The sequence below is a fragment of the Ursus arctos genome, unplaced genomic scaffold (genome assembly GCF_023065955.2).
Source record: "Ursus arctos isolate Adak ecotype North America unplaced genomic scaffold, UrsArc2.0 scaffold_34, whole genome shotgun sequence".
NCBI lineage: Eukaryota > Metazoa > Chordata > Mammalia > Carnivora > Ursidae > Ursus > Ursus arctos.
The window spans coordinates 11683484-11821101 of NW_026623030.1; the positions used below are offsets into that span (position 1 = coordinate 11683484).

General features: G+C 52.7%; 7 protein-coding genes across 10 annotated transcripts; 3 read left to right on the forward strand and 4 right to left on the reverse strand.

Moving 5' to 3' along the window:
* Positions 1–6160: 6160 nt before the first annotated feature.
* Positions 6161–26195, reverse strand: SF3A1 (splicing factor 3a subunit 1). Its single transcript, XM_026484809.4, has 16 exons — positions 25999–26195; positions 23133–23254; positions 18161–18368; positions 16794–17051; positions 14091–14165; positions 13215–13365; positions 12692–12885; positions 11699–11816; positions 11235–11420; positions 10485–10606; positions 10149–10394; positions 9388–9595; positions 8740–8894; positions 7661–7762; positions 7469–7540; positions 6161–6690 (listed from the first exon to the last, which is right to left on the reverse strand). The coding sequence occupies exons 1-16, from the start codon at positions 26059–26061 to the stop codon at positions 6589–6591; spliced, it is 2382 nt and encodes a 793-aa protein (XP_026340594.1). The 5' UTR covers positions 26062–26195; the 3' UTR covers positions 6161–6588.
* CCDC157 (coiled-coil domain containing 157) lies at positions 26165–45541 on the forward strand. Its single transcript, XM_044378991.3, has 12 exons — positions 26165–26480; positions 29278–29419; positions 32093–32351; positions 34290–34461; positions 35181–35826; positions 36558–36635; positions 37001–37191; positions 38455–38631; positions 38778–38946; positions 39999–40183; positions 40605–40693; positions 40781–45541. Exons 3-12 carry the CDS (start codon positions 32104–32106, stop codon positions 41028–41030), a joined length of 2205 nt encoding a protein of 734 aa, XP_044234926.1. The 5' UTR covers positions 26165–26480; positions 29278–29419; positions 32093–32103; the 3' UTR covers positions 41031–45541.
* RNF215 (ring finger protein 215) lies at positions 42785–49967 on the reverse strand. The gene is made up of 9 exons (XM_026484812.4): positions 49589–49967; positions 49176–49319; positions 48617–48688; positions 48447–48532; positions 47856–48012; positions 44265–44384; positions 44045–44188; positions 43710–43812; positions 42785–43622 (listed from the first exon to the last, which is right to left on the reverse strand). Exons 1-9 carry the CDS (start codon positions 49871–49873, stop codon positions 43600–43602), a joined length of 1134 nt encoding a protein of 377 aa, XP_026340597.3. The 5' UTR covers positions 49874–49967; the 3' UTR covers positions 42785–43599.
* Positions 49968–62033: 12066 nt separating this feature from the next.
* Positions 62034–80607, forward strand: SEC14L2 (SEC14 like lipid binding 2). The gene is made up of 12 exons (XM_026484815.4): positions 62034–62192; positions 64379–64454; positions 68664–68707; positions 69092–69151; positions 69431–69619; positions 70663–70758; positions 70885–70945; positions 71336–71419; positions 74079–74185; positions 74288–74427; positions 74577–74746; positions 79013–80607. Exons 1-12 carry the CDS (start codon positions 62139–62141, stop codon positions 79141–79143), a joined length of 1212 nt encoding a protein of 403 aa, XP_026340600.2. The 5' UTR covers positions 62034–62138; the 3' UTR covers positions 79144–80607.
* Positions 80608–82183: 1576 nt separating this feature from the next.
* Positions 82184–88479, forward strand: MTFP1 (mitochondrial fission process 1). Of its 2 annotated transcripts, none has more exons than XM_026484819.4 (4): positions 82184–82527; positions 83486–83613; positions 83995–84227; positions 84894–85198. In XM_026484819.4, exons 1-4 carry the CDS (start codon positions 82461–82463, stop codon positions 84925–84927), a joined length of 462 nt encoding a protein of 153 aa, XP_026340604.1. In that variant the 5' UTR covers positions 82184–82460; the 3' UTR covers positions 84928–85198. The 2 variants fall into 2 exon arrangements, with proteins under 2 accessions (XP_026340604.1, XP_026340603.1); XM_026484818.4 differs by lacking the exon at positions 84894–85198 and adding an exon at positions 85205–88479 and having other exon boundaries at positions 82196–82527.
* A 12304-nt stretch (positions 88480–100783) lies between these two features.
* SEC14L3 (SEC14 like lipid binding 3) lies at positions 100784–110929 on the reverse strand. Its single transcript, XM_026484820.4, has 12 exons — positions 110749–110929; positions 109704–109779; positions 109396–109439; positions 109206–109265; positions 107961–108149; positions 106924–107019; positions 106215–106275; positions 104950–105033; positions 103297–103403; positions 102748–102887; positions 102484–102653; positions 100784–101636 (listed from the first exon to the last, which is right to left on the reverse strand). Exons 1-12 carry the CDS (start codon positions 110800–110802, stop codon positions 101515–101517), a joined length of 1203 nt encoding a protein of 400 aa, XP_026340605.1. The 5' UTR covers positions 110803–110929; the 3' UTR covers positions 100784–101514.
* A 9525-nt stretch (positions 110930–120454) lies between these two features.
* LOC113245038 (SEC14-like protein 4) lies at positions 120455–134173 on the reverse strand. 3 transcript variants are annotated; one of them, XM_026484821.4, is made up of 12 exons: positions 133974–134173; positions 131097–131172; positions 127034–127077; positions 126667–126726; positions 126360–126548; positions 124862–124957; positions 124536–124596; positions 123508–123591; positions 123065–123171; positions 122848–122987; positions 122582–122751; positions 120455–121466 (listed from the first exon to the last, which is right to left on the reverse strand). In XM_026484821.4, exons 1-12 carry the CDS (start codon positions 134025–134027, stop codon positions 121327–121329), a joined length of 1221 nt encoding a protein of 406 aa, XP_026340606.2. In that variant the 5' UTR covers positions 134028–134173; the 3' UTR covers positions 120455–121326. The 3 variants fall into 3 exon arrangements, with proteins under 3 accessions (XP_026340606.2, XP_044234953.2, XP_044234954.2); XM_044379018.3 differs by having other exon boundaries at positions 126360–126428; positions 133974–134154; XM_044379019.3 differs by lacking the exon at positions 133974–134173 and adding an exon at positions 126856–126906 and having other exon boundaries at positions 131097–131142.
* Positions 134174–137618: the final 3445 nt, after the last annotated feature.

Genomic DNA, 137618 nt, shown 5'->3' on the forward strand with positions numbered 1-137618 from the left:
TGGGTAAATACCTAGGAGTGGGAATTGCTAGGTTATATGGTAACTAACCTTCTGAGGAACTGGCAAGCTGTTTTCCAAATTGGTCACATCTCTTATCATCTTTGTGCAATGAGGTAGATACAATTTTGTCCCATTTTTACAGTTAAACTGAAGTGTAGGGAAGTGAAATCAGCTGCCTAAGGTCCTAGCCATAGCTGTCACAGAGGCAGGATTTGAATTTAGCTCTTACCAATAACAGCTTGTATCATGAGACAGGGACCAATTGTATCTAAATGGACTTAGCTCCCAAAAGGCTACTTCTCACCCCAGGGAATGTCAACTCTTGGAGCCATAATGTTAGCTCCTCACTTGAGCCCAGTAGTTTATAGTTTATAAGCCGCAACCACGTTTTCATCTGATACTCCCCGTAGACCTGAAGGAGACAGACCCAGAAACAGGAAAAGACTGGAAGAGCCAGGCCCGAGCTGCAGAGCCTGGGACAGGCTGCTAAGGGGCCCAAGGCATGGCCCCAAGATTTGGGGGGGGGGGGGGTCTAAGATTTGAGTGATTTCACCAGCCGTTTCCTTAATGCCACATGGCCCAGACATTCTTGAAGATTTCACTCTGCAGTCTTCACATTCCATAGGCTTCTGGTTTTCCATAAACAGGGCAACAGCAGACATGGGAGTGGGCACAAGCTATTTTGGTCTTAAACTCTCGGTCTAGAAGGACATTCCTCCTCTTCAATGGCTCTAGACAGTGGTGGGTTTTTAGTTCCAGCTCGTAGGAGGGGCAGAGTGGGCCTTGAATGGAGATGTGGGCCTATCCCAGGGAAGGGAAAGAGGAGTCAGACACAAGGGGAGCAGATGTGAGGCCTCAAGGCTGGCAAAGTATTCACAACCCTTTGACTTCATAATTCTGGTCCTAGGGTTAGATCCCAAACACGTTCAGTTCTGTAAGAGCACATGTACAGTGATGTTTATCTCAGAGGTATTCGGGGTGGGGGTGAGGCACAGGTAAGAAGCACCTGGGTGTCCATCTATGGGAGAGTAAATGTTTCTCAAGTTAAGGCCTTGAGGCCCCAACTTTTAATTTTCTTACACAAGACCAACCAGGATCCAAATCTCTGCTGTCACTGTATACCTTAAACAAATCACTTCTCTCTCAGCCCATTTCCTCATCTGCAAAATGGAAATACTGGAAAATATACCTCCTTAGGGAAGTTGTTCTGAGACTGTAGTGTGACAATATGTGCTAAGCATCTGACACATGGAAGTACTTAGTAGATGGAAGCCAGGAGTGATGGTGCTTGTAGTTTGCAAAGCACTTTGCAAATCCATTATTGTCTTGAATATTTCCCACAACAGTGGCTGCAGCAGGGGAGTTTACCTAATTTAACCCATGGAACATGGCCTGGGAGACTTCACTTCGTAGCTGTGCCCCTCAATAACTGGGTGTTTCTGTGCAAAATTGCTTAACTTCTCAGAACCTTAGCTTCCTCTTCTGAAAAATCAGAATGTAAATAATTACTTGGTAAGGAGGTGCCTGATTGGCTCAGTCAGTAGACCATGTAACTCTTGATCTTGGGGTTGAGTTTAAGCCCCATGCTGGGCGTAGAGCTTACTCAAAAAAAAAAAAAAAGAAAAAGAAAAGAAAAAATTACTTGAAGTACAGTGAGCTGTCTCTGAAGCTTCTAGCACATAGTAAGCACTCAATGTTATATTTTTTTTACTTCAAATTTCAGAGCTCTTTATCTGGTAGTGAACAAGAGATGAAGACCTGGATCAATAGTTTACATTGCAGTAGAGAAGAACACGTGTGTGAAAAGGACAATAAAGCAGGGTGAGGTATAGAAAATGCTGGGGGCAAGGGTGCCGGTGGGGGGTGGGGAGTAGGTAGAAATAGGGAAGCTTCTCTGCGGCGATCTGGGAGAAAGAGAAGCAGACTCAGAGAATAGGGTGGTTAGACTGCAGTCAGCAAGCAGGAGTGAATGAGTGAACAAATGAATGGTCCAAAGGAACGCCCCGCAGAGTTACGTGGCTCCCTGGAATAGTGAGAGGCCTTTGGCAATGCTGTGAAACATCCAGGTAGACTGGCTGCTGTAGGAGTTGAGGAGATGCTTAGCCAGGACTACAGCAATGTATGGACAACCTGGAGACTCATCCTACTGGGGTAATTCCTGAAAGTTTAGCTCCAGGTGCTCACACAGGCCCCAGGGAAGTCCCCTCTCCTGGACCCTGAAATATACAACTGCGTGTGCTCAGAAAATCTGTCAGCACTGGCTGTGAGTATGCCCAGATGTCAGAGCCTTTATTTGTAATAAGAGGAGAGCGGAGGTTCAGAAGGTAGACAGCTGGTGCCCAGCAGCCAACGAAGAGTAGGCAAACTATATTTTCTTTATCCCTACATCAAGGATAACAGTAAGACTCTTTTGGTCTAAGTGGCAGGGAACAGAACTCAAATGGGCTGAACCCAAAACTGCATTTAGTGGCTCCTATAGCTTAAAAAAATTCATAGGCAAATGAGCTTCAGGAGATGTCTGATCCAAAGGTTGACCAGGAATAGCAGCCTTATTTTCCTCTTTTCTCTTCTCTTTGTCCTCCTGTGGTTGCTTCATCTCAAGCTACAGCCCCTCACAGCAGCAGCTCCAGGCTCACTCCTTCCTCCACACAACCATACAAGACTCTTCTGGTAGCTTCTGCTCAATAGTGAGGAGGCGGCATTCCTTCATGTGTCATCTCTTTATACTAGGACACGTGCCTATCCCTCATCTAATCGCCACAGCTCAGGGATAGGGAACACTGACTGGCTTAACTGAACTCAGTTTAAGGCAACAGTACCTTCTCTGTAATGATACCATAAGGAATAGTTTATCTTGTCTTGCTTCAGATTGTATGACTCAGGGCTATCTAGAATAATCCGATTACTTTTTTTGTTTTTTTAAAGATTTTATTTATTTATCTGAGACAGAGAGAGCACGAGGGGTGGGGAGGGGCAGACGGAGAGGGAGAAGCAGACTTCCTGCTGAGCAGATAGCCTAATGTGGGGCTCGATCCCAGGACCCTGGGATCATAACTTGAGCTGAAGGCAGACGCTTAACTGAGCCACCCGAGGTGCCCCTATTCACTTATTTTTTATCAAAATATAGCAATGTAGAATAGATAAGAGCAAATTCCCAAATTAAAGTTAATGATCTCAACTTAAAAATGGTACATTTAAAAAAAAGTAAACTTCTAAAAATCTTATATACTAGTATGTGTACCCTGAAATGTATTAAGCCATACTGTATTTTGCCTTTTTGATTTTTGAATTACAGGGATAAATATTACATGTAAGAATTGCTACAAGTACACCATGTATTTCCACTTAAGTATATATCCTAACATAACCTAGTATAGCCTTTGTATATATTCTCTAATACAAATTTTAACTTTAAAAAGTGAAATGGGTCACGGTACCAGGGTGGCACAGTAGGTTAAGAGTCTCTCGATTTCAGCTCATGTGATGATCTTGAGTTGTGAGATTGAGCTGTGAGTCGGGCTCAAGACGGAGTCTGCTTAAGATTCTCTCTCCTGGGGGCACCTGGGTGGTTCAGTTGGTTAGGAGTCTGCCTTTGGCTCAGGTCATGATCCCAGAGTCCTGGGATGGAGCTCCATGTCGGGCTCCCTGCTCAGCAGGAAGTCTGCTTCTCCCTCTCCCCTGGCTTGTGCTCTCTCTCGCTAATAAATAAATAAAACCTTGAAGAAAAAAAAAAGATTTTCTGCCCCTTCCCCCGACTCTCTAAATTAAGTAAATAAAATCTTTAAAAAATAAATAAAAAGTGAATGGGCCTAATCATAGACAGTCTCCTCTGGGCTACATGACAAGTACTCAAGTCAAGCAGCTGGTGGAATTGAAAGTGAAATTCCTTAATGTCTACAACTCCCAAAGTCCTCTGTGTAAGTCTAAAAAGACAGCCTCTCTGAGAGCAAACCATGCCCATTTTCCCAAAAGTCCCACAACATAGTTCTCCCCATTTCACAGTCTGGTCTGGTGAAACAGAGAACAGTGTGGTCACCAGGAATGGAAGAGCTGCTTTGGGCTTCCAGAGCCCTCATTGGCTACATGATCCTGGGTATCCACCTAATCTAAAAACTGGGCCAGACCATCCTCAGAGGATCGCAGTGATATTCAGAAAAGCTGTGTAAGCAAGGCACTGCGTTCATGTCACAGGCCCTAAACCAGAAGTGCAGAGGGCTGGGCCCGAATGCTGGGCCCACGGCCACTGAGTCACAAGGCCACACTGGTCAATGGGCCTTCTTCGACGGGAATGAGCCAGGACAGATGTTCATTCAAGAGCTTCGGAAAACTGGGTTCGGGCCTCAGAGAGTGGCTCAAAGGATCCATTCACTCACATTCCACCCAGCAGCATTCCTGGCCTCCAGTCACAGCCTCCGTCATCGAGGGCCCGCAGGATCTGCCATCTGTGCCGGAGAGTGCCCAACACCACACCCTGTTCCCCATTCCCAGAAGCAATCCCAGAAGAGAGGAGAGCTTGGAGCACAGGACACCCCCAGGCCTCCTGACCCCCCTTCCCAGGTGGTGTTCAGTGCAATTTTTGGTGTTGACTATGGAGAAGCAACCAGCAGTGCCTTCATTTTAGACACCCAAAACATGGACCCCACTTCAGCCCTGGGGGAACTTCCAGCAACCAGGTGGGAGGCAGATGTCAAACAGGGTGAGGAATAACATCCCTCGACCAAGTTCAAAATGTGAGGGATCAGTAGTTTGTAATGGAGCCATACAAGTGGTACTGCAGAAAGGCCACCTGAGCCCTAGGTCTGGAGTCAGAAGCTTTGAGCTTGAGTGTACAGGACTGGGGGGATTGGGGGTGGGAAGCTGGTGGTACAAAGCAGAGTAGGGTAGTGCCTAGAATACTGGTTCTATGACCTTGGAAATGGCCTTACCCTCTGAGCCCTGGAGATAACCTCGTGGGGCAGCTAGGAGGACCCAATGGAGGGACTGCAAAGAAAAGGCACTAGGTACTCTCAGGGGATAAACACACGTGAGATCTTCAGAACAAAATGAAATTTAGGTTTCAAACCAGGAAATAGTTTTCAACAGGCTCTCACCTTCCTCCCTCTAAACACCCACAGCAGCGCCTAGCTCCCTGTGATAGCACAATTCCAAAAATAACAGCCTGCGTCTGGCTCTTACTAGGGAGGAAGGCCTGTGACAAGCGCTTTGCACACATTCTCTTTTCAGCTTCTTACTGTGTGACTGTGGGCATGTGACCCACCGTCTCTGTGCTCAGTTGACTCAAGTATAAAACAGGAATACTCAATATTACATAAGTTAAAGTTGATGGAGAACTTTAAACAATACGGAGTAAATTGGTTAAATTTTATAAAATTCTTAGATTAATTCATGGCTGTGGCACAATTAAGTACTTTTTAAATAAATAAAATTTTAAAAAATTTCATGTCCCTGTGCTCACTCAAGGTAAGCCACCTGACTAAGGTCACAGAACCAATCAGGTCATGGATGATTCCAGGCCTGCAGGAAACTGCCACCCTTGAGTCTCATCTCCACGGGTCTCTCTGCTGCCCACTGGCCCAAGAACTGCATCACACTTCTCCTTGTTCTTCTTTAGTCCTGACATGCTGAAAGCATTTTGTAGCAGTCTATTAAATACATAAGTTATGCCTTTGGAAGATCCAAATATTTTAAGAGCTATGAAAATAAATCTAAGACAAATTCATGAAAGATTTGGTGGTGATAAGAATTTAGTTAAAAGCTTAACATTCCAGGGTGCCTGGGTGGCTCAGTAGGTTAAGTGTCTGCCTTTGGCTCAGGTCATGATCTCAGGGTCCTGGGATCCAGACCTGCACTGGACTGCCTGCTCAGCAGGGAGTCTGCTTCTCCCTCTCCATCTGCCCCACCCCTGCCCCCTGCCCCCAACTCGTGCTCTCTCTCAAATAAATAAAATCTTAAAATAAAAAAAAGCATAAAGCCTATTAACACTGTTTAAATGTCACCTCTGGCACACTAAAGTTCCTTCAATAAAAAAGTATTTGACTTAAAACAAAAAAGTCCAACATTCCTCAGAGTAGAAGAGGAGCCACAAGGTATTGTGCCATGCTCCCACTGCCTTGGGTCTGGACAGGGCACACGTGGCCAAGGGACAAGGCTTATGACACTGTTTTCACAAGAAGGATATAAGAGGTTTATTAGACAACCCACAGCAACATACAAAATGATTAATAATGAGAACAACCATATTCTATCAGCCAGGTGCCACTTGGTACTATGACACTACCCCGTAGGACATTTCTGGGTTCACATCTCCTAATGCACTACCTAAAGAAATGAATCCCCTCAAATCAAGACTCAAATACAAACGGATTCCAGAGACCACTGGGGAGGAGACTGGCTTAGAAAGCTCTCCCTTATCAATGTGGAGAGGGGGTGGGGGGAAGAAAACTTGGCAGGACAATTTGAATTTCCAAATTTAGTTAAGAGGGAAACAAACGTACAAGGCAGGGTCTCCTGGGACTGGAGCAGAGGGTGGAACAGTGGGAGAGAGGCAAAAACGGCAGTGGCTGAGACCTGACAGCAGGTTTCTCTTCTCTACTTCTTCCGCCCGCCTCTCTCCTTGAGGGCCAGGTGGATGATGGCGCCATTGGCCATGTTGTAGTAAGCCAGCGAGTTGGAATCCTTGATGAAAATGCCCTGGAAAACAGTGGTATGCTTTAGCATGGGGCAACCTGGCCCTGAGCAATGTACAGTCTCACAACTCCCAACATCATTCACTCTGAACTCAGTGAATACAGAGGCCTGAAAGAAGATGGGACAATGGCGGGGAGTGGGGGTGGCACAGGGTGGGACTGAAGGTCTCTGGCTCCCCCGAGAATGCTCTGCTTTCCTTCCTTCCTAGTAGCCCGTGCTCTTCCTCTTTGTCAACTCCCCAAGAAGTTGGCCCAGACCAACCCCATGGAATTCTGACTCTCAAATCACAAGACCTTTCAGAGATCAATCCAAGACTCTCATTTTACAGAACAGGAAACTGAGGCTCAGAGTAGGGATTTGTCAAAGTCCTGAAAGGGAGAATAAAGCAGCCCCATGTGGCCAGGTGGGCACCAGGTTGAGCCGGACTATCACTTCTGTGTCCCCGCACAAAGCCAGGCTACCCCAGACCACATTGGCTGGAAGGCTCCATCACTGGGCCAGAAACCCACCACAGCATTCCAGGTCTTGTCCCCAGACGTCCACCCCAGTCATTGAGGGAAAAGGTTTCTGGGGCTCCACACAAGACTACACGGAGACCCAGTCACCCTGAGCCTCGCCCTGTCAGGCTAACCTGCCCTGGCACTCCCAGTCAGCATCGTCGCTTCTGGGACAGATTCACGTGGCCATCCCCACGTCTCTTCACTCCTTTGATTCCACAGGTGATCTAGCTTCTGGGATGGCGTTGAGACCCAAGGGGCAGGACCACTGACGTCTGACTTACCTCATACTGCAGCTTCTGTTTCCCTGCAGGCATACCCGTGGCTTCATGAATCTTCACCTTGATGACGGAGACCTGTGGGACCGAGAGGTTGCTCAGCCTCTTGCTAAGGTCAGCTGAAGAAAACTACCCCCAGTCCCCCCGAACTCCTTGGATCCCCTGCACCTGATGCCAGTTACCAGCAGCAACTCATACCTGGTCTGTGAGCGGGAGCGTGAAGACCAGCACTTGGCCGTTCAGTTTCCATTCAGTCTTATCCTGCATGTTGGGCACTTGGACTTTGATGGACACTGGACCCTACAAAACAGGACATGGCCATTATATCTGGGGAAACCTAGCCCATCAGGAACTATGCTCTCCTATTCCTGAGCGAATCTAAACAATGTCACCTGTCCATCTGGGCTCTTGGACCCCGGCCCAACTCACTACTAACACCACTAGTGACAGGGCACGACTCACTCCCCACCTTCAAGATTTGGTTTCTCTTCTTTAAAATGATCTCTACCCTGCCTCCTGGTGAGTCTGGAACTGAAAAAGTAGTAAGAAAATGCCCTGTAAACCCCAGAAGCAGCAGAGAGAGAGACAATATAAACGGCAAAGTCAGAAAACGTGGGCTCTCGACTCCTCTAATCAGGTCTCTCTAGGCCGCAACGTCGTTTATAAAGCAAGTAATCACAACAGCTGCATGGCACTGTCGTAAGCACTAAAGAAACATGTGCCCGTGCAGCATGTAGCTCTACTCTGGTACTTAGCTGGTATTCAGAAAACGGGAACTGCCATCAGAAAGGAAAAAAAAAAAAAAAAAAAGATTGGGTCAAATACACTGGGGGAGTGGGGCTAGGACTGTTTCTGCCTCCTCACTAGAACCTGACAGCTTCCCTAGGTACTGGCAGTGCCAGGATTCCCGTTATTTCTAGCACCCCAACAGAATCCCCCAACAGGCAGAACTCCAAAGGGCTGGAGCCAAAGAAGACCACAAAGAAATTAAGAACTACACCCAGGATTTCCTCGTGTCCAGGGCCCCCTTCACACCCAAGTCCTGCCTGCTGGTCTCCACAATAATTCACACAGAGGGACCACCTATTCGGCTTGCTCCTCTGACTGCACAACCGCTGTGCGCTCTGAAGCCCTTACAGGCCTCCAATAGCTGACTGAGGCCCCTGGGTCAAAACAGTGGGAGCAGAATAGGGTGGGCCAGGGAATGTGTAACTGCAGCAGGACCGGATCCCCCAACTAGGCATTACCACCACGGGTGGCACTGTGGTATCACATACCTTGTTTCTGCGTAGGAACTCCTCTTCAGGCACAAGGCTGTCCTCTGTCTTCAGTTTCTTGGAGGTGGGCTCATCCTCCATGGGAGGCGGAGGGTGGACAGGGGGCATCGGGGCTGGAGCCGGGACAGGTGCCACAGGCGGCGCAGGCACAAACGCTGCAAGGACAGGAATAAGCAGCTGTTTGAGTGAGAGGAAGGGCCTTGGGACTCAGGGCTGGTGAGGGCAGACTGCAAAGGTTTCCCACTTCTCTGTCAGAGGTGTGAAGGGTCCTTGCTGAGTCTGGCAGCCAGCAGGTTCCCTGGCAGGGAGACCTGGGAGACTGCCCACACTGGGCAGCAGGGGCAGGACTGATGGACAGAGCAGGTGCCAGCTGACAGGCAGGCATCACTGGGCCTCCGTACCTGTCTGGAGACTGACCACTCTGGGTGCACAGACCCCAGCTCTGCCACGTCGGCCTATCTCCCCCAGGACCTGTGGCTCCCCAGCTTCTAGGGCAGGGATCACTCACATGGGGAAGCCAGGGCTCCCCTCTGGGCTAGACCCCCAGCCGTTAACAGCTGGGCACTACCATCAGCCACTGCTCTGCTCACAGAGCTTAGTCTACAGTCCTGACCCAATGGCCTGGAAAGTGACATGAGAAATACTGACCTGTTGGCACAATCATGGGGGGTGGGCGGGGTGCCATGATAGGAGGGGCCGAGGGAGGCATGGGCACCACATTGATCCTGGGCGCGTGGATGATGGGCGGCATCGGGGCAATCACTGAGCCCGGGGGTAGTCGGACCACTGATGCCATCGGGGGGCGGGGCATGACAGGTACTGCAGACACAACTGTGGTACGAACAGGAGGTGGCATCTGTTGGGGAGAAGGGACCCATAGGTCACAGGAAGTCAAAGCTGGACCTCAAGGGCATATGAGGCTGGTGATTAGCCACCCGCAGCCTTTGAGGATGGAGACTGAACAGCTCCAACAGAGTCCCCTGGGGCCGACAGACTGCAGGCTCACAACCAGCTTCTGACAGGAACTACGCCGAGAGAGGCCCAGAGTGACACTCTTTCCACTTGGGACTCAACCAGATGCTTGTGGCAGACACTGTGAGAGCCACTAAAAAGGCTGACCTCAACTTAGCTTCCTGGAGAAGGGCCAGCAGGCCTCGAAGACCTGTTAAGCCCTGCAGCCCTTCTCTGCCCTAAGCCTGCTTCTCATGTTTGCCTCTTGCCTCCCTCCCTGCTCCAATCCTCCCACACAGATGGAAGATCAGAGTAGAGGTTCCCACTTACAATTAAAGAGTTCTTTGTCTCTTAACTTGACCCGAACAGCACCTGGGGCCCTCTATAAGGAAGTTGTCCTTCTCAGCCAATAGTGTCCAACCTCTACAAGATCAGTCCCAAAGTGGCTACTGGCTTACCGCAGGTGGCCGGGGCACGGAGGTAATGGGTGGGGCAGAGCTAGGAATGTTGGTGGCTGAAGACGGAGGAGGTGGCTGCTGGGGAAGCTCGTTGGGTTTGCTGGGGCCAATCTTCTCTTTGGTGTCATCCTCTGGCACCAGGCCCTTGGCCTTGTGGATGGCCTCGATCTGCTCCTGGAGGGTAATATTGGCCTGGGCAGCCTGCTGGGTCCGAGCCATGCTGCCTGAGTGGCCGTCCCAGGTCACCTGCAAGGGAAAGCAAAGCCACAGCTAGAAGGCAGCCCAAGGACAGGAGTGTGAGGGTGGGGAAGGCACTAGGATCCATCAGAACTGCACCTTTTCCTCTGGCTTCTGGATTTCCTCCTCACCGATCTTCTTACCGATGGCTGTTTCTTCTACGCCGAAAATGTCAGTACGCCGCTCAGCCAACTGTTTCAAGCTGCTCTCAATATCCAGACCTGGATATAGTCACAGAATGGAAGCAGGGGACAGAAAAGAACTAAAGCCAGGTGCCCTTCTAACAGAGCAGCAACTCTCCTGGTGCACAGTAGAGGCTGGTCCCACGGGGCAGGTCGAGTATGGGTCCCAAAATGGCATGCCCATCCTGAGCCCGCACTAAGCCTGTATGCTAGAGCCTGTCCAACCACTGACTTACGGAAAGCAATTGAAGGACACGGTCACACAGATGACAAGTGGCAGTCAGGACTAAAAGCTTTCTCTCCTGCCTCTAGGACAGTTTTCTTCCTATCGTGTCTCATTTCAAAGCGCTCAGGGTGCTCCAGGCACTAGAGTCCTCATTCTAAGACAGCCTGAAGGAGGTCAACTTTCCCAAGCTCTGGTATGTCTGGGATGCCATCATGTCAGGTACCTGCCTTTGGAGGAGCCTTATGAAGAGTCCTTCTGGAAAATGGGGAGTTCTTTTGTAGCATCACAGGCTGTACCTATCCTCAAGTTTTTGTTGACCTCAGTTGTTGCTCTGTTTGCTTAAAGCAAGTTGACCACAGTCGAGAGATTCCCATGGGTCAGAGCGAGTCAGGGCCACATCAGAGAAGGGGTATGGACTGGGTGGGAGAACCCCCACCTCACCTGGTGCATACACTTCATCATCGCTCTGCTTCTCACGGATGGAGCGGTCTCGTTGCTCTAGCCAGCGGGGATCGAGAAGCCCGATGCGCATGTGCTCCTGCATTTTGCTGGCAGGGATCTTCTCCCCCGTGATAGGAGACACAAGATATTCATCTGGAGCAGGGGCTGGAGGCAGGGGCTTGGAAGCTAGAAGGAAACAGAGAGGCCTGAATGAGAACACTGGGAAGCAGCTGGGGTTAAGAGCCTGCTGTTTCATCTGTGCATCACTCATCCAAGACACACCCATTTAGTGCCATGCTGCAGCTGGCCCTGTGCAAGGCCCCTGGGTGCCAGACAGGACGCAGCTCTGTTCCCTACCGCCAGGCCTGCAAAGGTGGAGCTATCCATGCATTTGCGACAAACCACCTCACCCCCTCCTAGAAACAGCACTGAGGAACATCTGAGGGCAGGAAAGCAGGCCCTACCTTTGGGGTCATAGTCCTTCCGAACAATGACCTGGTCTGGAGTTGGGGGCAGAGGCGGCGGCATGGGTGTCTCTGGGGGCGGGGGCACTTTCTGCCCTTCTTCTTCATCATCAGAACCCTGAAAAGCAAAGCAATGGCAGGACTCAGAGAAGGGCCGAAAGGCCACCTCCCTGCAGCTGAGCCCTGATGGCTCTCAGGGTGGCAAGGAGCCTAGGTCCCTGCCAGCCACAGTGTCCATGTGCTAAAGCCTCCGGGGGCAGCCCAGGCCAGCCGGCACCTGGCCAAGCTCCTTCCTCACAACATGAATGAGAGCGCTGGAGGCCGTGGTGCTAACACTCCGCCCAGGCATTTCCAGCAGCTGGCACCAGGCAGTCCCAGGAGGCCAAGGGCACTTAAACATGCTGGGGAGGGGTGCGGGGGGGCAGGTCGGCACTCAATGGTAGCTGCTCACAGAGCAATGCTGGGAGGGAGAGAAAAAGTCAGTTCCCACAGACACAGGGGCCATTCTTCTCACACACAAATTCTTTCCAAGGGGAGGAGAGCAGCTTGGCTCTGGAGACTCTATGCCTGCTTGGAGGGGGTAGAGGTGGCCGAAAGGAAGCAGAGGCTACACTAAGAAAAGCTATGGGAACTGCTGATCACTTGGGCCTAAGCTCAAATGCATCAAAGCATGTGGCGAAAAGTTTTCCCTTACTGAGAACTGGCCTGGGGGTGGGGGGTGGGCGGCAGGGCCTCTGGGCGAAGGGGAGAAGGTCACAGAACAGAGCCAGACAGCTTTCAGATCCTTGCCTGTGAATGAATCTTTGTTGCCCGAGCTGGAAAGAGGCTCTATGCTGCCTGGGTTTGGGCAGCTGCTCAGCCAGAATGCCTTATTTGGGACCCACGGCTCCTTTCAAGGTTCACAAGGGACTTGGATCTGACTTGTGGAGAGCACCCCCATCTCCTTAAGCTCCAGAGGGAAAGGCCAGCTCGCAGACCCTCCCAGAAGCATACCTCATCCATGTCTTGCACTTGAGTGTCCTGGTCCAACTGGGAAGGAGGCTCCTCCGCCTTCTCCTGTTTCTCGTCCTCCTCATCAGACTCAACCTCCATCTCAACCTCTTCACTCTCCCCAAACTTCTCGTAGCGCTCCTGAATGAGGATTCGGGCCCCCAGTTCCTCTGGGGTGGTGGGGGGAGGGAAATTCCCTGGCAGAGGGTGATCCAGAGTCAAAAGGAGACCTCCACAGACACTCACTATCAAAGGCCCACTGCTCTACCCTCCCCACACTGTAAGCTCTCCAAGGGCCTGATTTCTGTTCCAGCTCCAGATGCCCACCCAAGGTCTGGCACGGTGTTTGCTCGATTGCATTTAAGTGGGGCAGTGTGGCAAATCTGAAGTCTTCTGGCAGCAGAGATGAAACAGATAGAAAAAACCCTCTGGGAGGACTGTGCTGCTCCCTGGGAAGAGATGTATACCTGAGATACTCCAGGATGGTTCCAAGCTCCTGGGTCCCCACCTGGAGTCACAGACCTACCTTGCTCATTGGGTTGGAAGTCCACTGTTTCCACTACTACAAAATCATGCCAGTCGATCTGCGCATAGGCCACTCGCTCCTTTTCCTTTTCCTCCTCTTCCTTCTTCCTCTCTCGCTCCTGGAACTTGGCCCACTCCACCCGGTAACACACCTGAAGAGACAGGAAACGGCATGATGCTAAGCCGAATCAGGGTCTGCTCCTGACGGAGCTGTCACCTCCAGCACCTTCACCAAAGCCAGCATCTCCTTTGGAACAGGAGGCGGCTCTGCCCACAAGGGGAACTTCCTGGAGGAAACTATGGGATTTGCATTTGGTTTCAGTCAGGCCTGGAGCCTGGACAGAATAAAAAAAATTCTAAATGCCACAGAAACCTTGTGTCTGGGCCTCAAGGGCACCTATTTGTTATAACCTCAGAGTTTTCTGCTTGAGTTGGCAAGGGGCTCGATGCTCACAGAGCAGCAAACTCTGTCCCAGGAAGTCTGTGTGACAACAAAGTACCCACAAAAGCAGCAGCAATCTGAGAGCCTGAGAAACAAAACCTTCATGCAGCCACCCAAAACAGGCAGTGCCAACGCGCCTTCTCTCCTCCACTCAGAAAACTTGGGGCCTCAAAAGGAATCTGTCGCCAGAAAACCTGTTCAGGAGTTGGCTTCCAGTGAGGACAGAAAAGAGGAAGATCCAGCAAAGCTGAGAGAAAAATAGAAAGTTAGGGAGCACAGAGTCCAGGGTTCCTCAGCCTCTGGGGCCACAAGGCCTTTCTTCCCACCACTCCTATGCCTAGAACACAAGGTCCTGCCTCGGAGCCGATTTCCAAATATGAAACAACCCACACAAAGTCACTCGCACCACCAATAACTAGTTACAATTTAGTTTACCTGGTCCAAAACTTCTCGGGGGTTCTCAGCCTCTTTCTTGAGCTTTGTAAATAAGCCTTTAGGCGGAATCAAGATCTGAAATGCGGAAGAGTTAAAGCAACGGTCAGTGCAGCACAACTCAGGACAAAGAGGGGGCCTCCCAGGGCCTGTGGAAAGGCACCGGAAAAGCGAGAGCATGGGGTTCCAGGGCCCAATCCCAGCTCCACTTTGCTGTGCGACTTTGGGCAAGTCACTTACCCTCTGTAACTTGGCTGCCTTCTATAAATAGTGACACCACCACTTAAAGCTGGCACAGTCAACGTAGAAGGCTGCTGCAAGGACTGGTAGGAAAATACGCAAAAGCACGGCCCACCACCTGGCGTACAGTCCGCACGCGCCAGCTGCCCTCAGGCCATGGGGCTGCTCCTACCCCTTTGCGCATGCCACCAGGCCCTGCTGCATGTGCTCCCCTGACACCCTACTCCAGACTGCCGCCACACATCTCATCTCATCTCCTAGATTCTGTCCCCCGCTTTCTATTTCTCCATAGTATTTATTACCATCGGACATCCACTGACATTGCACTTGTTTGTCACCCCCCTCACCAGACCAGAAACTCCAAAAGACAGAAATTTCTCTGTCTTCTGTTCCCTATTATAAGTCCAGCATTTGCAATAAAATCCGACAATGAATATATAATGAGACAACGAATGATGGCTTTGTTCAAAACAGCGTAAATTCTCAACAGTATTTATTATCCTTGGCAAAGCGGCTCACCCCTACCCTATCACCCCTATACCTCTACTTCAGGAATAAATCTGCTCCTAGAGTCTCCCATGACTAGGGACAGACACCAGTGCCCTCAGGTTAGAGTACTAGATGTCAGTACCCAAGTCCTAGGAACAGGAAAGTAACAGAATAAAAAGGGACCTGGGAACCTTTAACCCTGGAAGTAGTCCACTAGGGAAAATCAAGGAAGGGCTTACTTAAAATTGATACTGTGTAATTAATTACACTAACCCTTTCGCTTTTCATGATTGTTAGCTCAGCTAACTCTACCATTTTTCGATCTGATCACTTTCTAAACTCACACATTTTTATAATTCTTTCTAGTTACATAGAGTAAACTAAGTTAGAGTAAATCATTACAGTCCTTTCAAGTCAGATCTTTAATGTACTGTTTCTAAATATCAGGAACAGACGTACGAACCATGCCACTAAAAAAGGGAAGACAACCTCCACTACATGTTGGGCAAGCAAAACAAGCCACTGGCAAATATGTATCAGTGTGCTTTGCAATAAATTAACAATCTGTTTGTTTTTAAATACTAATACTGACTTATCCAGATTCTTGGTTACAACAATGTAGCACGATAATTAAGATCTTCTTGTTCCAGACCCTCAGGCCCCGATCTTAGGGGCTGGAGTAAAAATGCCAGAGTTCGAGTCCCAGCTCAGCAAGCCCTAGCTGTGTGACCCTGCCCAAGTTAACTTCTCTGTGCCTACTTCCTCTTCTGTAAAATAAGTATGGCAGTGGCCACTTACAGATTACGAGAGACTACATGAGAAAACGCTACATATGTAAGTATTTCAACAGTACTGGCTATACTTACCCAAGTTAAATTGTCTCCCAATGCTTATTTAAATTATATTTTTAATTCAAGGTACTTTTTAGTGTGAAAAACAACATAGATGTTAGAGTCAATGCAGCTACTTACTAGCTGAGAGACCATGAGCAAGTAACTTCAACTCTCTGAGACTGTTTCTGCTTTTGAAAAAGGGGAAGGGGGGTGGAGGGAATACCTCCTGGGTTCTTGTGAAGATTAAATTGGGAAAAGGAGGCAATTATTAAGGGCTTGCTTCTTCTCAGGTCCCGTCCTAGGCAACTGAAGATTTCAATGTACTTAGAAGCAGCTAGCACTTGGCCTTGTCATGTAACAGGCACTAACCCAATGGCAGCTATCAATCACACCTTTCACTTCTCTTTAAAACCAGCAGTCCATGCTACATTTAAAAGGCAGAACTGAATAGAAATCAAGACTTTAGGGGCGCCTGGGTGGCTCAGTCGGTTAAGCGGCTGCCTTTAACTCAGCTTATGATCCTGGGGTCCTGGGATTGAACCCCACATTGGGCTCCATGCTCAGCGGGGAGCCTGCTTCTCCCCTGCCAGCTGCTCCCCCTGCTTGTGCCTGCCCCCTCTCTCTATCTGTGGAAAGAAAAAAAAAGAAAACAAAAGAAGAAAGAAAGGGAGAGAGAAAGAGAGAATAGAAAAAAAAGAAAGAAGAAAAGAAAGGGAAGAAAGAAAAGAAAGAAAGGAAAGGAAAGAAAAGAGAAGAAAAGAAAGGAAAGAGAAAGAAAAGAAAGAAATCTAGACTTTACACTGAACTGGAATTTTTTTTTTTTTAAAGATTTTATTTATTTATTTGACAGAGAGAGAGACAGCCAGCGAGAGAGGGAACACAAGCAGGGGGAGTGGGAGAGGAAGAAGCAGGCTCACAGCGGAGGAGCCTGATGTGGGGCTCGATCCCACAACGCCGGGATCACGCCCTGAGCCGAAGGCAGACGCCCAACCGCTGTGCCACCCAGGCGCCCCCTGAACTGGAATTTTTAACATCTGCCCGAGGGCCCACAGAGGAGTCATGTCCTTGTAGACGCGAGTAGATACAGTGCTTCCGTAAGGTGCCCTCCTTCCCTAGGCCCAGCGCCCCCGCCCTGCCCAGGCACCTTGGTGTACTGCTCCACCAGCTTCGTGAAGTAGTTGAAGAGGCTGTGCTGCGGACGGAGGAAGTCAAACTGGTAGTTGCGCTGCTCTTTCTGCATCAGCTGGGTCAGAAACTGGCGACCATTCCTGGCCACAAACTGAGCCGTCAGTTTCACCACGTCCAGGTCAAAGGCTGAGATGGAGGGGGGGTCTGCGATGAACTCAAACTCAGGAGGGGGCTCTTTGGGCACGATGGTCTCTTGTATCACCTGGGCTTGGACCTAAGATGCGCAGAGAATGTGAGGCTCGAGAAGGGGTGGGAAGACACCCCCAGCAGGATGGCACAGAGCTCTACAATTCTGCTAATCACATGCACATCACTGGCCCAGTGTGAAAGAATCCTAACTTATAAGAGCGCCGATTTCTTGGCCAACTGTGGCCTCAACTCCCCGAATGGCTTCAAGCAAGAGCCGTGCCCCTCTGTATTTCTGCTGTTACCCTGAAACTGAGGGCTAAAATTGGGTGGCAGAAGATCTGACAGGAACATGCCTTATTAAATCCCACCCAAGGAGGATGAAGGACACAGTGAGCCCTACATGTATGCAGAGGACCCACTGACAGAGGACTTCCATGTTTGTTACCTTTCCTGGCCTCCACACGAACAGGCACTGTGAATCCCTTTTATAGATGAGGAAACGGAGGTAGCCTGAGGCCCTACAAGTAGTAAATTGCAATGCAAGGTCACAGAATCTACTCCAACTTTTATTTCCCACTGTAAAACAGGAGGTAGCCTTTGCCATCATGGTTGAGGAACAGAGCAAAGAGAAGGGACCAGGTTAAGTCTATACAGGCAGCAAAACATGCCAGCCCTTCTTGTCCTCGCTGACAACCCTAATTGTCCCTAGCGATGGACCCAGAGAGGATTAGCATATTAAGGCAGGCCACAAGGAGGGGCCCTGGGAAGGTGAGATGGATGGGAGGGATAGCTCAAGAAGGCCCCTCCAGCTACATCACAGCACTGTCCTCACTCCATGGTCAAGGCAAAGAGTAAAGGCCAAGAGCCTGAACTCTGGACTACTGCCTCTGTGGCCGGGCTAAATCGTACTTCCCCAAGCCTCAGGCTCCTCATCTGTAAAATGGTCACTTTGCTGTCCTCCTCAAGCAGCTGCTGTGAGGTGCTAGTGAGACTCCTAAAGCACTGAGCACAGAGCCCAACAAGCAGTGCTCAGGACACGAGCAGGACTTTGCTACCTGAGCCTCAGTGTCGTCCTCCGTGGATAGAAACCTCATCCCTGGCTGGTAATGAGGTTTAGATAGCTCATTATCCTCCCCTCCCTGGCCTGGCTTCGCTCTCAGCCCTGGGGATATGAAGGAAGGGGACGGCTCTAACCTTCTGCGGCAGCTGCTGCTGGGTGGCCTGCTGCTGCTGCTGCATGACCTTGGGGATGGCGGCTGAGGGCTCCTGGGCCTTTCCCTCCTTGAACTCGCTGACCTTGTGGCGGTAGTAGGCATGGTAAGGGTCGTTAGGGTTCAAGAAGTTAAACTTGGGATTGTTGATCTCATTCTGTCGTATCCTAGCTTCAAATTCAGGTCCATTTCTACAAGGAGGAAAAGAGAGAAGAATTAACACCATAACCCTTACAATCGTCTAGATGCACAACACTGCCCATTCCAGCCCCCTTCTTGCCACCGCTCATCACTCAAACTAGCCCATCCCTGAGCGCAGCAGCAGTCCTCCGTGAGGCTCCTCGTGTCAGTGGCCAGTCATTTGCCTCCTCCCAGACTGGGCCAGGCCTCCTCTGCCACAGGGTCTCCCAGACCTCTGCTGCTCCTGTAGCTCTTCGGCTGGTCTTGCCATTCCCGAAACCATCTTAACTTACTGCTTTTTCCTTTTACTACATTTATTTAAAAATGTACTTACAAAGGAAGAGACATATTACTACTTCAAACAAAAATCGGCATGGCTTTACACTAGCAAAAGAAAACGTAAAATTAAACACAATGAAAATAAAGTAATACCGTTAAAGTCTAGCTCTAAGTTTGCTAAGACTGAGGCCAGTTCTCTTAGTTAAAAAGGGAGATGACAGTGCTGGGTGGTGTCAAAGACATACTAGCACCAAACTGACACTCTGTCCTTTGGGTAACCACAAGGACTGAAAAAACACCGAAATGTAAACAATTTTATGTAATGCTTTGTCCAAGTACTACCTAAAATCACCTCATTTAGAACTGGGTGCCCACGCAGCGAACGGCTCTCCAAGGACCCGGACCTGTGCGGGTGTGTAAGGAACATCCAGATGACAAGGGGAGCGGTAAGAACAGAAGGGAGGTCTCCCATCCCTCCTAGTATGCAGTTTCCCACATACACCCTAGGTCCCCAGTTTGTATGCCTTTAACAACCTCAGAATAAAAAAAAAGTCCCTCTCATGATATTTGGGGAACCCTGATTTTTAAGGAGTCCCAGTGGTAACATTTCAAGGTGGCACACATAGATAACACCTGTGTCACTCAGAAAGCACACTAAACTTAAAGACACAAGATATGGACACATACACGTTTTGAGTTCGCTACTGACTCACCGAGTTACCAAACCTCCCACTCTCTCTCTTTTTTTTTTTTTACTTACTAGATTATCAGTTTACTATAAAAGGATATTTTAAAGGATAAAAATAAACAGCCAGATGAAGAGTCACGTAGGGATGGGTCTGGTAGGGTCCTGAGCACAGGAGATTCTGTCCCTGTGGAGTCCAGGGTGCATCAACCTCCCGGCACCCTCTCAGATGTGTTCCTGTTCACCGACCTGGAAGCTCTCTGAATCCCTTTGGTTAGGGTTTTTTATGAAGACTTCATCACAAAGCCATGGCTGATTAAATCACTCGCCACTGGGGACTGAATTCAATCTCCAGCCCCTCTCCCTCCCCAGAAGCTGGGGATCCAAACTTCTCTTTGACTCAAATTCCCACAGGTAAGATGTGGCTAATACCACCTTCTCTCTCTACCCCAAAGTACAGAGATCACATCAGTTAAGGAGATGCCAGAGTCTTTTTGAGCAGCCTGCAATGCAAGGGCTGTCACTCCTATGAAGGCTAGAAAGGGCTGTTCCATAAACACGAAAGATGATCTGGGTATTAGGTGTTTGCGGTGGGGACGCCTGGGTGGCTCAGTCAGTTAAGTGTCTGACTCTTGATTTCGGCTCAGGGCATGATCTCAGGGTTGTGAGATCGAGCCCTATGTCAGGCTCCCCACTCAGTGCAGAGTCTGCTTAACATTCTCTCTATCCCTCCTTTCTGCCCCTCCCCCTGTTCACGCTCTCTCTCTAAAATAAAATCTTAAAAAAAAAAAAAAAAAAAAAAGATGTTTGTGGGGCTTCCTTCACTCCTCCAGCCAGAGCCCAGCACTCAAAAGATGCCCTAAACACATCAAGGGATGGTTCCGGGGGCGGCTGGCAACCGGTTGCTTCATTCTCTTGAGACTTTCACACCCTGGCCTTGCTAGCTTGAGGGCGAGAGACAGGGTACATGCAATGCTGTGCCCCAGATCAGCCACCCTAACAAACTGTGCCGTGGTGGTGGCCGCCAACACCCAGGCTGGCTCCTCTACGAGTTCTGGTCACACTGCAGCATGGGTAACACCAGGAGGGCTCAATTAGTCAGTGCATGAGTCCAACTGGAACCTCATGCTCGGGGAAGAAGCACCTTCCACCTTCTGAAATAACGCAAACCACGTATGAGGAAGGTGAGTACACACTTAGATACTGCTGAAGTAGGCCAGCGTGTCCAGCAAACACCCAGGGCAAACAAAGGGCTGCTAGAAAAGGGGGGCTCTGCTTGCCTCCTCTATTGCTGCCTCCTAAGCCACAACCTCACCGCATCTGGGAATAATCTGAAAGAAAATGAGAAGGCAGGAATGTTCATTCCAAGCTATTCTGTTCCTTTAAATTAACTTAATGTTAATTTTAGAATTATGTTCTCTAACACAAGGAATAGATTTCAGCAGAAAAAGACATGATTCTGAGTCAACCCAGCTGGTGGGACTTTTTAAGGGTAATTTCCACTTCAGTTTCTTGACAGGAAAATGCAACGATGGGAAGACCAAACCTAGAGAGAAAAAAACTTCTTTCGGAAAAACACACTCAGTGATTTTAACTGTATGCTCCATCAATCAATATGCAAGACCCAACAGAAGTAAAAAGATGGTCCTGTATGCTTCCTTTATCCCAGAGTGAGATGACGCTCGTCTGTTCCTCCATTGCAATGTAAAAGAAAGCATACTTAAAAATGCCTACAAGGCAATCACCTTAACCAAAAATATATCTAGAAATATGGATGCATACATTTTTATTTTTAAGAAAACTTGGATACTCATTTCTGTGGCAACAGAGCCTGGCACAAAATTATTGGAAAGCTACTTGGCAAAATGTTTAAGAAAATCTTTAAAAACGCTCTTTCAGCCAGTAATCTGCCACACAGGATTTTCTTCTAGGAAAACAATCTAAGAAAGAAAATGCTCAGATTTCCCCCACAGCTTTGTGTGCCAAATTGAAATGTTGGAAACAACACTGAAGGCAAATATAGAGGAGACAGCCAAGTCAAGGGAGGCCTGTCACCTCAACACGGTGCATCAAGGACGGCGCACGATCAGAGGACCATGGAGCAACATGGGAAAATGCTTATAACACAGCACAAAAGGGAAAAGCAGGATGTGAAAGTATCTACTAGTATTACAAGGATCTAAAAAAGGATGTCAAGGAGCAGAAAGAAACAGAAAAGTGAAAACAGCTGGTAGAAACTATTCTGGTAGTGAGATTGTGGTGATTCTTCCTCTAACACCCTTTTCCTATTTATTCTGTTTTTAAATTATCAGGGCGAAAAGGGAAGCATGAGCGTTGCTATGAGACATTAAACATTTATCATAAACACAACGCTTACTGCCCTAAACCTGACATTGTTCAACCAAGCACAGAGAAGATTTAATGCAATACCCAGGTTAATCAAAGCCTTTGAAATGTGACCACATGAATCTCCATGGAGCCGGACAAGCAAAAGGCCTCAAGCAGAGCAACATCTTTCTATGTTTCACTTTATCAGGAGGTTGGAAAGGAAGGAACCCTCTATTAAAATGATGTACTGTGATGGGGATACTGCCCTGGGGTCAAGGCATGGCTCTCTGGAGAACACAGAGAGGGCAGCCGTCTGTTCAAGGCCAGCAAATGCTTATATGCAACAAGCTGTCCAGTTCGTTGACAGAAACCAGAAATCCAGATTTATTGTGCAATCTCCTCATTTTTAAACGGTGGCAATTTATTCAAGTTTTTTGTGTTATTTATTTAGTTAGTTAGTTATTATTTATTTTTTAAGATTTTATTTATTTGACAGAGATACAGACAGCCAGCCAGAGAAGGAACACAAGCAGGGGGAGCGGGAGAGGAAGAAGCAGGCTCACAGCGGAGGAGCCTGATGTGGGGCTCGATCCCATAATGCCAGGATCATGCCCTGAGCCGAAGGCAGACGCTTAACCAGTGAGCCACCCAGGCGCCCCTATTCAGTTTTTTTAAAAATATACTGCGATGGGGCAACTGGGTGGCTCAGTTGGTTGAGTGCCTGACTCTTGGTTTCAGCTCAGGTCATGATCTCATGGGTCATGGGATCGAGCCCCGTGTCAGTGGGGCTGCTCGCTCAGTGTGGAGTCTGCTTGAAAATCCTCTCCCTCCCTCTCTAATAAATATATCTTTAAGAATATATATATCGTGAGGACAAACAAAAGCTCTATAGGCTGCATGTGGCCTGCTGGCTGCCAAAAGAATACTTTAAATCCTTTAAACTAGGGGATGTGCTGACCTCTAGAGTCAAGTGGCCATCAAGAGGATTCCATCTGAGGAAGTGGGAGTGTGTAAAGTATGATGAGGAAGGTGAGAGGAACTCGCACTTGACTTCCGTGTCATCCACGAAGACAGCTGACACCTGTATGATATACCTGAACTGCACTCAGTCCCATTCCCGCTCTCCTGCCTCACAACAACTCTGAGGTGGGATTTTATTCCATCTTGCAGATGGGTCAGGTGAGGCTCTGAGGAGTGCAGTTCTTGCATAATAAGAATGACCAACTCTGTTTTTATACCTTCCTCCAATCGGCAGCTCAGACACAGACACACATACTATCCGTGACAAAACACCTTCCCAGGCACTTCCTCAGGCCTCTTTTGGAAGCACAGGTTCCTGGTGACTCTGGGGCTGGGTGTGACTCACATTTTGCCACTGCCATGCCAGAGACATCAATCCTGCCCATGGCCTGCCTCACTGCCATGCTGTGGTGTCAGATGAGCTAATGGGCCTAGGCTGACAACGCAGAAGCAGCTATGTTACCTGGCCACAAAGCTGGCAGTCTTGTCAACGATATTCCTGACCTCTGGAGGAGGATAAATAATTCCCACCACTGGCTTGGAGGGGGTAGAATCCTCCTTTGAAGAAGCTTCTTCTTCTGTGGGCTGTGAAAACAAGAAAAGGAAAATAATGTCTTGAAGTTCCTGGTCTGGGGGACTGGATCCGACTGTCAAACTCCTCTAAAATTTATCGAGAATATAGACTCTCTCCCATGGACTCTCCTCGAGTTAGGACCCTCTGCTCTAGAAAAGTGGTTCTCTTAATTGCACTGTGCTTGCACGGGACTCTCCTGGGGAACCAGTGAAAAGAGGAGCCTCCTTGGCACCCCCCAGCTAGCCGGTCTCAGTGACGCTGGGAATCTGCATTTTTACCAAGTGCCCAGATGATTCAGATGGGGAGGGGGATCTGAGCACACTCTAAGAAACCATCCTCCAGAATCCAGAAGGCCATGTCTGTACCCAGGGATGTGCCTGGCACGGGATATTTAATGACTGTTTGCTGAACAAAGACGGGAAAACTCTTTGCTGGCAGCTCCTTATGCCCTTTCCCTCTGCACCTATTCTAGTCATAACCGTCACTCAATGCTCAAATGTTCTGTGAGACCCCACTGGAATACATATCATCAACTGTCCCATAAGCTCCGATATTCTTTCTTCACCAGCTTCTTCCCCTTAGTAAAAGGTCAGTCTCTCATCTTAAAAAAATTGCAGTTCCTGCCCTCATATTCTTTCCTGCTGCTATGCTCTCCCCCTCTTCCTCTGGTAGCTAAATATCCTGAGTTTTCTCAGTCTTGCCATTCCCACTTCCTCACCTCCTGTTCGGTCCATCCATTTCAAGTGCTCTTGCCAAAGTCAAGCATGACTGCTTACAGCCAACTACAGCAGTCATCTGGTCATGTGACCAATGACCATTCCTTCACAAAACTCCACTCAACTCCCATGCCCCATTCTCCTGTCTTTCCTTCCTGCTCACCATTCCATCCAAGTTACCTTCCTGGCTCCTGTTTCACCTCCTGCCCTATGTTAGGGTTCCCAAAAACTCTGTTCTCCACAGTATCCGCACTGTCCTCATGCACTCACGATTATGTCCTTTACTTCCCCTACCACCTCTAGGCTGAACAATCCCACCCAAATTGATGTCTCAGATCATTCTTATGCCTCACAGAACTCTAGATCAGTTGACTCCAGGGCACTTTCCTCTCTAACCACTTTCCTCATGAATAGCCAACCATGCACTCAGTCCCCAGGCCAGAAACATGGCCCTCCTCTCCTTTTCTCGGCCTCCACATTCAATGATAACATTTATCAAGCACGTAGTAGATTCCATATACTTTTCTAAGAACCTTAAATATATTAACACTATACCCCTCATGAGAGCCCTATAATGTGAATACTCATTACCCCCACTTTACAGATGACAAAACGGAGGAACGGAAAGCTTAACTGGCCCAAATGGCAGAACCAGGATTCCAACACATCACCTCAGCTGGGAAGTCTGCACCACCAGCCATTTTGTGACTTCAGCTTGCCCATCCAGCCTGTCCCCACCCTCCCCCCAACATCTAGGGCAGGCCGTCAGCATCTTTTGAGTAACTGTGCTTCCAGCAATTCTCATCACTACCTGCTACCTGAATTTCTGAAACACAAATGTCATGATCCAGATTCAAACTCTTCCCTTTCTCTCCACTGTGTACTAGGAAAAGTTCAAATGCCCCAAAATGCATCTTTTGCCCCCACTCTCCCAAACCTATGCTTCAATAACACCTTTTAACTTACTTTTGACCATAGACACCATCTGATTCCTACCCTGGTGTCCCTGCAATTATCTGGTATTACGTAGTTTACTTTTCCCCAAGTAACTGGGAAAATGCCAGGGATACAGATGTATATAAAATATTTGTGGTAAGGGTATGGACCTCTTCTGTCACGTACTGTGCTATATTTTGAACCCAAAGCAGTGGTCACCATACAATATGTGCTCAATAAACATTTGTTTAATGAATAAAGGATGCTGTTAACCTTTTCCAATCCCCTGTCTGGCAAACCACTAATTCATCCTTCTAAAAGCAATTTACCTATCACTCATGTGGGTTTCACCTACTTTAATTTCCCCTTCACTCCATCAAAGAAATGTTGATTAGTTTCTTTTGTACCTGATACTCATAGGGCCTATCACACCATACTGCAATTATTTACACACCTCTTTTCCCCTCAGCTGATTTAAGTGCTGGCTGGCATCATTTATGGTAATCGAAGCAAATAAATATTTGATAAGCATATTAACTTACACCTGTCTCCCCACTTAGAACTGTGAGCTCCCTGAACTAGTTGTGCTTCATTCATTCTGGGTAAGTCGGAGCCTGGCACGGTGTTTGGCTTAGAGTAAGCACCGAGCAGATGCTGAGAATTACCAAAAATGTACCGTACAGTCTGGGAAACTAGGGATCACTGGGCAAAAACCGGCGGGCTGGAGACGACGACGGTGGGCCCAATAACCACAGAACCTACGAATGGGGCTGGATCAGTGCTTCTCAAACTTTAATCAATCACCTTGAGATCTTGTTAAAATGTTATTAGTATTTAAGTCTGGCATTTCTAATCAACTCCCAGGTGATGCTGATGCCGCTGGTCCGCGGACCACACTTTGAGAACCACTGTTCCAGGAGCGCTTCTTTTGCTACTAGAAGGCAGCGCAGAGCGGGAAGCGCGCTGCCTCCTGGGACTTGCAGTCCCTCCAAGCCCTCGTAAGCTGCCGCTTCTTCCTCTGCACGAGTGAAGAGCGCCCGCGCCGGAGGGGAGGGCCCAGGCCGAGGATCGGGCTGCCGGTCGAGGTGCGGGGGTCGCGGTACCTGTTTGGGCTCGGTGGCCGCGAGCGGCGGCGGGGGCACCGCCTGCACGGGTCCGGCCGGCATGACTGCGACGCTCAGGGCTGCCAGTCCGCCTCGCTGAAGGTGAGCGGTGCTGCGTCAAAGCAGCTCCCCGCACGGACGATACGACAAGCTCGCAAGATGGCGGCGGCCGAGAGAGTCGTCGCCGAGGAGGGGAGGCTGACGCACTTCCGGGACCGCCCCTTCTTCGTGATGCAACTTCCCACCCCCTCCCTGGAGCCGTCTGCGCGAGACGCCGTTGCCATGGCAGCGGTCGAGGCTCCCGGCTAGGATTTATGGGGGATCCCCAGAGCCGAAGGCGCGGGGGGGTTAGTTCCATGAGCCGACCAGACCACAAGGGCTAAGGCTGCGACGCAGGAGACTGGGGAGACGTTCTACATCACCCGGCGGACTTTCTCTGCACACACCCCACGGACCTGGCCCCCCTCTCCTTTACTCCAAAGGTGGGTTCCTCTCTCCCTCCCATTGGCCTGTGATCTTGGAGAGTCCCTTCCCTTCCAGCCTGCCTCCTCAAAGTCCCGTCTCCCTCCTCCCTTAACCTCTTCTGTCGCTTCATGCCTGCCTCCTCCAGACCCCCTTCCCAAGTCCCAAGGCCTAATTCCCACTGGTCCCTTTTCCTATGGGACTGCCTTTTCTAGGTTCCACCCTCTGCCTTCTATAGCCCCGCCCTCAAGCCCGGCGGACCGTCTCGAATGAAGACTAATTTAAGTTCCATTCCTCACTCCCAAAGGTGCGTTCCTGCTGACCACTTCCCTAGCTTCCCCGAGCTCACCTCGAATCCCGCCCTTCCCGTTTCGTGTCCTGAGATCCTGTCCTCCTTGTCCCCTCTCCTCTCCCCTCCATCCCAGCTCTGGACTGCGGGCCGGCTTTTAGCCCTTGACTGGATAGTTTAATAGTTTATTCGCCTGTGAGTGGAGGCGGGATAGGAAGGGACGCTCTCCCAAGTGTCTTACCCCATCTCTCTTTTCCATCACACACACTCCATAACTGGTTTATGTCATTGTTGTTATTATTAATGTAGAATGATAATGATAGTTAGGATTTATTGAACATTTACCATGACCAGATCGTGTGCATGCATTACATCACTAATTTCTTATACCAATTTATTTACAGATGAGGACAGTGAAGTTCGGAGTTGGTGGTGTGGGAATCCAAACCCAGGCCATTCTAACTCCTCTACTAGTGCAGCTACTTCTATCTTTGTCTTCACTTGGTCCCTTCATTGTCCCCAGGGATCCAGGCAATTAGTCCTGAGTCAGAGCCTGACAACTGGGATATATAGATGGTTTTAGAGTTTCTTTAAAAATATATATATATTTATTCATTAGAGAGAGAGAGAGAGGGAGGGAGAAAGAGAACACAAGCAGGGGGAGAGGGAGAAGCAGACACCTGGCTGAGCCCAGAGCCGGACATGGGGCTCGATCCTGGGACCTGGAGATCATGACCTGAACCGAAGGCAGACGCTCAACCCTCTGAGGCCCCCCAGGCACCCCGGTTTTAGAGTTTCCAAAGTGTTTTCATGGTGGTGACCTTGAATCTCAGCAGGGGCACTGGCCAGGAGGTAGGCATAATCTTTACCAGAGGGGTAGAGTCCTACGACTCAGAGAAAGAAGGGGCTTGCATGTTGAATGGGTGTGGAGGAAGGACTCCTTCCCTTCTCTGCAGGTCCAAAGTCCTCCTCGAGCATGAGGGAACTGAGGAGAGGACAGAGTTAGCTGCTGTTCCTTGCTCAGGGCAGTGTTGGGCCAATGAGTGCTATCATCCATACGATCTCAGGAATAGTCAGTGTGGGGCTGGCTGCTGCAGGCTGAGGGTTCTACTCAAGACCCAGGAATTACAGAGAAAGCCCACGTCAAATGCGCCTTCGCTTGCCACACACCGAAGTGGTTCTCAAGCCATGTTTATAACAGCAAATCCCCAATGTTCAGAAGAAATGACATAAGGTAACCTTGGATATTTTTCAAGGTGGTGTTTTCCTCTTACATATTATTGGTGCTTTGGCATCTGTGGCTGCTTATCAGAACCAGAATCTAACAGGAGTTGGTATCTCAGATGGCCCCAGATGGCAGCTGTTGTTATTTGAGGGTGAATAGGGCAGTGCTTCTCCATGTCTCCACAGACAAGCTCCCGAGTCCTGGGTGCTTTGCCACCTGAATATGCCTCCTCCTAGGGCAGGACTGCTTGCTTGCTTGCTTGCTTCCCTCCCATTCCGGGAAGGAAACCCAGAATGTTTCAGTTTGTTTTTTTCCGTTTGTTTCTGCCTCATTCCTTGGGGATATAAAATCTCACAGGTGGCAATATCTCGGGCGAGTCCGTCACCGCGGCAACACGTGTGTGCGGGGATGTGGGCCTGTGTGTGTTTGTGAGTGTTACAGGGTGGATGCTCATTGCCCTGTGGGTGGAACTGACAGAGCTGACATACCAAAGACTTGCCCCCTGTAGAGATCCTCAGGGCAGATGGTGGCTCCTAGGGATGGGGTTCTGTGTGTCCTTCTCTGTCCCTATTCTTGACATGGTGCCCTGCATGTCAAAGGTACACAGTCACCATTTGCCCACTGAACACACAGGATCTGACCCTCTGTACCTGCACTGTTCAGTTCGGTGGCCACCCACCCATTTGAAAATGGTGACCAGTCCAAACTAAGATGTGCTGTAAGTGTCAAAGAGACATTGGATTTTGAGACTGAACGTAGAAAAGACTGTAAAATAATTTCCTTAATGGTGTTATATTGGTTTCATGTTGAAGTGATACTATGTGGGGTTTATTAGGTTAAATAAAATATTTAATTAAAATTAATTCACTTGTTTCTTTTTACTTTTTTTGTGGCTAGTAGAAAATGTAAAATCCCACTTGTGGCTAGCATTGCATTTCTTTTGGACAGTGCTGCCCTAGAAGCATTATGGCCTGAAGACAGAGCAGAGATGTTGGACTCAAGAATCCTAGCTCCCTGAGTGACCTTGGGTTAATCCCCTAATTCCCAGAGCCTCAGGTTCCACATCTGTATAAAAGAGTCAGATTCAGGAAGTAGCACACAGTAGGTCCTATGGTCAGAGCCTAGCACTGTTAAAGCACAACCTGTGTGCTCAGGCTCAAAACAGATGACCCCACATGACCTTTCCCTCACTTCATTCCTCCAGCCCGGTACCCCCTCTCCTTCTGGGACAGCCTCCTCACTGCCCCACCAGGAAGCCTCCCTGAGTACCCACTCACTCACTCTTGCCTTCATCCATTCTCAGGGATTAAAGAGCTACTCGGGGCCAGCCCTGCACTGGAGACAGGAAACCAGGCACCCGGATGAGCCTCTGACCTGAGCCCCAGAGCCCACAGGCTAGCCTGAGAGCCAGACATCCAGCTTCACGGGCAGGCATCTTCGCAGAGGTGAGGACAGGGCTCAGTCCTCTGGGAGGCCAGAGAGGCCAGCTCAGTCTTCAGAAATCACCCCTGGGTGCCTTTGAGTGTCCCAGGACCTGTGGGCAGCAGCTGGCCCTCAAGTCCTTCGGCCTGCGTGGCCAGGTCATACCACAGTGAACTCAAAAGACAGTCCATGTGCTTGTAGGGAGACAGATTGCCGACTGCAAATAATTACTCAAATAATAATTTAGTGCCAGTGTGGTATACGTTGGGAGGCAAAAGAACAGAATACTCTGAGAATATGTGACAGGTGAACTCACCTGGCCTGGCGACCTGCGGGAGGTGTCTTATCTGGAGGAAGTATGGGGAGTTGAAAAGGCACATTCTGGGTGGGAAGATGCTGAGGTGGGAACAGACCACACAGGGCCAGAGCCCAGGGAAGTGTTCCAGTGTTTATGCTATAGAAAGCCATTCAAGGGCTCTAAGCAAGGGGGTGAGTTACCTTCTTCTTTTTTTTTTTTAAAGATTTTATTTATTTATTTGAGAGAGAGAGAGAGAGATAGCATGAGAAGGGGGAGGGACAAAAGGAGAAGCAGACTCCCCACCAAGCTGGGCCATATACAGAATGGACAAGGTGGTCCTCGGCCGAGGGACGAAGGTGACCCCTCAAGGAGACTGTGGCAGTGGTCTGGGGAGATGGAGTGTGGCACACAGTGGAGCGATGAACACAGTGGTGGGTTCTTGGTGTGGTCTGGACACGGGATTGGCAGGCCCTGGGTGCTTACATAGGGGGTAAAGGAAGGGAATCCAAGGACGTGCCCCATTGCACATAGTGGGGGTGCCATTTTCTGAGATGAGTGAGGTTGGGCTGGAAGTAGGTCAGAGGAAGAGAGATTCCTCCATCACGCCTGGACTTGCTGGGGATCAGAGAGATCAACCACAGCCTAAATACTGCCCAGGCAGCCCCCGCACTGCAGGGAGGAGCTGCGGTACAAGGAAGCACTTTCTGCCGCCGAGAAACCCACAAAGGACAAGAGACCCTGCTGCAGGGTGGGGAGAGACCGGGGCTGCCCAGCTCTGACCAGTGAAAAGAGGGTGACACTGGCAAGGCCTGGGATGAGCCACTGGGGGGGCAGGACAGTGTCATGCTTCTCTACCTTCTGAGTCAAGGACCAGGGACCATTCATCCAAATCACTGGCTTCAGAAGTCCACAGCCTCCAGAGATGGACGAGAAGCATTCTGTCTGGGCTGCAGGGGGGAAAGGGGGCATATAGAAGGCAGACGGTGGCTCCAGACAAGGATGGTCTTCGCTGTTGTTACTGCTAATAATAGTAATCCCTAGACTAATGGTCACTGCTGCTTGAGCACTTTTACTGGTGTCTTGCCCTGCACCAAGCACTCTACTCGTTGATGCCTAATGACCTCACAACCACCTGGCCTGGTTGGGGATGGTGTCCCCATCTTACAACTGAGACAGCTAGGGTTCACAGGGGTATAGTGACTTGCCTGAAGCCACACAGCCAGGAAAAGGCAGGACTGGGACTCTGCATTCACATATAATGGGTCCCCTGTCACTAGAGTGATTAGGTTGGGTATGGATACAAATTTTCAGGTTTTCCTCTTTTACACCTTAATACTTGTTCTCCGCCCCCAAAGTCAATGTATTTAAATTTTTCTTTGTGGATTCTTTTCATTTCTCTATTCAATTAGTCATTCCCTTGCCAGTGAGCCTCTACCATGGGCCAGGCCTTAGGCTGGCAATACTGGGGATACCACCGTGGCTCAGGTGGACTGAGGACCTGTCCTGGAGCGTGGAGGCCATTCCAGCAGAGAGGGATCAGGGCCCAGATGGGGGAAGCCCAGAGAGATGATCTCACCCAGCCTGGAGGGTGCTCAGGGAAGGCTTCCTGGAGGAGGTGATATCCAGGAAACCCGAAGGATGGGAAAAATTAGGCCGGTAGTGGGAATTGAATGGGGAAAGTGTGATTCAGACTGAGTGGACAGATGGGCCCAGGTTCAGAAACGAGTGTCTGCACTTGAGCCGCTGCTTGGAGCTGACCGGGGTTGGAATGCAGGGTGTGGGGTGGTGGTGCGGGGACTAGAGAGGGCTGCGGGGAGGACTGTGGCCAGAGGTGGCCTTTCGCCATTAGGAGTCCTGAGGGGCGTTGGCCAGGGTGACTTGATCAGATCAGGTTTGGGCCAGATCTCTAGAGCTGAAATGCATCATTTGGAGGGGGCAGCCCCGTGGCCCTGCCAGAGACAGCTGCGGTGGTCCAGGTGGGAGATGACAGTGGCCTGGTAGGATCTAGCACTTCCTGTCACACTGCAGCTACAACTCTCTCTTATCCTCAGTTGCCTGTTCAATGGTTTGTGCAGAAAGAGGAGGATCGTGGGTACTTCTTATTCATAGCTGTATCTGCCCAGCCTTTAGCGGGGGTCTGGCACACCCAGGCCCTTGGAGGGACTTGTGGAGCATGGAATTGGCAGTGTGGACGTGGGGCAGGCTGCCCGAGCGGGATTCTGGTGAGGTCTCTCCACTACTAGGTATCAAAGGGCCCATGGCCTGGGAAAGACTTTTCCGCAGGGTCTAGTTTGGGCTTTTGGCCTAGGACCGACTGGGCAGAGCGGGATTTTAGGAAGTTTCCTCCAGCAGCAGCCACATGGCTCTGGCTAACGGGGATCCTCTCTGCTCACCCCAGGAGCCACAAGGATGGCGCACCTGCTGGGCAGCCAGTCCTGCATGGACAGTCTGCGCAAGGACCTTACCGACCTGCAGGGCGCCATCGTGGACGTGTTCTCTCACGCCGGGCCTGTGCGCTTCCCCTCCTGGAAGTTCCCTGACCGTGTGGCCTGCGACCTGGACATGGTGGCCCTGCTAGAGCATTATGACCATGTGCCAGGTGACCCTGAGTTCACGCAGCTGTCCCATGCTGTTCTGCTGGAGCTGGTCATCGACAGGTGAGGGCCTTGACTGAACCTGTAATCTTGGGATGCTGGCATCAGCCCCTTAAACCAGTAGACCAGCCTCGGGATCCCCCGCCTCCCCCCCAGCAGGGATCACGTTGGTAACAATCATCACCTTTAGCCGAGGGCCTCTCAGGAGGCCGGCCAGCTCAAGGCCCTCACAGCGAGCTCAGCTCCTGTCCTGTGCTGTGTTTTCCCATCCTGTCCACCCTCAGGGAGTTGCGGGCCCCCCGTTGGTCTCCGCAGCACTGCAGCTCTGATGGCTGCCTCTCCAGCTTCTGTAGGGCGCCTCCTTAGGTTTTCTGTGCGTCAGGGACACCACAGCTGCTGCTCAGAGTTTCCATCCGCGGCCCCTTTTCCTGGTGTCTTGTGGGCTCTGCCGTTCCCAGTGTGTGTCACAAGGTCAGACACGGGACGTGTTTTTCCAGATTCTGGCCCTGTTGGGAAGATTGCCCCGCAGCCCCTCCACTTCTACACTCTCATTAAACTTAACATGGCTGTCAGGCTTCCACTTCCTGGGGACCACCACTGAGGCTCCCTGTAACCAAAACCATACATGGACTAAAGGCAAGGACAGTTTGGGGATGACCTGCCTGGGGACAAAGAAGCCAGGGTAACCACTTAGAGGCCTGGAGGCACCCTCAGTATGAAAGTATTTGGAACCCGTAAGAGGCTAAACACATATAAGCACAGAACACACTTCCTTTTTTTTTTTTAAGATTTTATTTATTTATTTGAGAGAGAGCAGATGAGTGGGGGGTGGGGAAGAACAGAAGGAGAGGGAGAAACAGGCTCCCCTTGAGCAGGGAGCCCAACACAGGGCTTGATCCCAGGACCCCTGGGATCATGACCTGAGCCAAAGGCAGACACTTGACTGACTGAGCCACCCAGGTGCCCTGAGCCCACGTTTCTTCTCCTCGGCTGGCTACCATCTGCTAGGAACGCCCTGCCCACCCCTTCCTGGTCTGGCCAAGCCCCATTCATCCATCAAGGCCCAGTCTCCCCACACCCCTGTGAAGCTGTTGCTCACATGTCTTCCCCACCCCCTCTGTCAAGGCCATGCTCTGTCATCTTTCCAGGCACTTCCCCCCCCTCCCCCCGCCCCAGTGCTGCCCAGAACTGTGGCAGGCATAGTCGTCCCCATTCACAGAGGAAGACACCTCAGCTCAGAGAGGGGCAGGGCCTGGAGGCAGTTGGTGTCTCCTCCCCCAGGCCTTTTCTGCCCAAGACCCCAGTGGATTTAGGATGACCCCTCTGCACCCGGAACAAGACGAGGTCACTCACCTGCCCAGTATGTTTTGTTAATACAATACCTCTTCCTTTCAAATAGCTTGGTTCCCACGCAAATACAAACTTGTCCTTCTCATGCCTCTCTTCCTTAAAAGTAGCCAACTCTAATGTTGAACACTGAAGTTAAGATAGACACCTAGCTGTCCTCAAGTCTCCGATGTCACAGAAGCAGCTCGCCCTGCTGGAGAAGACCCTGACTGGAATCAGGAAGCTGCAGGGCGCCCTGCCCCGCATGCTCACCCTGAGGCTGTGGGTGGTCCCTTCCGCTTGCAGGGTCTCAGCGTTGTCCTCTAAGGTGAAGACTCTGAGCCATGTAATGTAATGCAGCCACCCACCCAGCGCTTTCTGAGCACACGCGATACAACTGAAGCGAGTCCCAGTCGGCCAGAGAGCGTCCCAGTGCGGTGGGGAACAGCCAGGCAGAAGTGCTGCCAGCCAGGAGGCCCAGAAGAGGCCCCCAAGTTCAGCCCTCAGGGAGGGCTTCCTGGAGGAGGTGGCTCTTGGATTGGGTTTGAAGCTGGTCCAGCAGAGCATATGCAAAGGCCCTCCAGGTCCCCAGAGCCAGCGGCTACTAGTTGTGTGGTGTGCAGACCCCTTGGCGCCAGGCTCTACCCAAGCTGACCCTGCCGCCTCTGCCCACAGGCTCCTGCTGCTGCTTCAGAGCTGCACGAGCTACCTGGAGAACCTTGGTTCGGAGCAGACAATGCCCCCTACCCGGGCTGTGGGGCCCTGCATGTCTGTGGGGCTCACGGTGCGGCGCTTCTGGAACAGCCTGCTGAGGCTGGGTGTGATCTACCAGCAGGCAGCCCCCCAGGTGGGTTAGTCACCCCCACACCTGTCCACCCTGCCCCAGTCCCAGCTTCCTGGCACACCACGTGTGCACACCTTCGCTGGCTTCACACTGCCTGAAGGAGACTGTGTCAACTCTGCAGCCTCCCAGTCACGGCCCCCACAGTGCGCAGTTAGCCATGCAGGCCTCGGGGGGTCATGTCTGGGCCACCTGGCTCTGCTGTTTATGCTGAGCCTACCCTGCCCCTCAGTTTGGTCATCTGCACGGCGGGAACAATATCAGTCTCTACGGCTCAGGGTGGTGTTGGGCAATACTGCTAACGTTTGCCCCATTTGTTACGGCTTCTCCTGTAATCTTCACAAATCCCCGTGAGAAGGACCACCATCACCATAACAGGGAGGAAAGGAAAACCGAGAGCAGCTATGGTGACATGAGAGCAAGCAAGTCTACTGGGCAAGAACCCCGTAACCATCAGCCGTAGCTTCACTGTTACACTCCTCGTACCATGCACGGAACTGCACGGAGCCTGGGTGGGGGGGGGAGCAGGGAGCTGCAGAGAGTTGGCTTGGGCTTGGTAAGTTGAGGCAGCAAAGAAAGAAGGTTCTCTCTCTCATTCACCTCGAAATCAGATAACATCTAAGGGTCTGAGCATCAGGAGAGGCTGCACAGAATATCCCCAGAAAACTGATCACCTCCCAGGCCCGTCTCCCTCATCTGCTTTCCCTTTCTTTTCCTGACCACAGAAAAGGGTAAACCAAGGGGAGAACCTCACCTCCAAGCCCACAGCCAAGGGCGAGCCAGCCAGGAGCCCTGAATTTGTGACTGCCAAGTTCCTGAAGCCCCCCTCCCCGACGCCAGGCTTGCCCCAGACCTGCCAAGAGCTGGACAGCCTCCCCGTCAGAGTCTCCCTGCAGTGTCCAGCCAGGACTGCCAAGAACAGTAGGAGCGTTCACTCCCAGACGGTGGAGACGGCCCTGGTGCCCTGCGACGCGTGCACCAGCGTCCAGGGCAGCCTGCGGGAGGTGGGCAAGGTGCTCGTCAGCCTGTGTCAGAGCCAGAACTTGCCCTCGTCCTTAGGCCAGTTCCAGCAGCTGGTGCAGGACAGCATGGGCCTCAGGCCGCTGCCGGCCGCCACCATGGGCCACTGGGCAGCAGAGCAGAGCAAAGACCTGACACGCCTCAGTAAGCACGTGGGGGCCCTCACTCAGCTTATTGGGCCACTTAGGGCCCAGCTGGAGGAGGCGGAGGGGCAGAAGGAAGGACTGAAGCAGCAGGTGGGCCAGCTGGAGCAGGCACTGCAGCAGGAGCAGGGCGAGCAGCGGCGACAGGCGGACGAGGCCGCGCGGCAGCTGGCAGAGTGCGAGCGCCACAAGCAGCAGCTGCGCACAGGTCTGTGCCGCAGGGGCCGGGTCCTCAGTCCCTGGGGCTCCGCGGCCGCCTTAGCGGGGGCTCTCCCGGAAGCAGACCCCGTAACAGGGCTGCAGGTGCACATCGTTGGGGTGAAGAAACCCAGGCTAGGGAGTGGGGTCAGAGACACCGAGGGAAGGCAGCTCAGCAAGCTGGTTACCCCACCGCCAAATGGGAGCTTAATCCCACTGGGGAGCACTGGGGCTGGTGGCGTAGAACACGCGCCTCAGAGTTGTCCCCTCAGAGGGCAAGGCAGCCGGGGAGTTGATCCCCTCACTCCTGTGTGTCCCTGAAGGGGACCCCCGGGGGGGAGCTGCTCCCTCGGCGCTGGCAGCCCCCAGAGCAGCCCCCCCTGGCTTCCGTGAAAGCCACGGGCAGAGACAGCTATGGCACTAGAAGCGGGCCAGTGCCTGCTGATGTTGGGAGGCCTGAGGGATTTGGGCAGGTCACTGTCTTTTCCTGAGCCTGTCACCTCTGCGGAGGACACGGAGGCCCAGAGCGGTGTAGAGACCTGGCAGCCGGCCAATAGGAAGCAGGAGGAGGGGAGCCCAGGCCTTCTGGCACCTCCCCAGCACGTCTGCAGGCCCAGGCAGCCCCTCCGCACCGCACCGCACCCGCTGCCACCTGCCATGGCGCTGCAGGGTGCGCCGGGCGCCTTCCCGCCAGGCCCAAGGGAGCCTCTGAAGGGCCTGTCTCTCTCTCGACCGCCGCAGAAACACATGACCTGAAGACGAAGGTGGCCACCCTAGAGGGGGAGCTGAAGCAGAAACAGGAGTCCATGCAGGCCGTGGGTGAGGAGCCCCATGGTGTGGCCCTGTCCCCCGTGTCCTGTGCTCGGTGGTGCAGCTGGATGAGCACCCTCTGTCTCTGTCCCCTGGGCTTCTGGGGACCATGAGCATGGGCCTGACTGGCCACACTGCTGGGGGATGACCGGAGTTGGGGTGCCACCTCCCACGCGGAGAGCACCTTCTGTTTTCACAACCCACTTCGGGCAGGGTTGAGAGCCGCGTTTTGTGGCCGAGGACACTGAGGCCCGGAGACAGGCTGTGACCCCTCCCGCCCCTCCTCAGGTCCCATCCTGGGTCAGAGGCAGTGCAGGGACTTGCACCCAGGCTTCCGCTGCTCTCCCCCCTCCCGTGCCCACTCAATCCTGCAGAGACAAAGGCCCGGCAGCTTCAAGAGGAGGCCGAGCGCGGGGCGGAGGCCGAGAGGCAGGTGCGGCAGCTGGAGGAGCAGGTGCAGCTGCTGACAGGGCAGCTGGACGGGGCCAGCCAGCAGATCCGCTGGGCCAGCACAGAGCTGGACAAGGAGAAGGCCCGCGTTGACAGCATGGTCCGCCACCAGGAGGTGAGGCCCCCAGCACCTGGGGGTGTCTGCGGTGTAGGCTGCAGGAAGAGAGAGCTCCACTGGTTGGGGGTGGGGGTTTATCTGGGTAGGGTACGTGCTCCCCAACACACACCCAGGTTTTTGTTTGATCTTTACCAAGAGTCTGAGCCCCGGGCCCTGGGGAAACCGTGATCCAGGGACAGAGGCAGCCAAAGAAGGCCTTGTTCTGGAGGAGCTCCCTGCCCAGTGAGGACAAACAGCTGGGCCACCACAGCCCTGCTGCCAGATGGCTGAGAGGTGCAGGGAACATACTGCAGGGATCCACAGAAGGACAGTCACATCAGTTTGTGAGAATCCAGGATGGCTTCTGGGAGGAAGTGGCCTTTGAACTGGATGCCAAGGGCTGGTGATTAGTTCATCAGTCAGAGGAAGGACAGGGAGGGCAAAGGGTGCCCCAGGCGTTGGGGCCTTGCAGGAAACCTCAAAGGTAGGGCTGAGGGAGCAGTGGATAGGCCTGAGAACTGTTCTGACTGGACTTACTCTCAGAGGCTCGGCAGGGAAACCAAGACCCCAGGTAGAAGTCTCCAGCATCAGACATGGCCCACGATGGGAAAGCCTTTCGATCCCAAGCGGGTGCTTTTCTCCTTGTCCTGCGAACAGTCACGGTCACCAGGAAGCGCTGTGTGCTGTGAACAAGGTGCTGGGCCTCGGCCCCTGTAGCCCTCTTGTTCTTACTCCTCACCACCACAGTAGGGCAGTAGATACTCTCGTCATCCCGTTTTATGGATGAGGAGACTGAGGCTCGGGGAGATTAAGGAGATTGCCCAAAGCTGCGCAGCCCGCCAGAGGTAGTCAGGACTTGGAGCAGGCCAGCACTGGTTCTTCCTGCTTTGCACTCAGTGGGTGTCAGGAACTGTGGGTCCCAAGTGACGTGAGCTGATGGGACGTGGGGGACCTAAGGAGAAGAAAATGTATTGGCCAGAATTCCTCTCACAGTGGCGACTGTGATTGGAAAGAAGAGGGGAAGAGACTGATAGTTGGTCAATTGCTTTCCGAAGGGGCAGGGGTCTGCAAATTGGGGGGCCTGGCCCTGACTGGGTTGGGGGGTCCAGTGGGGTGTGCACTATCTCCCCTCTGCCCCTTCTGCTGCACACATGTGCACAGCCTCCTCTGTACACAGAGGGGCACAGACGGAGGATCAAAGATACCGTAGCCTCCTTTGTCCCATGGCTGGGCCTTGCCCCATGGGCCTCACGGCTTCCCTGCCCGCCCGCCCTGGCTCAGTCCCTGCAGTCCAAACAGCGAGCCCTGCTGCAGCAGCTGGACAGGCTGGACCAGGAGCATGAGGAGCTGCGGGGCAGCCTGGACGAGGCCGAGGCCCAACGGGCCGAGGTGGAAGAGCAGCTGCAGAGTGTTCAGAGCGAGAGGAAGCAGGGGCAGAGCCAGCTCCTGGCCCAGCAGGTAGGAGCGGGCAGGGAAGGGTGCGGATGGCTCTGCCCTTTCTCCAGAGGCCTGCAGGCCTGCCCTGTGCCCAAATGGGAGGAGCGTGTCCCCAGGGGAGCCGAGAGCCACTCCTTGGGCAAGGCTTGAGCCTCGCCCTGTCCCAGGAGCTGCTGCAGAGCCTGCAACGGGAGAAGCAAGGCCTGGAGCAGGCCACGACGGATCTGCAGCTGACCATATCGGAGCTGGAACGCGAGCTCGTGGAGCTAAGGGAGCGGGAGCGGCTGCTGGTGGCCTTCCCGGACCTGCACAGACCCATCGAGGCCCAGATCCCAAGTAGGGGCCCGGAGGTGCTGGCCAGGGCATGTTGGGGCCCGGACAGGCAGATGAGGGCTCACCTGGGCAAGACACTGAAGTCTGTAGCTCCCCAGCCTGCAGCACGGTTCCTACTGAGTCCCCGGGACACACAGGTGCTTCATGTGTTAGCCACTCTGTAGATGGAGACACAGAAGCCCAGAGGCGAGGGGACTGCCCACTGTCGCACAGCTGAGTCCATGTGCAGGTCTAACTGCCTCTGTAGCCTGTGCTCTTTACCATGGCACATGCCAGTCCTTGCTCAACGTCCTGGTGTCTCCCCAGACCACACCACGGGGCCAGCTCCAAGGGCACTGCCCCAGTTGTCCAGTGTCATGCACCCCATGGCCCAGGAATTCCAGGTACCCATCTCAGCAAGGAGTGGATGCCAGGCAACCTAGGTTCCCATTCCAGGCCCTCCAGCCCTCACCCCCAGGGAGGGGGGGTGAATCCACTTGCGGAACTGTTGGGAAGATCCACTGCAATTTAGCTGGTTATGATAAGTCATCAGTCCTGAGCACTGTGTGCCAGGCCCTTCTGTTATCCTTTGATCCACCCCATAAGATGGGTAACAGCCCTTTCACAAAGCACAAGGCCGAGAACCACAGCAGGCAGCAACTTGCTCAGGTTCAGAGTCAGAAAGAAAGCATCCATCCCCCCAGTGGTAGAAAAGAACGTGCTTGCTGAATTCCTGTGACTCCTATGCAAGAGCTGGTGCGTGACTTGAGACAGCTTGCTGTCTCTCTGGCCTTCTGAAAACAGGCGGCTTTGGAAGAGATTCACTCTCTTGTCTAGTTATAAAGTCTTCAGTGAGCTTGAGGTCCCACTCAGCTCTCAAATTCTACAATGCTCTGGTCACCTCCCAGCAGGTAGGGGGTTGGAAACAGGGACAATGCCTCAGGGGATGGAAGATGAGGTGGGGGGGCCTAGTGCACTGACCCTGCTCGGCTCCCCTGTGCTAGCCAGGCCACCAACCCAAGGCATACCCCAGCTAGTGTGTGTGCCCTCAGAGGTCCCGTCGCACTGGGCACCAGAGGCAGCCCTGGCAGGGCGAGGTAACAGAGACTATGTCCCTGCAGGCTCCGGCAATGTTACAGACGACATGGAGAGGCAGGTACAGGCCAACGACATCCGCATCCGGGTCCTGCAGGAGGAGAATGGGCGGCTCCGATCTATGCTGTCCAAAATCCGGGAGGCAGCCCAACAGGGGAGCCTCAAGGTGGGCAGCCTGGCTTCCCAGCCTGAGAGGGCCAGCCCCTGGGGACTTGGAGGAGGCCCCTGACCCAGCAAGTCTTCAGACCCCCCTCTCCCGGGGACCTACTGAAAGCCTGCCTCATCACATGTGGTTTCCACGTTTCAAGCAGGCATGAGCACGGTACAGTGCCTGCCAGCTCCGGATTCCCCCCCTCCAGCTCTTGTTGCCTTTATTTTAAGGGCAACCGGGAACCTTGTTGGAAAGCAAAACTTCCCACACTTCCTGCAGCTGGGGTGGCCCTGGAAGACTCCCCAAACCCTGCCCCTGAGAGGAAGGGGCTGTGGGTACGGGTCTGGGCCCTCCCTCTCCCTCCATGGCGATGACACCCTCGCTAAACAGTGCAGAGAGGTTTCCTGGGCCTTTCTGAATTTGGCTTTCTTTGCAGCTGATCCCGCAGGACCAGCTCTGGGCCCCTCCCAGCAAGGGAATCCAGGGAGCAGTGCCCCTGGCCCAGGCCCAGAACACATCCCCAGGGTGAGTACGGCTTTGATAGAGGTGGGGCAGACGGGTGGGCCGGTCCCCCTCACTCACAGGGGATCTTGCCATTTGATCCTCCCTCAGGCCCCGGGGCAGGCGGCACCTGCCTAGCAGCAGGACAGCCAGCGCGGGCAGGACCCTACCATGCCAGCTCCGGGCATCCCCACCTCAGCAGTCCTGCAGTCAGCCGGGCAGGTCCTCCCTGGAGGACATGACCCACTCAACCAACTGTGCTCAGAACCCCATCCGGGCCTTGGCCAGGCTGAGGAGGAGACTGTCACCAGGCCAGGGCCAGGCCAGCCCTGCATACCAGCCCCAGGAGCGGCCCATGTAGCCTGACGTGTGGTGGGGCTGGAGGGCAGGTGGTTAGCAACCCATTCAATGTAATAAAGCCCCGGCCATCTGCCCACAGCACCCTTGGCCTCAAAGCACTGGGTGAGCCAGAGGCAGAGTCCTTCCTTCCCCATTCTGGGCAGGGACCACCGAGTCCCCAGCCATGCAGGTCATCTGCCAGCAGAGGCCTAGCACACTGTGGGCCCTCAGTAAATGAGTGCTACCTGCCTCCGTCCTGACAGGGCAGTGGGGGAAGAAAGCACACCAGGGACAGAAAGAAGCTTTAGCACCTGGGCCAGGTGAAAGGCAGTCTTTTGACCCCCAAAGCAAGGGCAAAAGGGTGACATGGACTCGGTCACCCACACCAATGGAGAGCAGGGTCAGGGTAGGGGGTATGTCAGAGAAGGAGAGCAGTTGCCAAGGTAGGATCAGTGAGGAAGTCAGAGAAAGGGGGTCCTGGCTCTGGGCTCACAGAGGCAGGCAGAGGGCAGGGAAGCCTTCTCAGCCCCAGCCTGGGCCTGGGCCCTTCTGCCCCAGCTCTGAACCTGGGATGGGGACATTAAAGACCCAAGAAAGTCAGTCATCCTTTTACTAAGGAGCTATTCACCTTCAGGAAATGTGAGTCACAAAGGGTTTCTCTAAATCCAGGAGGTTAGATCCCTAGAAGGCAGGGCAAGGCCTCACCTAACCAGACAATGGGACACCCAGCAAGCCCTGGCTTTCCCAGGCCTGTCTCTTGGGGCCCTGGCACTGATGCCATCCAGCCACGCCAGGCCCACAGTCCAGTTTTCTCCATGAAGCCTCCAGCCTGCCCTGAGTCACCAAGGCCTTGCTGAGGACTTCTCAGGGTGGGCACTCCCAGCTTCCTATGACATTTTCTCCTGGTGAGGAGGCCAGCAGGTAGAGTGCCTCAATTTACAGAGAAGGGTCAAGAGGGGCCATGTGTGTAGCTGAACTGGCATGGCCACTATCTGCCCAACTCCGGGTTCCGTGGAGCCTGGCATTCCTGAGAGAGACTGGGATGCCCTGGACCTGGCCCTGCCCCTCACAGGTGAGAGCCAGCCCTTGGGGTGGGGTCCCTGAAGCAAGAGCCGTGGGCCCAAGTCCAGGGGGAGGACCCATCACAGCTCAGCTCCCCTGTGCTCACAGTTCTGGAGGTCAGAAGTTCAGGCCCCGTGGCTGGGTTCTCCGTTCAGGATCTTAGCAGACTCACGTCAAAGTATCTGCCAGGTTACATTCCTTTCTGACAGCTCTGGGAAAGAACCCACTCCCAGGCTCCTTCTAATTGCTGGCAGAATTCTGCTTCTTGCAGCCGTAGGACTGAGGTCCAGCTCCTTGCAGGCTGCTGTCAGCAGGGGCCACTCTTAGCGCCTAGAAGCTGTCTGCCTTCCTTGCCACGTGGCCCCCTCCATCTTCAAGTCAGCAACAGAGAATTTCTCATGTCCTGAATGCCCTTCCTGCTTCAACTTTCTGACTTCCTCTTCTACCAGACCAGAGAAAACTCTGCTTCTAATGAGCTCTCGTGGTTAGGTCAGGCCCTCTTGGATACTTTCCCTATCTTAAGGTCACCTGTACCTTAGAATATAACCTAAGCACGGGAGTAAAATCCATTAGACTCCCAGTTGCGGGTTTACAACAGGGCGTGTTCATGAGGACTAAGGGGGGGGGATCTTGGGGCCCGTCTTAGAATCCACCTCCCACAGGCAGCAGAGCGTAAGGTGACTTCTCTGTTTTAAGACATCCACACAAATCTGATCTCTTATGTTAAAATATATCCACGTTTACTTCAATATTAAACCTCCCCGACCCCAAATCTAAAAAACCCCGCTGCCCCTAAAAGATGCACCACGTTTATCCTGCAGCTTCAAGTATCCTGGTCAGCATCCTGTAGACTGGCCGAGCAGCACAGGACCCGATGGCTTCGGGGGCCTCTAGTCCCAACCAGGCCTGGGAAGGGAGCCCAGCTGGAGAGGCAGTAGCGCTCCCAGCTCCTAGTGTCCAAGGGCTGAGGGCAATATCAGTGGAGGGGCCTCTAGGTTGAACGTCACAGCCTTGACTGAGATGTGTCCTGAAAGCCAGTCAGGCCGGGATGTCCCCAAGGCCAGAGAGCTCCTCTCACAACCCAACCCCCAATAAATAAGCACAAAACCCAGCCAGCCACTGCAGCGTCAGTCCCCAGGGATGCCCTGGCAGGCAGGTCAGAGCTGCCAGAGCCCTGGGAACAGCTGCACTGGCTCACACCCTCCTTCCCCAGGCCCCTGCCCAGGGTCCTGGGAGCTGCCTACGAGGAGGGCAGACACAGACACCCCAGGATGGTAGAGAAGGGCCCCAAGGTAGCTTCTCTTTCTTGACTGGCAGGTCCAGACCCTGTGTCTTTGGACTGGGGAGTGTGGTCCCTCCATCCCAGTATGAATAGGATGGGGTGCCTTGCCCCTCAGCAGGCCCCTAGCCTTCCTCCCACCAGCAGGGCTTCCTGTCCATCCCGTTGTTCTGTTCCAGGAGCCCAGGCCTAGGGCCAGGGTGCAGGTGGGATGGTCCTTCGCCCACATGCAGAGACCCAGTGGGGGGAGCTAATCATCTGAGTAGCGGTTCCCTGCAGGAGAGGAGGAAAAAACAGGGAGGGAGGTGTCAGGTGGGGAGCACGTATAGCCAGCCAAGGGCCCCCACCGCTGGTGCTTACCCAGGACGTTGAATTTGCATAGCGGGCAAGTCTGCTGGAGCATCAGCCAGGGGTCCACGCAGTCTCGATGAAACTCATGCTTACAGGGCAGCACCCGGAGCCACTGCAGGGTGTGGGGGAAGGCTCAGGCCACAGAGTCAGGCCTCCAAGTGGGGATGCCTGGCCCCCACCTGCACAGGAGAACTGAAACCCCTACAGCCTATCACCCCCTCGCCAACACACACACACCCCATTCTGCTTTCCTAGTTACAGTAGGAGCTGGGAGGATAAGGGCCTGGTCGAAACGGTTCTGGGGTCTCTCGGGAGTAGAGAGAGAGACATCACAGGTCACTAACCTGCTTGTTGCAGAAGTAGTCCAGACACACGGCGCAGGTCTCGGCACCGGGTTCGGGGGGGCCCTGTGCTGCCCTGCCCAGACGGCAGCGCCGGGTCTTGAGGGATGCCAGTCTCCGCAGCACCCGGTGCTGGAGCAGATCCACCTGGTGGCGGAGGGCAGGCACAGTTAGGCAGGCTGGAGGGCTCGGGACACCGGGGCTCCCAGGGGCTGGCTCTCACCTGGCCTCCAGGCTCCCGCTGGCTCTGCCTTGACGCCTGCCGCTGGGCCTGCACCACGAGGCCTGTGCACAGGAGCATGGCCACCAGCAGGATGGCGTTCCACAGCTGCTGCAGGGGCTTCTGGGGAGGGGAGCAGGGTGTCAGGGATGCAGGGGCCGGTCTACGCTCTTCCCCCAGCGAAGCCACTCCAAGGACCAGGCAGGTAAGGTCCATCGGCAGCGTGTCCCTGAAGGCTCCTGGCTTCCTCTTCTGAAGCCTCCGTGCCTCCCATCTGTGCCCCAAGGGTCTGCCCCACTGTGCCCCACTGTCTATACAGCTCCTCGGTGTCTAGCCGCTGAGGGGACCCACATCCGTCCCCAGCCCCTCTCCCGGGCAACAGCGTTTTCTGCATTCTTGGAAGCTCCTCTCTGGCAGCCCCACAGATGCCCCAGCCCAGGACCCTATCACCTTCCCACCCCCATCCCTACCCCACACATCTCCTGGTCTACTTATCTGGGCACCATCACCTATCCATTTGCATCTGGGCCGAGCATTCACATCGTCCCCTGTGGCTTCGCTCTTAGGTGGCTCATGCACCCCTCCCCTCCATCCCACTCCTCTGCTCTTTGGGGGCCCTGCTCCAGCCTCACCGGCCCATTTCCCACAGCGACAAGGATCTCACCTGCAAACCTGATCACACAGGACCCCTGCTTGACACTCTTCCCTGCAACGGCCCCACCCTCAGGAGAGACCCCAAACTCCTCTAGCAGCCATCTGTCAAGGCCCTAGATTGCCCACCCCCTCTGTCCTTTCAGGGTCCCAGGCTCCTTGCTCTTTCTCGTCTTCCCAGTTCTTCCTCACCCCTTCCCTCGGCTAATGCCTTTGATGCCCCTTGCTCCAGAGCTCTCCCTGACCACTAGGGCTAGGCAGATGCTCCCCACTTGCCTCCCCCTGCCCAGCCCAGCTCTCCTCACACTCTTTACTGTGTGTTTCCTTGTCGCTGCCCTTGGCAGTCTTCAGACTCTCACTGGTGGGAAGGAACCACATCTGACCTGCCTCGGCCTTTGAGAGGCCCCTCAGAGCCTCAGAGTTCCTGGGGTGGGGATGGGGGACACGCACTGACCTTGACTTAACTCCCCCCCCCCATAGCAGTGTGGCAGCTGGGCTTTGACTACAAAACAGCTGGCTCAGGAAATGATGTGGCAGAGTAAGCAAAACCCTGCCGGCTCACCCACACGGGCACATCGGTTCACACGGTCTCTGGATGTGTCGTGACTAATAAATGCATTCATTTAAAAGCTTTCCGCATTCCTAGTAGCTTTCTGCCATCATGTTCTTCCCCAGCCAACAATGAAGTTCAACTATCATCGTGTTGGGGGAGAGGGGCCGAGAAGTGATGTGCTGTCAAAAGAGAGCACCTTTCTGGACAAGGCTGGGTGCTGCTGGTGTCACAAGACACCGCTCTTGCTCAGAGTGGAGGCACCCGAGAGGCCATTCTCAAGAGATGTCCGTCAGCCCCCGCTTCCTGTTCCTCACCCTCTCTCCTCTGGTCTCTGTGGCCCCCATCTTCCCCGGGGAGTGGTGCGGTGGTGACACCTGCTCCAGGAAGCTCTCCCCAAGCCCCCAGGCTGAGCTCAGATGCGTCCCCTGGGTCCCGGAGGGCCCACGCCCACCACCAGCTTGGCGCTCACCCCAGCAGAGTGACAGCCATGGCCTTTCTCCTCCCCAAATGGGGCCCCAGGAGCCCAGGGCTGGAACTGCCCGGCCTGTGTGCCCTGGGCCCTGCTGAGCCAGGCTGACACGTGGCAGGACTCACTGAGTGGCCACTGCCAGGTAAGCTCTCCAGGGCAGACCCTGGAGCTCCATGCTCTGGAGCAGCCTGTGAGCCCTGGGTGGGCCAAGGGCATGGCTAGCTTGGAGCTCTGCTGCAGGCTCAGCACGATCTTAGGGACCTCCAGGTGAGGAGGGACGGCAGGGTCTGTCCATCAGAGCAGCGAGGGAGTGGTCCACCTGACCTTTCTGACGCATGGGTGCTGTAGCTCTGGATTCCCACGCTCGAAGGATGGTGACTGGGCCCTAGGGTTGGGGCTGAGAGCTGGCCCCAACCACCCTTAAGACACCTTGGCTATCACGGCTACCCAGCACTTGTACGGGCCCACCCTGACCGACAGCACGGCTGCTCAGCTTTGCCCCCCGTACCAGCCAGACGGACCTGCAGACTGCATACGTTCTCACTCTCGGGCCCCTTGCCCAGCCCGCTCTTCTCCTAGCTCCAGCCTTTCTGCAGGCACTTCCTTTCTCATCTGACAGCCCCCACCAAATGCCTGCCCCACCCAGACGTCTGTGTGGGCTGCCCTCCAGGGGGAGGCCTGATGGGGCTCCCATTTCTTCCGGAAAGCCCTTTCATTCTCCCAGTCCCAGTGCCTGCTGCCTTCACACAACTGTGGTTCAGTTCCTGCCACTCAAATAGGAATGAGCACACGATGTCTGGGCGGAACTGCTGAGGCCTTTTCGTGTGAGAGTTCTTCCCCGCTTGTCGTTGAGCCCCTTTGGGACAGTTCCCAGGTCTCACAGGTTTTTTGGACCCTCCACAGCCCTTCCCATCGAGCCCTAAGTGTCCTAGGACCTCAAAAGTGATCTGGTGACAGCTAATTTATTCAAGCACTTATAACAATAAACACATTCAGAGTAGCAGGAGCTGCCCACCTGCTCTGTGCCCACCGCGAGCTGACCTCCTGACACGACCCCCTGACAATCCCGTGGCGGTGTGCTGTCCTTGTTCACAAATGAGGAACAGGAGACCAAAGAGGTTAAATGCTCAACCTGAGATCGCTCAGCTAAGGCTGCAAGCCTGCCTGACTCTTGAAGCTGCCTGCCAATCCCACTGACACCTGCTGGACGCTGCCCACCAGGAAACCAGGACATGCCCACCCTGACAGAGTAGGGACTTGCGAGATGCTTGTGGACAGAATATTTCTGAACCTTCTCGATGCCCAGCATTGAGAAATCCAGAGACTAGTAAGACACAGCCCCAGCCTTCGGGAGACAAAGTCACATTCCCTAACACTTAGACACTTTGAGCTGTCCTAAGAACGCTATGAAGGGCCTGACAAAGCATTGCTGCGATTTAGAAGAGGGAGAGAGGAACAGTGACCTGAGGTTGTGAGGGAAGATTTCCAAAGAAGGCAAGCAGATGGGTACATATGGAGACAGAGAAAAAGAGTGTCCATGTCTGCAGCCAAGCATAGACAAGGCCTAGTGGCAGGAGACCAGGGTGTGTGTGAAGGCCAGTAAATGGCATAGGGTAACAGGGTATAAGGAAGAGACTAGAAAAAAAAAAAAAAAAAAAGATAGGTGAGTAAACAGGAGAGCTGTGAAAGCTAGGCTAAGGAGTCTGAACTTTAATCTGCAGCCAATGGGGAACCAAGGAGGGCTTCTGAGCGGGAGAATAACATGACAGTAGTAACTGACACTGATTATGCATGACCCCATCAGGCACTGAGCACCCACCAGAAGGCAGCAGAAACGGTCCTGGCCACCAAGGCAAGGAGAGGCCATAGGATCTGGGCACGTGTGCAGCACCACCCGAGCCTCCTCTCCCCAGGCACGCACCTGCTCCTGGGCCCGACTGCCTCCCAGGCACACCAAGTCCTGCCATCCTCCGTAGGCATCCTTGGAGAGGCCACACGTGGTCCACAGGGTCAGCTTCCACTCGATGTTGGCTGACAGCGACTCTCCGCTGGTGATCTCAGCTGTGGCCTGAGTCCTCCTGGGAGGGAAAGCCACAGAGGGGCCGGAGAGAAGGGCTCTTGGGAGGAGAGGCCCAGACCCACCCACCCCAGCCTTGTAGAAAAAGATACTCCCAAGTATCATCCCACAGCCCTCTGCTTTGGCCCCCAGGCCTTTTCTGGTTCTTGGTTTTTCTAGTTCTCACATCAGCCAGGCCAGGGAGGCCTGCAAGTCTCCGAAAGGACCTGTCAATCAGGAATCCAGCTTCCTCCTTGCTGGAGCCAATTCCCTCTGCCCCTAGAGCTGCCTCTTTGCTCCAGTCCCCTCACCCATTTTTCAGACCAGGAGACTACAGTGTTAAGGTTAACAGGAAAAGCCCTGGTCCCAAGACCCCTGAGACCATGGCAGATTCAGGGACCCCTCAAGCACCCAGGCTCCCAGGCCCAGTCCTTTGGAGCCCAAATCCCAACTCACTGCAGCAGTGCCTCCAACAGCTTGGTGACATTGGAAGAATAATGGAGGACAATCACTGGCCTGAGCAGAAGCTGTGATATGTCTAGCTGTAGATGGACGGACAAGAAGGTCAGCTGGCCTTGGTCCCCTCCTCCCTGGCCTGCACACCCCCACTGCCTGAACCCGTTTACCTCTCGGACCACGTTGTGGTTCAAGATGAGGAGGAGCAGAGCAGAGGCTCCCAGGAAGAGTGCCCTCCGCATCTGCAGGGGGACAGAGGCAGAGGCTAGCTGGCCCCCCCTCCCGCACACTGTCTCACTACCCACGACCACAGTTCTTAGCTCCTGGCTCTGCGGTGAGTGTTTCCTCTTGACAGACTGGCTGTGCACTCCCTGAGATCAAGGGCAGAAACTCTTATTTCTCCTGCCGCTCCCCCAGATGTTCTGTGGGACCCAAACAATGATGTGCCTTCCCTGGTCCTAGCAGGACAGGCCTGCCCACCAACTCTCAGCAGGAACTCCCCATCTCATACTCTCAGAGCCTGGGGGCGCTTCCTGACACTCTCTGGCCTCCTCCCACCTTCCCACTCCCACCCCATACTGACTCAATTCTCCAAACTGGGGTCCCTCACCTCAGCCAGGCCCAAGGCTTCTCTGGAAGCTCCTTAGGGGTCCCACCTGGCAGTCTAGCTCTGGCAGATGCCTTGAAACCCCTTCCTCCAGCCCCCTTCCCCACATACACCCCCTGCACCTGCTGGACCAGGGCCTTGGGATAGGCCTGCGGGCCACTGCCCTGACTCTCCTGGTGGAACTGGGCCGCCTGCTCCTTGCCCACGTATGCCACTGCAATCCAGCCTTCTACGGGCACCTCTTGTTCAGCATCCACGATGTCCATCTGTAGGGCAAGGGACCATGGGCAGAGGGGGAGGAAGGGGGGTTGGACACACAGGGGATGCAAGGCCAGGGTTTGGGAGCGAGTTTGAAGAGGAAGGCATCTGGATCTCAGGTTTTGGAAGCCGGAGTTTGAGGCCTGGGCAGCCTGGGGAGGGGACACTGGGCTGCTAGGACTTGGTCCAGGATGAAGGCCGGATGCGGGGTCTGGGTGCGGGGTCTACGGCGGGGCGGGCGGGGCTGGCCGGGGCCAGATGGCTCGGCTGCGCTCACCAGCAGCAGGCGGCCGCCCAGCGCGGGTGCCGGGTCGGCCTCGGGGCCGATCCTGACGCCTTCCAGGACCAGAGCGTCCTGCCGAGGCAGCCTCACGTCCACCCGTACGGCGCGGGCCCCGCCCCGCCCCGCCCCGGCCTCAGGCTCGCTGCCGTCCGCCGCGGCTCCGGGTCCCGCCAGGCCCAGCCAGAGCGGCAACAAGGGTAGCAGCAGCAGCAGTGGCGACGGCGGCGGTGGAGGAGGCGGTGGGGGCGACCTCAGCGCGGGGCGAGTAGCGGGGCCCATGGCCGGACCCGGCGAACAGACGAGACAGGGGAGCCGGGGGTCCCCGCGCGGGGGGCAGCGGAGGGAGCGAGGCCGCGGCCGGACGGGGCGGGGCGCCGGGAGGGGCGCCGGGAGGGGCGGGGCCGGGGCCGGACGGGGCGGGGCGCCGGGAGGGGGTGGTCCTCGGCGAGTCGGGCGCCCAGGCCGGGCCGCGCGCCCCCCCTGGTGGCCGCGGAGAACTCCGGCACAGGCGGCCGCAGAGGCTGGAGTGGGGCGGAGCCCGGGAGGAGGTAGTCACAACATCGTGCGTCGTCGTCAGAATTGGCGGAGACCAGAGCAGGGAGACGGAGGGAGATAGTTGGCGACATGGGGAGGCGGAGGCACGATCAGGGCCCCAGAAAGGCAGGAACAAGGGACGTGTGGTGGGCTGAAGGCTGGCTGGCCCTTGCTGTGCGCCAACCTTACGGTCACTCAGTGTGGCCTTGGTCAAGTCACACCCTCACCTTCCCAAACTCCAGGAGACAGAGAACCAGACAGAGACTGGCGTGGGAAGCAGATGTGGGAGATTGAGGCAAGGGTCCTGGAAGGGCAGAAAGAGGGGCTGGGGACTTTTGCCTAAACAAAGCAGGCCAGACGCAGCTAGGTCCTCAGGCAGGTCACTTTTCTGGGTAGTGAAACGGGCAGCACTGCCCATTTAGAGCAGCACTGCCTCATCGCCAACAAATAATCTCTGATGCCCACAGGAACGTGAAAAGTCCACACACTGTCCTAAAACTCATCTTTTTCTCCAAGGGTTGTGGCTGCTGGGAATTGCCTCTTCTGAAACCTGAGCCTTTTAAAAATTGTATCCCGATAAAAGGGCAAAGGCCGGATAAGCCACAACACTCTTTCCCCCAGTTTTTTTTTTTTTAAGAAGAATTTCAAACCTACTGAAAAACGGAAAGAGGTTTATAGTGAACACCCATATAACCACTAACGTTGAATTGTCAGGATGCTCCTGAAATAAGATGGAGAGAATAAGAGAGTCTGATGTCAATTCAAAGACAGACAAATGGGACATCAAACCGAGAAGCAGGAAACTGGCCTACACACAGAAAAACTGTGGCTTTGTCAGAGGGACAGTATGATGGACTGTTTGGCAAATCATGCCAAGAAAATAAGTTAACCATAAGGAAAAGAAATGAAATTGGACCTCTACTGCACATCGTACCAGAAAAATCAATTCCATGTGAATTGAAGATCTAAATATGAAAAGCAATACTGTAAGCATTTTTAGAAAGAAACAAAAAGACTATCCTGTTTACTTCAAGGTCAGGAGAGATTTCTTACTACATAACAGCAGATTATAAAGGAAAATATTGAAAATATGCATCCACAATAAAATGAAAAACTCATGTTAATCAAAACCTTGTAATAAAGTGGTAGGGAAAGCAACAAACTGGGAGAAGGTATTTGCAACCAAATTATTCCTATGGAGAATATACAAATGCATAGATAAGGGTCCAAGATGCAAGGGGGCATTTGACAAGAGGAAACAACAATGGCCAATAAATACGAAAAGATGCTCAACTTAATCATTAATTATTGAAATTCTAATGACCTTTTTTGAAGAAATGGAAAACGCATCCTAAAATCTACGTGGAGTTGCAAGGCGCCCTGAATACCCCCTGTTGACAAAAAGAAGAACAAAATTGGAGGACTCACACTTGCCGATTTTTTTTTTTTAAGACTTTATTTATTTATTTGACGGAGAGAGAGACAGCTAGCAAGAGGGAACACAAGCAGGGGGAGTGGGAGAGGAAGAAGCAGGCTCCCAGCGGAGGAGCCTGATGCGGTGCTCAATCCCAGAACTCCGGGATCACACCCTGAGCCAAAGGCAGATGCTTAACGACTGCGCCACCCAGGCGCCCTGTCACACTTGCTGATTTTAAAATGTACTGCAAAGCTACAATAACCAAAACAGTGTGGTTCTGGCATACAGAGACTTATAAATCAATGGAATAGAATTGATAGTCCAGAAATATACCCAGACATCTATGGCCGATTGATTTTCAACAAGGGCATCAAGACTATTCAATAAAGGAAAGAATAGTCTCTTTAACAAACGGTGCTGGGACAAGTGGATAGCTACATGCAAAAGAATGAAGCTGGACTCCTACCTCACACCATACACAAAAATTAACTCAAAGTGGATCAACAGTGGGAATGTAAAATGGTGCAGTAGCTATGAAAAATAGTATGGTGGTTCTTCAAAAAATTAAACATAAAATTACTCTATTATCCAGCAATTCCACTTCTGGGTCTATATGTCCACAATACATGAAGGCAGGGACTCAAACAAGTGTTTGTACACCAACGTTCACAGCAGCATTACTCACGATAACTGAAAGGTGAAAACAACTGTAATGTCCACTGATGGATGAGTGGATAAATTGTGATATGTCCATATGATGGGATATTATTTAGCCATAAATAGAAATGAAGTACTGACCCATGCTACAACGTGGATGAACTTTGAAAACATTATGCGAAGTGAAATAACCCACACACAAAAGGCCTAGATATCGAACGATAAATCCAGAATAGATAAGTCAGTAGAGAGAGAAAGCAGATTGGTGGCTGGAGGGAAGGGGAAATGATAAGTGATTGTTTAATGGGTACAAGGTTTCCTTTCGGGGTGATGAAAATCTTTTGGAACCAGATAGATGTGTTGGCTGTATAACATTGTGAATGTACAAAGTACCACTAACTTTTTTTTACTTTAAAATGATTAATTTTATGTTATGTGAATTTCACCTCAATTAAAGAAAAAAAAATCATAGAGGACTAACTATATTTTTAAAAGATAAATTCCTCTGGGGCGACTGGGTAGCACAGTCGCTAAGCGTCTGCCTTCGGCTCAGGGCATGATCCCGGCGTTCTGGGATCGAGTCCCACATCGGGCTCCTCGGCTGGGAGCCTGCTTCTTCCTCTCCCACTCCCCTGCTGTGTTCCCTCTCTTGCTGGCTGTCTCTCTGTCACATAAATAAATAAAATCTTAAAAAAACAAGATAAATTCATCTGTAACAAAACTATAAAGAAAATCAAGGGACCGAGAAGCACGAACTTCAGTTCACCAGGTGGGATGTAATTGGGGAAGGGCACTCAGGGGTGTTCTGATTGTTGGGTCACAGGGGTGTTCCTTATATCATTCTTTATTCTTTGTGTTGGTTACTGATGTTCTTTCATACTTAAGAAATCAGTCTTCGTAAGTTGCAAGTTCCAGGAATGTCCCAGCCCATCTGTCAGCCCCAATGACAGGGTTGCAAGGACACACCCTGTAATCAGTGAGGCCGTTGGCTCCACTGTCTGCCTATCCCTATTCCCACTACTTGCTCCCTAACCCCATCCTGCCCACCTAGGCAAGGGGTCCTCACTGTCCCCTTAACACACGCACACACCAACCAGGCACAGACCCTTGCCTATACCTGTCCCCGGCCTGGAACAAGTTTCTGCTTCCCCACGAGTATCCACATCCTAGCTTTCCATCAGTGGAAGCCTGAGCCACCCTGTAGACTTGGTGAATTACCAAAGTTACTCTGTGGTCTGTCCTCCCACCAGGGAACCGTTAGTTATCCTGGAAGAGACAAGTGCTTAGAGAAATAGTCTAAATGTGGCAGGGGATAGCCCAGCCCAGGCCAGCCAGGGCCCTTCTGCTGTTGTGTTGGGGGAGACTGGGGGTGGGGTGGGGGGGGTGGAAGAGCAGTGAAGGTCAGAGCTGCCATTGGAGGGAGTATTAGCCCAGGGACAGGGCAAGAGAGGCCAGGAGATTGATAGCAGGGAATGAGAGGCCTTGCTTGGGAGCACAGCATCTGAAGAAGAGGAGACTAGAGAATCCCACAGGGAAGACAAAATTCCAGCTGGGAGAAGAGGCAGGCCGCTGGACCTGGTGCTGGACCTCGGGCCTCCAGCTCTCAGGGCTGGGCAGACAGGATGATCAGCCCCGTGGGCCCCTCCGGAGGAGCCAAGCCCTCAGATCCCAGCCTGCTTCACTTCTGGGGCTGAGTGGGGACCTGGCAGGGACAGGGCTGTTACTCTTTCTACCATGTGCCTCCAAGCAAGCCACTTCCTTTTCCTTGGCTCCTGTCCCCAACTGTAAAGGAAAATGAGAGTCGGACCAAACAGTTTGGGGGGAGGGGTTCCTTTCATCAGACATGCTGTGATTCCAGGTGGCTTGTGTCTTGGATTACAAGGTTTCCTGGCCCTGGGCTGGGCCGTGAACTGTGTGGAGGAGACCCCAGTGTCCTGTCTCCCTCACCCCCCGGAGTTGCAGGAGGACCTAGGAAGAAATGAAGCTGTTAATGAAAGTGAGCCCTGGGATGCGTTCCCAGAGTGGAACGGGGTTGGGGCAGTGAAATGCTTTAGAATCGACACCAGGAATAGAGTATGTGGTAAGGCCAGTGAATTCCGTGGGCTTGTGCCCGCGGCTGCTCTTCCTCTGCTATGAAATGAATTCTTCAATGTGATGCCAGCCTGTGCATAAAAATGGACAAAACATTCCGTGAGCGATGCTGGAAGTAGGATGAAGGGCAGGAAGGCAAGCCCGTATCTAGAATCTGTGTCTGCCCCCGAGAGCGCCCTCCCAGATGGAAGGGGGCCAATGCAATCAAGCGGCCACCAGGTGGCAAGCTAGTCCCAGGGGGAATGGGACCGCGCAGGGGCCCAGTGTTGGGCTCCGCTTTTTTTTTTACAAAGGGCCTTCAGCTAGGCAATTCCTAGCTCATGGGAGCGCACCCCACCCCTACCCCCGTGGGCGCTTTCAGGACCAGCGGCAATGGTAGAGCTAGGCTGTGGGGGCTGTATTTTCAGACCCCAGAGATCCTTGAGGTCCTTCCACCTAATAAGCATGAGCCCCAAGACATACAACAAATTTTCTTAGAAAAATCTTAGGCGGTCCCTTGGCTGCCTAGTTCCATTGCTTCCTCCCTTTCCTCACCCAGTTGCCCAGAGAGGGGTGGTGAGTTGCCAAAGATCACACAGGGCCCGTGCAGGGGTGCAGAGTAGCCGCAGATAACTGGTGTAGGGGAGAGGAAGGGCTACTGAGTGGAAGGGTGGCCAGGGGCCTGCTCCTTCCCTGGGCCCAGCCCTCAGGGGGCAGAGTGAGTGTGGCATCATCTAGGCACTGGACATGAAACATCGACCATGACCAGCCTGGGCTCCTGCCCTTTAGAATAGCTAGGAAACCGGGGCGCCTGGGTGGCACAGCAGTTACGCGTCTGCCTTCAGCTCAGGGCGTGATCCCAGCGTTATGGGATTGAGCCCCACATCAGGCTCTTCCGCTATGAGCCTGCTTCTTCCTCTCCCACTCCCCCTGCTTGTGCTCCCTCTCTCGCTGGCTGTCTCTCTGTTGAATAAATAAAATCTTTTAAAAAAAAGTAGCTAAGAAACCATAAGCATATATACAAGCAAGGCAATTTCAGACCACGGTAAGTGCCATATGAAGGAGATAAAATAGCATGGGGGGGAGTTTGCTGGGGGCTGCTCCAGCTTCAGTACCCGGGGAAAGGCCTCTCTGAGAGGTGGTGTGAGGGTTCAAAATGGTAAGAATATCGGGGGGGGGGGGAATAAGAAGTACAAGTACAAGCTGATACGTTTACTATGTTCCAGGCACTGTTCAAGACCCTTTGCATGAATAAACTTGTTTAATCTCATCACAGCCATATGAGGTAGTAAGATTGTCACTGCCATCCTGAGGAAGGGAAATTGAGGCATGGAGGTCAGGTAACCTTGGTAGGTGATGGAATCAGGACCTGAACCCAGGTAGTCTGACTCCAGAGTCAGGGGGCTTGTCCTATGTCATTCTGTTTCTCAAAGGCACTGACCTGCACAGAACAAGTCAGGTGGTAGAATCTGGATTCTAGGGGAGCCTGGATAGCTCCGTCGGTTAAGCATCTGCCCTCAACTCGGGTCATGATCCCAGGGTCTTGGGATCGAGCCTAGCGTCTGGCTGCCTGCTCCTCGGGGAGCCTGCTTCTCCCTCTCCCTCTGCCTGCAGCTCCCCTTGCTTGTGCTGTCTAATGAATAAATAAAATCTTAAAAGAAAAAAAAGAATCTGGATTCTATCTCGGATGCAGGGTACGGGGGTAGAAATGAAAATCCGCTCTTCCCAAGGGAATTCTCCAGGCTCGTGCCAGCTAGTCCAGAGCCAGGGCAGGGTCTCCAGCACCCTTCCTGCCCTCCTCTGCCCTCCCCTCCACTCTGGGGGAGTCCTGAAGTCCCTGCTCCCTGCCCCCAGTCTCTGGGTTCACAGTTAACTGGGCCACCTCATTCTAAAGGGATTTGACTCCCTGAGACAACTGGAGACTGGTGAGAAAGGGCTTAGGGATTAGACAATGATAGCTGGGAAGGTAAGGGACTTAATTAGGGGGGTTTGGGTGTGGGCAGTGGGGCGGGGAGGGGATTTGTGTCTTCACAAAGCCAGAGTGGACTGCGGAAGTAAGGAGGAAGTGGGCTCCTTGGGAGGAGCTGGGCGGGCTCGGTTTCTCCTGTTCTGTTGTGTCTTCAGAAAGAACACATAATAGTACTAATAATCCTCCACTCTGTGCACCCATCACTTTTCCAACCATTACTTCACCTGGAATTCTCACAGCAGCTCCCAGACAAAGGATTATTTTTCTCCCCAGGTAACAGGCACCTGGAGAAGGCAGGTGACTTTGCCCCCTGAGGAGCGGGGGTTTGGCTCCAGGCCTCTGGCTCCTGGTCCGGGGCTGCTTCCTTGGCTCTTGCTGCATTACTGCTGGGAGAGAGGCCCCAGCAGGGGCCAAGGAGCCACTGAGGAAGTCATTCGGAGCCCTGGCTGCCACCTCCTAGACTCAAGTCCCTGAAGACCCCTGCCCTCCTCACTGGGGGCTGGGGAAGGGGGAAAAGGGTAAGAGGATAAAGGGGTTGCCATCCTCTATGCCGGGCAGCCGGGCAGGGCTGGGGCTGGGAACAGAGGGGCCTGACAAGGGGGCTCCTTATCCCACCCCCCTCCTACACCTACCCCGCCCTCCCCAAGGGAGGCTCATTTGTGGCCCTTCAGCCTTCAAAAGCCCTCTCCACTCACAGTCTGAATTTACCCTGGCTGAGGCTCCGGTCTGGTTCCACACCAAGGATGCTGAGGCCCCCGAAGGAGAAGGACCTCCCCACTCCCGCCATCTGTCAAGAGTATCCTCAGCTCAAGCATCTCAGACTAGCCCCCTCCCCAGAGCTCAAAGGTCCTTCCTGACACCTGCCTCTCCTACACGCATGTACCCCTAAGTGCTGATTTTTTATCTGACCCCCACTTCCCCTCTCACATATCCACAGACCAAGCTCAGTCTGGGCATGCCCCCAATCCCAATACCGCAAGTTCTCTGAGGGCAGTTTTCCTACTCCAGGTTTTCCACGGTGCTCAGTGGAATATGTGAGGGAACGAAGGAAGGACTGAAGGGTTTTCAGCCCTCCTGCCCCCTCCAAGGTGGCCGACTCCTGCTTAGTCATCAGGTCTCTGGGGAACCTGAGGTGGCCCTACCCCCTGACCAGGTGGGGAGCTTCCTGACGGCACCAATATGGCGGCGCTGGCCGCACGGTGCTGGAATGACCTGTTGCCTTAGCCATCTCCCTGTGGACCAGGAAATCCTCGAGGGCAGGGCCTGGTCAGCCTCCTTTTCCCAGGTGTCCCTGTGCCTGGCACCATACCTGCTGCCTAAATACTTATGGAGCCAAGGAATGAAAGGTGCTCTGGCTCCCAACTCCACTCAGGAGCTGAAGCCTAGACTACCTGGAGGAGAGTGTGGGCAGGTACAGGAGTGAGTCCATCACTGTCACTTCCTCATTCTGCTGCTGTCACCTCTGCTGTCAGGGCCATGTCATCCCAGGTAGTGTGGATTTCTTCATTCCTTCCCCACTTTGTTGGAAAAAAACTTAAGGCAACTGAAACCCTGCATGGCAGGGCTGGGATAAGGAGCGGAGGCGAGGAGGCTGGAGTCAGGGTCCTTCTGCATGGTCGCCTGCAAGCACCAGGGCCTTCCAGAGAGTTCTGCCGTCCTGGCCCCATGGAAGTAGAGTGTTCCACAAATATTTGCTGAAGGGTTTAAAAGACTGTTTTCTCCAACTCTCAAACCACCTTGCCAATCTCAGCACCACCCCCTTCCCCGCTGGCACCAGAGAATCAGGACAAGGCACCCGGAGACCTCTGACCTGGAGGTCAGTGCCCTTGTTTTCGAGAAGAGTCATCCAAGGCCCAGAGGCCAAGGCAGATCACCCTGAGGAGCACCCCTTCTGTCCCCAGTGCTGATTGCTGAATAGTCACTGTAGCACATTCACTCGAGAACATGGTGGAAAGCCCTGGCTCTGGACTTCCAGTCCAGTGCTCCTGCCTGTGCCCACAGCTACCTCCCAGAGGAATCTCAGCCCCAGGGCACTAACTGCCAAGATTGGAACTATTAGTTACCCCATGGTCCTCCTAGATCTAGGCCTGGCAGCCTTCTTTCAGCTGTTTAACACTACCTTGCCTGGCAGGATATACTCAACACAGCACGCTCCTTACAGAGCTGGTAAGGGGCAGGGCTTGGATCTTACCTCCGGCCTATCTGACTGAGGAGACTGGGCTCTTCCTGTTGGACCAGGCCGTTGCCTGATAGTCACCACTGCGGCACAGAGTAGTCAGTGTCAAGGTCAGGAGAGAGGGGCTACTGTTTGGTAGGGCTCGTGTTGGATTAGTTAGATCGGGGAGAAGTTCCTGGAAACAGCATTTGATCAGGGCTTTGAAGGGCAGGGAGGATGTGGCAGGAGGAAACAGGAGAGGGAAACAACTATGACAGAGGCTGGAGGGCTGAAGTGTGTCTGAGGGACAGCATGGAGCTTCTTTGAGTAAAACAGAAGCCTGTGTTGGGGTGCCTGGGTGGCTCAGTCAGTTAAGCATTTGCCTTCGGCTCAGGTCCTGATCCCAGGGTCCTGGGATGGAGTCCCGCACTGGGCGCTCTGCTCGGCAGGGAGTCTGCTTCTCCCTCTCTCTCTGCCCCTCCCCCTGCTCATGCTCTTTCTCTCTCTCTCAAACAAATAAATAAAATCTTTAAAAAATAATAAAATGAAAGTGTGTGGAGGGAAGAGTGGTAGTTGAGACCCACCAAGGATGCTGGGAAGAGATAGGCCTTGGCCTCGAATGCAAGTCAGTGAGATTGGGCTGACCCCTGAAGGAACTAGGGAGCCACTGAAGATTCTTGAGCAGGAGAACAACATACCTAGCAGGGAGCTAGATTTGCTGGACTGGGGTAGGGGGTGAGAGGAAAAGTGGGGATGTGGAGGAGGAGCTCTCTCTTAGTAACCAGCTCAGAGGAGTTGACCAGATTATTATTCTAGGATTTATATTATCAGATTAACTCGCTGTTCCATAGTGGGCCGGAGATAGGTAAGTTTCAGTGGAGGAAGGAGAAGCAGGCAGCCACGAGACCTGGGAAGGGCAGACTGGAAGAAGGGTACTTCACTTAGACCTTTATCGTGGGTAACTCCAGATTCCTGGGGGCTTGTTTGGGGCTGAGGATGATTTCCTGCTGGGTGAATGTTTTCCTTGTGCTTTCCTGGGTAGCCTGTGTAGGCGACTCCCATGTTAGTCCACACCATAGCCTATGGGTGCCTGGAAGCATTTGGCCCAGAAGCCAGAGACTTGGGTATAAGTCCTGAATCTTCATGTACCTCTTATGGGACCGCCTCTAGGTATCCCAGTAAATCACCTGACCAAGAGGGTCACCACAGGCTGAAATGAAAAGCTAGATCTGAAAGTGCCTTACAAACTATAAAGTGCTGGAAAGGGGCTATTGTTCTATTTTCCTTTGAATAGGCCCTACATCTTGCCCCTGGAAGGGTCTTATATAAAGATTTCAGCCATGTATCCAACAAGGAAGGCAGCCATGCCTTCTTCCCTAAGCCAGAAGCCGATGATTCTTGAACGAGGGCAGAACTTCTGGGACAGCTAAGAAGTCCTCCCAGGGGTGGGGGTTGGGGTCCTCTCAGCAACAGGGCTGAATCGAGACCCTCAACTCTGCACCCTGCAACAGACCTTCATGGTGGAGGCCATGACGCCTTCCAGGCGTCTCTAGCAGGCCTGCTGGAGCCTGCCTCTGCCTTCTAACCCAGAGAGTCTGGGATCATCCTACTTGCTACTCCCCTGGAAACCTGAGTGTAGAGTTGGCAGGGGCCCTGCTGTGAGAGGTGGGATGCCCTTGGGCTCCTGGAATGAGTTTCTTGGGCTAAGTGTGAATTCCAGGCTGTAAGTGGAGGCGTTCCATGTGCCAGGCACTGGGCAACGCTCTCCACATCTGTGACACCACTAACGATTTGGGGCCATGCCCTCTCTGGCTCTGTCTTTTGGCTGTTAAGTGAGGTGGGCAGCCTGATCCCCAAATGATCTGTGCTTGTGTCTCCTTCCCAGGGCTCCCTCAGCACCTGGCTCTGTGCCTGTCAGAGCATTTCTTACATTCATTCATTCATTCAGCAAACATTTATCGAACAGCCCCTGTGCGTAGGCTGTTGTGCTGGGGGTCGGGGGCTTGTGAGGATTTAGGGCCCTGTGCCCAAGGACCTCACGGTCTAGTAGGGCTGATGTTGCTAAGCAGGGCCACACTGTGGTTCTCTGCGGGTCCTCCCTGCCTATTCTCCCTCTCCCCTCCTCTCTGGCAGTAGCCATGCTTCCCATCAACCACCCAAACTTGTCTCAATGCCACCTCCCTCCACATAGACTTTTGGATTCTTATAACCCAAAGCAACTTCTCCTCCTTTAACCTCCCAGGTACTCACTCTCTTTGGCACATTTATCTCGGTCTTACGTTCTGGATGATGGTGCCTGTATTTTATCTTTGGGAGGGCAAGATGGTGTCTGATTCATTTCATGGTCCCCAGAACAGTGCCCAGGGGCTGACACACAGTAGGAGGAAAGAATGGTCCAGGGCATGTGAACAGCTGCTACCATGGGGGTAGGAATAGAGAATGCGGCGGGTGGGGGCAGAGGGGGGCTCAGGCAGAGGGGGAAGGCTATCAAACTAAGAAAGGTGGAAATAGCTTCTTCGTATGAGGAAGGGGCTGTGAGGCATGGCAGGACAGTCAGAGGTCACTGAGGCCTCCAGCACACAAGTCAGACTTGCAGTTACGGGAACCCACAGCTCTGGCCCCCGGGCAGGAGCAGGGGGAGCAGATAAGCTGATAGCAGGCCTGCTTTCACTGGGTGGTAGCTTTACTGTGGCTTCATGTTCACCCTACACCCCCACCCAGAGGCCAAAGCATGGCCGGGTAGGTGGAACGGGAGGCTGGGGGGGGGGGCAGACCAGGGAGGGGTCACAGAGGCGAACCCTTTGCTAGGCACTTGCTGCACTGAGAACAGCTTACTTGATCCTCTCAAGCAGACTTGAAACCATTTCATCACCTGCAGGTAGTGAGTGAAGAAGCTTGGGTTCACAGAAGTGGGGTCGCTTGCCGAAGTCTGACAGAGAGAAGTGGCGGATGTAGGATTCAGACCCCGGTCTTTTGACTCCCCGAAAGGAAGCACTCCTCCCTGCCGCCTGAGGGTGTGAGCACCTTAGAAGCAGCTCTAGGAGAGCCGAGGAGGTAGAAAGCAGACGTCAGGGCCCTGGGTGGGGAGACCCGGTCTGTGCTTCCTTGTCCCCTAGGCCTGCCGGCCTCGCAGGTGGAGAGGAAAGCCTGTCCACACCGAGAGGCCCCAAGCTGGGTTGGACCTCAACCCGTGGCAAACAGGAAAAGGGCAAGGGCCCCAGGGAGAATGGGCCAATACCACGGTCCATTGCAGGGTGATGGCTGGGCTTCAGGACTTGGCCCCCCACAGTGGCACGAGGCAAGCTCCCTCCCGTCTGGGGGAGTGAGGTTCTGCACTATGGGACCCCATCTCAGGAGAGCTCATCAGATAGCATCTAGATGGGGAAACTGAGGCCCAGGGAGCACAAGTGTCTCGTCCAAGGTCACAAGGCGAGCTAAGGATAAATTTGAGACTAGAACCGAGATTTCCTGACTTTCTAATGTCACTGGCTTCGGCCCGGGTGGGCACTCCTGCTCCCCTCCTGCCAGGGTCTCGGCCTTCAGGAGGACGGAGAGGGACGCGCCAGATGCTTCCGCGCCCAGCGCATCCCTCCCCACTCCACCCCTCGGGATCCTTTAAGAGGCGGGGCTTGGCCGCCAACCCCGCGGCCCGGGCAAAAGGCTGGGACTTTACTCCGGCGGCAGAGAACGAGCCCGTGCTCCATCAGCTGCCTCAACCGCCGCGCCCCGAGCTCGAGCCACGATGAGCGGCAGAGTCGGCGATCTGAGCCCCAAGCAGAAGGAGGCACTGGCCAAGGTGAGCCGCCACCCTAGCCCGGCCCCCGGTTGGGGCCGGGGCCTCGCCCTCCCGCGGCAGCGAGCCGGGAAGGGGCCGGACGGGGGGCGGGCGACAGTGCGGGACCGGCGGGCCGCGGAGGGAGCTGCGGCCGGCGGCACCTGGCGCCTCGCGCCCCTCGCGCCCCTCGCCCCCGCAGCCCGCCCCACCCTCGCTGCGCCCGTTGAGGAGGAGGACGGGGGGGTGGGGGAAGTTTGGCTCTACCCCAGCCTCAGCCCCGCGCGAGCCCTTGGCGGTGCCACCTGGGAAGAAGTGGTTGCTTAGAAGCCCTCGGAGGCAGCCGAGGGCACAAAGGCGATATTCATTCTCGAGACTGGCAGCCGGGCCCTGGGGGCAGGGGCAGGGGTAAGGCCCCGGGTTTCCTCCCATTTCCGGGAGGTTTTCCTCTTGCAGGGGCCCTGGCACCATGAACAGGGCCCTGACAGCTCCTTAGGATACTTGGAGAGCCCCTGCATGGGCACCAAGTCTCTCTGCGACCTTGGGCAAACCTGTCCTCTGTGTGCTCCTCGATGAAACGAAATGAGAAGTTGGAGCCCACGATGTCGAAGGGAGCACCTTCGCGTGTGAAGCCTGGGATCCTATGGGTGGCTCGTTGGGTTGAGGTTAGTTTGAGGCTCAGACTAGCGGTCCCCTGTCCTGCAGTCCAGGCCCCTCCCTGGCTGGCGGCTTGGGCAGATGCTCTTCAGGAGGCTAGGATGTAAGCCTGGCTTTCCTTGGTACCTGAGCAGAGGAGGAGGCAACAGTCTGAAGGCTGGACCCCCTGTCCACCAACTGAATCTACTCTTGGCTGCCCTTTAAGAGAGGGAGGGTTGGCTATACTTGGACCCAGAATTGATGGGGTCTGGTCTCAAGGTTGGGAGGTTCGGCAGCCAAGCAGTTCTCCATTGCTGGGGGGACAGATGTCTCCTGCCACGATGGTGGGGCTGAAGCACCAACCCCAAGAAGGCTTTGCCTCAGCCTGGGTCTCCCCCATCCCAGGGAGGCTGGATAGGGAGGTTTCGGGTTTTACTGCTGACCTGCAGGGGAAGTTAGGCAGAGGAGGGATTAGGTGGCGATTAAATGGGAAACCAGGGGCTGGGTAGGGTCCTCGGTGAGGGGTGGCTTCATGCCTGGGCCTGGGATGAGCAGTTTCCCTGGGAGTCTGGGAGCTGTCTGGGGGATGGGATGGGATGGGATGGGATGGCCTGAGTCCCCGGCTGACCTCGGCAAGAGGCAGAGGTGGCGGGTCCTCACTGGTCCCCTCTGCGGCTGCCCTGTAGGTCAGTGACTAGAGAAAGGTGAGGGACGGGGAGCAGGAGGCATGGGGACAGCATGTGGGGGTGTGCCCACCTACAGGGTAGTGAGCAATTGGAGGTGGATGCGGCCATCCCTTGGGGTCACTGTCCCTATCTCTTGCTTGGCACTCCCTGCACTTTCTCCCTTCCTGTTGGAACTGTTCCCTCCACCTGGTTTGCCCTCCTCCCTCCTCCTACTGCCTTTGAAGTCCTTCAAGCCCAACACAAATGTTTTTTTGAAGTCAGATGTGACCGCTGTCTTCCTGGGCCCATCACAATCAAACTCTTCTTTCCCTCTGCTCCCCCAGCACGTTGCTCACCAGCCCATTACTAAGGGGCAGAAGACAACAGTGGAAAGCATGCACGCTCTGGCCTCGGACAGACCGGGGTTTGCATCCCAGCTCTGTTGATTACTAGCTGTTCAACCTAAGGCATGTTACTTAGCCTCTCTGAGCTCTAATTTCTTCATCTGTAAAATGGGGACAGTAATACCTCTAGGGATTCTGAGTGAGGTATGAATACCGTAAGTGCCAAGTTCAGTGCTGGGCACACAAGGCATGCTTGGCGAACTGACAGCTTTGACTGTGGCACGTCCCCAAGTGTGTACTATCACAGTTAGCTGCGATCACCTATGGCCGCCCACCACGCTGGAGTGTGGAAATGCACACAGCCAGGCAGGGGTAGTGTGTTTCCCTTCCCACCTCCTCCTTGCTATCCCCGGAGACAAGAGTACACCATGCAGCCCACGTGCTCAGCCAGCGTCTGCAGAGTTGACCCCGTGTGGAAGAGGGGGCCGGCAGAGTCCCCATGGAGAGCCCCGGGCAGGGGGGTGGAGGGGGGACTTGCCACTCACCGTCCTACCTCTCCCTACAGTTTCGGGAGAATGTCCAGGACGTGCTGCCCACCCTGCCGAATCCAGATGACTATTTTCTCCTGCGCTGGCTCCGAGGTAAGGGAAGAGGAGCTGCGGGAGGCTGGGGCAGGGCCTTGTTCTGAGTAGCAGAATGGCACCCTCTGGAAACCCTGCCCCTGGCAATCTGAGAATCTGGAGAATTCAACCTTTAGAACCAAAAGGGCCCTGGGCCATTACATAACCTTGACCCTCCTCTTGGGTGCAATAACAACACTGAGGCTCAGAGAGGTGAAGTAACTTGCTCCAGGTCACACACAGCTTGAGCCACAGGCAGAGAGAAGAGTAGGGCTGGCGGGCTGACTCCCAGCCCAGTGTACTTTCCATCCATTTGATAAATCCACTCTACTGATGGGCTTGAGGCAGTGGGATGAGAAAAAGCCTAGGAAGTCAGAGGCAGAACCAAGTTTAGAACCAGAGTGCAGGCCCCTGGGAGAGGCTGGCCCCCTCTGTGGCCTTTTGGGGTGGCAGGCCAGCTGTTTAGGCAGCTTGCAGGAGGGGCAGAGTGCATGGGGGGGAGGGAAGGTGGAGGGCACTCCCCCTGACCTCCGTTGACAAGACTGCCCTCAAGCCAACACCCGGCTCCAGACCCCACGTTCTAGTTCCAGCTCTGCTCTGGCCTGGCTGTGGCACGTGGGCCAGGGGCACACGTCTGCTTTAGGATCCCCTCCAGTAGAACAGGACCAGACGGGGTGCCCTGCCTATTGCAAGATGTAACATGACAGAACTCTGCCCGCGCTAATGAAAGGTATGGCTTTCTATTAGCATCATGATGAGTCCGACTCAACCCCATGCCCCGACTCTGCAATCTCTCCTCTCTTTTTTGTCTTCTCCTCTCCTGTGGTTCGAGTCATGCGCCACCTTCTCTGGCTCCTGTGACATACTTTTTTTTTTTCTGTATAGGAACTTTATTACCAGCCACTGAAACAATAGAGAGAATTCCACTGCGTTAGGTTAGCAGAGACTCGGTTGTGCTGTAGAACCATAACCCCGAAGAGTAAAGTACACACCATGCCCAGTTATTTATTTATAGACACAGACACACACGTACATCCCCTGGGGGGTCTGGGGACAGGTGAAGGGATGTATTTTTCTTTTCTGCCCAGGCATGGAGCCCGCACACTCTGAGGGACTGCTGGTAGGCACCCCAGGGCAGGTGTAGCCAGGAAAGCCACGTTCGGCCCTCGAAGCGTGCCTCTGGAAGTGCCACTTGCCCCTTCCCCCCCAATGCTGTGACACTCCCCCCCCCCACTCAGATTGGGCAGAGGGGCAGTATGGGGGTGCAGTGGAGTCCGTCCAGGGCTGGAGGGTATTTTGGTCTAGAATCGGGTGGGGAGGCAGCGTGGGAAGGCTGTGCTGCCTTTTAAGAGCCGGCTGCAAGATGATCAAACACACCACCGAGCTGCTGGTAGGTAGAGACGTGTGGTTTCAGGGAGCTGAACAATAACACAGCTCTTTTATCTGAGAGGAGGCTGCCCGGGCTCCTGGCAGTTGGTTTCCCAGACGTTCCCAACTCCCCAGTCCTGGGATAACCCCTCTCTTTGCCAGAATTTCGAAGAGTATCATCATCCTCATTTGCTGGAAGAAAGAGTGGAGGCTCAGAGAGGGGAAGGCACATACCTGAAGGCACACAGCTAATGAGAACCAGAATCAGGGCGCAAACCTAGGGCCTCAGACTCCTGGGCCAGCATTCTCTCCAGTAAGCCACAGTGGCCCCACCCCCACCCCCCAAGCCAAGCACTGCCTTTTCAGACAGAAAGTGTCTCCTCAGTGCTTTACTTGTGCCTCACATTTCCTGGGCAGGAGCTCAGGCCTGGTCAGACTCCACTGTGAATTTCAATTAGGGTTTTTGTTGCCTTTTTTTTTTTTTTTTTTTAAAAGGAAACCTTTCCCCTCTCTACCTTTGATTCTGAAGGAAACCTTTTCAAAGTGCACGCCAACGGAATGTCTTTCTCTAACCTAGGTGTGAGCTCAGGCTTTCACTCTTGGTCCCTTCCCCTCACCTGGGTTGAGTTTTCTGCTGCTCCCCCCTCCCCCAAGCCCTGAGAGCAGTCACAGAAATCTGTACTGCTTCCCCCTGACTGGGGCTGAGCTTTGGGCTTCCCAGCAAGGAGGGTCCAGCCAGAGGAAAGCAAGGAGGCGGTAGAAACTGTGTGCTTGTCGGGGAGGTAGGGGGCAAAGCAGGTCTGAGTCTCTTTCTCCTCCAGGACTCGGAAGCGATCAAATCAGAACCCAGGACAGCTGCTCCTGGGTCATCTTCTCTGCCAGTGCCCTAGGCCAGGCTTTGATCTGCCCCTGACCAGGGCACAGGAGCCCTGGAGAGGCCTGACTCAGCAGGCATGGGGAGGCACCAGGCTGCGTACTGCCAAGGCCAAGGGGCAACTTGGGGAGGGCCCTCGAAGAAGACCCTGGGTGTTGGACCCTGGCAGATACAGGTGAACTGGAGAGCCGTCGGAGAGAAGGGGGCTCACACTTCACCACCACTCCTGTTCCTATGGAGGATTCCCACTTTCACAGACCAGCTGGGCTCCCCCATCGTGATAGTATGTTGCTTTGCATTTTTCATGTGTTTCTAGATCATTAGATGATTCAGTTGGAGATGTGCAGTATCTCGTCCAAGCTCAGACTGGGAGAAAGGGGAAGGGCTGAGATGCAGACCCACATTATACTCCTCTAATAGCTGCCCCTCACTGCCACGATGGTGCGTGAAAGGTCGCCATCAGAAGAAACTTCCTAAGAGTAAAGGCCGTTCGGTTCTACAAATGTGTGTCCAGCACCGATGGCGGATGTGGCATTGGTCAAATCTCTTGATGCACTCTTTGGGTGCAGGACAGCGGAGTGGATTTCGTGATAGCAGAGTCAGGGAATGTGCTTGGCCACGCCCAGAGATCAGTGATTAAGGGACCAGTGACAGTCCAGAGGGCAGCCTCTCTGGCCCAGGTTCCAGGGCCGTCAGCAGATCTCAGATGTCAATCAGATCCACAGAGGACATACGGCTGGGAGGGACAGTTCATAGGTCAGTTAGCAAAATTGGTCGGAGTCTGGATCTCAGAAACCCTTTAAAGGATGAAATGGAGCGAGCTGCCTGTAACAAGATGAAATCTGATAGGGAAGGACCCAGAAAACCACCTCACAGCATATGGGATGGAGGCTGAACAGCAGCACAGCTGAAAAGGATTGGGGCGGTTCAGTTGACTGTAAGCTCCATCTGAGTTAAGGGTGTGACGGTTGCCAAGAAAGTTCTTAGGTTTTATCGGAGAAGGGTAGGCAGCACGTGGGGCCGTGCCCCGTTCTGGAGAGCTCACTTGTGGCAGGGCACTGGCAGACTGGAAAACATACGAAGGGAAGTTCTGCAGATGGACTTGAAACCAGGCCGTGAGGAATGGTCAGAGGAAGGGTCCATGGATGGGCAACCTGACAGCCGAGGGCATGCTGGGGGCAGCACGGAATTCACCTGTACTGGAAAGCTTGTCCCATGGCTGAGGAAGGGACCCTGTTCTGGGAGTGTCTCGGCAGTGGATCTCCGCTCAGCGTAACAATGAGCGCTGAGTACAAATGGCAGCTCGGGTTATCTGGAAGCTGGTGGCTTTGGGGGGCAGTGAGGTCTTTGTGTTCAAGCTTGAGCAGGATGACTTGGTGTTGGTGCATAAAATGAAGAGTTGGCCCAGGTGAACTTTAATTCTGAAGCTCTCCAGCAACCCTGGGAGGAGGGCCCTCTGTGTCCCTTTAGGATATGCGTGGGTCCTTCGAAAATATGGCAGGGTTGACCAGAGGCTCGTCAACCCCTCTATCCTACTGGGATGTTCTGCCAGATCCACCCCGGATGACAGGGCAGCTGTGTTCATCTTTGAACTGTAGTTCACGTTCTCAGAACTGGATGTTAGACCATGAAGGAGATTAACTTCGTGTAAAGGGGAATGCTGAATGATAAGGGGGTCCAGGGTTCATGTTCCCTGGGAGAAAATAAGATCTTTCACTTCTTGCATCCACTAGGGTAAAATTCTTTTGTCCCTGACGTTATAAGGCTTCACCCACCTGTCCTGATCTTTGACCTGCTCTTCAGGGGCTGTGGTGTTCCAGAAGCCCCCAGCGGAAGTCCTCCTATTAAGCTTCTGCATGTGGGGTGATCTGGGATTCAGCTGGGGTGAAATTGGAGAGGAGCCAGCCTCAGCATGGGAACAGGGAAATCTCCCTGCCCTTGGATGCCCAGCCCGCTGGTCTAACCCTGACCACATTTCCCTGTTACAGCAAGAAACTTCGACCTGCAGAAGTCCGAGGCCATGCTCCGGAAGGTGAGCTCCGTCTGCCACTGTTGCCTTGGTTCCCACCCATCAGAATCACACTGGGCTTGGACTTCCTTTGCCCACCCTGCCCACCCAATCACGGCCTCTGGCTCGTGTGGCATATCTGAGTATTAGCTGGCCACTGTCGTTGCCTTATCCCTTTGGGACAAAGTGCATTCCCTTCCCTGGAAACACAGAAGTTTCATAATTCTGGGCCACTAAGAATTACAATCCATTCTGCCGCGATCTCTAAAACAGGCAGTGCCTTCTTTTCTAATCCCACCACGTGCCTTCTCATGGTGTACCTGAGACACGGTGTCACCTATTGCTAGATGCCTATAAGGGGTTCCATCACCCCCGCTTTTTTTAAAAGCCCTGACTGTATATTTGCAGCATGTGGAGTTCCGAAAGCAAAAGGATATCGACAGCATCACGAGCTGGCAGCCTCCAGAGGTGAGGACAAATGATCTCGCCCCACCCCAGTGTTAGTTGGGTCTGTTGCACCCACAGTCTGTGTCCCGAGTCTGTCGGACTGGGACCCTCAAGACAAAAGGTCTGACAATGCCAAGTGAGCCCTAATGGTTCCCCGAGTGGTATCCATGGGCACCCAGCGGGAAAGGCTGTGGAGGGGGAGGAGGGAGGATGAACCCATAGGAAGGCCCCGGGGTACAGGGAAGGCGTGGCCGCCCCCGGGGCCTGCTGACCAGCTGCCTCCTCTGTGTCTTTGCCCAGGTGGTCCAGCAGTATCTGTCAGGGGGCATGTGTGGCTATGACCTGGACGGCTGCCCCATCTGGTACGATGTCATTGGACCTCTGGATGCCAAGGGGCTTCTCCTCTCAGCCACCAAACAGGACTTGCTCAAGACCAAGATGCGGGACTGCGAGCGGCTCCTGCAGGAGTGTGCCCGCCAGACCGAAAAGGTGAGTGGGCTTAGCACGGTTCAGAATGAGCTCACTGCCGTGGACGTGGTCCAGCAGAAGCAGGCGTACGACCCAAAGGTTTAAGCACAGCTTCGGGGCTGAAGCCCAGATCCTTGGATTTCACGGATGAGTGAAATTTCCAAGTTTTAGGGACTGACCCATGTTGCCAGATTTTTCTTTTTTTTTTTCCAAGTAAGGACTTAAAAAAGAAAATTCACTGGCTACTATTGCCATAATTAACCTCCGAAACTAGAGGAATGGCCTAGTCTCAGGATAAAGGCCAGTCCTTTAAATCAAAGAAATTTAGCTTCATAAATAACACACTACGTTATCATTGCTTTTCTCATTCATTTGGGCACCGGTAAGATGTTTGTCGTTTTGTCGTGGACCGGCCTCTCCGTGGACAAGTATTTGGCTACCGCTGGTGTAGATGAGCTGAGAGTCTGTGCTTCTCTAACTCTGATTCAAAAAAAAAAAAAAAAAAGGACGGGTGATTCCGTCTCTGAGAGAAAGGCTAAAGAGAGAGCCAGAGCCACCCTGAACTTCTCTCCCGACTTCCTCTTTGCTTGTGTTGGGGATCCAGCGAAATGATATCATACATCTGGGAACACTTCAACACCGTCGTTCTTGAACATGCACTGGGAGCCTAGTGCGTGTAGAGACCCTGCAGGCTGGGGTTGCAGAGAAGCGTTAGCGGGCCACCCTTAAGGGCTTAGGTTGGACGGAGAGGCTCTGTGCCTGCGTACCGGACCAGTGGCCCCACGAGGCCCCACGGACTGAGTGCTACCAGGTGCTGCGCACAGAGGAAGAGGGAGGCCACCGGGTCAGACTGCAGAACAGAAGGGAGCTCAGATATAATCTAGATCCACCCAGTTGTTTACTGGGTGAGAACAGGGACCCCTCGGCAGGAAGAGTGAGTAGCCTAGGCCATAGTTCTGGCCCAGGGCTGATCATCTCGATTTGGAAAGTGGGGGGGAGGAAGCCTTCTGCAGCGCAGCAGCCCGCTGTGGCTTTCTGCTCCTCTGTCCCTCTGTCCCCTGCAGATGGGGAAGAAGGTGGAGACCATCACCCTGATTTACGACTGCGAGGGTCTTGGCCTCAAGCATCTCTGGAAGCCTGCGGTGGAGGCCTTTGGGGAGGTGAGAAGCAGGGGTGGGAGAGGGGGTGGGTCCCTCTGCTAGGACGCCCGGGGAATGTGGCGATGGGGGCCAAGTCTGGCCCGGAGGAGGCAGGGCCCGCTGGACTCAGTCACTTTGTTTCCACAGTTTCTTTGCATGTTTGAGGAAAATTACCCTGAAACGCTGAAGCGTCTTTTCGTTGTTAAAGGTAAGTTGGGGACTTTCTGTGATGAAGTCAAATGGGAAAGAGGGGCCACAAGTGTTCCTGGGACAGACTCAGGAGAGTAGAATGGGATGAGCCGGAGGAGGGGCTCTGAGGACCCCCGACGTAGGCAGACCAATTTACATTCACAAAGCTTTTAGGATTTATTGCCTCCTTGGAACCACTCAGACCGGTGACATAGGAAGGCTAGACCCGCCGTCCAGACAGGGAAGCCGGAAGTCAAGGCGGTGCCCATGCCAAGCCTCGCACCCTGGGCTGCCTGTGTGGGCTCCATGGCACTAGGGAACCTGTGACCCAACATGGGGCTGTGGAGAACACTGTCAGGGACAGAGTGCGCCTTGCTCCTGGTCTCACATCGCCTGGTGTCTGTTCCAGCCCCCAAGCTGTTTCCTGTGGCCTATAACCTCATCAAACCCTTCCTGAGTGAGGACACACGCAAGAAGATCATGGTCCTGGGGGGTGAGTAGCCCAGACTCTTCTCAATGCCCCTGGCTGGTCTGCTTTAGAAGGGGATAGCTTTAGAACTGTCTAGGGCCAAGACTTCCTCTGCTGGTTTGGGAGCAGTGGGATCTAGGAGCAAGTGGGGGCCGGGCTAGGGTCTTCCTTTCTGTTTTCACAAGGACTCTTTCTCTCAGACACTCTAGAAGAAAGTACTGAGCTCAGCACTGTAGATGCAAAGATGAACGAAACACCAGTCTTCTCCTCAGGGAGCTTACAGTGTAACAGGAGAGAGGCCTTTAGAGAGAAAGGGACAATACAGGCTAGAAAAGGTAGGAGAAATGGCAGAGGCGAAGTGCCTTGGAGGTCATAGGGGCAGAGGTCGCTTCCAGGTAGGGGCAGCTAGGAGTGGCCCCCTTCGATGCGCACCCACCGTGGGCCAGTCCTTGTGAGAGCTGTTGTGAGCCCCAGCCGGGCCCTGGCGGTAGGAATAGAGAGGAGAGGAGGGATTTGAGACTTACTTAGGAAGTAAAACAGCAGAACCCGATCGACTGGGCATGGGAAGGGAGGAAGAGGGATCTAGAATGACTTTCTGATGGCTGGCATGAGTGACTGAGTATTGCAACGACTCTGGTGTGATTAGTTCAGCTGGGGGTTAGAACCCTGACGTTGAGTTTGGGGAGTCTGAGGGATGTGCAGATGTTGGGGATACGTAAGCCTGAAGCTGAGGAGAGAACTGCGGTTTGGAAATTTGAGAGTTCTCAGTTATAGGCAGCCCCTAAAATCTTGAGAGGGAAGACTGCCCACGGAAGAGCAGAGACCGAACCCTGGGGACTGTCTGAGCTCAAGGGCAGGCGGAGCAAGAGGAGCCCACCCCGGAGAGCGGGGAGTGATTGATGAGCTTGGCAGGGACATGCACGACAGGGATTGGATATGCAGGGGAGCTGGGAGGACATCAAGGCACAAGGGGAAGCCAGCAAGGAAGATGCACGGCCTCCAAGCCAGCCAGGGACAGAGAGAGCGGGGTTTTGCCAGAGCATTAAGTGGAGTTGGTGGGAAGAAAAGGCCAGAAAGGTAGACTGGAACCTGGTGCATGTTAGGCTTGATGCCACCTATGGAGTTGACCGTGAGGGGTAGGTAACAGGGATGCTGGAGGTTTCTGAATGTTCACCATTAGGCAACACACGGAAAGTGGAGATCTTCCCGATGTGTATTAGTGAGGCTCTGGGAGTGGCGTGAAGCATTCTAGAAAGTTCAGAACTTCTGGGTTCTGGTCCTGACTCTGGAAGCAACACGTTCTGCTTCCCGTTGCCTCAGTTACTCCCTCTGTAAGATGGGAAGGGCCCCTCTGGCCTTATTCCAACTCCCCAGCTGAGCTGGGGGAAGAAATACAAAATCTGAGCAAAAGGCTCCGATGATTTTTGGCTTTGCTGCTGCTCCCACCCACCACAAGCATGAGCCGCTTGGGTTTCCTGGCAGCAGAGCGTGGAGGGGGTGCAGGCTGTTCTCCCGCCCACACCCGAAACCCTTTCAACCAAACCCTGCTCAGGCTCGGAAGCTACCAGATCTTCACCAGAGGAGGCAAGACGTTCATCTGGGCTGGTCAGGGGAGTTTAGGAAGCACAGATTACATACCCCCACGAGACCACAGACTCTGTGTTCCAGGAGTTGCACGGTCTCAGGACCCTAGAAATCGGAGGGCGGGAGACCCGGGCCAGCCTCCGTGGGCTTGCAGCTGGCCCCAGCAGCCGAGGACCCTGGGTCATACCCCCTGACTTGGAGCTGCCTCCTATTTATGGTCCACAGAGTCGGCACGGAAAGGTTTCCAGTATCAAAATATTGTGCTTGGCCGATACTGGTTTAGGAATTTGGAGTGGCGAAGTGGTTCTCAGCATCGGTTGCACTACAGTCAAACTCTCCTACTCAGGAAAGGGCAAGGTTGTTTAAAAAAAAAAAAAAAAAAAGCCGAGTCACCGGCAGCTAGACAGCCTGAAAAACAGAGCAGATGCGAAGTCGTGGCTGGCGTAAAGCCAAGGAAACCCCGTTTAAGGGGCCACTCGACAGTGGCGCAGTCGGCAAGTCACGACTGAGCACGATTACGTGTAGGTGAAAGCAGGGAATGAGACGTGGTCGGCCCCTCCTAGAATTCCGTCTGCCCAGGACAGGTCAGGGTGACTCAGGCCCTCCTGCTTGCCGCACACGCTGTTCCCTCCGCGTGGGATGCCCTTCCCTCTTTTCTTTGTTCCCTCTGATTGCACGCCAGGTATTTGTACCGCCTGCCTGGGAGTGATCATATACTCTCATACGAGTAGGGAGGTAACAGTTTACAGCACCTTCTCAAGTAGTTAGTTCACTTCACTCCCAACGTAGCCTTGCGGGGCAGGAGGAACCAGGCTCAGGATGAAATGACTTGACTTAAGGTTGCTCAGCTGGCCAGAGGCAATGGAGACAGGACTCTAGGTGGTCTGATTCTTAGTCCAGGGAAAGGGCAGTCCTCTAGATGATGCTTAGTCCTGAACCCCCTGCAGAGCTGTGCGCACATCGTGGGCTCCTAATGTCTGTGTTTTCTGTGCTGGGGCAGACGGGTTTTTCCTGCCCCTTTTGTGTTGACCTCCAGGGCTATGATGCAATCCTGCCTAGTGGTGATCCTTTTTTTCTCCTTCTTTCCCTCCACTGCCAGCAAACTGGAAGGAGGTTTTACTGAAATATATCAGCCCTGACCAGCTGCCTGTGGAGTATGGGGGCACCATGACTGATCCTGATGGAAACCCCAAGTGCAAATCCAAGGTACGGGCCGCGTCGTTCCCTGCAGAGCCCGGAGGGGCTAAGGATCACCAGGGAAGCCTGGCTCAAATGCACATTCCAGTTCACTCTGGGGTTTGCTTCTAGATCAACTATGGGGGTGACATTCCCAAGAAGTATTATGTGCGAGATCAGGTGAAACAGCAGTACGAGCACAGCGTGCAGATTTCTCGTGGCTCCTCCCACCAAGTGGAGTATGAGATCCTCTTCCCTGGCTGTGTCCTCAGGTAGTGTTCTGGACCCTGGGAGGCCACCTGTGCCTTTCAGCCATAGGTGCCAGTGGGCGGGCTGGGGCGGGAGAAGCCCCGGTGGCAGGACCCCCGGAGAGTGCACACGCAGACACGGTCACGTCTGAATGAGCGGGTGTCCCCCACAGGTGGCAATTCATGTCAGATGGCTCGGACATCGGTTTTGGGATTTTCCTGAAGACCAAGATGGGGGAGCGGCAGCGGGCAGGCGAGATGACGGAGGTGCTTTCCAGCCAGAGGTACAATGCCCACCTGGTCCCTGAGGATGGGACCCTCACCTGCAGCAATCCTGGCATCTGTAAGTACCTCTGTCTTGGCTTAAAGCCCCTGCCCTGGCTGTCTGCCTGTGAGGTCCCTCTTTCTCCATGGATTTAGGCTCTTGGACTGTAAGAACTAGACATGGGGCTCCATCTGTAAAACCTTCTCCTTACACCGATGAGGGAACGAGCCTAGGCTTGGAGAGGTGAAATCACCTGGGGGCCCAGCTGGTTAGCAGCGGGGTGGGACTCTGACCTGATACTTCCAGGTCGAGGTGAGTCACGGTGCTAAGTGATCACTGGGGTTCAGAACACCTGCCCTCTGGTCCAAGTTTAACTGGATCTGTGACTGTGACCATTCCCCGACATCAGAGAGGCAGAACTGATGGGCATGTGCAGGGATCCCAGGGTGAGCAGAATGCCGAAAAGCCCAGTCCTGACCCCCCTGAGCTTCACTAATCTCCACCTTGATCAAAAACCGGGTACAGGACATGAACAGGAAGTTTAGCCAGAAGTAGTAAGAATGGCAAACAGGCATTTGAAAGCGTTTTATCTCCCTCAAAGTCACGGTATTCATTAAAATTCCAACAATTCTACTTCTGGAAATTTATCCTACAGAAATGTTTACACAAAGACATAAAGATATAGGTACAAGGATGTTCCTAGCAGCCTGCGCAACTGGCAATAAACCAAATGGCCTTAAAAAGGTCTTGTTAAAAGAATTGTTGTCCATGTGTACAACGGAATACATTATACCTATTTGAGAGAATAAATTGACATTTAAAGTGTCTCATACGTGTTAAAAAAACAAAGAATGAAACATAGCATACGGTATACTCTCACCTTTTTTTTTTTTTAAGTATATACATTGAAAAGAATTCTGAGGAATGTATGCTAAATGTAACGGTGGTTATCTCTGGGATGGTAGGAAGCTTCTAGAAGGCTTTACTTTTTTATACTAGTTCTGCAACTAGGTTATTTTACAATGACCATGTACTACATCTGTAAGCAGAAAAAGCAGATACACACACAAAAAGCCCTTCAAACCTCCCGTTTCCTTTCTATCTGAGCCAATGTGCCAGGCGTGGAAAAGCAATGAGAGCAAGGGCTTTGTCATCGAGCTGACTTGGATTTGCGTACTGACTAGTCCTTAGGCGAGTGACTTAGCCTCTCCGAGCTTCAGTTTCCTGATTGCTACAGTGGGGATCAAATTCTCTACCTCATGGGGATACATGATGATTAAATGGGCAGCACTTAGCCTAGTGCCTGGGGTACAGCCAGCACTCCACACACTGTAGTCACCATTGTCATCATTAGGGCAAGACCTGTGCGGAGAGAAGGGCCATCCTGGAGATGGTGCTGAAGATGAGAGAAGCCCTGTGCCCCATTTCTAGGGTAGCATCACCAGGAGATATCGGAGCTAGCCCCAAGATGTCTCACACCATCACCCCAACCTCCAATGCTGTGTATTTCCCCACCTGCCAGGCAACCTTCGGTCTCGACCGCCCCTTCCTCACAGGTGCTCTGTGGCATGGCTCCCCAGGGAGGAGTGTTGTTAGCGAGCAAGCGGTCAGGCCCTTGGAGGAGAAGGCGTATTTCTGTGTGCTTCGGCAAGAACAAGGCCCAGCACACCAGCCCAGATACTATTATCCACAGAGCATATTTTGTATAGAAGCTTGAATTTTTAGAAAAGATTTTATTTATTTATTTGAGAGGGAGAGAGGGAGCAAGAACACGAGTAGGGCTTGGTAGGGGGGAGAGGCAGAGGGAGAGGGACAAGCAGACTCCCCACTGAGCAGAGAGCCCGACATGGGGCTCAATCCCAGGACACCAGGATCATGACCTGAGCTAAAGGCAAAGGCTTAATCAATTGAGCCACCCAGGCACCTCTAAGCTTGATTTTTTTTTTTTTTTTTTTTTTAATGAACAGAGGTATGGAAAAGAAGGGATGTTCTCTCTCCTGGAAAGTAGTTTGCGTACACACCAAAAGACAGAAGACATGAGGGAATCCTAGAGTCCTGGTCCAGATCTCTAGGCCATGGCCTATCCTAGAGACAATCAGGTCTGTCTCTGATGCCACAGAGGAAAGAGTGGAGTCCCAGACCATTTTCCAGCATTGCCCGTTACCGTCTATAGTATTCGAAGGACGCAGCCTGAGAAAGGACTGGGAACCTTACAGCATAATCAGGCTTAGGTTTGCAAACGCCAAATTTATGTTAGCTCTTCCTGGTTACATCCCCAGACGGAACATTTATCTGCCTGCAGGGCCTTGACTGGGAGTTGCTTCTTGTCCATTCCAAGGAGGATTAGAGGCAGGTCACAGCATCCACATCCCCTTCCCAGGTGTAAAGGCAATGAGGTGGGATCAGCTGTTGCCTGGAGCCGTGGCTCAGGTTAGACCTGAGCCCGGAGAGAACCCAGTGTGAGGTTACAAGCTCACCTGTGGGAGGGCAGTGCCCTTGAAGAACCAGGCGATTCCCTACAAAGTGGAACATAATCACCCAGTGGAGAAATTAAAACTCTGTGCCAGCCTCCAAAGCAAAAGCACATTAATCCTCCCCAGGCCATCTTGGTCCTGTGCTTAAGTAGGGAGAAAGAGAAACAAAGTCTGAATTGATTTCACTTATTTCCTCTCGACTAATATTTCCTGAGGGCCCGAGTGTAGAATATTCTATTAGGAAAGAAGAAGATTCAGCAGAATCGATCTGGACTTTGTGCACCAGGAGTGCATGGTGGTCTAGAAGACCCAGGAGAAATAAAAGGAAGCTAATTTAGAGGATGTATTTGTTTCCATATATAAATGAGATCACACCCATGTGCCTCTACTCTCCAGAACTGTGCCTTTCCCATTGGGAAACCCCGCCCACCGAGGGTCCATGAAGGGCTCCAGGGGATCTGAAGTGGTGTGCGTTCATCGGATCCTCAAGGGGGTCAGTTCCCCAACAAAAGTTGAGGAGCCCTAGCCTGGAGGATCTCTGGGGGGCTCTACAGGTCTGTCAGGACGTGATTAGTGTCAAAATGAACCATGCAATTCATGAACTCCACTTCCCCTGGGCCCGGGCTTCTGAGTAGCCCCTTCCTTGTTTCTGAGGGCAGAATATGCAAGGCAGAGCCATCTCGATCCTGGTGCTTGATCCAAGGAGCTCAGACCTCTCCTCCAGCATGGCTGATTCTGGTTGCTGGGGCTCTGTCATCCGGGGCAGTGAGGAAGGGTCCCTCTTTCCAGAGGGACTATTGGTTCTGAAAGACCTCTGGTGCAAAGAAAATTGATGAGTAATACTTCACACCATGAAGAAAGTGTGGGTGGTGTGTCTACCCAATGTCTAAACTATGCATTTTATCTAAGGGCAGGAAAGGAGAGAGGTGAAATCTCAGGATTCAATACCCATTTTTTTTTTTTGGCTTGTTTTATTTATTTATTATTTTTTTCTGGGAAAAGTGAGAGAAGACCAGGATAGGGAAAGGGCAGAGCCAGTGTTTTTGTTCTCACACTCTGTTCTCTTGAAGGGCTGTTTGACTGAAAGGGAACAAGTTCTCAAAAAGAAAAGGGTTAGATTAAAAGCAGTCTGTTCCTTGGCCAAGGCTTCAAAGCCTTTTCTGCCAACTCCATGCCCATTTGAGTTTTCCTAATCTTTCTGATTACAGACAGGGGTGCAGTGTGCATCTTTGTCCATTTCTCTCTCTGTGGGAGAAATTCCTGGTTCAAAAACTCTGTATATTTTCCCTTTGCCAGAAACTGAATGGGGCTTGTCTTTCCAGGGCCCAAGTCAGGCAGCAATGCAGGTCAGAGGGAAATTCCAGCTCCATCACTTCCTCACCGTGTGACACAGTGACCTCCTTTTTATACGCTATAAAGCAGGACTAATGCTGAACTCATAGAGTTCTTTTGAGCAATCATATAATAGTATGTATAGATTACCATCCCAGGGCTGAGACACCTAGGTAGCCATTGTTACCATTACTATTATTATTATGACAACTGCTGCTACTAATTCTGCTCCCCAGTTCAAGCCCTAACTCCTCTGAAAAGCCTTTTACATGATTTCAGTCATAGGGTCCTCTCCTTCCAAGCTGGGACAGATGTGGTTCTCTCTCTCACTCACCTGGCACTTGGCATGTTCTGTCTTATATTTCTTTCTCTCTGTGAATATCTTATCAACCCAGCTTGACTTAAGTTTCAGAAGGGGAGGAGCCACTGCTTATGCCGCCTTTGTCCTCATCACATACTCCACTGCCTTGTTCAGTCAACAAAAATCTCTGTCCTTTGTTAGAATTGCCCGAATGTCTGTTTTTCTGCCTGCCCTCAGATGTCCTGCGGTTTGACAACACCTACAGCTTCATTCATGCCAAGAAGGTCAGCTTCACTGTGGAGGTCCTGCTTCCAGACAAAGCCTCAGAAGAGAAGATGAAACAGCTGGGGGCAGACACCCCCAAGTAATGCCTCTTCCCACGGCAGGCGTGGCTCCCTCAGTGTCTCCCTGTCAGTTTCTGTCCCTCGTAGCAGTCATTTTCCCCGTACCCAGATGCCCAAAAAAGCTGGGCTACAAGAAAGACCTTGGGCTGGATTTGGGGAACTTTCATTTCAGAATTAGGAAGAGGGGGAGCAGCAAGAGAGGGTCTCCTTGCCTCTCAAATTACTCAGGAGTCCCCAGGGGCTGGGCACCATGATAGGATCTACCATCCTATAAGCTGTGCCAACTTCACCTGTCCAATGACAGCTGAGACAGGAAGGGGTGGGGGGGGGGAAGATGCAGGTGGCAGCAGGACAGAAATTAGAAAATGGGGGAGAGATTGAGACCTAACACTTAAGGGAAGCCAGCTGCAGGGGAGGAACTTGCTCCCAAGTGAAAATGTTAAGTCTAGGTCCTTATGAGGCGTAGCAAGGTAGGAGCTTGCTAGAGTTATGGTGGGGGTCAAAGGCTCTTCTAAACTTTCTGTCTCCAAGGGTGGGACCTTTTGGCTTTTCCCACCAGGTCTCAGGGATGGCCTGAGTCAGTATAGATCTTCCCACTCAGGGGTAGACAGGGAGGCCACCTTGAGGCTTCCGCAACTCTTGGGACCCACTGGCTGTCTCTTTAATTACTGATTGTCAGTGACTCATAGCTTCTCAGGACAGAGATTTGGTAGCCAGCCACTGTCCTCCAACGCAAAGCACAGGGAAATTACCTCGGGATCCCAGCTCCAGGATGGGCCAGGGAGCCTAAGGGGGGGAGTGAATCCTGAGGCTTCCACCCCCTCCCCTTTTTAGGGCTGCCAGTTACTCATCAAGTAACTCTCCATTTGAGCACCGCACACAAAAATGACAAGTGGGATTAAGACAGTAGATCTCAGCGAAGGCCTTTCCCAGTCTGAGTCTCCCACAGTGCGGGCCAGCCCGCTTCCTGACTGACCTCAGCAAGGCTTTGGCAGTCCTGTCTCTGTGGGAGGCGTAGGGCGGGTGCACTGGGTTCCTGGTGTCTGGCGGGAAGGCTGCCCGGGCAGGGGGCCAAAGGCCGGCCCAGCATCTGGGGGCAGCCACAAATAGCCTCACAGGCCCCCAGCCCCGCCGTCCACAGGGACAAGCAGGGATGGCCAAGGGGGCGCTCAGCCACCACGGACTGGAGGGCACGGACCCTGAGGGCAACCACAGCACGTAACCCAACGCCACGCCCCGCAAACGAACACTGGAAAGCGCCCCCCGGGCCCTCGCAGGTTCTTCTTTCCCTCCGAGAGCCAGGCGTCCTGGCCTAGCGCGGGGAGATGGTCTGGGGAAGCTAAGGGAGAAGGGACAGGGCTGGCGCGGACGGGAGCGGCCTGAGACTGCGCCGGCACCAGCCAGACCGCTTAGGAGGGGTCATCCCGACCTTGGTTTAGAGCGCTCTGTTAGGAAAATTAACCAATGAATAAAGCAACGTTCAGTGCACAGGGAATGGAAGTCAATGTCCACCGCCTCGCCCCTCGCTGCCCCTCACTCCGAATGACAACATTTACGCCTCCGTAGCATCACCTAGCTGCCAGTAGGTGGGGTGCATGCGCAGAAGCCACCTGCTGCCTCTCTCTGGCGCGCTTTCCCATGGGGCCCAACGGCCAGCTTGCTTCCCGATTGGTCCAGCCGATGGGCTGTCTTCTGCCATCTTTGTTAAGGGCACCAAGGGGTCTCCTGGCCGCCTTCAAGGTCTGGGCGGAGGCCCCGCCCCACTCGGTTTGTGGATACGCGCCGAAAGGTTCTAGCGCGCGGATCTGTGCGGGTGTAGGGAGAACGTGCCGCGCCTGCAGTGGGCATAGAGTGGGAGGGAAGCGGACGAGCGACGCTCACGTGGCGCTAGGGACCGTCTCCTAATTCCGCGCCAGCACTATCGGTGTTTCCGGGGTTGCAGAGTGCTTTTGGTCCCGAGCCCAGCTTTCTGCGAGGTCACCGCTGAGCCGGCTGCCCGACACGACCATACAACAACAGAGACGCTGAAAATGGAGTCCTTGATATTGAACCAAGGTCTTTATTTCCCCCACCTTTATTTGATGATAATAAAAAGCTAATTCTTTAAAATGCGCTCCTACTGGGTACCACGCAGCAACCCTGTGCTTGCGGCCCTGTGTGGTTGCAGAGATTCAAGGTAATAATACGTGCAAAGCGCTTAGAAGTGAGCCTTAACAAGTGAGCGCTCAGTAAACATGGGCTACCAGTGGGTTTTACAGACCTAGCCAATAGGTGACACAACTGGTATTTTGAACCCAGGACCACCTGTCTTTAATGGCTGCCTCTTCGCTGCCTGATACCTCCAAAATCCAAAGGATTCACAGCTTTAGTGAAGTGCAGTCATTGCTCACGTGAGTAAACTGAGGTCCAGCTGGGGAAGAGTTTCTTAGTAATCACTATCACCCAAGACCACTCATTCTGTTCTGCTCAGTTCCCTGATGTTTTGTTTTCCTTGCCTCATTCATTCATTCATTCATTCATTCATCCATTCTAGGTCCTGCCCCCAAGAATCTTGGTCTGGGGGTTATACCGATCCAGTTAGACCTCAGAGCTTGATAAATTAACATGGCACCTGGCAGGAAGGCACTCGAGTCCAAATATCCACCTCGCCCCTGTTCACTCCTCCAGCCTCATTAACTCAGCTCAACTTAAGAGCGCGAGATCTGGAGCCATGGCCTGGATTCAAACGCCCGCTTCACCTCTTAGCTGTATGACTCGGGAAAGTGACCGATTTGTGTGTGTGTGTGCCTCTATTTCCTCGTCTGTAAAATGGGGGTCCCAGGTGGGTGGGAGGCTTTAAGGAAGTAATCTGTCTAGTCTTTAGTCAATGGTCTGGCAACAGTAAACTTAATAAATGATTTCTTATAATCAATCCTTGCAACTGTCCCGGGAGTGAACACTGTGTTCCCCATTTAATAAATTAATAAAATGAGGTTACAGAGTACAGTCTCTTGCATGAGGTCACACAGCTATAAAATGTAACTAGGAAGTGTAGCATGCCGCATTTGAACCCCAGTCTCTTTGGCTCTAAAACCACAGTCAGTCGCGGGCAAGAATTGCGCCAACCACTCAACCCCAGAGAAAACGTGAAGAATATTAATCTGTAAAACCTGAGCCTGGGAGAGGGGCTTCGGTGCGCGGGGTAATTTGCAGACGCTCCCTGCCAGCAGGGACCGCACGACCTGTCCTTCAGCCCGGGACCTTCAGCCGGACCCGCCGCGGCAGACCGGAGCGATAGTGGAAGCTGAGGTTGTAAAGGCAGCAGGACCGGCTGCAGTGGCTCCTGCCGAGGCGGAAGCACCATGTCTGAGCCACCCCCGCGGGGTGCTGAGCGCGATCTTTTCCGGGACACGTGGGTACGGTACCTAGGTGAGTGGGGGGTGAGGGACACGGCGACCCCCCCCCCCCCATGTGGCTGGAGAGGCAAGGGTGGCCAGACGCCGGTCAGGGCCCTGGAGAAGGTGGAAGGATCATAGTTCTCATTCTGCATGGGCCAGAGGTGGCTCAGAGAGGGCTCGGGACTTGCCCAAGGTCACACAGCTCTGGTCGGCCCAGCCCTGCCCTCAGGGTCTGTGCCGATAGTCTCCAAGGTGTACGTTCCAGCGGGTCTAGGAGGAACCGGGTGAGTGGGCTGCCCTCTGGTATGTCTGGGCCCTGGCTGTGGAGTCGCTATCTGGACTCTCATACTGGCTCTGTTTGTTTGATCCTCGGTTTTCTTCTCGGCACATAGAGATGAACAGTGTCTCTCTCATGGGGTGGTAGTTGGAAGTGTAGAATGAGATACGGCACAGGAAAGACCTGGCACAGGGCGAGTGCCTCATCAGCAGACCTGCTCTTAGTCTCCGCATTAGTGCTCATGCTTCTAGAACCCAGACTGGGAAGACAAGGGAATGATTATTATGACTGTACTCAGCTCTCCCACAATGGCCGTAGAGTCGAGGTGGACTTCATGGGTGCCTTTCTATCGACGGGGAAAGGGAAGCTCAGAGAAATAAAATCACTTATCTAAGGTCACCCAGCTACTGCTTAGCAGGCTGGAATTAGGACTAGTGCCCCCTTGTGGAGCAAACCGTCCCCGCTCCTCACCACCAGAATTATTGTTACTATTATTGTTATTTTTTTAGAGAGACAGAGAGAGAGAAGGGGCAGAGGGAGCAGGAGAGAGAGAATCTTAAGCAGGCTCCATGCACAACTTGGAGCCCGTCGCAGGGCTCGATCTCATAAACGTGAGATCATGACCTAAGCCAAAATCAAGAGTCAGATGCTTAATGGACTGAGCCATCCAGCTGCCCACCGCCATTGGAATTAAATGTCTCCTCCCCAACAGGCTATGCCAATGAGGTGGGAGAGGCATTCCGCTCCCTGGTGCCAGCAGCTGTGGTGTGGCTGAGCTATGGTGTGTCCAGCTCCTACGTGCTGGCCGATGCCATTGACAAGGGCAAGAAGGCAGGAGCTGTGAGTGTTGGTTTGCCCCTCAACCCCTCACCCTAGTCCACTCCCTTTGTGATTCAGTCCACAGCCTGCGTATAGTAAAATCCCTGGTGGGACAGTCCAATCCCTACAACCTTGCCTGTTGCAGTCCATACTCCAGTCCTGTTTGTAGGGTAGCGCCCCCTGTCCCCAGCCCTGCATGTGACCTAGCCTGTACCCCAGTTCTGGATGTGAATGAGTCCACCCTCAGCCCTGAATTGGTACAGTCCAGAGCCCGACAGTAGTGTGGTTCTGTCCCCACCACCCCACTGGCCACTTCCCTCCCCTGGTCCAGCCTCATGCCCCTGGTCCACAGGGTGTCCCACCTCTGCCCCTGCTGGATTAATGATCTCTTGTCCCTACCAGGTACCGAGCTCTGAAGCAGGCCGCAGCACCAGGGTGACTGTGGCTGTGGTGGACACTTTCGTGTGGCAGGCCCTGGCTTCTGTGGCTATCCCAGGCTTCACTATCAACCGCGTGTGTGCTGCCTCTCTCTACATCCTGGGCACTGCCACCCGCTGGCCGCTGTCTGTCCGCAAGTGGACCACCACTGCACTGGGGCTTCTGGTCATCCCTGTCATCATCCACCCCATTGACAGGTGGGTACCCCTTCCAGCCTCAGGGGTCATCCACTCTATAGGTGGAGATAAGCGCTGAGAGGTGGGGGCTGTCCCCACTTTGCACAGAACAATAGCAGCAGAGGCAGGGCTGGCAGCCAGGGCTTCTGAGAGAGAAAGGACAGTCTGTGCCTGTGTTCGGGCAGGTACTTTGGCAGTAAAGGTATGGGCAGTACCTTGAGGGTATGGGACACAGGACTGATAAATTCTAGAAAGAAAACCTAGTGTTACAGAACAGCCCAAGGCAGGCAGAAACAGGTACACATTGGAGGAGATGGATTTGGGGAGATTTTGGTGACAGAAGCCCAACTGAAACTGAGTTAAATAAAATAGGAATGAATTATTTCATGAAACTGAAAAGTCCAGAGTTATTCTGCTTCGGGCATGGCTGGATCAAGGCACCCAAATGATGTCATTAGGGGTCTTGGTTTCTGCATCCTGCTGCCCTTCTTCCCACACCACCCCATGTTGGCTTCACTCACTTTCCCCACGTGGGAGCAGAGATGGCCTCCAGCAGCTCCTAGCTTCTTTCCCACCAGCTTAGCAAGCCCATAGGAAGCTTCTCATAGTTGACAAAAAAAATCCCAAGGAGGGCTGATCGGTCTATTCTGGACTGAGCACCCGCCTTGAGCCAATTTCTCTTTTCAGACTGGCCACACTTGGGTCATGTTCCTGCTCTTAGAACCAGAGAATGGGGCCAACGCAACCAGACCAACACAGAGTGGGAAGAGCAGTCCTCTCCCAAGGGAGCACAGCTGACCCAAAGGCCCTAAGGGAGCCTTTTACCCTCTGTGTGCCTCAGTTTCCCCAACCGAATAAAGAAAAGGGTGATGTCTGCCACCTGGATGGCACTTGTGTCCTGCATCTAGGAGTCCCTTCCCTAGCCCTGACCTCCGACCTCCCTTTCCCCCCTCTAGCTCCCAGTGGTCACTTGCTCACCACTGTCCACCACCCCACAGGTCAGTGGACTTCCTCCTGGACTCCAGCCTGCGTAAGCTCTACCCGTCAGTGGAGAAGCCCAGCTCCTCCTGACCCCACCCTGGTACCTGGCCTGTGAATTGGCCCACTCCCTGCTCTGGTCCAACTTTCTCCTGCCATGGGTTGTGGACGCCTGGCTCCCTGGGGTCTGAGGCCCTGGCGTCTGAGTCTGTTTGCACCAGATGGAAACTGAGAGACAAAGGCCTCAAGGAGCAGCAGATGCCGTGACTCACAGAAAAGGGAGACCTGATCCCCATCTGCTTCCATGGAATCTGTGACACTGAGGGCAGTGGACCTGTCTTTTGACAGGAAAGTAACACCCTCCCGTGGAGGATAAGCAGACTGAAGCCCGGACAGGGCAAGGAATCGAGCCAAGGTCACTTAGCAAGCTGGGGACCCGGGAGTCCCAGTGGCTTGGCCCCATGGCAGTGTGGCTGGACCGACGAGCAGCAGACACTCAGAGAAATGCAAGAGCGCAGTCTCGGGCAGCCTAAGGACTGGTTCTCCAGCCAGCCCATCCCTGGTGCGGGACCTGCTTGGGCCTGGCTGGAAGGCAGGACAGCCCCCGGCCCAATAAATCCTCAAGAAGTTGAGTTCTCTTCTCCTTTTCTCTTGGGGATGAGCAGGGGTGTGTGGTGGGGAGCAGGCCCAGGGGCCCTCAGAGGTGAAGGCTGACTTCTCCGGCCACGCATGGCTCACGGTACGTCAGGTACCTCCTTACCCACCAACGCTCCCTGCAGATGCCTGGGATCCCACCCTGGGCGCTGCCAGCCTCCTTTGGGCATTGACCTCTCTGCAAGCCTCCTGAAGCACCGTCCCCTTTGGAAGGGATACCACCTGAGCCTGAAGGTGCCTGAGATGAAGACAGCCACTGTGTGACTATCATGGGGGACTCCCAGGAGAAGACTCAGGAGCCTTGGGGACAAGGGAGTGACCCAGGAGGCTGTCCCCGGGAGCACTGAAGGGGGCATTCCTCCGTGATGCTGGGCCAGCCCCTTTTTTGGCTGCTAACAACTCGGAGGGGTAGAGAGATGGGGAAAGGGCTTTGGGATATGGGGCACAGGGCAGACACAGGCTTAGGTCCTGGTCACTCAGCCCTGCCCCAAGCCACAAATCCGTTCTAGCCGAGACCCTGGCCATGCCCCTCGCAGCCGGGGTGCAGACTTGGGGGCTAGCCCCTCCCCAGAGAGACCCCCTGCACTTGGATGGGGAGTTAACAGGGGCCGAGGGACCACGCAGGACTGCTGGTGAGACAGGATGGGGGTTCAGGCTGTGGCTCATGCTCTGGGGGAGTCTCTAGCTACAGGGTGAGTCTGATGGCTGGGGGTCTCTGGTGGTGGGCCTTTCTCATCCCACAGCAGCTGGGTTCCTTTCCCAGGCCCCCCTTGACCTCTGCCCAGTCTGCTGCTCCCTCCAGCTCCCTGAAATGCTCTGAGCCCCCTTCCAGGCCCCTCTCCAGTCCCGCACCTCCCCATCTCCCCACCAGGGTCGACCATACCCGCATCCCTATGACATCTGGGCTCTGCCACCAGTTCCCTGCTCACTTAGTCCCTACCTTCCACCCTCTGGGATCCCCCTAAAACTGGGAGCTGCCGGCCAGAGTCAGGCTTCTGTGTTTTCGGGCTCAGCACTCGGCCCTGCCACACCCTTGTGCTCTTCCCTGTCACCTGTCTCCTAGCCTCTCCCGTCCCACCCCATACTGTTCCTCAACGGGAAGTACTTAACTCTTGGCCAACCTTGAGCATACTTCAGAACCAGCCCCGATGCCCCTTCCGTGTTGCCCCTCGGCTCTGTCCTGCCCCATCTCCGTCCCCAACCTCCCTCTAGGTGGGGACTTCTGGATGAGCCCTGTGTGTGCCTGCTGTGAGGTTACCTGCCCAGACCCCTGATCACCCCATCGAAGAACCCTGGCAGGTTGGAGGCTCCTGGTTTTAGAAGTGGGGGTTAGCGGTAGGTTCTGAGGCAAAGGAGGCAGTTGGCCCAAGGAGGCACTCACAGTATTGGGGGGATGGTCCTATGGAAGGTACTGTCGTGCTCCCCGACTCAGGGTATCTTTTGATCAATAGAACCAAGGAGGAATCTGGCCTCTGGAGAGCTTCCTACTATGTGTGACCTCAGGCAAATGTTTGACCTCTGGGCCTCAGTTTCCCCTAGTATAAAGTGAGAACATTAGCTTGATCTGCCACATTTGAGCTTCTAGTCTAATCTTTATTAAACAGATACTCGGAGACCCATTCAGCTCCAGTCATACAACTCTGGTAAGTGCCTTTCCCAGAGAAGGCTCTTGGTCACTGACGTCATGGTGTAAGCATGTTCTCTCCTTGCCTTGGGACAAATAGCTTCATTTTCTCTCAACTTTCAGCATCAGGGAGGAGATGCCAGAAGGTTCGAGGTGTCTACAGGTTGGGTGGGTGGATGGCTCTACGCCTTCTGGTGGGTTATCTTTGTCTTCCGTCTGTCTCTGAGAAGCCCACTGAGGAGAGTTCCCACCCGATGATCTGGTCCTTTGAATTGAGTCAGGCTTCTGACTCCAGGGGGCACAGAGGTGAGTGAGGGAGCCCTTTTCCAGAGCCTGGGCCCTTTTTGGGGTCCCCTTCCCAGTGGGAGACACTGGGGCCCCAGGTTCAGGGGCCCCCTGGCGATCCCAGCAGAACCCGGTTCTGGCTTCTTCCCTTCCCCCCTCCCCCCACTTGGCCCCTGTTCGTGGCCTGCCAGGGTAAAGCCTGAAACCGCAGGCAAGTTAGCTGTGACCTCACTCACCCCATCACTGTGAAAGCCATTCCCCCCTCTGAGCCTCCTCATCCTGAAGAGGGCTAACTGCCGTCCACTATATATTGTTCATAAACGCTACCCTTTGTTGTCTGGCAGCTTCTCTTTTTTTCTGAAATGACCTCGTGATTCTCCCAAGAATCCTGTGCGGTACCCCAATGTTTATGGCAATGTCCACAGTAGCCAAACTATGGAAAGAGCCCAGATGTCCATCGACAGATGAATGGAGGAAGAAGACGTAGTATAGATACACAGTGGAATATTACTCAGCCATCAAAACATTGAGATCTGAGGGGCGCCTGGGTAGCGCAGTCGTTAAGCGTCTGCCTTCAGCTCAGGGCGTGATCCCAGAGTCCTGGGATCGAGCCCCACATCGGGCTCCTCCACTGGGAGCCTGCTTCTTCCTCTCCCACTCCCCCTGCTTGTGTTCCCTCTCTCGCTGGCTGTCTCTCTGTCAAACAAATAAATAAATAATCTTAAAAAAAAATTGAGATCTTAGCATTTGCAACAACGTGGATGGAACTAGAGGGTATTATGCTAAGCAAAATAAGTCAATCAGAAAAAGACAATTATCATATGATTTCACTCATATGTGGAATTTAAGAAACCCAACAAGATCACAGGGGAAAAGAGGGAAAAATAAGACGAAATCAAAGAGGGAGAGAAACCATAAGAGACTCTTAACTATAGGAAACACACAGGGTTGCTGGAGGGGGGTGGTGGAGGGATGGGGTAAGTGGGTGATGGGCATTAAGGAGGGCACTTGATGTAATGAGCACTGGGTGTTATATACAACTGAGGAATCACTATTCTCCCTCTGAAACTAATAATACACTAATTTAAATTTTAAAAAATTAAAAAAAAAGACCCCTATGCAGTAGACAAGATCAGCCCCATTTTAGAGATGAGGAAACTGAGGCTTGAGGTCACACAGGTACAAGGTAGCCCCGCACTCCCATACTCTCCACGTCAACAACACAGTCTGGCTGGTGGAAGCTGTTGCCGAGCCCCCTCACACCGACGACAGGAGCTCTGCTCATGGTGGTGTTGATGTCCATACTAGGCCTGCATCTTCACCACGGCCACGGGCTCTGGACACAGAGCCTTGCAGGCATGTCTAGCTCCAGGCCTAGGCAGTGGGGTCTAAGGAGTCCGCGACGCCTATTGGAGTTTTCCAAGAAAGAGATATTCAGCAACGACTGTACCACTCATGATTTTCCTGAAGTGGGGCTGGGGGAAATTCGTTCTCCGAGAGCAGGAGCTGGTGTTGGGGCTCCTGGGAGGTGATGCCCCTGGGAACGAGGTCTCGTGCCTGCCACGTGTGAACTCAGGCTGGAGCAGTGGGGTGGTGGGCAAACCCGTGGCTTGCCTGGGGGCACTGGAATCAGGGTGCTTCTCCCTTTGCTCCTTTAATGTTTGCTCAGGGGTCCAGCAGCCTCCTAGGCAGAAGTGGGGCCTCTTCTGGGTGCCTGAGACCTGGCCCATCTGGAGGCTTACTTTGCACATCCTCTCGCCATGGGCCAGTGCTAGAGGTGTTCACAGGGGCCAGAACCGAGATTGTTACCTTTTTAGGAATCGTTTTAACCACAGCCATTGGTAAAAATTAAATAATGGGGGGGGGGCACGCCTGGGCGGCTCAGTCAGTTAAGTGTGTGCCATCGGCTCAGGTCATGATCTCCAGGGCCTGGGATTGAGCCCCGCTTCTGGCTCCGTGCTCAGCAGGGAGTCTGCTTCTCCCTCTCCCTCTGCCCCTCCCCTGTCCACGCAAACCAGCACGTGCTCTCTCTCTCTCTCAAATAAATAAATAAAATCTTTAAAAAAAATTAAATAATGGGGAGAGGCTGGCACAAGGTGGCTGCGGCATGTCGGAGCGTGAAAGGCCTGGTTGACCTAATAACCAGAGAAGCCTCCGGCGTAGGTCTGGCCGCAATGGAGCAAGTGGTGGGGCAAGGGGCCACTGCCGTGTTTCTGGACCTGCCCAACTCCGATGGGCAACGGAGCATAGCTTCTCAAGCTCCGCTTAGTGACTTCTCTTGGGTAGCCTGAAATAGGTCACACCACTACTCTGGCCCTCCTGCCAACCCAGGAGATGGGTCACAGCCCCATCCCCCCGTGCAGACCCACATCTAGGATCAGAGAGGGCAAGGGACTTGGCAGAAGCCTCCCAGGCTTCAGGGTCATGGGTAACACTCAGCGCTGCTCTGCTTTCTCCTCCCCAAACAGCCAGGCAGGGAGAAGGGAAGGTGGCCTCGGCCGCAGCCCCTGCTTGTCTGGAGCCTTCACTACAAGTTGCCTCCTCCCGCTGCTACCCCAGCACCTGCTGCTTGGGCTCAGGCCCTTCTCACTCACTTTCATTCGCGTAGCTTCTGGCCCCTTCCTCTGCCTCCACATGCCCTATCTGTCCCCTCCAGGCTTGGATGAGGGCAGCAGCCTCTGGCTTGTCTCCCCCCACCCTGCCCCCAGCTTTTCTATCTAGCCAACCACTTCTTAAAATGTTCAGAACAGAGTCCAGACGCTTGTGGTGGCTCTTACAGCCCTTAGACCCCACCCTTGCCCCCTACCCTAAATCTTCATTTCAGCCATTCTGTCCTTTTTGGTTTCTTGAATCTGGCATTTGCCTTGACTGGGCTTTCTCATACACTGGTGTCCCCTCCAACTGGGACACTCCCTTCCAACCTTTCCCGTACTGCTTCCTGCAGGCCCACACACCCTCCCCTGACTATAGCCCACTTAATTCCTTACCCCTCAAGGTACCATCTGATCCCTTAGGGCTGGCTTGGGAGCCTCCTCTGTGCTTCCTCCAGCCCAATAGTTCCTCAGAGGAGGGCCAGACCCCTGTTGGGATTGGGGGCAAGGAGGCTTGTCTTTTCCCACCCTTCAGGGCTTTGTTCAAGAGCATTCTGGGAGTTGGGATCCCAGGGGCCACCTTCATGCAATGCTCAGCATCACCACAAGGAGGCAGCACTACCCACATGCCCTTGTTGGCTGGTACAAACTGCCTCCAGGATTATTGAGAACAAATACCTGTGAACCGCTCCTCCTATGGGTCAAGTCCTGTGCTAAGCACTTCCTGTGATGTGGCTCATTTACTCTTTACAGTCACATTGTAGTTAGGTCCCTGTTTCCTGGGGTTGGAGTCACTGGCCCAAACTCACAGTCTGGCCCCCACCCCTCCCTGCCCACCCACATAACTCAACATTCCTCCCACCTTCTCCACCTTCCCTCTCTCCCTCTCCCCTAATCTCCTCCCCTACCCCAGCTCTGATTCTGTATCTACTGCCTTCCAGCCTGTGGCTCTCTACACAGTTGGGGCGCAGCAGACTCACAGGCTGTGTGACCATGGGCAAGTTACCTAACCTCTCCGAGTCTTCGTTTCCTCACCATACAATTCTCTGTAAGGACCTCCTGAAGCTGCTGCCGGGATTACAGGAGAAATGGCCCACAAAGCATTCGGCCAGAGCAGGGCTCACAGAGAGAGCTCCACATTCATTGGCTATTATTAACGTGTCAAGAGGCCTCTACTTCAAGGACAAATGATTGTATTCCACCTGATAATCAACCCGGATATAAATTATGCCAATTATACGCTTCAAGGATTCCACTCCTAAGAATTTATTCAGAGGAAATAATCGGGTGATCGTCCCAAGGCGTGCAGCTCAGGGTCATTGTCACGGTCTTATTTGTACGAACTAAAATCTTGGGAACTCCTTGAATGCCCAATGCATAAAGGAACATTCTTCTGATCTGATTATGCTGGTGGCTGAATCTCGCCAGGGCCCTTCTGTTCTGATACCTTCTATGACTCCTGACAGCCCGCAGGATCCAATCTGAACACCTCAGCCTGGCATTCAGAGCCTTGAGGCTTTGGCAGCCTCATCTCTCACCATGACACACCCCTGCACTTGCATTCCTGCCTCCACTGATGCCTCGCCATTCCCCGGATGTACCCTGCGCGTTAGCCTCTCTGCCAACGTTCAGGCCATGCCACCGGCCAGGAGTGCCCTCTCCCCACCGTCTTCCTCTGTTGCCAGCCCTCAGTGTCCAGCTCGGATGGTATCTGCCCCATGAATGCTTCTCGACTTTTCCTCCCAGACAGGATCATCTTGCCGTACGGCACCCTCCGTCATCACGCTCCCCCCTCCCCTTGGACAAGAGTTATGAAAGACACCCACAGAAAACCTGGATGGAGCACCTGCTGTATGCCAGGCACTGCACTAAGCCTTGTGTTACATAACCTTTGTAGGAGCCAATGCAATTGGAGCCATCACCATCCTACAGCTGAGAAAAGGAAGCTCACTGTGCGGTAAGCCTTCTGTCAGCATTAACTCTTAACTACCCTTATTAAATCCTCATGAGTAAGGAGGACTTTGGTGTCCTTTCTAAATCAGGAGGCATGGCAGGCAGGTGGGGGAGTGTGGAAATATTTGTCCTGTGCCCAGCTCAGCCATGTGGGCTCCAGGTGAAGCAGTTCCTTCCCCAGCCTCCTCTGGGCCCATTTAAGAAAGCTTGTGCCCCCCCACCCCCGCCCCACCATGTTTCTTTTCATTATGGCCGCCCCCAGGGGGCTCCTGCGGGTTGCTCTGGTCTTGCCACAGCTTCAGAAGGTCTGGGCAGTGAGGGTCCCTTAGGAGCTGGGGTGCTGTGTGGGGGTTCTTCCCCCTGCCCTCCCTGAGCTGAGCCTCCCCCCTACCAGCAGTCACCTGGTGAGCCTCCTTGAGGATAACTCATCCGGAGATATCTGGCCTGGGCAGCAGCGGGAGCCAGACTTGGCATTCTGGGGATACCCGGAGGAGGGAACTTCTTTCCTAATGGCCTGTGAGTTGCTGTCCTGGTTGCCTTTCAACGCTTGGCCTCACCTCCCAAAGCCTCCAGCCATGGAGTCCCTTGTTTCTTCCCCCACTGAGAGCTGAGGCTACCAGAAACCTGGGTCACCCGTTCCTCTTCCCTGACTTTTACCCTGCTTCTTGGGAGCCCTCAGCCTTGTCCCAGGCTGAGCAGGACCCTCCTGGACTTGAGGACAGTCCTGCTTCTTGAAGCTCGGGCTCCCCAGCCAGGCCAAACTTGGGGGCAGGGGCCCGCCCCAACTCTGCACCCCTGGCATCTAGGGCAGAGCCTGACATGCAGTAAATACCTAGCAAACACTAAACAAAGGCCTTAAATTCTTATCTTAAACACACACACACACACACACACACACACACAACCCTAAAACTCCTTTCTTGTCTTTGTTCTGCCCAAGACCCTCTGGGTCGAGATGATCCCTCCTGAGACAGTGTGGCAAGGAGGTCAGAAGCCCAAATGGTAAAAGGAATTCACTGGGGGCCATGCAGGCGTGAGTGTGCTTTTAAGCAGTTGCTCATGCAGATGAAAAGACGTTTCTGGTAGGGAGAGGGTAAAGGTAAACTCAGCTTTCATTTTAATGCCACTTGATATCCTCTGAGTCTTGCCACATAAAAACTCCAACCTTTCAATATCTCCAGAAGAGCCCTTGCTTGGGAGTTTGAATCTGAGTTCTGCAGCTGATAGCTGCATGTAAGCGCCATGGGCAGATGGTAGCAGGACTTCCTGCCTCAGTTTCCACATCTGTAAAACAGAGGCGGTGGTGCAGTTCGCACAGCATGTGTGAAATTCCCCCTAATGGCAGCTACGATGACACTCAGTGCTGGTCAAGCTTCTTTAGCAGCTTCTCCTTGGTCTTCCCACCCCCATTACCTCCCCCGGGGGGTCTTGCCCAGGGCTTGCCCTTCATTCTGGCTGTGGGGACCCACCAGACCCCCTTGACCTATGGTGCCCCTTCCTTGCAGTCACCCAGCCTCGGCTGCTCCTCGGGCAGGAGGTGAACAGTTTTGCTGCAGCCAGCCGGTCATGGACCCCGCAGAGGCCTCCAAAGGACCCCCACGCCCCAGGAACCCTCACCCCATACCCCACAGCCCCTGCAGGTGACCCTCCAGGTACTGCGTGGTGAGCCTCAGGCTGGTGTATGTAGCTGTGGAGGGGGTGGAGTGTGGACTCCCGAGGATTGCCTAAGGAGGGCAGAGTGTGGGCCCCCTGTACCATCCTGTGTCGGGCCTCAGTCTTCTGCCCTTGGTAGGACAGGTGTGCACCCATTTGGTAGATGAGACCAGGAGAACTGAAGTTCAGCCATTTCTCTGAGCCTCCATCATCCCACCTGTAAAATGGGTATAGCAAACACTTCTAGGACCATTGAGGAATAAATAGAATTATGGTTGCTACCTAAGAGGCATGAAGTAGATGCTTATTAGGAGGTGACCATGACTGCTTGCTAGGAATAACCCTCTTCCCTCTCTTGCCTCAGATGGCTTGCCCCCTCCCTATGTAGAAGGCTCACAGCAGACTCTTGAAGCCCACATCCAGCCAGTGTCAAACTGGGCCGTGAAACTCTATGTGGAAGAGTGTGTGGGCTCTCGGAGCCAGTACCGGAACCACTCCCAGAGGATATACACCCTTGTCTTCAACCAAGGGTCTATGAGGCTGCAGGGGGGAGCGAGAGGGAGGGCAGAGGGCTTGTCCCTACCCCGAGGTCTTGCTTAGCTGGACCATTGGTGTGATCACGTAGAGAGGTCTGTCTTGTTGCACTTGCTCGTTGGTGACCAGCCTTTTTTGGTGTCTGGTTTGAACTTATCTGGGTCTGAATGTGTCCACCTGGGCTGTGACTTTGACAAAGGTTGGGCTGTCCTTCCCAGCCAGGGTGCAAGCTGTTGAAGGACTGTAGCAGCCTTAGAGTCTTGTCAGTTGGGGCTGATTTTCTAACATCTGCTCTTTGCTCAGGCTAAGCACAACCATCTCTAAACTCTAGTAATGGGTGAACATTCTTTAATGTGGCTTTAAGGGTCAAGAAGGTCCCAGAGTATAAGCCTCTGCATGGCTTCCCTGGAAACTTGTTCTTGCCAGTCTCTGAGTTGAAGGTCCCTCTGGGCCCCTTGGCTGTCCCCACGTGGCTCTCAATTGGCCCCAGGCCCGCCCTTGGTCCCAGCAGGATGAGACCCTACAGTTCGGTGTGGAGGCCTTCATGCTCAACAATGATGAGGAAGACAGCGAGGTGAGGGCCATTCCTCAGGCCCAGCCGGAGGTCTGGGGACTCTCTTCCTGTTACTCTGCTTCCCTTCCCAGGGCTATTTTGGGCAGAGCTGGGGGTCAGCCCAGAAAGGGGTGCTGGATCTCCCGATAGGGTCTTCAAATTTAGCAAATAAAACCACAGGATTTCCAGTGAAGCTTGAATTTCAAATAAAAAATGAAGTTTTTAGTATAAATAGGTCTCACATATTGCCCAAGACCCATTTATACTGAATTTTAAGAGATTTAACTGGGTGCCCTGTATTTTATCTGGCAACCCTAACCCCTGAGAATGGCAGTGGGATAGGGATCCAGAGTTGGAATGGTACCCACAGCCCTGGTTTTGGCTGGAGTTCTGCTCATAAGGCAAGGCCCACAGGGTCTCACATTTCCACGCATGAGGTCAAGTCTGGGAACACACCTGGCACAAGGATTGCATGTTGGGGGTGGGGGTTGGGAAGGCCCACAGAGAGATCTTGATAGATGTGATTATGGGTGAGGGAACCTGTACACCATGGCTCCTGTCCCTCTGGATGCTGAAAGCCTGGGGCTACCTGGAGCTTCCGCCCTTTGTAAGGATCTTCCTAAGACAGTCATCACGGGGCATAGAGATGTACAAGAGACGATTGTTACTGCGTGGTGGATGTCCCAAGATGGCCCTGGAATTTCCTAAGTGTATGTCTATTTATAAAGAGCCATGTTCTACACTTGACTCTTTGCTGTTTTCCTTTTAAGAGCTCTTCTCTGTGTTACTTAATTCATGTATAGAACAGAATCACCAATCTTTGGGCATATGCTAAGTTAGTATTTTATAAAATAGGATTCTGTGTGCCATTGTAAACTCACGTCCATCCCTCACTCTTAATATTAAGCACGTTTCTCTGCGTAGGAGGACATGTTTTTGTATTCTCCTATGACAGTTAACGGCTACAGATACAGGGCGCCTGGGTGGCTCGGTCAGTTAAATGGCTGCCTTTGGCTCAGGTCATGATCCCAGGGTCCTGGGATTGAGCCCCGCATCTGGCTCCCTGCTTAGCGGGGAGTCAGCCTACTTCTCCCTCTCCTGCTCCCCCTGCTTGTTCTCTCTCTCTCTCTCTCTCCCCCTCTCTCTGTCAAATGAATAAGATCCTAAAAAAAAAAAAGTTAACAGCTACATAGAACCCACAGTCAGGCCAAGTTGTAGTATCCAAGGACTCCAGTCTGTTCTTGTTCTAAACCAGAGCTGCAGTGAGGAAATACTCATGGATAAGGGAAAATCAGAAGGATTTTCTTTCCCTCCAAAGGTCTGCACTAGACGGGGGGCTCACAGACTGGCCCGGCTTCCTGCCTGCAGTGCCCAGCTGGTGGGGGATACATGAAGTATACTGCAGTTCTACGTGTGGATGGCTGTGTCAGGGGCCGCGGGAGCCCAGGAGGAACCGCTCTGTGGGTGCTGGTATCCCAGATTGTTCCTTAGTCCATCCTTCCAAGATGTATATCACTTGCTTGGCAAGCGTCTGGAGTTGGACAAGACCCTCTGAACCTGGTTAGAAATCCTGTTTTTACAACAGTTCCTCATACAGGTGAGTATTCTTTGTTTCAAGCTCTGGGACACTGGGCAAACCCCTTCCCCATTTTGGGCCCGATTTCCAAAGTGAAAGTGTTTGCTTCCGTGATGTGCGGGCCCTGGGTCCTGGAAGCTGGGCAGTGGGGAGACGTGGAAGGCCCCACCTGGCCCTATACCGGGATGCTTCATCTGCACCATGGGAAATCCTTCCCCTGGAAATGTAGGTGGCCTCTCCCTGGTATAGGTAAACCAGGCAGAGGAGGGTCCAGAGAGGTCAAGTGATGGCCTGCTGTCACCCAGCTAATAGGAACATGCTGGAATTGGGTTTCAGGGAGGGTCTCTCCCCCAGGCAGACTGTCATCTCCCACCCCCATGACTGAGCAGGTCTTTCTGTCTGGACCACTGGCAGCTGGCAGCTGGCGGATGATAAGTGGGAGAGTTCTGTGTGTGACTGCTGCGACTTCGGCTGTTCCCATCCACAAAGAGGCCGGCACCGCGGTAAGCCAGAGTAGGACCAGGTTAGAGGGGCTCCTGGGGGGCCCACGGCTTATGTGGCCAATGGATGTCACTGAATCTGCCACGGGCACAGCCCCTGGGCTGGGAGGGTAGACAAGGTGGTGAGTCAGGGGGCAGGGGCCAGGGAGAAATTGTGGCTGTGGGCCCTTGGGTAGCCTGCAACTGCCTCTTCTGTCCCCTGGTGTTTGAGGAGCCAGCTGGCTCCGCTTGGTGCCAGGACCTCTGACAGGTATACTAACAACTTATTCCCCTGCCCTCCTTCACCAAGCAAATACAATAAACAAATAGATAACCATCCAGGACAACTTCAATACTTCAAAAAAAGATCTATCCTACAATGCAAACCATTGTTGATGAACATCTTAGTGTAGCCATATCCAGGCAGCTTTTGTCGTATATACACATGAATGTAATGGTCCAGTTTTTATAGTATTCTATGACCTTATGGAATGCTCAACAGACAGCTCTGTAGGCCAGACACCTCTTTGACATTGATGATGGCTTATGCATGGGATGGAGGTATTAGAATTGAATCCATACCTTGGGGTCGGATATTTGAGTTGTTCAGTTATTTTCTCTTAAACCCTGTTACGTGACACCTCACTGCCCCCTGCCCCTACTTAGTAGTTGAACACACACCTGCTTGGAGATAGCTGGTTCTGGGTCTCTCCCGGGGGCTGAGAGGGGAGGAAGATGCCAGGGCTAACGAACAGCTTTCCCTCCCCAGAGTTCCCAGGTGAAGGGAACACCCATATGGTGGTTGTGGGGCCACTGAGGTCAAGAAGTTGCCGACATCATGGTTTAAAGATAGGTGCAGGGCTGGGAGGCAGCCTAGACCCAAAGAGGTCTTGTCCCCCCCCACCCCCACCATCCAGGTTCATGGACACTTGCCCTTGGTCCTGACCTCACTGCCCTGTCCTATCCCCAGCCACACCCTGCTTCCCCACATGTTCCTGGTTTTTCTTTTCCTACTCTGAAGAACTCTGGGCTCAAGGTCTGCTCCAGCTGTCCTGCGTGGCCTGTCCTCTGGGCAGTCCTGAGCCACTTCCCGGCCTCATCCTTCCCAGCCTCTTGCAAGATGCTGAAGGACTTGGTGGTGATGGTGCTGGGCTTCAGCGGGGTCACTCTGCTGCTGATCCGGGTCCTGCTGACCCTGAAGAAGGTGGGCGAGGCCTTCCAGCTGCATTGTCCCCTTGGCTTCCTGGGGACCATGCGGAGGGGGACCCTGGCTGATCAGGACACCCCTGAGACAGAGCCAGTGGCCGAGGCGGTGGAGAAACCCTCTTCCGAAGAGGAGATTGATACGGTGTCCCAGTCTACCACCAAGGAAAGCTCGGAGGCAGCAGGCCCTTCGGAAGGCAACTAACCCACCCTTTTACTTATGCACAATGAAGTTTTCGATTTCTCTAGTGCTCTGGTCTTGCCTTAACTCTCTCTGGCCCTCGTGTGTGTTGAGGGACAAATATCACCTCTTAACTGCATGATGTGAACTGGGTGCTCTTCACTTCTCTCTCATGCAGTCTTCTGCCTTCTGGGGTGCAGGGTTTCCAAAGCCCTGCTGGAACATGCACATTAAAGTGGCCTCAGAGACCACTGCAGTAGTGGCTTCCTGGGGAAGGTGCCTGTTTAACACCAGTTGGCTTGTTCTCTGCCCATGGGTTGCCCTGGCCTGGGGTCTGCATGGTAAGTGGCCCAGACTGCCAAATTTGATCCGTCTTATGGGAAACAGCCTGCAGCCATCAAGGGCAGCCAAGACCTTTCCTTCCTGGTCACTTCTAGGCTGTTGGAACGGAAATGTAATTGCCCTTCACACACGGTAGGGAGCGTGTGGGCCTTGGTCTTCCTGCCCCTACACTGATTGCTGACCACTGCTGGATCGGGGTGCCCATCAGCCACGGTTGCAAAGTTGGGCCTTTTCCCCTCCCCCCTCACCTCCTCCTGGACATTCAGAACTGGAACTATGTGGCTCCTGAGTGAGGCTGGGAGCTGGGGACAGCTATTTCCCACTGATGGTGGAAACAGGGCGGGAGCCGGTTGGCCATGGCTGGGCGTCAGCAGATCCTGAGAGACACTTTCCGGTTCTTGGCTTCAGCCCTGGCCTCGGCTCCCGGTGCTGTCCTGCCTCCTGGTAGCAAGCACCGTTCTGTGCAGAGTGAGGTCTCTGAGCAGCAGCAGAGGAGGCCGGGCAAATGAGGGCATCCCATGGTGCTGCATGGGCGCAAAGGGTCCACCTCCTCATCCACCCTCTGACCCTGATGCAACATGACAGCATCTCCCTCAGGAGCAAGGGTAAGGCTGCCCTGTGCCTCCACGCTGCACCATCGACTCCGAGCCAGCCACTCCCAGGGCCCCCCGTGACCTGCACTGCTGGTGCTACCCCAGTCTTCCAAGAGAATGAGCCCATCCCCCTCTTCCCTTTCTCTCCCACTTCCCCCTCCCCTCCCTCTTTCCCTCACTTGTAGGGTGGCCACATAAAATACAGGATGCCCCACTAAGTTTTAATTTCAGATAAACAATCAATTTTAAGTATGTTCCAAATATTGCATTTCCCCCCATATATCTTACAACCCTCTCATCCTCTCCTCCCCGCCCCCTGTCTCTGAGAGTCGACAGTCTGTCTTATTCTGGCAAGTAGCTACAGTAATGAGAATTTGGTGGGAGTGAGCAGGTGGGGGAGGGTGGCCTTAACTTCAGTGCTATTTCTGCCATAGGCCAAAGGAAACCAGGCCAGTGCCTTTTGGGAGCTTGGTTTCCTGTCTATAAAATGGAGATAAAATCCTGCACCCATAAGTGCAGATGGACAGAGCTAGCCACTGCTGAACATTTGCTTGATTGGTTTCAGAGTCAGGCCTCCCACTCTGGCTCACACCAGCAGCCTGGTCTTGGACAGCTCGTTCCCAAGGACCAGCCGGCTCTTTGGCTCCAACCTTCTCTGTGTAATTTGGAACCTCCTGGCAAGAGGTCCTGGGTCTCAAGCCAGTGTCTCCATGTCCCTGACTTGGAGCAGAAATGTCCTGGAGACCCAACTTCTCCCTCAGTCACCCAAAGCCACGGTTGCTGTCAGGGGGTCATGCTTCTCAGAGACCATGTGAACAGTAGACAGGGTGCTAGGCTTAGAAGCAAAGCCCTAGTCCATTTTGCTGTGAGTTTCCTTCGACAAACATCATGCCATTGAGTCCTGGAGGTCTCTATTGCCCCAGCTGCCCAATGGGCATAACACATATACTTTGCCCACAAACTGAGATTGGAGAGGGTGACACCCAAGACACTTCTACTGGAAGATCTAGGACAAACAAGTTAGGACAAACAAGTCATTCCTTCTCTTCTTCTTTGTGAAAGTAGGATCTGAGGAATTGGTATTATGGACAATTAAAAGCAATGTCTTTGGAGTAAAGAAAAAACAAACCATAGGTCTTGAATCTGCCACTTAAGAGCTATGTGATGTTGGGGGTGACTTCACCTCTCTGAGCCTTAGTTTTCTTATCCACTAGATAGCCATGAAAAGTGGCCCCAGGGGAAGGTTTGAGAGTGAAATGAACAAAACTCGTAAAGCACATGGTACCATGTGTGGTATGCAATAAAGCACTCACCAGATGATAGCTGAGACTTTTAAATTATTATCACCAGGAAGCAGCCAGAGCCAGATAGGACCTCCTTTGCTTTCAGTAGTTTCTTTAATTGCTTAAAATATAAGCTGTGAGTTCCAAGGGAAAGGGGTAAAGGTGGGAGTGATGGGTTGGGAAAGCTGTGTGCCCTGAGTCAGACAAAGCCTTATGTAGGCACCTCCTACCTAACCGAGGGGGCAGCTATTCCCAGAAACCTGGGGGCTGGATCACCTGGGTCTCCAGGAGAGTCTACCCCTCCCACAGCCTGGTCTCTGTCCAAGGTGCTGAATTCTACTGTGGGTAATCTCCTTCTTGTCCTGCACACCTGTGAATTACCTGTTCACAACTTTCATTCAACTTCGCAAGTATATATTGAGCATTTACTGTATAAGGAGTAGAAGTAAAAAGAATTTAGATATATCTGTAACCCAAGTGGCTCATAGCTCATAGGAAGAAATTCGAAGGCGCGCAAATGCCTTAGGAGAAGTGAGGACAAAAGCTAAGGATTCATTTTCTGATTTCTTGGATTTCAATGACATCACCTCTTGCCTTCACCTTGTTTCTTCCTCTTATGCAGTCTTGGCATCCTCCAAAACTGTGGCTCTCATACCGTTCCTGATCTGATCACAGCACATAAGTCTTCCCCAAGGCAGCTCTTTCTATACTCACTAATCTCACAGAGTCAAGAGGACTAATGATCAATTTCTGAGGGAAGGGAGACTGGTAGGATACAGATAGAGAAAGGAGAGAATCAAGGGTCTCAGAGAAGTGAGGGAGCTGCCTAGACAGGGGTGAGTTCCTTGTCATACTTTTGCATGCCCTCGTCTGGGAGCAGCACCTCCACAGTGAAGCTGACCTTCTTGGTGTGGACAAAGCTATAAGTGTTGTCAAAGCGCAGGACATCTGGGGGAACAGATGGATAGATGGGTAGTTAGGCCTGGCTTCACACTCCCCGTGTCCCTGCCCCAGCTACAGGAGGGAGGACGGGCTGTGTTTCTTACCTGCTATGTTTGCTAAGCTAGGCCAAGTTCCCCCACTCCTGTTCCCTTTCCCATGGGAACAGTCACCCTTAAGCCACATTTGTAACAGACACTGACCCCTTCTTGGCTCATGCGCAGCCTGGCTTTAGTTGCACCAATTGGCAATGAGAACAATGGCCAGTGCATCCCATTATCTCCACACCTGGACACTTGCATGATAGGGGTCAGGGGGCAGTTGGGAATGTCAAAGGCCTCCCAGCCCCTTGGATAAAGTGAGGTGCTAGGTGAGGCCAGTGCCTACCCTCTACTTCCTCACAACCACCCAAGAACAAGAGGTTGTAACCTCTGCTTCACAGGTGAGCAAACCAAGGGTCCAGATTGGTAAGACTTTGCCCAGAGTTATGCAGCTACCATGAGGCTGAGGTGGCACCTTGGCATCACACTCAGCTGTGTGGCTCTGGACAAGCTGATTTACTTCTCAGAACCCCAGTTTCTTCCTGGGAAATGTCGCACCTGCCTTATTGTCCCTTGCCCGTGTCCTGTGGCCCAAGTGCTCTCAGCCTCTTCAAGGCCTGTATGTTGCTAGCACTTGGTGTGTAGTAAATGCTTGAGAGTGTAGCCTGAATGACCAACTGTGTGAATGAATGGCACTAACCTAGGCTGTATGTTCCTGTGGTGGGGGGAGTTACTGCCCCTCTGTTTCCTTCTCTAAACCATGGGACAGGTGGCTCCAGCCTTCCACAGCTGAGGCCCAGCCAGGGTAGACTTACAGACACCAGCTTCTGAGCAGGTGAGGCTCCCATCCTCAGGCACCATGTGGGCGTTGTAACGCTGGCTGGGGAGTACTTCTGTCATTTCCCCAGCTCTCTGCCGCTCCCCCATCTTGGTCTTCAGGAAAACCCCAAAGCCAATGTCTGCACCATCAGAGGAGAACTGCCACCTGGTGGGTGGGAGGGGGACAAGTTGCTGCTCAGACTGATGGGACCGTGAGGGTGTAAGACCAGCCAGAGAAGGGTTGGTGTCCTGGCCCTTACCTGAGGACACAGCCTGGGAACAGAATTTCGTATTCCACCTGGTGTGAGGAGCCACGATTGATCTGCACTGAGTGCTCATACTGAGTCTTCACTTGGTCCCGCACGTACATGGACTTGGGGATCTCCCCACCATAGTTGATCTGCAGACACAGGACAGAATGGGCTGCTTCCCTCTTTTGACCATTGCGTTGCTTGTGCTGTTTCATGCTGTTTCTCCTGCCTGAGATGCTTTCACTGTCTTCTGGAAGTATCCTGCTCACCCTGTCCTCTCCCCACCCCCCGCCCCACCCAGAAAGACTTCCCTGACCCTCCAGGGTCAAGGCCTCCTCTGGAAAATTCCCCTTCCAACTCATACCACAGAGTCAAATTTTCCTCATTTCTTGTTTGCCTGCACAGCTGCTGAGAGCCCAGTGATAGTAGGGGTAGGACTGTCTAGTTCAATACCTGGCTCACAGGGGTCTCTCCATAGACATTTGTGGAATGAATGAGTGGGTGAGAAAGGAACTCAGCTCTCCTCCTCTCCCCTCCCCTGTCTAGGGCCCTTCATACCTTAGTTAAACATTTAGGGTTCCCATCTGGGTCAGTCAGAGTCCCTCCAAACTGAGCGGGCAGTTCCTCAGGACTGATGAGTTTCAGCAAACCTTCCTTCCAGTTGCCTGTGGGCAGAAGGGTTAAAAGGTTGTTATCAGGCATGGAAGGGACTTGTCAGCCCCCCATTCCCATGGGGGACCTGAGCTTGGGGAAAACCCTACAGGGACTAGGCTACCAGAGCCAATTCCCCAGCCTCCCAGGCCTCAGGCTGCAGGAAGTGTCTTTCATCATTGCATTGCTATGGAATAATGTTTCCTTTGAGCTGATGGGTTTGCACATTTTTTGAGGGTCTTCCAGTCCTGAATAGTGAAGGTAAGAATCATCTAATTGTCTCAAGAAGACTTTAAAGCCTTCAAGGTCAAGGACTTTGTTAGGGGCCATACAGCATGTAAGTGGCATACTCAAGACAGACCTCTTGGTGGGGAATGGATAGCCCTGGGCCCTTGAATGGACCATCCCCTTCTGTGCTGCTTAATCACTAAAGCCATAATGCTCATTACTGTTCTTCATGCCCTTTGCAAAGCTCTAAGTATTCTGGGTCTTATGACCAATCCAAACTATCTCCCCTGCCCACCCCCAGCCCCACTGTGGCCATGGGATATTCCTTGCTACCAGTGGGATAAAAGCAAAGACCACAATGCCTGGCATACCAGGGCCAAATGCACAGGGCCCTATGTGCCACCAAATAGGACAGAGCCCTGGACTTGGACCTGAAGTGTGGCATTACCCACACTGCTCCGGGATTTGGGGGGCTACCTTGTGATCCACATAGCTCTCTATCCCTGTGGAATGGAGCAGAGGCAGAGACTCAAACATCAGGAAGAGAAAGAAAGCGAGGATTTGTAAGATTCTACCCGCCCAGATCCTCAGATCTCCTGATTTGATGATCTGACCATTCTGCTTGCAAGAAGCTGTCTCCAAGTTCAAGGTCATTGGCTTGAGTTTAAGAACTATTTCTCTTCTTTCTTCCCTTTTCCTTACCATTTTTTAAAATAATGATTTTTCTACTTATAAAAGTAATACATGTTATTATAAAACTTTAGAAAACATAAAAATACAAAAAATAAAATTAAAAAACCACTTAATTTCTTGCCATCCACAAATCAACATTTTGTTGCAATTTCTTCTAGCAATATATTTTTGTTTTTACAAAGAAGATGGTAATATCCACACCACTTTATAATCTGCTTTTAAAAACTTAATAACATTTCCCTTGGCATCAAATTATTTTTCATGGTTTTCCAATAATTCATCAAATGGATGCATTATTATTTACTTATCCAGTCCCTTCTTGTTGACCCTTCCTTCTCTGAATCACATCTCCTCTTCCTGCTGTTCTTCCTCATCCTCCTCAGCCCAAATTGCCTTTAGAAGCACTGAGGTGATGAGTATTGAAAGGAAAATGAGGCCTATAGCCCAGAGGTTGACTATCAACCAAACTGAAACTGATACAAGGAGGAAGGTGTGAGGCCTCAGTCACCAATGACATGGAATGAGGCAGAGATAACTGGATAGACTCTGTAGTGTAAAACACATTTCACCTCACTTTTGGGGAGGAATTTCTGACTCTAGGTGACACAAAGCTCAGGGGATAGAGCTAGAATTACTTACTTCCCAATACTACAATTTTTCTGCGAGTGTCTTCACTCAGGAAGGGCTTCATGAGGTTGTAGCCCACAGGGAACAGTTTGGTGGCTGGAGAGATAAAAACAAAGATAATGGAGAAGAAAATTATTCCATTGGGACACTCTCTTCATAATATTCATAGCCAATAATATGGAGGAGTCATGAATTGGAAAATGCCCTGCACCCACCAAACCATCCCCACAACTGGTCAACCAGCCAACAAGCAGCAAACTAACCAGCCACCCCGTCAATTATCCAATCTATCAACCAACGAACAAAACAGCCAATCAATTTACCCTCTAATCAGCCCACCAATCAGACCACCAACCAGTCAGCCAACCTACCAAATAACCATACAACCAACTAAAAAATCAGCCAACCAGAAAACCCATCAGCCTATTAAGCAACCAGTTAACCACACAGTCAACTGCTTTCTGCAGCCAGCCAACCATCCAAGATTCAGCCAAACACAAATCAGCCAGCCAACTAACCAATCTGCCAACTGGCTACTCACCTAGCACCCAACCAAAATACCAGCTGGTCATTCAATCAGTCAACCAAGCTAACAACTATCCATTAAATCAACCAACCAACCAACCAACCAACCAATTAACTGACCAACTAACTACCCAACCAACCACCAGTCATTCATCTAGACAGCCAACCAACTGGCCAGTAAACTAGACAACCAACTAACCAAATAATCAACAAAACAACCAATTAACCAGCCAACCATCAAACATCCATCCATCCTTCTATCCGTCAACCCACTCAACAACACAAATACCTACTAAGCGTCCGCATGGTTCCAGGCCTGTGAAGGATACAACAGAAGTGGAAAATCAGAGGCCCTGCCTTCAAGGAGCAGACAACTCAGGGAAAAACCAGGATGAACACACACAAGACAACAAGAGACCTCCAGAAGGCAGCAGACAGGAAAGGCCAGACTTAGCTGTTCCAGCTGTCAGTGCCACAGGCAGTTTGGGAATGGAGAGATCAACGGGGGTGGGAGAAATGAGAGAGGATTCCTGGAAGAGCTAGTATTGGAACTTCCTCTTCTTGCAGTAAGGCCAACCATAGAAATTACTATTGATGGAACATTTACTTTGTTCCAGGCACTCTAAGGGATTTGCATGCAGTCAAGCAACCAACCTGCCTCACTACTACCCAGGGAAGAAGGCACTTTTATTGTTCCCAGGGTACAAATGAGGAAACAGAGGCACAAAAAAGTGAAGTCATTTGTCACACACCTTTCACAATGAGCATGAACTTCAGGGTCTCCGGGTAATTCTCTTCTAGGAGGCCAAAGAACTGTGCAACCAAGAAAGAGCCCATCAGAGCCCACATCTCATCTCCAACCCCCATCGCCTTTGCAATCTCCCCTCTGGAGTGTCCAAAGGGCTAAGGAGGGATTCCTTTATTTCCATCACCTCCACTTGCCTCTGGAGGAGAGTTTTTCACTTCAGACTATTACAACCACACTCTAATAATAATAATAATTTTCAGAGTAAATCTTAAAGTAATAGTAGTATAGCAATAATAATGACCATTGTTTATTAAATGTTCATAATTTGTCAAGCACTGTGCACATACTTTATGTATCAACCCACTGGAATATCCCAACATCCCTTTGAAATGCAGAATATCAGTATTCCCATTTTGTAGGGGAGGAAACTGAAGCATGGGGGCATGAAGTGACTTGCTGGAGTCACAGAGCTAAGGATGACAGAGCTGAGAAGGTTTGGCAGAAGGTAGCCTCTACGGTCTCAGTGCAGTGTTGCCTCTGAGGCTTGTCTTTTGGGAAACACATTAAGGCCTTTGGGTCCTGAGTTGCAGTGCCAGAGCCCAGGAAGTCCACCCCCTTTTACCAAATCCTGGCTCTTGGTGAGCAACAAGATCACGGTAGACCACGCTTATCATTAAGGAAAGCAGGGGTTACCCAGGAGGCCCTCTCCTCACCTCTTGGTACACTTCCACCAGAGGTTTCCAGAAGTGCTTCAGTCCCAGGCCCTCACAGTCAAATATCATCACAATGGTCTCAATCTTCTTCCCCAGCTGCAAGGACAAAAGCAAAGACCAGTCCCAAGGTTCGGGGTACAGACTCAGAACTTAGGACATGGTGACCCTAGCATACGACCCCTCAATGATTCTCCCAGTCCCCTACTCTGTCCTCAGAGAAACAAGTGGACAAAACTGAATGCATTTACCCACACACGCACCTACCCATCCATCCATCTATCCATCCATCCATCTGACCATCCATCCATTAATTGGCCCACCCATCCATCAATTAACCCATCCATCCATTCATACTACAATTCAATCATCCATTCATCTCTCTGTTTGTCCATTGATATTTATTAAGCACATATTTTGTGCCAGACATGGCAAGTATAACATATAATACTCTTGTCCTCAAAGGGTTCACAGTCTGCTTGGAGAGACTGACAAGCAAGCAGGTCACTATAAGTCTTGAGGTACGTGCTGCAAATAAACAGCACCAGGAGCTGTGGAGACACACTTTAACCCAGACAGGGACCTCAGAGAAGGTGACCTCTAAGTTTGGGACCTGAACGATAGAAGGGGGAAAGCCAAGGGAAGTGTGGGAGGTAGCAGTGTGCTGGAGGGTAGAGTTATCCAAACAGAAGGAGCAGTAGGGGCAAAGACACAGAGGGATTAACAGTAACTAGTACTGTTGAGAAACATGCATGAGGCTCTGTGTGCTGGGCCATACATTTGCATTATCTCATTTAATCTTTGCAAACATTATTCATTATTATTCTTGTTCTGTAGGTAAGGAATAAGCTCAGAGAGGTGACATGACTCTCCAAAACCACACAGCTAGGACGCAGCAGAGCTGCTGAAATAGTTTGACCCCAGAGTCCTCTGACTGTGATAGCAGAGAGCACAGAGTGTTCTTGGGACTATGTCCCTTGGCAGCCTCACCTGCACCCAGCTGCGCCTCCCCCCCCTCCCCCGCTCAGCCTGGGCCTTACCCGCTCTGTCTGCAGGTCACACTCATGCAGGATGCGCTCGCAGTCCCTCATCTTGGTCTTAAGCAGGTCCTGCTTGGTGACCGAGAAGAGCAGGCCCTTTGGGTCAAGCGGCCCAATGATGTCGTACCACACCGGGCAGCCGTCCCGGTCATAGCCGCACAGGCCTCCAGGCATATACTTCTGGATCACCTGGGCATGAAGAGACACACAGTACTTGGTATTAGGCACCTTGCCATTATGCACCTTGGCATTATGAGACCCCCAGACTAGGCTGACCTGGCTGGTCCAAGCCTACACACAGCATGGTACAAGCACTGTCCCTTCCTTGAAGGGTGGCACTATTGTCCAGGTGAGAAAACTAAGGGACTCTGAGGGGAGGGCCTTGCTTAGCGTGAGTACATGGCAGAGCCAGGCCTCAGCTGGGCCTGGCTGAAGGCCTCTGGACTCCTTAATTCTGCCCCCCCCCAACATCTCCCACGTCCTTTCCATTGAGAGAAGTTGGGCTTAGTGATGGAAAACATGGCTTCTGAGGGTCAACATACTTGGTTCAAATAGAGACACAACTGCTTCCTTGCTATGCATCCTTGAACAAGTGACACTACCTCTCTGAGTCCCATGCCACTTCCTCTTCTGTAAAATGGTTTGGATAATCCCTCCCTTAGGAAAAGTCCCCAACATCATGTTGGCAAAGCACAGTGCCTGGCCCAGAGTGTATGCTCTACAAATGAATCTATGCCCATTGCTTTACTAAAGTGCCAGTGGTGGGACTGTTCTCTCCAACAACTTGGTGGGCTAAGTTTCTTTCCCACGCAGACAGGATGCTTTGAGCAAGGCCCTAGGGGTGAAGGCTCAGAGGCACAAGCTAACTGTGGTGGTAAAGAACCAGTTTCATGAATTCAAATCCCAGCTCGACGCTGGGGCTGTGGGATTTTGGGAAGCATGCTTAACCTTTGCTGGACCTCAGTGTCCTCATCTGTAAAATGGGGACAATTGTGCCCACCTCGCTGAGTTGTGATGACTAAATGAGTTCAGGCAGGTTAAGTTTTAACTCAGACCAGGACCTCATAAGCACCCAGGAAATACTCATAATTATTAGAGGAGAGGTGCCTGTAGGCCTGTGGGCAGTTCCATAGGCCTCTCGGGCTTGCTGCCCTTTACTCATGCTCCCCAGTGACCCAGAGGCTGCTTGAATGCTATGTCTGTAAAAGATTGGGGTGTGTGTTGGGGGATGGGGTGTTGGCTCACCTCTGGGGGCTGCCAGTCAAGGATGTGGTCAATGTCCATGGACTTCCGGAACTCCATGTACTGAAAGGGAGAGAGGTAAGGCCCTGTTGGGCTCCCAGGAGCTCCAAAGAGGGAATGGAGATGGGGGTTTGAGGTGCGGATTGCCCCCCACAAAACCCTTCCCAAATCTCCAGGGGTGGACAGGTCTCACCTTGCGGAGCATGGCCTCTGATTTCTGCAGGTCGAAATTCCGAGCTGTGTAAAGATGGAAGGAAGGTGTGAGGCAGAAGAGAGGCTGCCTTGTAGTCACTTTGTCCTGGTCCTGGGCTGTGAGGAGCTATGCATGGCACTGGGGGCCTGGGTAGGACTTTCCTTCCCTGCAACCTCCCCTCCCCTCGATCTGAACACGTGAAGCAAGACGGTGTGATTGGATCCTGAGACACAGGAGTGTTCCGGAGCAGTTGGGACCAGGCCCCTTTCACTGCCCCTCACCCTGATCTCCCCCACCTCTGCCCTCACCTCTGAGCCAGCGCAGAAGGAAATAGTCATCAGGATTGGGCAGGGCAGGCAACACGTCCTGCACATTTTCTCGGAACTGGAAAGGGAGATGCTGGTTAAAGTGGCTTTTGCACTGAACCTTGGCCCCCAGACTCATTAACTGTTTTCATCATCCCTTCTCTTCCACATGCAGTCTGGCCCATGACGGTGGAAGGATGGGTGGATGGATGGATAGGATGAGAGATGGGTATATGGATAGATGGGCAGATGAGTAAATCCTGAGTAAATTGATAGAAAGAAGAATGGATGGATGAATGTTTGGATGGATGAGTCGGTGAGTGGATGGAGAAAGAAGGAAGGAGAAACCAAAGGATGAAAGGAGGAAGAGATGGGTGAGTAGAGGAAGGACAGACTGGTGGGTTAATAGACAGAAGGGGGGTAGATAGACGGATGGGAGGGTGGTTTGGGAGGGTGGATGAAAGGGTAAGTGATGGGTAGGTGGGGGTAAGTGGACTGGAGCATGAGGGCATTCATAGCTTCTTCTGTGCGTCAGCCCACCGAGGCTTCTGCCTTTTCTCATCCCATTTTCTACAAAAGCATGGTTAATGATTACATATTCTCTTCCCCATCAGCTGTGGGGATGACAACACACCCTGCTCTCTCTCACTCTAGCAGACAGGTCATCTTTCAGAGTCCCGGGGAAAGAGGGGGAATAGAGTCAGAGGGCAGACCATTAGCATCCTTCAGTTCCCACCTAAGGGGCCAGGGAAGGATGGGGAGGAGGCAGTCGCTGGGTAAAGCTCTCTGGTTCTGGCTCTCACACAAGAAGTCAAGTTTGAGCTGGCACACACACTATTATTGCTTGGATGTGGCACTTCGCCCTCAACCCCTGCCCTGGACAGAGCTGATATCACTGGCTGCTGTGGAACATGACCCTGGGTAAGGTGACAGTAAAGAGAAAATGTCAAAAACATGCTGAACCAACAGAGTGGGGCAGGGTTCCGGCCACCCCTCCCCCCTCTCTTCAGCCCTTTTCTTCGGGGACTCCAGGGAAAGGGGCTCTCACCTTGGCTAGGGTCTCCGCCTGCTTGGGGCTCAGGTCTCCAACTCGGCCACTCATGGTGTCTGGGTGAGGCTGGAGGAGTGGGCGCCACTACAGACAGAAACCAAGCCTGATCTGTGGCCCTACCCAGCTGGGGCCTTTTGCCCCCACTCCTGGGTGTGGCTCCAGGCACCTCCTTCTTGGCCAACTGTTGGATCGCACGTTACATAATTGGGATTAAGTGAGGTCCTGTGCTTGGCTCTGGGACAGGTCTGGGGGGCAGGCAGGCACAAGAAGGCATGCCAGAGGGCATGGGAGCCCAGGCTGAGTGCCTGTAAAACCCCCACCCGTGATTCCAGGCCTCCAGAAAAGAGGGGGATTTTAGGAGGAATGAGGATAACCCCCGTAGGCACTCTTTCTCTCCCATCATCAATCTCCCCATTTCCCTAATGAAGAGTCCCCACACCTAGGGTTCTGCAAAGGTCACCCCCTCCACCCAGCTCTGACTGGTAAGAGTCAGGGACTCTTCGTCAGTCTAGTGAACATTTCATTCAGTTTGTTGAAGGGGAAACTCACATCCTTTTGCACCAAGCGTCCATATTTAAGAAGAGACAGGCTGAGGCAGAGAAATGGAACTCAAATGTATCCTTGCTGAAGGTTTGTTTTTTCCACAGGGCTGACATTACTTTTCCTGGTGTCTCAAATCCTATCATGCGATGCTGGCCCTGCACCTTCAACATGGGGAAGGGCCAAGCACCCCCATCCTGTTGCCTGCTTTCCCATCCCTGAGATCATGAGGACATGAGGGTCCTTGTTGGGGATCCCACATTCCCTGGGCCCTAAGGGAGAGGTGGGGCATATTGATGGTCTTGGGGGCAGTGAGGGTGTTTCTTGGATTTTAAACACTGACTGATCAGTGAGGAGTGTCCACCAAGTATGCAAGGTGCTGAAGGAAGCGCAGAAGATTCCCCTGTCCTTTGATTTCTGTCATGCTGCCTGAAATTCCACCATTGGACCTGCCTGCAAGGCCTGGCCCTGCTCCCCATTCCCCTGTGAGACCTCCCTTTCAAGAGGACATCTCTGAGTGTCACTTGTCTCATTTATGGAATGACAGGGCAAGCAATGAAGCTATCAGTGCTTGCCCTGTCCTTATGCAGTTGGAGGGAAGATCTAAGGAGACATAGAGACTGTCAAGGCCATCACATCTGAGGGATTATTCTTGTCCAGCTGTCAGAAGCTCCAAGAGAGCAGAGGCACACTGTCAATGACTGTCTATAAAGAAACCAGGAGCACACCTGCTTGAGAGCACAGCACATCCATGTGGCCACATCTTTGGGACTTGGGGGGGTCCACGTGGACTGAATCGACCTCTGGGCTAGCTCAAGCCACTCTGCCCAGGGCTCTCCCACGTTCCCTGTCTGCAGGCGTCCCCATCCCTGGGCTATCTTGGGACTTCTTTAGGCTAGCTGACGTTGGTTAGTGCTGGACACCTTCCTTGCTCTGGGCCCCTGATAGGATCTGGCCCACAAGGAGAAGGGGGGCATCTTTAGCCATCTCCCTCCGTCTGAAGCACCTGCCAGGGCGCAGTCAGGAACAGTTAGGTAACTCCACACCTCAACCACGCCCCACTTCACATTCCAGCCTCTTTCTGCAAAGCCGCTGGCTGCTGTCCACACCTACTTCCTACCAGGCTGGGAGCAGGTGGAGATTGGGTTCCTCCACTGCCCTCTCATTAGCCCCTAATCCTGCCTATTTCCCACCAGTCTCCTTTCTCTCCCTCAACCCTTTCATGTGAGGCGCCCCGGTTATCTCTAGGGACATCGGAGGCTGGGCAGGGAGAGCCAGGAGGAGTGCCTGTTCTGCGCACAGCATCATCATTTATAGAGCCATCCAACTGAACTTCCTGCAAAGATGAAAATGTTTGGGGCGCCTGGGTGGCACAGCGGTTAAGCGTCTGCCTTTCGGATCAGGGCGTGATGCCGGCGTTCTGGGATCGAGCCCCACATCAGGCTCTTCCACTATGAGCCTGTTTCTTCCTCTCCCACTCCCCCTGCTTGTGTTCCCTCTCTCGTTGGCTGTCTCTATCTCTGTCAAATAAATAAATAAAATCTTAAAAAAAAAAGATGCATTTGGCTAAAAGTAATCAAAACCCTAACTAGCCAATGATTTAAAAAAAAAAAGATGAAAATGTTTTGTATCTGGGCTGTCCCATTGAACATATTTGGTAGTCACTAGTCACATAGGAAAATGGTTCATGAAACTGAGGAATTCAAGTGTGAATTGAATTAAATTCAATTTTGATTAATTTTGATTAATTTTATTTTAAATCACCCCATGTGGGTTGTGGCTACCATATTGGACAGTGCAGGTTTATTACACTTATTAAGGCTTATTCCATGCCAAGCCCCATCCTAAGTGCATTGTCTCATTTAAACCTCAGAACATCCATAGGGGTAGGGACCATTGTTAAGCCCATTTTACAGACAAGCAAACTGAGGTAGAGAGAAGTTAAGTAACATCCAGAGTTAAGCCCATGCAATTAAGCACTCTGTTGTTGCACTGTTAGGTTATCCCACAGTCTCGGCTCCAGGAGCTTCTGTCCTAATCAGGGAGAGGACCCAGGCACAGAAGTCACCCCAATGGGATGCAGGTAGCATTTGAGACAGACTTTTAAGAAAAGAAGGGTGGAGATTGGAGTAGAGGAAAGGGCATCCCCGGTGGAGGGAAAGTGCATGGGCAAAGGCTTGGAGGTGGGAAAGTGAAGAGCACGTGGAGCGGAACGCTGCAGTAAACCAGGTGGATTAGGTCTCTGTCTGCACGGAGCTCATAGTCTCCCATTTGTGGAGCATTTCCTCTGCACTGATCGTATTACATCATTATCGGACCCTTTGGAAACAGGTAGGGGTATCCCCATTTTACAAAGAAATGGAAGATCAGCGAGAATTAAAACAATTTCTGAGATCACACAGCCAGGAAATGGGGAGCCAAGATTTGAACCCAAGCCTGTCTGATTCTGGAACCTGCACCAGAACCACACCTCAGCCCTGCCTTCCCTTGGAAGGCTTACCGTTGTGCCTGGAACATAGTAAGTGCTCAAAAAATGGTCTAAATCATCATCGTGTGTTAGGAAGCCTGGGTCCACACCCCTTGGGCTGTGGAGTGTCTTGAGGCCACCAGAATTAATTTCCCTCCTTTGAAACAAAGGCCCTGGCAAAGGAGAAACCCCAACCCACACCCACACTGCACACATGTCTTCTCCTATTAAATCCCCAGATTGTGTTTAGCTCTTAGTTTGCCAAACTCCCAGGGGACCATGGCAACAACCACAGAAGCAAACAACGGCAGGGGAGCAGACAGGGCCACCCACGCCACACCCTGGAACCCCTCCTTCTAGGTGGTTAGGAGGAAATGTAAAAAGGCTGCCCCTTAGTCCCCTCGGGCCCCAGCATGGTCACATTTCTGTCCACCCTCCCCTAGATGGGTCATGCCAGAACCAGTTGGGCCAGTACAGAGGGGGCCCAGGAGAAGTTTTTCTACAGGGTGAGCAGGGTGAGCGTTGCTGGGAAGAGGTGAGTAGGGAGGGTTCAGAGGGCTGTAGGTGAGGTGGGGATGGCTTGAAAATAGGAGCTGGAAGGGGATTTGGGGGTGCCCTACCAGAGATGTAATGATGCTCTGGGTAGCACCCTGAGACAATCTACTTTCCATCTTTAATCTTGGATAGTTTTGTCTCCTTCTTAAATTAAAAAAATGTTAAGGGTTATAATTCACATACCATAAATTCACCATCCTTCAAGTGTACAATTCAGTGGTTTTCTTAGTATATTCACAAAGTCGTACAACTACCACCACTGTCTAATTATAGAACATTTTCATCACCCCCCAGAAAACCAACCCCTGTACCCATTAGCAGCCATTCCCCATTTGCTGCTCCCCTACTCCAGCCGCTGGCAACTCCAAATCTACTTTCTAGCTCTATAGATTTCCCTGTTCTGGATATTTCATAAGAAAAGAATCATAGAGTCTCTGGCGACTGGCTTCTTTCACCTGGCGTAAGGTTTTTAAGGTTCATCCATGCTGCAGTGGCGTTGTCCCAGCAGTATTTGTCGAAGAGATGATTCTTTCCCCACTGAACGGTCTTTGCACATGTGTCAAAAGTCGCTTGACCATAGATGAGTGGATTTTTGGACTCTCAATTCTTTGCCATTGATCTGTATGTCTATCATTACGCCAGTACCACATTGTTTTGATTCCTGTAGGTTTGTATTAAATTACATTAAATTTTGAAAGCAGGAAATGATTCATTCCACTTTTCCAAGATTGTTTGGGCTACTCTGAGTCCCCCGCATTTCCACATGAACCTTGGGATCAGCTCGTCCATTTTGGCAGATAAGGCGATTGGGATTTCGGTAGGGATTGCACTGAATCTGTGGACCGCTTCAGGGACTAATGCCACCTTCACAGGATCGAGCCTTCTGAAACATAAACATGGGTGTCTTTTCACATGTAGTCTTTAATTTCCTTCAACAGTATTTTGTGGTTTTCAGAGTACAAATCTTGCACTTCTTTAGTTAAGGTCATACCTGAGTACTTTACTTTTGGATGCTGATGTAAATGAAATTATTTTCTTAATTTCATTTTTTGAATGTTCCTTATTAATGTATACAAATGTAACTGAGTTTTGTATATTACTCTTGTATCCAGCAACCTGGCTGAAATTGGTCACTCTAATTTTTTTGCTGGTGTATAGTCCTCATTCTTTAATTTCCTTTTGTGATCAAAAAACAAAATTTAGTATGATAACAAGGACAATGATATTGATGGTACTGTTGCCTCTGATGTCTGTGTCATGGAGTACCAAGAGCCACCGAGAAGTCAAAACCCTTGCTGGAAGAGACTCCAAAGAACCCTGAGTTGGTGACAAAGTGCTGGTCAAGTTCATAGGCTCTTCCCTTCCTTCTCTCATACGCTGCTTATCACAGGAATGGGATGCTATGGTGATAGGAACATGGGGGAGGAGAGTGAAGGAGGCTGCAAAGTGGGGGAGCTGGGCATATCCCTTCTCACAATAACTGGGGCACCCTAAGGGCATTGAGGGTTCCAAGTTCTTCATGCCAAAGTGGTCTCTGCTTTTATTGCCATCCCTGGGAAACCTGGAGGGCCCCAGACGACTGTGGGGGAGGCTGAGTCTGGGGGTGACCACAAACAAACCACCCAAACAGCTGTAATTCCTCTCCCAACACTGAGCAAATAATCCCCAAATAGTTTAGAAATGTATGATGCTGAAGCATAGGCCTGGGTGCGTCACCTTTAATGTTCTGTGTGATTTTGAGTCTCAGTTTTCTCAACTGTAAATTGGGGCTAATAACATCCTCCTTTTATAAGGCCACTGAGATGGTTAGAAGCCAGTAACCACCCACCACCTGGCACACGGTAAGTGACCAATAGTGTTGATTTTTTTTTAAGTTTATTTACTTTTTTTTAGTAATCTCTACACCCAATGTGGGGCTCGAACTCACAACCCCGAGATCAAGAGTGACATGCTCCTCTGATTAAGCCAGCCAGGAACCCCGATAGTGTTGGCTTTTATTTATTATTATTATTATTGTTGTTGTTGTTGTTGTTGTTGTTGGCTTTTATAGTTATTGTCAGGCTGGTCACCCAGCCTACCATCAACTCCAGGATGAGGGCACAGCTAGGTGAGCCCATCCTTTCCGGTTCCGCCTCCTCTGGTCTGTGGCTCTCCGACCCTCTATTTGGGTCTCTCCCTGGTGCTGAGTCATCCTGTTAGGCTCTGCTTTTTGGCAATGCTCCTGGTATGACCCAACCTCTGGGGGTGGATGGGCGAGGGAGACATGCTGCTCTGGAGTCAGACATCCTGAACTCCAGTCTTGGAGCCATCACTGAGCAAACGACTGCGTCTCCGAGCCTTCCTTTCCTCCCCTAATAACCAGGATGACTGTATTTATTTGACGAGGCTGCCATGAAGATCAAACGAGATAGCACAGGGGCAGCAGGCCTACATAGGTGCTCAGTAGATGCTATGTATTATTTTTGCAAGGCTTTATTGAACACTGGGGAGTGTAGCCTGGACTGGTGACTGGTGGGGAATAGGAGACAGACACGAGACACATGATGACCTTCCTGCATGATAAGCACTGGCCCCGTTGCTCCAAGAGCATGGAGACGAGACTCTAACTCTGCTAGGGACTGGGGTGGGGGGGGGGAGAGGTTAGGGAAAGAGGGCTCTGGGAGCCTTGAAGGTGCACAGAGCAAGACTGGGAAGGGAGTCCTAGATGAGGGCACAGCATGAATAAAAGCAGAGAGGCAGGAAGGAGTCTGAGGAATTGGTGAGTTCAGGTCGTTGGGTGAAGCTGCAGTGAGGGTGTCATAGGCAGGTCACAGAGGGCTTTATAAGCCACCAATGAAAAGTGAACTCTCGTGGGGCGGCGGGGGGGGGGGCGGTGAGGAGCCAGTGCAGGGCTCACACAGGCAGTGATGATCAGATTTGCGTTTCAGAAAGGCTTTTTCTGGCTGCCCCGTGGAGTCTCCTGGGAGGCGGTAGGAACGGGCACAGGGAGACTGACTCATGGACTCCTTTCTGATAATGCAAGCAAGAGACGACAGAGGCCCTGACTAGGGCGGCAGCCATGGATGGAGAATGGAGTCCACAGGGATTTAGAGAGAAAACCAGCAAGGGGCAGAACCAGGTTCTGAACCCAGATGGGACCACCCTTTCTGCTGCTCCGGATGGGCCCACAAACAGCCTGGGCCCAGTGAACTTCGCCTCAACCCGCCTGCAAAACCGCCCTTCCGGAACCTGATGCTGAGGAATCCTGTTCATACTTCTGCCGCAGGTTAAGAGGCGCGGTTGGCCCAACACCGCCCTCTGGTGGCTGAAAGCGAGGTCGCCGCCGTCCGCTGAGCGCCGTCTGTTCAGGCTGTTGCAGCCACCTCCTCTCCGAAGTCACCCAGCCTGAAGCCTGCCCACCCAATGTGCTCCTTTAGCACCTGGGCTGTCTGAATAGATGGACCCGCTTCACGTCTTACCGTCCCCCCCCCTTTATGTTGTGTGACCTGACAAATCACTTCCTGCCCCTGGCCTGACTCTCCTCATGGGTAAATGGGGTGATGCTTCCTGCATCAGCTTGGGCCTGGCATGTGGATGGGAGCCAGCACTGTCCCATCCCACAGAGGGGCAGCTTCCTCAGACTCTGGTCAGCGCCACTCTCTGCCCCAGGCTGGCCCTCCCTGGCAGGGGCCCACCTGCCTGCCTTGACCTTGTCCTCCCCTGAAAGACAGGGCAGGGCAGGGGGCCTGCTGACAGCTAACCTGGGTGCTGCTGGTTCCAGCCCTGCATTAGACACTAAGCCCTTGGCCTTGGCACTCCCTCTCACTGAGCCTTGGCGTCCTCACCATAATCGCCGTCTGCTTCGGGGTTGCATGGAAGGGCTGTACAAACTCGCGTGCAAGCCCCGGAGCCCCGGGGAAGACTTGCCCTAGGCAGCTGTGATTGTCGCACACTGCTGTTCCTTCCAGCCTGGGCTCCTGGAAGATGAGCTGAACCGAGATAGAGATTTGGGGGGCAGGCAAACCTTTCCAATTGCCCTCAAAAAACCCTATAAGAACCCTCCCCCCTTATTTCCCTGTTTCCCCTGGAAGATGGTGGGGCTTTCTAGTTAGGAGATTGGCCCTGGGAAGGGCAGGCCTTGCCTCCACTCCTCTGGACAGGGGAGGCCTGGCTATTCCAACCACCTCATTTTGAGCAAGAGCTTTGATCCATGGCTTTCTGCCAAGATTTTGTCGTTCTTCCCCGACAAACAACAAATCTGTTTTGTAACCTCCATTATGAAATTAACAACTACCTACTGTGTACACAGCGGTTCACAAAGAAATAGCCAACATCACTGACCCATTACCAGGGTCACCCAAGGGCCCTCCTGGCTTTCCTCTGGCTTCAAGCACCCCACAGCTGCTCTCAACTCCATTCTTCCATCTGGAAGGCTCGCCCACACCTTCAGCTCTCCCTTCAGGGGTCCCTGCCTTGGGCAAAGCACATCTGATCTCCCACTAGGTTTTGTTTTGGTTTTTGTTTTTCTGGATGCTCCCTCAGAATTTGGCTCCTGCCCCACTGAGCCACCCACTTGATAATGGCCATCAGAATCACTTTGGCCTCCCTCAGTGCAGGCAAGCCTCCTGCCAGCAGCCTGCAGTGAGCTCAGCACCCCTGATGTCCCAGGGCCTGCAGTGCCTGGTGTGGGCACTCCCTAAACATTGATGAATGAATGGAGGGAAGAAACAAACTTCAGGGGAGCCAGCCCCAATTTGGGCTACTTCCTTTGTTTTTGTTTTTGTGAAATAGCAATGGTGTTGAGTCAAGGACGGAGTTGCTGAGGACAAGCCCCTGTCCACCTTGCCAGACAGGAGATCCTGTCCTCACTTCTCCGGGTGACCACTGTACTCACAGCTTCCCATGCGTTGCACTCTGCCGGCTCTAGGGTTCAAGGTCACTGGTGCCCACACCCGACCCCTGAGCCCTCCGAACTTGCCACTCCCGGGACGGCCCATGTTTGTGTAAATTAAACCCTTCTGCTTGGTGCGGACGGATCGGCTACTTGCAAGGATGAGGCTGTGCTGATTGTGGGAAGTTGGCTGTGGGTGGTTGGAAGAGCAAGGATCAGGGTTCAAATCTATGAACCCCTTGTTTTTAGGCCGGGGATGTGAGACTGAAGTGAGGCACTGTGAGCCCCCCCCCCCCCCATCCCATGACAACGGGTGGGCCCAGGGAAACCTGACATGAGGCCCTTACAACCCCGGCCAGCCGCACTCTCTCCAGCCAGTGCAGCGGGAAGATGGCTCTGGAACGCCCAAGTTGCGTCGGCGGAGGCCACACAGAGGGTGGCCACAGCGCGCAGTGGGGGTGGTGGGAGAGCTCGTGGCCGCAGGGAGGCCGGAGCAGCCCTGGGGCACAAAGACGTCTGGGGACTTTCACCTGGCAGCCCTGCGTTATCTCCTTGGCGTTGGCAGGGCCGGTTTTTTCTCGCCAAACTCCTCAAACACTGTTGGACCAGCAAAGCCTCTGCGCGCTGGCTTTTAAATTGTGTTTCCTTCCGTTAGTTTGCTTTCTGTAGCAGCAGAGCCCCTGTTCAGACTGTGTGCTGGACCATGGGTGATGCGGCCTGCCGCCGGCGGAGGCCCTGGGGCCCCAAGGGCCTCGCATAGCTCACCCCAAGACCCCCACCTTCCCAAGCCTCATCATTTTCTTGCCCGGAAAGAAGAGGCCCTGGGAAATCAGGAAAGCTATTAAATGGAAAAATGAAATCACAGAATCTGAGCGCAAGAGAGGGGCCTGAGCTGGCTTCTTGTTTGCAAAGAGCCCGGATGTTGGTGTTTGCTGAGGCTTCCTGCCTCTGGTAGGGGTCTTGGAGGCCAGGATGCTAATGCTTTGCACCAAGGACCCGTTTACCAGGGACATCTGACCACCCAGCAGCTTCACTGGCTCATTCTGGGCCAGGTCTGCTCTGTGGGGCAGCTCGTCTGGCAGAGCGGATGGCGGTCGTGATGGGGGCTGCAGGCACCGGGAGAGCCAGCCTTTGGGAAACAGAAGCCATCACCGGCCAGCTACTGAGTCGTATTTGGGGTGGGGTGGTGGGGAGTTGGCAGACAACCCTCAGTTGTCCCTCTAGTGAGACACAAAGATGGAGGAAACCTCGATGGTTCTCCAAGACATAAATCAGAGTAAAGGATAAGCACGCTGGGAGGATAGCTCCACCCCAGCGCGTTCTACTTTATTCCAGGACGTTCGACTTCACTCCAGCTCTGCTAGGGTCCTGGTCCTTACTCAGAGCCAGAAGGAACCCCATCTGAATGTCAGCTGGATCACGGCAGGTGGGGAGGAACGGCAGGTGGGGAGGAGGAGGGTCACTGAGAATTCCGAGAGACTCAGTCTTCACCCGCGTAGCTCTGTGTGACCGAGCATGGCTTTTCCTCCCGAGGGTTATCCATGCTGGGCCTCATGCTCCATTTCTGATCTTCCCTCCAAAGGCAGGAGGACAACTTTGAAGGGCCTTGGTGCCCTCCCAGAACCAAGACCCTCAGCTCCACCACCCAGCTGGCCCCATCCTTCCACCCGGCCACCTCCAGCTGGCTCTGTCCACCCCTGCTGAGCCTCCACGAGCAGAGATGGGGGCTTCTCTGCTCTTCAGACTTGACACTATGCTCCCTGCATGGCCTGGGGCTTGTGCACTTGCCCCCAAGTCAGATCGCTAGGTGTGGGTGAGTCCTGGGACTGGTGGACTTTGTCAGGAGTGACAGAAGGGCAGCTTCTGGGGGCAGGACACTTCCTCGGTGGACCCGGGCTCATCCTCGGGTTTCTCATCCTTAGTCTCTGCAAACAGGGGACCAGGTGCCAGTCTGAACCCTCAGTGCGGCCGATGCATCGGATGCCCCTTCCTGCTCTGCCCCTGTGCCTGGTGGGCCCACAAGGAGCCGAGATGGTGACTCAGGGTGAGTGGCTCCTCCAAGCGCCACCCCGCCTGGGAGGGCAGGGGACAGGGAGGGGGTGCCGGGGATTGAAGAGCACAGGCACAGAGGCAGCAGGGGTCTTCATTGCGCTGGGGATGGTCTCTTCGCCTCGAAACCCTGAATCTTCTCCTCGGAGGCCTTGTCCGGGAGCAGCACGTCCACAGTATAGTGGACCTTCTTGGCGTGCATCAGGCTGTAGGTGTTGTCGAAGCGCAGGACGTCTGCAGGGTGGAGAAATCATCCTGCACAGCCAGGCTGACATAGCTGCACGCCTCGTGCCCTTGGGAATGGGCCCAGGACTGTGGCTGGTGCTGGAGGGTCAGCCACTGCCCCGCCCCCAGCGCCCACCGCTCAGACCATCTCGCTGCGCTAACTAATAACCGCCAGCAAGCACCAGCGCCTCCTATGTGCCAGGAGCCACGTCTGCACTCCCAGCTCTCCGAATCCTCAAAGCAGCCCCCCCAGAAGGTACTATCATCCCCATTTTAAGGATGTGGAAACTGAGGCCTACAGAGGTTAAGAGGACTCTCCGATGAGTACAGAGCAAGGGAAGGGAAGGACTAGGATGTCCTTATCCTGATGCTCCAACCGATAGAGGAGCCCTGCTCTCCCCAGAGGAGAGGGCTGAGCTCCGTAAGCCACTTTCCCATGATGCCTTTTAAAGGAGACGTTCCCTTCAATGCCAAGGTGCAAAGTGAGCTCCGGGATGTGATGAGTCATCCAGATTTCTCGGTCTCCACCTTTCTAATTCTCCCTCACCACAAAGGTGAACCAGAGATGTATCCACCAGAGCATTAGTAAAACCCTGGGTTCCCCTTCTCCTAGCTCTGTTCCCGATAGAGGCGGGAGGTCAGTGCTGTTCCTGGGGAACGCTGCTTCTGGTAAGACCCACCTAACTGCATCTGGCTTGGGGGCCTGAGAATGAAGGATAATCACATGGAAGAATCATGTCTTTGGGATTCCCACCGTGGGACTGCCAGGCACCTGGGCAGCCGGGGACCCCTGGCAGGCAGCCCATGGCCGTTCACCTACCTGTCTCTCAGCCTGTTGAGTGCTGTGTAAGGGCTTCCCGGGAGCTGAGTCTCCAGCTTCAGGCTGTGAATCCCACTCTCCAAAATGCCTCTCCGCCCTTGTACGCATACCCAGGGGCCACACACCAGATCTAACATCCTGAAGCCAATTCCCCTGCCACCCCGGGATCTAGTTGCTTGGACAGACCCCCACACCCTCCCTGCGAGCTGGAAATCGAGGGCAAGCAGGACAGCCTGGCAAGAGGTATGAGCTCATTTCTCTGCCCTAAGGAAGAAACCCACTCCAGTGAATGCTAAGCTCTTACAGACGCCAGCCTCGAGGCAGGTGAGGCTCCCGTCCTCCGGTACCACGTGGGCTTTGTAGCGCTGGATGGGCAGCACCTCCACCATCTCCCCTGCCCGCTTCTGCTCCCTCCTCTTGGTCTTCAGGAAAACCCCAAAGCCAATGTCTGCCCCTTCTGATGCGAACTGCCACCTGCGGGGGACAGGGCCCCAGTCATGACCACCTGCCTGGGCTCCGAGCCCCTCCCAGCTGCGTGGGGGCGGGGGGTGGGGTGGCCGCCGTCCCTACCTGAGCACACAGCCTGGGAACAGGATTTCGTTCTCCACCCGCACGAAGGAGCCTCGGGCCACGGTCACCGTGTGCTCATAGTGCGTCCTCACCTGGTTACGTAGGTAGTAGCTCCTGGGCACGTTGCCGCCGTATTTGATCTGTGGGTAAGGGCTGGTGAGCGAGCCCTAGACCATGGCCATCACCCCTCCCTCCTCATCCTCTGGGCACCCTGTACCTTGGTCAGGCACTTGGGGTTGCCATCAGGGTCAGTCATGGTCCCCCCAAACTCCACAGGCAGCTGGTCAGGGCTGACGAACTTTGGCAGCTCCTGCTTCCAGTTGCCTATGGGAGCAAGGTGGGGGGGAGCGGTGGGGGACACTGCGGGAGCTCAGGGAGGCTTAACAGAAGGCAGAGAAGCCACGCCCAGGGAGGAAACCTGATGTGTCCTTGGCTTACTCCCCTGAGCACCTACTCCTGAAAGCACCCAAATGCTTTATGTGGCCACCCAGGCTGGGGTCTAGGGCCCAAAGCATCACTGGAGTGTGCAAAGACCCGTGGGGGTCAGGCCAAGGTCAGTGCCTGAGTAAAGAGGATGAGCCAGGGAGAAATAGGGCCTTTCACATTGACCTCTTCTTGCCCAGGCAGAGATGGGCACAGCCAGGAGGCCAAGTCACTCACCTCCCAGAATCACTATCTTCCTTTGCGTTTCCTCACTCATGAACAACTTGACCAAGTTGAAGGCCACGGGGAACAGCTTGGGGGCTGAAACGCATGAAACTCCCTTGGGAAACTGGGCTAGAGAGGACTGGGAGGTAGAGTCACGGCCAGGGGCATGGGCTGGACAGGAGTTGAAAAGATCTAGATTCTGCTACTTCCAGCTGTGTGACCTTCAGCTAGTTACTCACCCTCTCTGAGTCTTAGTGCTATTGACTATAAAATGGAGAGAAATTAAACAACGTATGCATAACATTTGGCACAGTGCCTGGTTCTCAATAAGTGGCTGCCCCCCCCCACCCAGTTGTAGGGTGTCAGTAACGTGGATTTCCCAATGGTGCCTCTTCCTGTCCACACTCACAGGTTTCCCAAGTTGTCTTGGAATTTTCTTGGGCGCAAGTATTAGACCTCATGTCCCACCTGAAGTGCTCACACTGACTGGGCGCTTTCTGTGGGCTCCTCCTCCACAGACCGTCTCATTTAACCTCATGGCTATCTTATAGGGAAGGTGTCATTGCGTCCCTATTTTACAGATTGGGAAAACTGAGGCTTAGTAAGGTTAAGGAGACTTGCTCACAATCACAGAGCTAGCTAGATTGGAAAGCAGATCATTTGACCCCAGAGCACACATGGTGTTCCCCTCACTGTACAACCGTCACAGACAGGGACCATTCCCACTCAAAGCATGTCTATTAGCCAGTGTGGTCCATGAACTCTCTGTTACCATTCCACACTGAGAAAACTAAGGAAAACAACAGTTTACATTTAGAACTTATAACTTATTTGACATTTGCTGCTACATATCAGAGCAAATTTTGTATATTCCAAAAGTATCAGTCTATGGAGGACTAGCTAAAAAAACAAAACAAAACAAAAAAAACCGATCTTCACAAAGAATGGTTTGAGAATCCCTAAACTGGGTGATTTACCCACTGTTTCTCCCCATTCCCCACTCCTCCTTCCCCAAGGGGTCATCCGCATCATGGGCTCACCTCGAATGACAATTAAATTCTTCAGCGTCTCAGGATAATTTGCTTCCAGGATGGCAAAAAACTGCAGCAAGACGAGTCTGGTCAAGGTCATGCTCCAACACGTTCTATGCCTGGATTTGGTGGCCTTTAATGCTGCCGAGACAAGAGCCCCTGCCACCCCCACCCCCTGGCCATCCACCTTCCCCATGAGATGGACTTCATCCCCTGGGATACTCTTGCTCCTCTTTCTCACTGGCTGCTGGGAGGGGGGGGTGATCCCTCCTCCATGGCCCGGAAACTTGTGTGGGCAGCGGCTCCACTGGCCTCGAGCCAGCTGCCTACCTCACCTGCTGGTAGACCTCTACAGCCGGTTTCCACAAGTGCTTCAGGCTGAGCCCCTCCATGTCAAACACCATCAGCACCGTCTCAATCTTCCTGCCTAGCTACATGGGACAGCACAGGGATACGGGTCACACAACAACTCCGGCCCGGAGGTCCCCGCCAGGGAGACCCTGCACTGCTCCCACCTTCCTGCTAGCCCAGCCCCCAACTGCCCACAGGGTTTTCCAAACAGATCGAGCCCACCTAGGGTCTAAGAAGATGATGCATCCGAGCCCCGGCACAGTGGCCCCTTATCACACTGTTTGCTCAACACGATTGCCCAGAATGAGTTCACTGTAGAACTAAAGACCTCACTCGTTGCCCATCGGGCATCTCCCTGTACAATAGCACACTGTGTCAGCCGGCGTCTGCAGTCCCGAGGTGTGTTGAGCCAGAGCTACACGGCTGGCAGGCTGTGTGGCCTTGGGTGGGGTTTTAACTGCTTTGAGCCTTATTTTCTCCCTCTGTGAACTGGGGATAATTCCAGATTGGGATAGAATTTCCAGGAAGATGCAGTGAGATAACTCACAAAGAGCCCAGTGCCTGACTCCCCAGTAAATGCCAGCAGATGTTATTACTAGTATTGTCATCACCACAATCACCAGCTCTGATCGGAAACGTCCATGAAGTAGAAGACCCATTGTGACCCCATAAAATCAGCCATCTTTTTCGAGAGACACACAGCTATTCAGACCAGGCACTGTGTGCCAGTGTCTCATGCTTGCCACGAATCTCTGCGCCAAGGGTCTACTTGGTGTCTAGCACCATGACAGACGCTGGGGACGCAGGCCCTGCCCTCGCCATCAGGCAGGTCATCCCGAAGTGACACAAGAGCTCCCCCCCAGAGGTCTTCTTAGGCTCATGGAGACGCTTAGCCTCACAAAACCAACAGACCACACTTGGCAATAGATTCATTCTGAAGGGTATGCACCCGGAAACACAGAGTCAGGGCAAAGAGAAGATCTGTTCAGATGGGTGTGGGTCCCTCCTGGCTTGGATGCTCTATGCCCCACTGGACTCAATATTTTTTTTTTTGGTAGCAATTCCATATTAGCTTCTACGGACCCATGACAAATGTGCCAAGTTTCAAGAGTCACTGCTCTCAGAGAAGCCCACAGCAATGGCTCCCCCATCAGGTTATAGTTAACGCAGTTTCTAACGGGGACATCTTTTCCATAAGTAAAGCTGACCATCCACTATTCCCAGGGTTCCCGGGGAACAGCCAGAGCATTCACTGTACCCAAGGTCAGAGGGGAAAAGGCTTTGGTGATCCCTGGCACTCGCCAGCAGAGAGTGCCACGCACACGTTAGATGCTCATAGATGGGTGACTGCAGAAGAAGCCACGTCCCACCAAAGCCCAGGGTGCTGAGGCCTGGTGAGCAGAGGCAGCCTTTCCTACCTGGTCTTGGTGCCACCCTTCAGACAGATCGGGCCCTCTGTGTGCTCCCCATCCAGTCACTTACCTTCTGACTCTGTAGCTCACACTCCCGCAAAAGCAGTTCACAGACCCTGATGCGCTTCCGGATCAGCTCCTGCTTGGAGGCGGACAGGAGAAGACCCTTGGGGTCAAGGGTCCCAATGATGTCGAACCACACGGGGCAGCCTTCGTAGTCATAGCCGCTCAGACCACCAGAGTCATACAGCTGGATCACCTGGGTGCGGGGGTGAAGTCCTGACTCAAACCAGCCTATCAGCCATCAGATGGCTGGATGTTGGGGGGGGGGGTATGAAGGGTATCTGATGGTCTGGGGGATGCTGCGTGGGGCTCACCTCTGAGGGTTGCCACAAGAGTATGTTGTCCAGGTCCTGTTCCTTCCGGAACTCCATGTGCTGTGGAGAAATGGCAGGACCTGAAGACTGCCTACCACAAAGGCCTTGAAGGCACCTGGGGGCATCAGGCCAGGTCCCTCTGCCTACAGCCCCCAAGACCCTGCCAGAGCATCCCCAAGCTCTACTGACCTAGAACTGGAGATGGCAATGCCAGGAGGAGGGCTGTGGGCAGACCTAGGTCTGATGCAGAAAGGAGGAAGGGAGGAAACATATAAGAACAGGACAGGGCAAGAGTTCCTACTCTTTGTCACTGATCCCTGGGGTGCAGTGTGTGGGAGGCAGGACACTCATGAGAATGGGGCCTCACCTTCCGGAGCATGTCCTCAGATTTCTGCAGGTCAAAGTTCCGAGCTGCAATAAGAGCCAAGGTGAGAGGAGGCTTGAGACTGAATCTAGAACTCACAGTTCTCTGAAAACTCATGAGGAAATACGGGGATGCCTGAACCTTCCATGGCACCCCAAGAATACACTGGGGGTCTGCACATTTTTTTATCATTTATTTTTAAAAAATAGTTATTTATTTATTTATTTTGGAGAGAGAAAGAGAGAGGGGGAGAGAGAGAAGGAGCACAGAGGGGAGAGGCAGAGGGAGAGTGAGAAAGAGAATCTCAGGCAGACTCTCTGCTGAGTGTAGAGTCCCACTCGGGGCTCAATCTCAAGACCCTAAGATCATGACCTGAGCCGAAATCAAGAGTTGGCCACTCAAAAAACTGAGCCACCCAGGTGCCCCCAGACATTTTTTAAAAAGCAAGTATCTTTGGGGCGCCTGGGTGGCTCAGTTGTTAAGCGCCTGTCTTCGGCTCAGGGCTTGATCCCGGCGTTCTGGGATCGAGCCCCACATCAGGCTCCTCTGCTGGAAGCCTGCTTCTTCCTCTCCCACTCCCTGCTTGTGTTCCCTCTCTCGCTGGCTGTCTCTCTCTATCTGTCAAATAAATAAATAAAATCTTTAAAAAAAATAAAATAAAATAAAAAAGCAAGGATCTTTAATCCTCTAGAAGACTTTGGAAGCCCTCGATTTCAGTATTCAAGCCTTTTTAAACTGTTCATTCCAGAGGCCCATCCAGCCTGTAATATTAGACATCCCCATGGGAGCACAGACCCCCTTGGTGTTAGGGGTAGTGAGGAGCATAGGCTTTGGAGTCAAACAGACTTGGGTTTGAATTCTAGTTTTGTCCTTTTATTTGCTGTGCAACTTTGAGCGATTCACCTACGTTCTCTAAGTCTTAGTTTTTAATCCGTTAAATAGGAATAGTATCGTTTTCAGTTATTCAAAGGATGACACAAGATAAAGCATATAAAGTCCTTGGCACATTACCTGGCTCCCAGGAACTTCTCAGTCAATGGCTAACTGTTGTTGTGATTACTTATTTTGAAGAAATATATTCACTTTAATTGAAAATGTGATGCTTCATTTTGGAAATGAAATTTCTAAATCTAGAAAAGAAATTTAACTCTTCCCTTCTAGTCTTTATAGACTAGATTACTTTTTTCTTTCCTTATAACATTGGCAAGTGTCTCTAGTTCTGTTTAAACTGTGATGTTGCTTGACATCATCCTTTCCTTGTTCCTGATTTTAAAGCAAATGCATCTCAAACTTCTTCCTATCTCACAACATGTATTGTAAGATCTTTGCTACATAACCATTACTAAGCCAAGCCAAGGAAATTCCCTTCTATTTCTAGTTTGGTAAGACTTTTATTTTGTTTTATCTTATAAATAGGATTTGAGCCTTTTCAAATGCTTTTCCTGCATTGAGATAGTCACATGATTTCTCATTTTTAATTCTATTAATGTGTTCAGTGACACTGATAGATTGTCTGATGTTGAATTCTCCCTGCGTACCTAAGATAAACTCGCGCTGATCATGTTGTGTAATTTTAATACCTTATTGGATTCTATCATGTAACGTTTCACTTAGACTTCCTTACATCTACATTAACAAGTGAAACAAGTCCAGAATTGTCTTTTATTGTCCTGATCTCATTTTGGAATCAAACTAACCCAAGCCTCATAAAGTAACTTTCACTTTTTTTACATATTTTAAAGCAACTCCAACAATTTGTGAAGCAGGTATCAGCTAATCTTAAAACTTTGGGAAAATTCATCTGTAAAGACATTGGGGTCTGAGTTTTGGAAGGAGGGAAGCTTTTTAGTACCGTTTATATGTCTTTAGTATTTATTGGTCTGTTGGGGCTTTCTATTTTCTTCTTGCTGGAGTTTGGCCTTATATGTGTATTATAAGGAATGCACTGATTTCATTGAGATTTTCGAATTTGTGCATAATTGTCTATAATGTTCTTTTATTGGCTTCTAAAAAAAATCTCTGTGGTGTATAGGAGATTTCCTACTGAGAACCAGGGTGGTTTCTTGTTCTATAGGAAGTGGTTTGGGCACTGCTGATGGACCCTCATAGTTTTTTTAGTAGCACCTACTATGCGCCAGGCTGGAAGTATGGGGCAGGCTGTCGTCATGGGACTGGCTTCTGAGTGGGAGAGATGGACCCAGTGGTGAGATGGAGATAAAGAAAACAAAGTGAAGTGACTTGAGGGAGGGTCAGGGCGGGCCCCTCTGCATCTGGCCTGACTAGGGAGACTCCAAGTTCAGCCCCAGAGACCACCCTTCCTGTTGTGCAGGTGTTGGGCTAGTGAGGCAGGGAGTGTGGTCACGGAGGTAAAGTGGAAGGGGACAGGACCATGTCAGCCAGTCTGCCTCAGCAGAAAGTGGGAGGCATCAGGACACCCTGTCCCCTCTCTCCCAACTTTAGATCATTTTTCTTTCCTGTGATCCAGCAGCCTACAGTGTCTGTGACTTCTTTCCTTTCTCAATGACACTACAGGGACCTGAAAAGTTGGTTTTTAAACTCAGAAAGACTCCAAAGGAGGAGAGAGTTCTAACCCTGCATCAAGGGTCTTCAAGAAATCTACTGTCCTCACTCCTTCTTTAGCTCAGGAGAATGACATGGACATAACTTGTTAAAAACAGAATAGAAGGGACCCCTGGGTGGCTCAGTTGGTTAAGCATCTGCCTTCGGCTCAGGTCATGATCCGAGGGTCCTGGGATCAAGTACCATATGGGCCCCTTGCTCAGCAGGAAGCCTGCTTCTTCCACTGCCGGCTCTGCTTGTGCTCGCTCTCTCTCTCTGATAAATCAATCCATCCATCAATCAATCTTTAAAAAAAAAAAACAGAATAGAAGCTGCCACAGTCAAGAGAGCCTAGGGAGATGATGACTAAATGTAATCTGGCATCCTGGATGGGATCCTGGGACAGAAAAACTGAGGCAATCTAAACAAAGTAGGGATATTAGTTAATGATCACGTTATCAGTGTTGGTTCATGAATTGTACCATATGCAGCAGAGGAATGGAAAAAGTTCATGGGTGCAGCATATGTGGGAATGTCCTGTACCATCTTCACAATGCTCTGTAAATTGAAAGCCATTCTAAAAAATAAAGTTTGTAGAAAATAATAATTAAAAAATGTAACCAAATAGAACAAACAGGACAGAAGGGAGGGCTTCCCCTGTGTAGGCGCTGTGCAGGTCCATGACCTCATGTCTGACTCGCAGCCTCCTGCAGGTGGGGGACCAGTATTATGCCTACGCCCCAGAAGAGAAGCGTGAGGCTGAGAGACAATGAGTGATTGCCAGAGACACACCGCTAGCACATGGCCGAGCTGGGGTTCCCAGGTTTGCCGGCTTCCAAGGCTGGCTTCATCACCACACCGTGTGTGCACTTTCCAGCCTGACTTCTGACTTCTCTCCTGGTTCAAGTTCAAAATCCATTCCATGGGGTGTGTTGAATTGAAATGAATTTCCCCCCTAGGTTTCTGTTATTCTACTTTCACACTCCTGTGGCAATTCCTGGAAGAAATTCCTTCTCTACCTTTAATCGCATCCACTTCCGGAAGTGTTTGAGGGCACCTGCTCGGTGGCCAGGTTCCCTCAGGGGACAACACAGCCCTGCCTTCAAGGAGCTGGAGATAGACACACAGGCAAGACCTGAAGAGTATATTCAGGGCTCTCTGACTCAAGGCCTGGCCAGGCCAGTCATCCTGAGAACTTCCCCGATGTGAACTCTACCCTCACCTCGACCACATGCCCACCGAGAGCCAAGTACTATACCCTCTCATTCAACGCTCACAGCAATCCTTGGGGAGGTGGCCTCATCCCACTTTACAGATGAAGAAACTGAGGCTCGATGGGGTTTTTGTGCCAGGCTGGTTTGGAGGGGAGCTCAGATTCCAGCCCAAAGCAGGGTGATTCCAGAGCCTATGTTCTCCACTCCGTAGCATTGTCTCCCAAAGTCCCACCCACTTTCCTGAAACCCTTCTTCCCTCTCTCCCTTTCTGCCCCAGACCCTGCCAGCCTCACCTCGGAGCCAGCGCAGAAGGAAGTACTCGTCAGCATTGGGCAGAGCGGGCAGCAGGTCCTGGAGGTTGTCCCGGAACTGAGGGGGCGATATAATGGTCAAAGGGGCTCCCAGCCCCACCCCGACCCTTCCCAAACTCAGTCTGTCAGTCAGTCCTGCCCAGGGGCTCTGCAGGGTGGGGACCACAGAGGTAGCAACAGCTGCCTGGACCTTTCAGCTACCTGGGAAAGGAGCACCCCTCAGCCCACCATGACAGGAAGAGTTGGGTCCTTCTCAAACTTTGGGGGTTCTCTGCCTCCCCAAGATCCTCATTCTATAGGCCTGAGGTGGGGCCCTGCCTTCCCTATTTTGACAAAAATCCCTGTGAAGCGGCCGCAGGCAAGTGAGAACAATTTAGGAACCCCGCCCTTGATACTGCGTCTTGAGGGTCTAGATTTGGAAGCAAGTTACTTAACCACTCTGAGCCTGTTTCCTCATCTGTGCAGTGGGGAGAAAGGTGAACTTGTGCCAATCACAGGAGTGTGTACTGGTAAAGCACTTAGCGGCAGTCCTGGCTTGCAGCAGGTGTCAGAAAAATGTGGGCACTCTGCAAACGTGGACTGCCCGGAGCTCTGGACAGTGGAGCTTTCGTGGAAACAGCCCCAGGCAGAGGTCAACAGCAAGGAACGGCAAGAGAAGCCAGGGATGCCTCAGCAGACCCCATCGAGACTGGGGAAAGAGAGGGGCCTGCCTCCTGACAGGGGCTTCTGCCTCCTGGTGGAGTTTGGGGAAGCTGCTGAAAGTTGGGTATGGGACTGGAGCTCAGGTCTGGGACAGAGAGGAAGCCTCACTTCCATGGGGACTAAGGGAGCCGAAGGCAAGCCCTGGAGGGGCGGGTTTGCAGGGGAACCTGCGAATGGGACTTTAGGATTAGAAGTCCGTGGTAGCAAAGCCATAGGAAGCTATCTTGACAGCCCTCCACCAAACCTCCTTTTAGCTTTAAGATTGATGTTTAAAATAATAATGTGTTCGGGGCATCTGGGTGGCTCAGTCAGTTGAGTGTCTGCCTTTGGCTCAGGTCATGATCTCAGGGTCCTGGGATGGAGCCCCAGGTCCTTGGGCTCCCGACTCAGCAGGGAGTCTTCTTCTCCCCCTCCCTCTCCCTCCCTCCCCCTGCTCGTGCTCTCTCTCTCTCTCTCACATAAATCAAATCTTCAAAATAATTTTTAAAAACAAAATAAGAATGTGTTCATGTATTGCTCACATAATGAAAAACAAATAATCAGATGAAACCTCGCCAGTGTTCACAAGTAACGTAAGAAGAGCACCAGCTATCGCCACCCGCAGTTCCCATCAGGTGCAGCCTCTGAGCTCCTAAGTTTTTTAGGGGGAGTGACGTCGTAACAATAACCGAGGAACAATAACTGTGCACCCTTCAGCCCCTCCAGATTACCAGAGTCCCCTCCTTGAACTCAGGAGGAGCAAAGGTCACACCCCTGCTTCATGGAGGAAGGAAGAGAGGCTGAAGTGGTGGAGGGTCTTTCCAAGGGACAGAGGGAGGAAGCTACCAGGCCAGGAAGAGTCCCCATCTTCCAGTCCCAAAGCCACCCCATCCTTGGAATGCACATCAAATAAAAGGGAAAACCACTAAGCAGGCGCTGGGAAGGGTCTGGAGTAACTCAAAGGAGAAACTACCTTACCAATGATGCCATATGGAGAAAGCAGGCTCTGGCTGCGTGACCACAGGTGGTCGAAAGTAGGCTTAGGAAAAACCTGGAAGGACATGCTCCTAGGCATGGTTGTCTAGACCTCTGGGACCATGGGTGACTTCTTCTTTTTCTTACTTTCCTCTTTCTCCCTCATTTTTAAAACAACTAACATTCATTTCTTTTAAATAATGGGGAAAAAATAAGAATAAACTCTTTTACATTGTTTAAAGCTCTTTGACCCACAAGCATCTCCATCATAATTCACCCCCAAAGGCCAGGTGTCCAGCCCTTCCCATGAGCCTGAGGCCTTTGCCAGTGGGGAGGGAGAAGGCTAACCAGGAGACTTCTTTTCCTCCTTCACTTGGGGATCCCTCCTTCAGCTCAGGGCTCTCTGCTTCTGGAAACTCCTAAACCTGTGAATTCATCCAGAGCCCCCCACTCTCCACCTGGGACCCTTCTCTCCTTCACTAAGAATTCATCCAGTGTCCCCCTCCTTCAACAGGACCCTCCCCAGAGTAGGAGCCACAAAAGAAACCATTCTCCGCAAGTCGGAAGCCCTCCCTTCGTGGGCCCGATGTGTGAGCCAGGGCCGTCCCCTCCCTCTCCTAACCCGAAGTCAGTTTCCAGGCCCTGCCGTCTGTCTCCAAATCAAATTAATGCTGTGGCACCTAAGACCTGGATACGCTCCTCCTTCCCCAGGGCGCGACACTCTCAGCTGCAGCGGGAAGGACTGTTGAAATCACCGAACCCACTCCGTTCCCCTTTAATGGAAACATTGACAACAGGGAGAAGGCTTGGGCCCTGGGGGAGTCCGAAAACCACAAAGAGAAGCCAAACAAACAAATGTCCCAATCAGAGCAGGAGACCTGCTAGTCTGTCTGCCCAAGGCTGCCCAGAGGGATGGCAGCACCGCCCTACCCCCCCAGCCAGGGGACAAGAGCCAGGGCTCCATGGTCCCGAGGGGGCAGGAGTGGAAAGCTGGATGTGGCCCCAACGGAGCCCAGAGAAGGGCTCAAGTCCGGTGTCCCGTATATACGTCTGCCTCAGCCACTGTGCCCAGGGGTGGGCCACCTGGACAGAGACGCCCTCAAGGGTCCCTTTTCCATCCAAACAATAGGGGTTCCAGTCCGGGCGGGCAGTGTCAGGCAGCTCCTTCCCTCCCCAAGCCTCCCCACCCGAGAAGCCCCTCACCCTGGCCAGCGCCTCCTGCTGCTGGGGGCTCAGGTCCCCGACTCGGCCACTCATGGTGCCCTCGGGCGCAGGGGTCACAGGGCGCAGGTGTGCCAGGAGTCTGCCCGCCAGCCGCCTGGCCTCGCAGCTGCCTGGTTTGTCCGGCCAGCAGATGTGGGCCCCGCCCCAACGAGAGAGTGCCAGCCCTGCTAGCCCTGCCCTGCTCTACCGGGTTCTCCCTCCCCTCGGGGTGTTTTGCCAGCGACAGCGGAAGGGGGTGGGGAGCAGCGCAAGACGCACCCTACCAGGGGCAGGGAGGCTACCCGCCCCCCAGGGGTCCCGGAGTGCGGACTCGGACTCGAGGGGAGGGCAGCAGGCGCTGCTACCTCCAGGCTTCCTCATCCCAGGGGCTCCTACAGGTTCCTGTGGGGTAGGGGAAGGGACAGGGGCATAAAGGAGATGTGGGCAAGTTCTGGGGAACACACCTAGATCCTCTTTCCCAGCAAAATGGAGGAACTTTTCATAAACCCGGCTCAACACTCTAGGTGATCCCCAGGAGTTTCCGCCCAAGGGACCCCAACCTCCCTCCCCTGGCCTTGACCACAGGCTGGGCCCCCGGTCGGTGCTCACTGGCTGATAGAAGCCTTTATAGGCAAAATGGTTCCAGCCCCGAGAAGGTCAGGACGGTTAGATAAGATGGTCTGCACGGTTAGATAAGATGGTCCGCCATGGGTTAGCCTGGCATTCCACACGTAGTCAGTGTGCGATGTTAGGAATATTGTGTCGTAATTGCTATTACTATCGACACTTTGACCAGAGCAGGGAGCTACAGAGGTGGTAATTGTGGGGTGGCCCCCCTGGTGAGCCCCTGGGTGGGCTCTACAGCCTGAAGGAGGGGGAATGGGAGGTGGCAAAGTCCCTGGAAGCCCTGGGTGGGGTCAGGAGGCCACGGGTGGTGGGCAGCTGCACAGGTGGCCAGGATGGCATCCAGGAACTAGGCAGAGGTCACTGAGAAAGGTGAGAAAACACAGGTTGGCCGGGCAGGAATTCTCAAGAGAGGAGTAGGTGGAAGGTGAAGGTGAAGAGGGAGATAAATCAGGCCATCAGAACATTTCCCCTCTCTGCCCCTCCCTCTGGGTCGAACCAAATTCCAGACCTGTGCAGACCAACCAGGTGGCCACGCACCACATGTGGCTGTTGAGTATTGGGACTGCGGCTTGTCACTAACACCAACAGAGATGTGCTCTAAGTGTAAAACACAAGCCAAATTTCGAAGACATGATACCCCCAAATGAAATACTTCATTCATTAATTTCTTGTATTGATTACACGTTGTAATAATTTTTTGATATAGTGGGATAAATAAGATATACGATTAAAATTGATTTCATCTGTTTCTTTTTTACTTTTTTTATACTTTAGAATTTTATTTATTTATTTAATTATTTATCTGTTAAAAATTTTGGAGCGCCTGTGTGGCTAAGTTGATTAAGCCTTCAGCTCAGGTCATGATCCTGGGGTCCTGGGATCGAGCCCAGAGTCAGGCTCCCTGCTCTCTCGCTCTCCTGCTCTCTCTCTCTCTCTAGCTTGCTCTCAAATAAATAAATAAAATCTTTTTAAAAAGGTTTTATTTATTTGACAGAGAGAGAGCACAAGCAGGGGGAGCGGCAGGCAGAGGGAGAGGGAGAAGCAGGCTCCCCACTGAGCAAGAAGCCTGATGTGGGACTTGATTCCAGGACCCCAGGATCATGACCTGAGCCGAAGGCAGTTGCTTACCAGCTGAGCCACCCAGGTGTCCCAACTTTAGAATTTTTTTTTAATGAATAAGTTTTATTTTTTAGGGCAGTTTTAGAGTCACAGCAAAATTGAGCAGAAAGTATAGAGAGGTCTCACATACCTTGTTCCCCAACCTCACACACAGCCTCCCCACAACGGCCATCCTCCACCAGAGCGGGACGTTTGTTACAACTGATGAAGCCTACACTGACATGTCATTATCACCCACAGTCCATAGCTTACATTAGGGTTCACTTCTGGTAGTACCTTCTACGGGTTTGGACAAAGATGGAGTGACATATATTCACCACTGTGATATCATACAGAATAGTTCTACTCTTTTCACTAAAAATCCGCTGTGCTCTATTCTTTTTATTTTTAAAAAATGTGGCTACCAGAAAATTTTAAATTGCATATGTGGCTCACATTTGTGACTTGCATTGGATTTTGTTTGGACAGCACTGTCCTAGAGGGATTTAAAATCTTAATTTTAAAAAACTATAAAAAGCTAAAAGAAAGTGAAACTGACCCTTACCATGACTCTGGAAGGGCATGTCTTTGCTTGAAAACGATGACAGAAGCCACAAAGGGGACAATGAATTGATTTGACTACATAAAAATACAAAAATCTGTTAAACAAGACACACAATTAAGTAAGCAGTTGCTAATGTGAATTTGTAAAAAATAAAATGTACAAAATTGATATCTTTTTAAAGAATGCATGTACGTTAATTTGAAAAATACTAAGGCACTAAGAAATGGACAAAGGACTCAAAACACTAATTATCAGAAGAGAAAATGCACAGGGGAATAATCTAGTGGATAAATGCTCAACCTTGAGGTCATCAAAGAAATTTGTATACAATCAATGAGAAACCTTCCCCCCCCACCCCCGCCACCCCCCCCCCTCCCCCGGCCCCGTGTTGGGCTCCCAGGATAGCTCCGAATTGGCTTGGGATTCTCTCTCCCTCTCCCTCTGCCCCTCCCCTTGCTCACTCACGCTCTCTCTCTCTAAAAATAAATAAATCTTTTTTTTTTTTATCCTAACAGAAAGGATTTTCAGCTTAAAGTTGCGGCGTGCATTGTTAATAGGAAGATTGGAAACAATTTCTCAGGAAGCCGCGGTGTTTAATGTGGTTGATGAAGAATTTATAACCACACGGAAAAAATACCACGAAACAATTTGGAAAAGATGAGACCACATTATATATGGCATACGCTCCCAGAATATAAAATGAAATCCACACAATTAAAGAAGGGCCAGGCAAGAAATGTGCTCCCAACTTTTCCCAATCTCCGAGAAGTGGGAAAAGTCATATTTTTAAAATGCCACAAGTAACGAGTCACCTCCAAAGAGAAGGCTTTGTTTATCAAGTCCTTACAGGTATTTTCCACGGGCCAGGCCCCGTTCTAAGGGCTTTGTAAATATTAGTTCAGTACGGTCCAAGAGGGAAATAATGGGAGCCACATAGGTAACTCGAAATTCTCTAGCAACCGCATTTTTTTTTCCTTTGCCTATTTTTTTAAATGATTTTTTATTACATTATGTTAGTCACCATACAGTACATCCCCGGTTTCCGATGTAAGGCTCGATGATTCATTAGTTGTGTATAACACCCAGTGCACCATGCAATACGTGCCCTCCTTACTACCCATCACCAGCCTATCCCATTCCCCCACCCCCCTCCCCTCTGAGGCCCTCAGTTTGTTTCTCATAGTCCATAGTCTCTCATGCTTCATTCCCCCTTCTGATTACCCCCCCTTTCTTTATCCCTTTCTTCCCCTACCGATCACCCTAGTTCTTATGTTCCATAGATGAGAGAAATCATATGATAGTTGTCTTTCTCTGCTTGACTTATTTCACTTAGCATTATCTCCTCCAGTGCCATC

Bases quoted from the DNA above. Each gene is read 5' to 3' on its own strand.
- SEC14L3 (XM_026484820.4), bottom strand. From the start codon at position 110,802: ATGAGTGGCCGAGTTGGAGACCTGAGCCCCAAGCAGGCGGAGACCCTA. The intron at 103,404-104,949 runs GTAAGTAATTCT...TTCTGCCCACAG, and splicing joins AAAAATTGTAGTATTGGGAA to GCAACTGGAAGGAAGGTTTG. The intron at 102,888-103,296 runs GTATGAAGGGCC...CTGTGTCTGCAG, and splicing joins ACCCTAAATGTTTAACTAAG to ATCAACTATGGTGGGGAGAT.
- SF3A1 (XM_026484809.4), bottom strand. From the start codon at position 26,061: ATGCCGGCCGGACCCGTGCAGGCGGTGCCCCCGCCGCCGCTCGCGGCC. The intron at 10,607-11,234 runs GTGAGGTGGGGG...GACTATATCCAG, and splicing joins TGATGAAGTGTATGCACCAG to GTCTGGATATTGAGAGCAGC. The intron at 8,895-9,387 runs GTCAGTATTTCT...CTGTCCTTGCAG, and splicing joins CCCCATGATTGTGCCAACAG to CGTTTGTGCCTGCGCCGCCT.
- RNF215 (XM_026484812.4), bottom strand. From the start codon at position 49,873: ATGGGCCCCGCTACTCGCCCCGCGCTGAGGTCGCCCCCACCGCCTCCT. The intron at 48,689-49,175 runs GTGCAGGGGGTG...GTCCCCCTGCAG, and splicing joins CCAAGGCCCTGGTCCAGCAG to ATGCGGAGGGCACTCTTCCT. The intron at 44,189-44,264 runs GTGAGAGCCAGC...CTCCGCCACCAG, and splicing joins AGCGGGAGCCTGGAGGCCAG to GTGGATCTGCTCCAGCACCG.
- MTFP1 (XM_026484818.4), top strand. From the start codon at position 82,461: ATGTCTGAGCCACCCCCGCGGGGTGCTGAGCGCGATCTTTTCCGGGAC. The intron at 83,614-83,994 runs GTGAGTGTTGGT...TGTCCCTACCAG, and splicing joins AGGGCAAGAAGGCAGGAGCT to GTACCGAGCTCTGAAGCAGG. The intron at 84,228-85,204 runs GTGGGTACCCCT...ACCACCCCACAG, and splicing joins ATCATCCACCCCATTGACAG to GTCAGTGGACTTCCTCCTGG.
- LOC113245038 (XM_026484821.4), bottom strand. From the start codon at position 134,027: ATGAGTGGCCGAGTCGGGGACCTGAGCCCCCAGCAGCAGGAGGCGCTG. The intron at 126,549-126,666 runs GTGAGCCCCACG...CCCCGCACCCAG, and splicing joins TCTTGTGGCAACCCTCAGAG to GTGATCCAGCTGTATGACTC. The intron at 123,172-123,507 runs GTGAGTGACTTG...TTGCTCCCATAG, and splicing joins GAAGATAGTGATTCTGGGAG to GCAACTGGAAGCAGGAGCTG.
- SEC14L2 (XM_026484815.4), top strand. From the start codon at position 62,139: ATGAGCGGCAGAGTCGGCGATCTGAGCCCCAAGCAGAAGGAGGCACTG. The intron at 62,193-64,378 runs GTGAGCCGCCAC...CTCTCCCTACAG, and splicing joins AGAAGGAGGCACTGGCCAAG to TTTCGGGAGAATGTCCAGGA. The intron at 68,708-69,091 runs GTGAGCTCCGTC...GTATATTTGCAG, and splicing joins CCGAGGCCATGCTCCGGAAG to CATGTGGAGTTCCGAAAGCA.
- CCDC157 (XM_044378991.3), top strand. From the start codon at position 32,104: ATGGCGCACCTGCTGGGCAGCCAGTCCTGCATGGACAGTCTGCGCAAG. The intron at 36,636-37,000 runs GTGAGGAGCCCC...TCAATCCTGCAG, and splicing joins GGAGTCCATGCAGGCCGTGG to AGACAAAGGCCCGGCAGCTT. The intron at 38,632-38,777 runs GTAGGAGCGGGC...GCCCTGTCCCAG, and splicing joins GCCAGCTCCTGGCCCAGCAG to GAGCTGCTGCAGAGCCTGCA.